The 144179-nt window shown below is 39.9% G+C and overlaps 2 protein-coding genes and 1 pseudogene across 2 annotated transcripts; 2 read left to right on the top strand and 1 right to left on the bottom strand.

Annotated features, from left to right (window-relative positions):
• Window positions 1–15025: 15025 nt before the first annotated feature.
• LOC114498947 lies at window positions 15026–97147 on the bottom strand (annotated as a pseudogene).
• LOC114500760 (T-cell ecto-ADP-ribosyltransferase 2-like) lies at window positions 59957–63473 on the top strand. Its single transcript, XM_028517534.1, has 3 exons — window positions 59957–60019; window positions 60372–61131; window positions 63397–63473. The coding sequence occupies exons 1-3, from the start codon at window positions 59957–59959 to the stop codon at window positions 63471–63473; spliced, it is 900 nt and encodes a 299-aa protein (XP_028373335.1).
• A 43346-nt stretch (window positions 97148–140493) lies between the features above and the next one.
• LOC114500605 (olfactory receptor 2AG2-like) lies at window positions 140494–143062 on the top strand. Its single transcript, XM_028517327.2, has one exon. The coding sequence runs from the start codon at window positions 140526–140528 to the stop codon at window positions 141474–141476; it is 951 nt and encodes a 316-aa protein (XP_028373128.1). The 5' UTR covers window positions 140494–140525; the 3' UTR covers window positions 141477–143062.
• The last annotated feature ends 1117 nt before the right edge of the window (window positions 143063–144179 follow it).

A 144179-nucleotide genomic window follows, 5' to 3' on the forward strand; every position in this document is an offset into this window, starting at 1 on the left:
CCTATCTATTTTATGCCTACAAGTATGCTTCTTATTCCCTGTACCTTTCCCCCACCTTCTCCCCCTCCCCTCCCCACTGAATATTCTCCATGTGATCTCTGTTTCTCTGCTTCTGTTCCTGTTCCAGTTGTTTGCTTAGTTTTTGTTTTTGTTTTTTTTTAGGTTCAGTTGTTGATAGTTGTGCATTTGTTGTCATTTTACTGTTTATAGTTTTTGATCTTCTTCTATTTCTTGGATAATTCCCTTTAATATTTCATATAATAAGGGCTTGGTAATGATGAACTCCTTTAATGTTACCTTATCTAGGAAGCATTTCATCTGCCCTTCCATTCTAAATGATAGCTTTGCTGGATAGAGTAATCTTGAATGTAGGTCTTTGCCTTTTCATGACCTTAAATACTGCTTTCCAGCCCCTTCTTGCCTGTAAGCTTTCTTTTGAGAAGTCACCTGATAATCTTATGGGCACTACTTTGTAGGTAGCTGTCTCCTTTTCTCTACTGCTTTTAAGATTCTCTTCTTATCTTTAACCTTGGGTAATGTATATATGATGTGCCTTGGTGTGTTCCTCCTTGGGTCCAACTTCTTTGGGACTCTCTGAGCTTCCTGGACTTCCTAGAAGTGTATTTCCTTTGCCAGATTAGGCAAGTTCTCCTTCATTATGTTTTCAAATAAGTTTTCAACTTCTTGCTATTGTTCTTCACCTTTTGGCACCCCTATGATTTGGATGTTAAAGTTGAAAGCTGTCCCATAGGTTCGTAAGCCTCTCCTCATTTTTTTTTGAATTCTTGTTTCTTCATTCTATTGCAGTTGGATGTTAATTTCTTCCTTTTGTTCCAAATCATTAATTTGAGTCCCAGTTTGTTTTCCTTCACTGTTGGTCTCCTGTATGTTTTGCTTTATTTCACTTTGGGTAGGCTTCATTTCTTCATTCATTTTGTGACCAAGCTCAGTCAGTTCTGTGAGCATCCTGATTACCAGTGTTTTGAACTCTGCATCAGATAGGTTGTCTATCCCCTTGTCGCTGAGCTCTTTTTCTGGAGTTTTGATCTGTTCTTTCATTTGGGCCATATTTCTTTTTCTTGGCATACCTGTTATGTTGTAAGGATCCAGGGCCTTAGGTATTCACCAGATCAGGGCATCCCTCTTTGACATGAAAGGGCAGAGCCCAGCTTAGGAAAACCTGGAAAAAGTCCAAACTGGACAGGGGCAAGGAACCTTAGCAGGTCCAGGAAAGGGACCCACCAGGGGGAAGGACCAGTCCAGTCCTGAGGAGAACCTGGAAGTGGGCAGAATGTCTGAACAACAGTCTCCACAGCCTGCCAGTCACTGAGCGCCCAGGGCCGGGGCAGCTGCGTCCAGAGGGAGTCCTGGGAACTGGTCTTTCTGGTTTTGTATTCCAGGGTTAACAGATCTGTGCTCCTCCTCCTAGGATCTTTTAATTTGCAATCAAGATAAGCTTCTCATTCTTCAGTTTAACATAGAGCTAGCTCTTCTAATTTTGCATGCAAAAATATGGGCTTTAAAAGAGACACATATTGGCTATGTTAACTTGATCATTTCAAGTTAAATATTCCCATTTCTGTAAATACTTGCAAATAAGTAAAGGCTTTCCAGTAACCATCCACACTCCAACCCTCCCGTGTGTCTTGGCCTCCACAGTGATTCCTGGTTGCCTAAGAATTTCTGAGATCATGAGTTTAAGGGAGTAATTGTCCCTCTTATCCTCAGAACTGAAGGAGTTTTTTGCTTAGACTTTTTTTTAATCCAGGAGAAGACTTTGTTACTAGAAAAAAACTTCAACTGAAGAACCAAAGCTAAAAATTAGCCATCCATTTTCTCCTTCCGTCCTGCCTTCATCTGGCTTCTTCTCAAATCTTAACCTCTAGCTCTACCTCAAGGTCTTAAAAAAAAGTAATCAAAGAAATTTAGCCTCCTATCTTTTACAAGAATTGTGGGAATTCCAAGAGAATTCACCCAAGCTCCCCCAAAGTAAATCAAGGAGCCAGTGGGGCACAATGGTCCTCTGCTGGTACCTAGATGGTCCTGGTCTGCAAGGTGGTCCTAGGTTGCCTCCTCTCTGGAATCCTCCCATTCTACCCACTATGAGATCATCGGAGTCACTCCCTTGATGGCTGTCATCTTATGTTATCAGAAAGGGGTTTGGCCCTGAGTGGGTCTGCCTACAGTGAGCTGTAGTGTGGGGGGTTCTTGACTTCACATAGGAAACATTTCACAGTGCAAGTCCAGGTGACTCTGAGGATGCATTTATTAAAGCTGGGGACAATGAAACAAGGAAGGTCTTAGCATAGAAGCCACAGGAGAGCCTAAGCTGGGATGCCTTAGCTCACTGGGAAGTTGGAGAAAAATGGGGCCTTAAGAATGGGTTCTGGGGCTAAGTCTGGGACAAGATGGGATGTGACCAGGCTGTTGTTTTCCAGTCTGTCTCCCTTTAATTTTCAAACTTCCTTAAATTTCCAGGTAAAGTCTGGAGGTGCAGTGAAAAGAGTACATTCTTTATAGTCATCAGACCACACCAAATCTGGGATGAAGATGTGTACGAAGATGTCACAGTTAGGATTTTTCCTTAGTCTATGAGAGGCATGAATTTGTCAAGAGGAAGATTAAACACTTTTATAAAGGAAATATAAAAAGAAATTAGACTGAGGTAGTGTTAGTCATTGATATTCAAAATAGATTTGGCCATGCTTCAGGTTGAGGACTGAGTCACAGAAATGTCATACATCATATTCAAGTGGAGGGCAGTTCAGGTGTTTAACTTGACAAGGATGCCCTGAGGTTTTGTGGGCTGTGGCTGCTCCATTGAAACACAGTAGGCCACCATAGGCCTGCATAGCAGAGTGAATTAACACTATCCTCCAGTAATGTGGACTGCTGGGCCTACTTTTGGGATGAAGGACATGGCAATAAGCTCAGGAGCTGTGCAGGCAGCAGAATCTTTGGTTTAGCATCAGCAACCCAAGAACATTGTCCCTGCCAAAGGTCTAGACCCAAGTTAACCAGTCAGTTCAGCATTGGTATCCTGCAGAATGCTGAGCAATCAGGTTGACAAAGGAGAGTGCTCCAGGGTCCAGCAGGTGGCAGCCACCACAACAGGCTTTTCCACCATGCTCTGGAGAGAGACAAAGGGAAGGATTGAGACTTTAATTTTTTTCTCATGCTAACTAGTGGATGGGATTATGGAGGGATATAACATTCTAGACTAAAATAAGAAAAGTAAAATATTATGTTCCATCATCTGAATTGCAGTGTAAGCCTTAGAATTGATACCAAATTGTTCTTCTGTAAGGTCATTTAGATTTCTTCTGGATAAGCTTTTTAGAAGAAGAAAGAGAGCATAAAAGAAGTTCATACCATTTAATATTCTGTCTTCCTCTCTTTTCTCTTTACTGTACTTATTTCCTAGTCTCTCTTTAAATTTGGGTAGCTGAGAGGGAAATTAACTTTTAAATATACCCCTATTTGCTCCTATGTGATTTTTACCTTCTCTTGCTTCAGGAGAATGTTCTCCAGTCAGGAAGGTTTCTAATAAATACCTCAATTCAGCAAAACTTAACTGAATATTCAGTATGTACAAAGTTGTGTGATAAATACAGGGTATATAAGGAAGAAAACACTGGCCTTGACCTACACATAGGGAGCAGGGGAAGTAGGGAAGTGGGAATTTAAACAAACACTTGTTATAAATAACCATTTGAAGAAAAAGGAACAGAGTAACTCATATACTGACTCTAGGCCTATGTCTGTGTGAATTTATATTTTTATATTTTCTTCATCTTTGGCTAACATTTCTACCTTGCATATCCATGAAACCTGTCATATTTTATATTGTCCTGTATTTATTTTTCCTTTCTAGTCTTTGCACACCTTTGTTATATTATGTAGTTTAATTCACTTTGTAAAGCTGATGGTTTTGGGAAATCTCTAGATACACAAAAATGTTGAGTGTGAAACAGTGTCATTCAGCCTGTGCAAAGATGTATGTTCAAAGATGTTAATGTGATGTTATTGATAATAATGAAAATTTAGAATCCTGTTGTCCAACATGTAGTGATTTGGTTAAATACATACAAAGGATATTATGCATGTATTAAATTAATTATTAAAATAAAGCAGTATTATTTCTTTTCTAAATTTTTTATTGTTGTTAAATTACAGTTTCCCCTATTTTCCCCATTACTCTCCCCTGCCCTACCCATGCCCCACCTTCCACTTTCTTTCTTTTTTTAACATTCTTAAATTGTTGTTCAAGTACTGTTTTCTGTCTTTTCCTCCCACCTTTCTGTACCATCTCAGCCTTCCCCACCTCCTTTCCATTTCCACCTCTCCTTGTTATTGTCCATGTGTCCTTTATAATTGTTCCTGTAAACCCTTTACCCATTTCCCCCATTATCCCCTCGCCTCTCCCCTCTAGTCACCGTCAGCCTGTTCTCAATTTCAATGTCTTCAGTTATATTTTGTTTGCTTGTTCATTTTGTTGATTAGGTTCCAGTTAAAGGTGAGATTATATGGCATTTGTCTTTCATCACCTTAAAATAAACCAGTATTGTTGATATCGAGATGTCCATAGGATATTTTGAGTGGAAAATCAGATTATAGGAAAGTGTATATGCTATATATTACAATATATGCAAAATTATACAAATTTCACTCTGTGTCCATGGTTATTAAAATGTTCACAGAATTTAATCTAAGGGGTGGGATTTTTGTGTTTTTTAATTTCCTTTTTATGCTTTCCTACAATTTGATATTTTTTCAATGAATAAATATGTGTTAAGAAACAATAAATATTTTTTAAAATTCCATCAAAACCTGATTCTCTTCTTCCTATTCAGAATTCTTCAGGGTCTCATTGTACAATGGTTCTCAACTGAGACAATCCAAATGTTGTAAGGACACCTGGAAAAGTCTGGGTAAGTATTTGGTTGTTATGACTGCATGGAGTATTGCTAGCACCTAGTGGGTAGAGGCCAGGGACCCAGATAAGAATCCTCTTATGGTGGCAGAGAACTGTCCACCATAAGAAAGAATTCTTGGTCTCAAATGTCAACAGTGCTTAAGTTGAAAAGTCTACCATAACTGGTCTGATAAGGTTGATTTTTTTCCCTACCATGTGATGGTGAGAAAATTGCCTGAAACTTCCCTACAGCTTCAGAGGGAATTCAGATGACTGATTAAACCAGAGCCTCAGAAATAACATGGGAGATGGTAAGAAGGAGAGCTATAGTAAGAATGGAAAGCAGGGGAAGAGCAAGGAAGAATTAAGTGTTTATAGGGTCTGTGATGCTATTACCAAGACCAGGATTTGGTCGTAAGGCTACCATTCTGTATTTGTAAATCCTACAATAAGATTCCGAAGTTCCAGTATTGTTGTGAATCCAGAGACCCAGAATAACTGGGTGCTGAAGCAAGAAAGGACTCAGATAAACTGCACAGATCTAACATATCAGATAGAAGTGGAGGGAATCTGCAACTGCACCTATGGTTACTTCCACATTACGGAAGATGATAAAACTGTTCTTATAGCAATAATGATTCCAGTCTGGAGCACATGGAACTGAGGAAGGGCTCTTTCTGTTCTCATTAACTCCTACCTCCATGTCAATTCATCCTAAAAAATCAATTTGGGAGACCTGGCCTCTGTGTTACCCTTCCCTTCCAACCCCCATACCAAAGGCCACATAGAAAACAAAGATCTATTATTGCTGTGTTCATCAGTTTCACCTCTCTATTTTACCCTCTAGATTTCTGTTTTCTAATTTTCACTCACTAATGAGTTGCCCATCTGGCAGCTCTGTCTCATGCTCCTCTTTGCTGCCCTCTACTGGGTTGTAGGTTGCTGGTTAGTTTCCTGCCTGCTGCACAATTCTGGAAGGCCTGCATTCTCTCACTCTTTGAAAGGAAGCTGCTCTATTCCAATCAATGTAGAAACATTATCCAGCCCTTTTTTCTTTTTTTTTGCACTCTTTCTTTATTCTCTAAAATCCCATCATTCAAATCCTTTTAGATGTAGCTATCTTTATCAAGATCATGCTCTATTAATCATCTTTATGTCTCCCTGTGGGTAACGGACTCTTGGTTGTCCCTCTGTCCCTCTTGTTAGGGTAATTGCAGCCTCCTGGTTTCTGGTGCTTAAGTGCTTGCATATAATTTCCATTACTTTAGAGCTCCATCGTGTCCATAGGTGTTAATGAGCAGAGAGCCACCACTGAACTTCTTAATGAGGCTGGTGCTCCTGTCATTGGCACATTCCTAATGCCTTGGTGAATGATGTGTCCTCTGGGCTTTCCCATGAAGTATAATCCTCTTGTAAGTCTTCTGCTTTACATAATACAACCCTTCCAGCATTACCAACTCCTGTTCACCTTTTATTTTTCCAAAACTCAAGTATTTCCACTCAACTCAGTGTGGGCTTTTGATTTCTCTAAGCTTGTAAGAGCCTTCCCTACTGCTGTGAGTTTGTCCAGTCCCCTGAGATCCTTGACTATGCATTAAATCTCATGTCCTTAGAGTATCCCCAAGTCAATGAGTTCTCACCATATTCAGCCTTTTGTTCTAGCTTTCTTGATTAAACAGTCTTAAAATCAAATCCTGGGAGTTACTGTATTGCCACTTGCTGACACATAGTAACTAGTTCTTGTGGCTATTTGGGAGTATGATTTCTTTTCACTTCTACCAGGCCCAGCAGGTCAGCAGCTGGGTTCTGCTGGGATTTAACTCTAATTGTAGACGTACAGCTAAGAGAGGTAATAACATAGCTCCCAAAGGAGGCCTTTGTCATCTTGAGAGGAGAGGCTTCTGCAGTGTCATCCTAGGCATGAGAAGTGCCAGCTTTCATTGTGGAGGGGAGGGCTTACTGTATAAGCTCTGAGGTTTCAGTGGTGAGGGGACTGCAGAGCTAAATTCCACGGGGATATTCACTGAGATGGCTATTCCCTGTTCCAGGCAGGAGCTAATGGACGCTGACAAGAAAGCAAATTGAATTACTACACAGCTTGTGAGAGGAAGAATGAAGCTCAGGGAAGTGCTTGGGCAGGTTAATTCATAAAAGATTCATAAAAAAGAATCATGAAGTTTTGTAACAGAAAAGCTCAAACAGTATGTTCTAATTGGCAATCTTTAAATCTGCTTCTTCCTAATTCTACAAATCTTTTCCTTTTTAGAAAAGTTCTGCTTCTGGAATGGCAGTGTGAAGAGCTTCATGAATTGATTCCTCAGCAAAATAGCATTTTTTCCTTTATGCCCCTTGCTTTAGAGAACATATCAGTGAAGATATTGCTGCATGGAATGTCTGAGATTTTCATGCCAATGTTTTCCTATAGGACTTTTATGTTGTCATGACTTATATTTGTCTTTCATCCACCTTGAATTTATTTTTGTGTATGGTGTAAGGTGGTGATCCAGTTTAATTTTTTTTTTTTGCATGTAGCCGTCCAGATCTCCCAATACCATTTGTTGAAGGGGCTGTTTTTACTCCATTTTATGCTTCTGACCCCTTTGTCAAATATTAATTGACTATAGAGACTTGGGTTTATTCCTGGGCTCTCTGTTCTATTCCATTGGTCTATGTGTCTGTTCTTATGCCAGTTCCAGGTTGTTTTGATTACCATGGCCTTGTAATACAGTTTGAAATCAGGTATTGTGATCACACTTACTTTGTTCTTCTTTCTCAAAATTGCTACAGCTATTTGGGGTCATTTCTAGTTTCATATAAATTTCTGAAATGTTTGTTCTATGTCTGTGAAATATGTCACTGGTACTCTAATAAGGATTGCATTGAATCTATAAATTGTTTTGGGGAGTAGGGACATTATGATGATGTTAATTCTTCCAATCCATGAACACGATATATGTTTCCATTTGTTTGTGTCTTCCTTAATTTCTTTCTTCAGTCTTGTGTAGTTTTCTGAGTATAGGTCTTTTATATCCTTGGTTAAGTTTATTCCTAGATACTTTATTTATCTTGTTGCTATATCAAATGGGATTTTTTTCCTGATTTCTGTTCCTGATATTTCATTGTTGGTATACAAAAATACCTTTGATTTCTGGATATTGACTTTGTATCCTGCTGTTCTGCCAAATTCACTTATTAGGTTGAGTGGGTTTTTGGTGGAGTCTATAGGATTTTCTATGTATACTATCATGTCATCTGCAAACAATGACAGTTTTGCTTTCTCCTTTCCAATTTGGATGCCTTTTATTTCCTTTTTTTTTTTTTTTGTCTGATTGCTGTGGCTAGGATTTCCAATACTATGTTGAATAGGAGTGGTGAAAGTGGACATCCTTATCTTGTTCCTGATCTTAGCAGGAAAGGTCTAAGTTTTTGCTCATTGAGTATAATGATGGCTGTAATTCTCTTGTATATGGCCTTTATTATGTTGAGGAATGCTCCCCTGTTCCCACTTTGCTGAGTGTTTTTATCATAAATGGGTGCTGTACCTTATCAAAGGCTTTTTCCGCATTTATTGCTATGATCAGGTGATTTTTGTGTTTTCTTTTGTTTATGTGATGTATTTATTTATTAATTTGTGAATATTGAACCATCCTTGTATCCCTGGAATGAATCCCACTTGATCACAGTGTATGATCTTTTTAACATATTGCTAGATGCTATCAATGTTTTGTTGAGGATTTTAAGCATCTATGTTCATCAGTGATATTGACCTGAAGTTTTCTTTGTTTGTTATGTCTTTATCTGGTTTTGGGATTTGGATGATGCTGGATTCATAAAAAGAATTTTGGAGTCTTCTATCTTCTTGGATTTTTTTGGAATAATTTGTGAAAATGGGGGTTAACTCATCCTTAAATGCTTTGTAAAATTATCCTGTGAAACTGTCTGGTCCAGGGCTTTTGTGTTTTGGGAGCTTCTTGATTACTGCTTCAATTTTATCAGCTGTTATGGATCTGTTCAGATTTTCTGCTTCTTCTTCATTCAGTTTTGGAAGATTATATTTTCTAGAAACTTGTTCATTTCACCTAGGTTTTCAAATTTTTTGGCATATAGTTCTTCATAGTAATTTCTTACAATCCTTTGTATTCCTATGGTATCAGTTGTAATCTTTCCTCTGGGACTACATTTTGTTTTGGTTTTGGTTTTGGTTTTGTTTTTTCACTTCAGCTCACTTGAAGGGCAGAGAGATTTCATGATAGTAAAGGCAGGACAAGAAGTCTAGATGTTACTGACTTCACCCAATGCCAGCAGCACTCACTTAGAGTTTCTTCCCAGGGATTAAGGAAGATCATAATAGCAGAGAGTCCTGGAGATCTACCCAAAAGGAACTGACTGTATTTGGAATAGTGTGTGGGAAGCTTCAAGCCTAACCATGATCTTCAAAACAATGGAAATTTGAGTGGCAGCCTATTAAGAGAAGACTGAATATTCATAGCAGCAAAATAATGACTTAAAAGCAATAGATGCCCCTTTAACTCTGATGAGTTTGACATTTGAAAAAGAATGTGGGTGAAACATATATATTAGGAGTCATCAGTGTGTAGATGATATTTAATGCTATAGACACTGGTGATACATTGAAGAGTGCAGATATAAAGACACACCACAGATTGATCCTTTGGGGTATGCTAGCTTTGAGAGTTCTAATAGAAGAAGAAGAACCAGTGTAGCAGTGGCATAGGAGGAGAAACAAAATTACAATGTTATCAAATCCAAGTGAAGAGAGTGCTTCAGGGAGGAGAGAGTGGTAAAATGATGCTGGTAGGGCAAGTAAAATGTTCAAGAATGAAAAACTGGATTTAGTAAAGTAGAGCCATTGGTGAGCTTTACATAGTTAATCTCATCTGCATTATGTGTTTGAAATGTAAAAACCACCTTAAATTCTTTAATTTGCTTCCATCATGATTTCCATAAACTTGTCCTGTCAATTATACTTAATAGCATTTATTTATCACCTACACTGGGGTACATAACATTCTATCTGCTGAGCATATGGAGATGAACAGAACATGGACCCTCTTCTTCAGGAGCTTACAGGTGAGAATGGGGTGCAGGCATAGCTACATTTTAGTATATTAACAATGATAATAACAATAACATTGTTAATCACTATAATTTCTTGTATTAACAAGACTTTTTCTGCCCTTGCTGCAGCTGTTACTGCTATTGGCTATTACTACCACTGTAAATGGAGCACATACTCTGTGCCAGGCATATGTATTATCTGAAGTAATTTTCACCTTTATGAGATGGCACAATTTTATAGAGAAAAATAAATGAAGGAGAGATTGTTTGTGTAACTAACTCATCCAAAATTGTACAGGTAGTAAATGGCGGAGTCTCTATGCAAAACCAGGCAGCCTAAATTTTGAGTTTGTGTTCCTCAAACCACTGCAAGCTGATATTCCTTATCTCTCAAAACTGGACTTATATCTACTAATTTATTCCCCAACTCTAAATCACTACCCCCTTCTCTCTTCCCCTTTTACATTTTACCGCAATATCTTTTCTAATGAATTACTTGTATGTGAATCTATATCTTAGGCCTGCTCCTAAAAAATCTAAAACATATTATCTTCCATAGTGCTAAAGAGTTGTGACAAGACTTTTCTGTCTTTGATTGGTTGAGTAGTGTTTGAAATAGCTGTAACTACTGATAAAATATCAGAGAACATCAAAACCTTGTGGTATATTTTGAACTATTGTTACCCAACTATTGGGGGTTCAGTTGCCTGCTGTCACCAATAGGCAAATTCCAGAGGCAGATGTTCGTGAGAAAGGAAAGTGGTCTTTATTCATATGCTGCATAATCAGGAAGAATGGAAGACTCCTGTCTCAAAAGCCCATCCCTCCAGAAACCCAGAGGAAAACCCAATCACCTTCTTCCAGACTTAAACCAAAGGTGGTGTTCAGACTTCTTTCTCCCATTTAAAATACCATCCCTTGGGACCTATAAGCAGCCACTGAGTGATGATCCAAGCAGCTCAGCTTTCCCCCCAGCCACCGTTAGGCCTTAGGTTCTCTCCTCCAAAACCAAGTATGGTCCCAACCAATCCCTTCTTTTCCCTAGACTAGACTATCTGATTTCTACAGTACTTCACCTCCCCTGCTGCCATCTGACCCCTATGTTGCATGTGCCTGCCTTCTTCTGGTCCCACCCCCAATCAGGTATTGTAAGTAGGTAGGAGGACTTTTACCCCTATCCAATTATTTTACTACCCTTGCTTGTGCTCAGTGTAATGTTTACCCCTGTCACAATCTTGGTCAGGGACAGGTGATCTGCCACCAGGCTATCAGCTGATATGACATTTATTGAGAACTTAAAATGTTATCAACAGTGATTTCCCAAGGACTCCTTCTTGGATATTCCTGCAAGTGAAGCCCAGATGAGACTATCTCAGCCTATCAATGTGGTTACTCAAAAGTAAAGGAGTAAGAAACATGGGGGAAATAATATGCCACTATATTAATTTAGACTTGGAGAGCACTTATTCAGTATATGGCACTTTTCTAACTGCTCCTATATAGCAATTCATTTATATTTCCCAACAACACCATAAGAAATGCACTATGATACCAATAAGGTACTTGAGCACAGAGAGAATAAGTTACATATCTGAGGTCTCACAGGCTGTACTACTGTAAAGATAAAAGTATTAGTAATTATCATAACAATATCAATGATAATACACAAACCTTTTCTTTCAGGGCCTTGTTCACTCAAGCACTACCATAAAGGCCTATATGGCTTTTGCAGACCTTAGTGAAGGGTTACAATGATTAAAGAGAACTATAATTTTGAGTGAATGGAAAAATTCATAATTTTTGTATATCTTTCCCCATAGCCCAAATGAGGACCTGCCAATACTTGAGGGAGTCAGTTTGTAGTCACACCTGGTGGCAGTCAGCTAAGGCCACAGTAACAGAACCATTGACTGGGTGTCTTAGATCAAGAAATTTGTCCCTCATAGTTCTGGAGCATTTGACATCAAGATTCTGGCTGATTTGGTTACTGGTGAAGGTTCTCTACTTGGCCACCATATTGCTCTTTGACACCTTACCTGTGTTCATGCAGTTGAAGGGATAGGGATCTGTTTGGTGTCTCTTCTCATAAGGGCGCTGATTCCATCATGAGGACAAGACCCTTTGAACTCATTTCAACCTAATTATTTCCCAAGGCCCCCTTCTCCAAATCACATTGGGAGTTAGGATTTCAACAGTGAATTTGGGAAGACATACATATTTTGTCCCTAACACACCCCATTTCTAGACTCTCTCATATTTATAACTTCTCTCTCAGACAGAGAACTCCTTCAAAATTTCTCAGTGCAAATTTTCATTTTTATTTAAGGAACTCACATTTATATGGTTTGATATTGTTTCAGAAATCATCACCCTCCTAGCCTCAATCTTAAAGGCTCCTTCTTCCCCACTGCACTTAGGATCTCTTGCTTAACTTACTCTGGAAATCCCCTAAATCCTCTGATGTGGTGACCCCCCAACTCCAATTTCTATGTTCTTCACTTTCAATGACTCTTGGGAGACCCATTCAACAGACCATGTGAACCTTACTCTACTAACTTTACAGCTCTGGTTCCTCTAATCCTGTGATCTACACCTGTGCCCTGGGTCTCCCACTCTTGATGATCATGTAATTCTTATCTCTATCAACTCCATTCTTCCTACCCACTGGCCCTGAGGGATCCTCTCTCAGAAACCCCAATCCAACAACACTATAATCCCCATAATCCTGATCTCACCTTGTCAGCAGCTTTACTTTCTCCACTACTATAACAGAAAGCTCCATTCCTATGCAGTCATCTTTTCTCTATCCCAATATACTTCTTGCCAGTTTTTTGGGTCTGTTGAGCACAGTCTGTGAATCTCATTTAATAATCACACTGTTTAAATGCCTGAGAAATTTATCAAAGATATTTTTATACACAACAATTTTGGGTTGAAAAATCAAAGTTAATGTATGAGTTACGATATATAATACTTCTTAAAGGCTATTATGGATTTATTAAACAAATTTAAAAAGGCATCTGGCAAATGTTAACTGAACATTACAGTTTTCAAGGATGCAGTAATGTTATGCTGGGGTTCTGTTTCTGTCACCATTTGAACTTTATATTCAGAGGACCTTCCTGATGCAGACACTGGCCTGCAGTGTCTGTGTCATTATGGATAAAATGAGGAATTCACACAGACTCCCAAGTCTGGTGGAGGAAAAGGGACAGCATGGCTTTTCTCTCAAGAGGAGCAAAAGCCACGGCCTCTGCCATGACAGGCCTTTATTTCTATCTCCCGGCACATTACATGATGGACATCATTTTACTATCCACTGAGTTTGCTTTAGGTGGTTACCTTATACAGAAAACAAAGGAGAGAATGCTGCTAATCACATCACAGAAGAGGGATATTTGCAAATGAAAAGGCAAAAGTGACTGAACCAGTTACACTGGCCCTTGGAAGGTTTAGCATGGATTTTAGGAAGTTATTTTGCAGTAAATGTTTGCCACTGGGGGCTGGGCCCACACTAGGCAGGATGGTCTATTACACCTTCCAACTCTTACTGAGACTATTTTCCAGAGAACAAGGGGAAATGCTACTGTTCATGAAAACTTGTTCTCATTATAATTTTTCTCTCTCAGGATTTCTTCTGGAGACATGGGTCACTGGACTTCAAACTGAGGGTACAAAAATAGCTGGATTGGCACTTCTATCTTCTAGCTCTGAAGATCCAAATTTTTTTACTTCTGTTCTTTGGACTGTTTTCACTGGCTAGGGAGGAGTACAGTATGTGCCTGTAAATGAAAGCCAGTGGATGGTCTGATATGCAGAAATTTTCTTCATTGTATCAGGATTTCTTTAAATTATTGGCTTTGATAATCCAGCATAAATCATTGTTTCAGGAAATGTAGGTTTGCAGAATAGCTATTCATTTCTCCTCTCAGATTCCTGGTTAACTTTAGGGATTTTTTAATTTTTATTCTGATCATGACCATATGGCACAAAAAGTGTGAAAATCCTAAGGGCACCTGTTCTGGAATTAAGCATTTCCTTACATTTTAATGCGTAGAAATAATTTCTTATTGAAATATCAGAACCTAAATAGTATATGCTCTTTCATATTTTATACTTGAAGGAATAGTTTTTTAAAATCATTAATGGTATAACCTAACCAGACCTTTTCCACAGCCTATACTAGAAAGGCTCTTTTCATCTGCTAATATATTTTGTTCAAAAAGCCATCCTCTTATATTTGTGCAAAGGACCAGGCTATGAATACCTAAACTCTTGTGACTCATTTAAAAAAAATTATACACATAGAACTGTGAAAATACCAGAGAAAAAGAAGGTGATGGTTAAATGAGAAAAACAGTGATTTCATTTCTATTTTTCATATTTGCTTCATAATGTTTTCTAAATGGACACAGGCTATATTCTTGTCAGGTCTCTTGTGTTATTCTTTTCTAGAAGAGAATGTCTAAATATCACTATGCTAGGGAATCATGGACTTTCCATGAATATTTTTTCATTGAAAGTTTGGTAACTTTCCCTCATAATTTCTGAGGATAAATAAAAACACTGAAAAAGGGCAATTTGTAGCTTCTAGCCTACAACTATATTTGATTGGTTTGAAACATCTATACAGTTAATCCATAGAAATTTGTAATGTCTGCAGTGTGATTTTGATTTCCCTCTATTAGAATGACTTTCTCAGAAATTTATATGTTTTATATGTTTTAAAATAAAACAACATTCTGAATATTAGCTTAAAATATGAATAAGGAATGGATTAAATTTGATTTTTACTACACTGTTGCTATATTTTAGTAATTTGTTTTTAAGCTAGAAGAAAATGAGACAAAGAAAAAGTCCTTTCAACAGAAAATCTTCAACTCTTGAAATGTTGATTGATTTATAGTTAGCTGTTTCTTTTGAAGAATGTAAATAATGAAGGTTGTCAGGGTTAGAAAAAGGTATTTTAGGATTGTTTACATTTGGTGACTCTTGATCAGATTCTGGTACTCTTTTGTGGTCATTGAGTATTATTACTTTTTCAAGTCATCAAGCACATCCTGCTTTGTGATTTTTGTCCAGGCATCAGGGATTTCACTTCTGCCTATAAATTTTTTCTGATATTTTCCTTCTAGGTTTGATCTGAAGTGACAGACAATACCATTTCCAGTATGGCTGGGCAGATGTTTCTGGGGTGATACTCCATGTGGCATATTCCCCTACTGCCTCTCAGTACTTCTTAAACAGCAATTTACGATCATCATTCAAAACAAATATAGGATCACTTGCTATTGAACTAGCACATTAATCAAAGTAAAAGTGATCTGTATGAACCCATCTGTATCCATAGACAGCTGAAAGATGATGGAAAGGAACATTGTACTCTCTATCATATGAACAGATTGTGTTTGTGCAAATTGCTATACAGAAGAGACACTGTTTCCAGCAGTCACAGAGATGCTGAGATTATTTTCTGGATTTCAGGAAACATTTCTTTTACAGGCTTAGTCGAACACTCCTTTTCTATTTTGTTCATTGCAGGATCCAAAGCTTCACTAACAGCTTCTTTGAGAAACTCAGTATCTTTTATCTCCTGGTGTTCAAGGAGTCTTTTCATGGAAAGATCAAGTTACTCCCCAGGTGATCACAGAACAAATCCAACCATCCAGACACAGTGCTGTTTTTATCTTAGCTGTTGCTATGGATGGTATTCTTGATGCCATCTAAATTTATTTTTTCTAAGTTTTAATAAGTTTTTATTTTTTTACTTCTTTGGTCTACACAATGCCTTTTAATAGGATTTTGAATGCAATTCCTTAAAAAATGATTCTGAATTATGAATGTACTCCCAGTAATCATCAAATTTTTCTTTTTCTGCCAGAGAGAAAAGAACATGTTTCTTCAGGTTAGTCATGTCTCCACTGAATGCTGGGCAAGTAGCTTACATGTCCCCAGCAATTTTAAGGACCATTTTTTTCCCAAATGGTGGTAGAGGAAGCAGGAGTGAGTTTGTTCCACAGAAAATCAACAAATGTGACTGAGCTTGCTCCTTGACAAGAGATCTTAAAACTCATGAAGAAATCACTTTTCTTGTTTTCCAGATAGCTTACAGGATTATTTGCTCTTTTAAATGCCTTACGCATTAAACTTTTCTGATGCTCTGTGGAATAAGCACATAGATAAGTCAATTTTATTTACTTGTAAATGTGTGTCTTTCCCCAATACATGCAGATTTAACCACCTATTCTATTCTCAGGATTTCATGGAAATAATTTGGATTATAATCATGCTGTTGCCTCTGAATGTTGTCAAGAGTTTCATCAAATCTTGAAACAACGTGGTCAGTAGTTGCTTTTATTGACTCCTCATTGTATACTTCTATTGGCCTTCAAATTACGTAATATATTTTGGTCATATATGTTCCTCATATGTCTGTTCTTTATATGTTCATTATAATTTATTTGAAATATTTTTCCATTATTCTTCTTCAGTATGTTCACCATGTCTGTCTCTTTTATAAAATAATAAAAGAGAATGCCTTCAGAATTCACATCAATGTTAGGCTCTGTGACTGGAGGGAGTGTTGAGGACACAGAATAGATGCATTTTTCTCAAACTTGATTGAATTTCACAAATAGCTCTTCCTCATTCATTTCTTTGTCCTTTACACTTAAAGCCAATTTTTGCTTCTTTCTAATAATTTCTTTTCATAACTGATTTTTTGTTATCTAGTGTTTCTTGATTCTTTTTATAGCTAATATGTCCTCGACTTACTTTTTGATGTCTTAAATAAGTGCCTCTTTGTGGTTCATTTTCAAAATTTTCTTTCCACTGAATCAGTATTCCATTCTCTGGATCTTCATTAAAATATTTTTCAAGTTCTTGCTTGATGGCTTCATACTTTTCTGAAAATACCGCCTAACATGTGCTTGTTGTGAGTGTCTGGATTTTTCCATCCTTTCTTTTCCTTTTTTTAAAAGAAGGAGAGAAGTATCAATGTGTGTTTGCCTCTCATGAGCCCTCAAATAGCAACCTGGCCAGAAACCCAGGCTTGTGCCCCGACTGGGAATTGAACTAGCAACCCTCTGGTTCACAAATCCACACTCAATCCACTGAGCCACACCAATCAGGGTTGAATTTTCCATTCTTAATCTGGTTAATCAGTTGGTTCTGCAAGTCTAGCATATGGCTCCTGAGATTCCAAGTCCAGAATTATACATGGTTTCTAATTTGCTCATTGCCATGTTCCCTCTGGTGTTCCTAAAATTTAAAACAATTTCATTCACTGGGGATCTTCACAAATCTTGAACTCAGAATTTTACATCTGATACATTCATAATGCCTCCCCTAAAGTCCTCTTTGACAGTCATAAGAATTCTACTTTTCAATTCCTGGACATTGTGGCTGTAATGAGGATTAGGAAGGAACACTGGGGGGTCACCATCCCAGAGGTGAGAAAAATAGTGGATGTGAGTATTGGCATCAAACTTAATGACATCACTGAAGTGATTTATACCTGAACCCTACTCTTGTTCTGCAGCTGTTGCTGATATTTCATCTAGTTTCTGTTCTAATCTCCTTTGTCCTTCCATACCGTGGTCTTCAGCTGTGACTTCCCCCACATTCTGGTGGATAAAGAGGCAAGTAGGTGAGATTTTTACTTGTTTCATCTGCATAAAACTTGGACAACTATTTGTAGAATATCTTGCATTTCTTGCATTTCCAAAAATATTGATCAGAGTGAAGTTTCCAAGTCCAATGACAAAAGCTGCCAACTCATTGTCACGATTCTTGGATTTGTTGCTGAGTTCTGGGGCCCAAAGTCCTTCTGTGTCCACAACAAGCACAAAGTCAAAGCCCAGTTCCTCTGTGAAAGTCTCCTCTACTTTCAGCAGCTGCATGTAGGCCCCCAGGTACACCTCCCAGCACTGACAGTGAACTGCAACCCAAAAAGTGCATTTAGCAGGGTGGACTTCCCTGAACTCTGTAGGCCAAGGATGGAGAGAACAAATAGCCTTGTTTCCAAGGTTCTCAGATACCTTGTCAAAAGGAGCTGCTGCCCACCTTAGAGGCACATAGGAAGCATCCCCATCCATCAGCTCAATGGGAACATCAGATATCAGCAGATCTGCAGCAATCTGGGGAAGGGAGAGGAAAAGTTTATCTTTTGTGGCAGAAACTTCTTCTAGAGAAACTTCTAGAGATTCATAAATTTGGCCAACTTTTCTGAGAAGTTGCTCAGTTCCCAGGGTAAAGTCATTAATCTCTTTGGAGTTCACTTCTATTTCTTTTTGCCAACCTAGTAGGTTGTTGCTGTTTGGCGCCTTTTGCTTTTCTGTTTGTATTAGTGACCACAAAGCATTTTTCTTCTCATTCAGTTTTTCCAAGTGTCCTGCAGTCAGGTTGTTTAAAAACACACTCAGCCATCGTAAAAAGTAGAGTGTGGTTTGAGCTCCTGAATAATTTTGGAGAATTTCAAGAACAGCTTGCATTAAGCCATTGAGAGGAAAGGCACTAGTCAATTGTTGATGCTGTACTTTTTGTTTTTCTATCTCACCTCCTTCTTGTGTTGTTCAATACTTTGAACCCCCTTGTTCTCGGGTGATAGAGTTCTTTGTCCTTTTTATACCAGAGATGCCACATATGTACCTGAAATAGTAGAAAGTTTTCCTTCACCTGAGATATCTTTTCACTTCAATTAGGCCATTAGGACTTCTGCCTTTTCTTTGGTTTCCTCCCATTCTTTCTTGTCTTATCAATAAGGAATCCCTCCTTATGAGCATATAGGGTACAGTCCTCTAAGCTGAGAGCAGTGCCTGAGAGTTCTAGCACATGTCTGTTTGCAGTAATGAGCTCCTCTGTTAAATCTGCCTCCTTTGAGGACTCCTGGCCAATATTTAGGCATAGGTAGATATGCTTTGATTCCTTGTACAACCAAAAGGACAACAACCAATATAAAAACCAAAACCAACCAGAACTTTGAGAAAATTGAACTATATCGAAGTCTGAAAACCAAGAAGTTAAAGCAGAAACATTCATCTGGACTGGTGGAAGGGGCAAAGACATGCAGCTAGGGCAGAGAGGACATGCGGCAAAGCGACAAACCAAGCCAGACAAGGTGGTAGCTGGTTGACCTGGCAGTTCCATATTCACCTGGGGATAAGTCAGGAGAAACAACTGGAGAGTGAGACAGACAACACAACCCAGGGTTCCGGTGTGGGAAACTGAAGCCTCAAAACCTCTGGCTTGAAAACATGAGGGGGTTATGGCTTCTGGGAGAAACTCCTAGCCTCATAAGAGAGTTCATTGGAGGGACCCACGGGGTTGTAGAACATACACAAGCCCACCCACTCAGGAATTGGGAACAGAAAGGCCCAATTTGCTTGTGGCTAGAGGGGATTGTGACTGAAAGCTGCGCGAGAGCTGAGCAAGCTGCATTGACCCCTTTCTTACATAGAGTGCCACAACAAACCAAGTTGTTTTGCCCTGTCCTGGTGAATACCTAAGGCTCTGCCTCTTTACAATGTAACAGGTGTGCCGACACAAAGAAATGTGGTCCTAATGAAACAACAGATCAATATTTTAGGAAAAGAACTAAGCAATGAGGAGATATCCAACCTATCAGATGCAGAGTTCTAAACACTGGTAAGCAGAGTGCTCACAGAAATGGTTGAGCATGGTTGCAAAATAGAAGAAGTAAAGGCTATGAAAAGTGAAATTAAAAAAATATGCAGGGAACCAACAGTGAAGGGAAGGAACCTGGGACTCAAATCAACAATTTGAAGCAGAAGGAAGAAATAAACATTCAACCAGAACAGAATGAAAAAACAAGAATGCAAAAAAAAAAAAAAAAGTGAGGAGAGGCTTAGGAACCTTTGGAACAACTTTAAATGTTCCAACATCTGAATCATAGGGATGCCAGAAGGAGAAAAGGGAGACCAAGAAATTGAAAACTTATTTGACAAAATAATGAAAGAGAACTTCCCCAATCTGGCAAAGGAAATAGACTTCCAGACAGTCTAGGAAGCTCAGAGAATCCCATAGAAGTTGGACCCAAGGAAGCACACACCAAGACACATAATAATTACATTAGCCAAGATTAAAGATAAGGAGAGAATCTTAAAAGCAGCAAGAGAAAAGGAGACAGTCAGCTACAAAAGATTTCCCATTAGACTACCAGCTGATTTCTCAAAAGAAACCATTCTGGGAAGAAGGGGCTGGAAAGAAGTATCTGAAGTTATGAAAGGCAACAACCTGCATCCAAGATTACTCTATCCAGCAAAGCTATCATTTAGAATGTAAAGACAGAGAAAGATCTCCTACATAAGGTAAAGTTAAAGGAGTTTGTCATTATCAATCCTTTATTATGTGAAATGTTAAAGGGACTTATCTATCTAAGAAGAAGATAAAAAATACTAACAGTAAAATGACAACAAACTCACAACTAACAACAACCAAACCTAAAAAATACAAAAACAAAAACAAACTAAGCAAACAATTAGAACAAGAACAGATTCACAGAAATAGAGATCACATAGAGTGTTATCAAAAGGGGAGGGGAAGGAGGGAGAATTGGGGAAAAGGTACAGGGAATAAGAAGCATAAATGATAGGTACAAAATAGACAGGGGGAGGTTAAGAATAGTATGGGAAGTTAAGAAGCCAAAGAACTTATATATATGACCTATGAACATGAACCCTGGTGGGGAGTAGGGTACAGGGTAGAGGGGAATGTAGGGGAGAAACAAATGGGACAACTGTAATAGCATAATCTCTAAAATACATTTTGAAAAAGAGAACTGATTTGAAGAGAGAATGACCAAAAACTTCCCTTATCTGATAAGGAAAAAAAAACACAAGTCCAGCAAATGGGGAGAGTCCCAAACAAGACAGACCTAAGAAGGCCTACACAAAGATACACCATAATTAAAATATCAAAGCTTAAAGACAAGAGGATCTTAAATGACACAATAGAAATGTGGTTAGTTACTTACAAGGGAGCTCTAAAGATTGTCATCTGATTTCTCAACATAAATATTTCATGCCACAGGGGACTGGCAGGAAATATTCAAGGTGAGGAAAAGCAAGGACCTACAACTACAGCTACTTTGCCCAGCAAGACTACCATTTAAAATTTAAGGAGAAATAAAAAGCTTCCTACACACACAAAAAAGCTAAAGGTGTTTGAAAACACCAAACCAGTACTGCACTAATGTGAAAGGGCTTACTTTAAGAAGAAGAAAAAAGAAAAGAAAAACATAGGAAAAGAGTTAAAAATAAATTGGCAATAAATATGTATGTTTCAATAAACCACTTTAAATGTAAATGGCTTAAGTGCTTCAATCAAAAGACACAGGATAACTGAATGGATAAGAAAATAAGACCCATACATATTCTGTCTCAAAGAAGATACACCTCAGATCAATGGAAACACACATACTAAAAACAAATGGATAGAAAAGAGTATTTGATGCAAATGAAATGTGAGCCAGAAAAGCTAGTGTGGCAATAATTACAACCACTAAAATAGGCTTCAAAAATCAAGGTGCTAGTAAGAGACAAAAAAGGACACTACATAATGATAAAGGGAACAATCCAACAAGAGGATATAACTGTAACAAACATTGATGCACCCCATATAGGTGCACTTAAATATGTAAAGCAAATCTTGATGGACATAAAGGGAGAGATAAACATAAATACAGTCATATCAGGGATTTTAACACCCTCTTAACTTCAATAGATAGGTCTTTCAGATGGATAATCAACAGGAAGCAGAGGCCCTAAACAACATACTAGATCAAAATGGATTTAATTGATATCTACAGAGCATTTCATCTCAAAGCAGCAGAATACACATTTTTCAATGTGCACATGGAATGTCTTCTAGGATAGACCACATGTTAGGACACAAACAAGTCTCACTAAATTAAAAAAGACTGAAATCATATCAAGCAACCTCTGTGACCACAGTGCTATAAAATTAGAAATCAATCACAAGAAGAAAACTGAAAAATACACTAAGACATGGAAACTAAATAACATTTTAAACAATGAATAGGTCAACAGCAAGATCAAGGAAGAAATAAAAAGATACCTTGAAACAAATGAAAATGAGGACACAACAATCCAAAATCTGTGGGACACAAGGAAAGCAGTCCTAAGAGGGAAATTCATAGGATTACAGGCCTATCTCAAAAAGCAAGAAAAAGCTCAAATAATCAGTCTAACTTTACACTTAAAGGAACTTGAAAAAGAACAACAAACAAGACCAAAGTGAGTAGAAGGAAGAAATAATAAAGATCAGAGCAGAAATAAATGAAGTAGAGTAAAAAAGGATACAAAAGATCAATGAATCCATGAACTGGTTCTTGAAAAGGCAAACAAGATTGACAAAACATTTAACTGACTCATCAAGAAAAAAGAGAAAGAACCCAAATAAATAAATAAATCAGAAACTAAAGAGGAGAAATGACAACTGACACCAAAGAAATACAATGGATTTAAGAAAATATTGTGAACAACTATATGACAACAAACTGGACAACTTAGGCGAAATGGATAGATTCTTAGAAACACACACTCTTCCAAAACTAAATCAGAAGAATCAGATAATCTGAATAGACAAATTATACCTAGGGGATTTGAAGCAGTAATTTAAAAACTCCAAACAAACAACAGCCTTGGAATGGATAGCTTCACAGGTGAATTTTATCAAACATTCTGAGAAGAAATAACACCTCTCCTTCTTAAACTATTTCAAAAAAAAAATGAGGAGGAGGAAAGACTCCCAAAATCATTTTATGAGTACAGCATTATCCTAATTGCAAAACCAGATAAGGATACTAGAAAAAAGAAAATGATAGGCCAATATGCCTGCCAAAATAGATGTTAAAATCCTCAACAAAATATTAATAAACCAAATACATCAAAAAGATTATATGCCATAATCAAGTAGGGTTTAATTCAGAAATGCAAAGTTTTTACAACAGTCACAAATCAATGTGTGATACACCACATAAACAAAATGAAGGGTAAAACCATAAGATAATATCAATGGACACAGGAAAAGGAGTTGATAAAATTCAGCACCCAATTGTGATAAGCACTCTCAGAAAGTGAGAATAGAGAGAACATACCTAAACATAATAAAGTCCTTATATACCAAATACACTGTCAGCATTATAATCAATGGCAAAAACTACAAGAATTTCCCTTAAGATCAGGAACAAGATAGGGATGTTGGCTTTCACATCTTTATTCAACATAGTCCTGGAAGTCCTAGCCACAGCAACCAGACAAGAAGAAGAAATAAAAGGCATCCAAGTTGGAAATGGAGGAGTAAAGCTGTCTTTATTTGTAGATGACATGATACCATACATGGAGAACCCTAAAGGTTCCACCAAGAAAACTACTAGAACTGATAAATAGATTCAGCAAAGTAGCAGGATACAAAATAATATCTAGAAGTCAGTTGCAATTTTATATGTTAATAATGAACTAACAGAAAGGGAAATTAAGAAAACAATTCTATTCACAATTTTTTCAAAAGAATAAAATACCTAGGAATAAATCTAAACCAAGGAGGTAAAGGACCTGTACTCAGAAAATTATAAGAAAGAAATTGAAGAAGATATAAATAACTGGAAGTACATACCATGTTCATGGATAGGAAGAATAATATCATTAAAATGTCCATGCTACCTAAAGCAATGTTTTAGATTCAGTGCATTCCTATCAAGATACCAATGATATATTTCACAGAACTAGAACAAATATTTCAAAAATTTATATGGAACTACAAAAGGCCCCACATGACAATAGCAATCCTGAGACAGAAGAACAAGTTGGAGGAATCATGCAAATATCAAAAAAATATTATAAGGCCATCGTCATCAAAACAGCTTCATTCTGACATAAAAATAGATACATTGACCAGAACAGAATAGAGACTCCAGAAACAAACCCACACTTTTATAGTCAATTAATATTAGCAGAGGAAGCAAGTGCATACAAAGGGTAAAGATAGTGTATATTCAATAAATGATGTTAGAAAAATTGGGGAGATACATGCAGAAAATAAACTAGACCACCTTTATTCTCCACACACAAGAATAAATTCAAAATGGATTAGAGACTTAATGTTAGACCCAAAACCATAAAAAATTCTAGAAAAAAAACAGTCAGCAAAATCGTGGACATTGCTCATAGCAATATTTTACCTTCTATATTCCTCAGGTGAGGGATACAAAAGAGAAAATAAACAAATTGACCTATATCAGACTAAAACTTTTTTCACAGCAAGGAAGATCATCAACAAAATGAAAAGACAAACCATGGAATAGGAGGACATATTCTCTCATCCATCTGACAAGGAGTTAATATCCAAAGTTTATAAAGAACTTATAAACTGAACACCAAAAAAAATTCCAATTAAAAAATGGGCAAAAGACCTGAATAGAGACTTCACCAAAGAGAACATACAGATGGCCAATAGGCATATGAAAAGATGGTAAACATCAGTAGTCATCAGAGAAATGCAAATAAAAACCTCAATGAGATATCACCTCACACCAGTCAGAATGGCTATGAATAATAAATCAGCAAACAATAAGTGTTGGCGAGGATGTGGAGAAAGGGGAATCCTTTTGCCATGTTGATGGGAATGCAGATTGATTCAGCCAGTGTGAAAATCAGTATGGAAATAGCTCAAAAAAATTAAAAATGGATCTGTCTTTTGACCCAGTGATCCCACTTCTGGAAATACATCCTAAGGAACCCAAAATACTAATTCAAAAGAACATAAACACTACTGTGTTCATTGCAGTGTTATTTACAATTGCCAAGATATAGAAACAGCCCAATATCCATTAGTAGACAAGTAGATAAAATAACAATGGGACATTTACACAATGGAATAGTACTTGGCTATAAAAAAGAAGAAAATTTTGCTCTTTGTGACAGCATGGATGGACCTGGAGAAACATTAGACTAAATGAAATAAGCCATTGAGAAAAAGACAGATACCATATGGTCTCACTCAAATGTGGAATCTAAGGTAAACTGAACTACAAGCAAGATAAAGACAGACTCATAGATAGAGAACAGAATGACAGCTATGGGGGGTGTGTATAGTGGGTGGAGAGACTGAGCAAAATGGGAAAGGACTTGTGGACATGGACAACAGCATGGTGATTGTGGGGGGAGGGATGTAAAGGAGATAAATGTAATGGAAAAATACAATAAATAAAATAAAGTGAAAGGAAAAATGAAGTTTCCCAGAGATAAAAAGCTAAAAGAATGTATCACCACCATACCATTACTACAAGAAAACATTAAAGGACCTTCTTTGGAAAGAAAAGATAAAAAATATGAATAAGAAAACACTGGAAGAAAAAATGTCACTGTTAAGAGCAAACAATAAAGGCTGTAGATCAACCAACTATAAAGGTAGTACAAATGTTTGAAAAACAAAATAGGAAGATCACATTAATTACAACAATAAATTAAAGGATACATATAGAAAAAAACAATGACAAAACTTAAAAGTGGAGGGATGAGTAAAATTACAGTATTTTAGAATACGTTCAAACTTAAGTAACCATAAATTTAAAATAGACTGCTATAAACATATACACGAAGCACTTGGCAAACACAAACCAAAAAACACAAACTGACATACAGAGAAGAGAGCAGGAGAGTAAGGAAACATTGAAAAACTATAGAAAACAATCAATACGATTAATAGAATGACAATAATTACATACCTATCAGTAATTTTAAAATATAAATGTACTATATAATCCAATCAAAGTACATAAGGTGGTTAAATAAATAAAAAATATCAAACCCATACATATGCTGCCTAAAGACACACTTCAGATTGAGAGACACACACAGACTGAAAGTAAATGCATGGAAAAATTTATTTCATGCAAATGGAAATGAAAAAAAAACTGGAATAGCAATACTTATATCAGACAAAATAGACCTTAAAATAAATGTAGTAACAAGAACAATTTATAATGATAAAGAGATCAATACAACAAGAGTATATAACTCCTATAACATTTACACACCCATCATAGGAGCACCTAAAATATATAAAGCAAAATGGACACGAAGGAAGAAATTGACAGTAAGACAATAGTAAGAGGCTTGACACTTCTGTGAAATCAACAAAAATTAGATCATCCAGATAGAAAGTCAACAAGGAGACAGTACCCCTAAATGACACATTACATGGATGGACTTATTGATATTTTTAGGACATTTCACCCTGAAGCAGCACAATGTACATTTTTCAAGTGAACATGAACATTTTCCAAGATGGACCTTATTTAGGCCATGAAACAAGTCTTAATACATTTATTGTTTATGTATTTATATTTTAAGATTCTATTTATTATCCTTAGAGAGAGGGGGAGAGAAGGAGAAAGGGAGAGAAACATCATGAGTAAGGGATGCATCAATTGGTTGCCTCTCACATGCTCCTTGACCAGGGACCTGCCCACAACACAGGCATGTGCCTTGACTGGGAATCAACAAGAGACTTTTTTGCTTTGTGGTATAATGCCCAAATAACTGAGCTACATTGGTCAGGCAAGTCTCAATAAATTTAAAAAGACTGAAATCACATCAAGCATCTCTCTAACCAAAATGGTATAAAACTAGAATTTTACAAGAAGAAAACTAAAAAACACACTAACACATGGAGGCTAAATAACATGCTACTTAACAATGAATGGATAGGAAGAAATCAAAAGATGCCTTGACACATGTGGGGGAGCTTTTTCCAGTAGAGCTCCCCTGGCTGCCATGGTTGAGAATAAGTCTACCAAGACATGATCTGCTTGGGGAGGAAAGGCTGATCAGTTTTCCAGGGAAGAAGGTCTTGAGCCTCTCTATCAATGGACTTTTATTGAGTTTAGCTTGCATCAGAATGCATATCATAGAAAAGAGGTATGGTTTACAGATAACATTTCTGGGACCACAGGGGTCCTTTTGAGTCAGGGTCTGGTAGACAGGGTGATGCCAATTGGCCATAAAACCTGGGGAAACAAACTGATTTTGTGCTTGGACCCCTAACATTTAAATTGAGGACATTCTTAGCAAAGCAGGTTTCACAAGACTTATATATTCTTTCTTGGGTCTGATCACCTGCCACTGGGAACCACTGGTTCCAGCACAGGGCTACACCCGCCTTCAGCATTGTTTCAGGCCTGAGTCAGGCAGGGGAAGCTAGGCAGTGAAGAAATTAGGAGACTTTTTACAGATAAAAATGAGGACTCAGGCTATGAAGGGTGAGGGTCTTTTTGTCCCTCCTCCACAATCCCCTAACTCCTTCTCTGATGGCTCCTATGCGATCGTGCCTGTCTTAGGTTGTTCCTTTCTTGAGGAATCTTACTTGTCATTTATTATCCACCATCCTCCAGGGGCCAAGCAGGGTGAAGTAAAGGGGGTAGAGGCTGCGGCCCTTCTGGGAGGATAAGTTTTGTTTCTTTAGTGGCTTATGGTCCCAAGGTCCTGAGTTGTGGGGCCTTTTCATCTGTTGGTGAGATTACAGCTCCTAAAACCAGGCAGGACAGTTCCCAACAACAACAAATGAAAATAAAAATACAACCAACAAAAATTCGTAGTACACAGCCAAAGTAGTTGCAAGAGGGGAAGTCTTAGCAATAAAAGACTACCTCAAGAAACAAGAAAAATCTCAAATAAACAATCTAATATTATGCATTAAGAAACTAGGAAAAGAAGAACAAAGAGTAAAGTGAATAGCAGGAAGAAAATAATAAAGATCATACCATAAATAAATAAAATAGTCTAATAAATAAGAAAAGATCAGTGAAGCCAAGACCTGGTTCTCTTAAAAGATAAACAAAATAAACAAAACTTTAGACAGGCTTATTTTAAAAAAGAAAGGAGCAATAAATAAAATCAAAAATGAAAGTGGACAAGTGACAATTTACACCAAAGAATACGAACATAGAAAATACTACATTACATGCCAACAAATGGGACATCCTGTAAAAAATATTCATTTCCTACAAACATGTAGTCTTCCAAGACTGTATCCAAAAGGAACATAAAACTTGAACAAACTAATTATGGCTAAGAAAATCAAGTCAGTAATAAAAAAAACTTCCAGCAAATGAAAGGTCTATAGCAGATGGCTTCAGAAATGAATTTTACCAAGCATTCAAAGAGAGATAAATACCTATCATTCTGGAAGTGTTCCTAAAATTGAAGAGGAGGGAAGGCTCCCATACTCATTTTCTAAGGCCAACATTGTCTAAATACCAGAATAAGACAAAGATTCTACAAAAAAGAGTAAGTTATAGGCCAGTATTCCTGATGAACATGGATGCAAAAATCCTCAACTACATATGAGCAAACTGAATTCACTAATACATTAAAAGACCATACACCACGATCAGTTGGGATTTATTCCTGGAATGCAGGTTTGGTTCGATATTGGCAAATCAATTAACATGAAACACTGCATAAAGAAAATGAAAATGAAAATTACATGATCATATAAATAGATTTAAAGAAAGTCTTTGACAAAATCCAACATCCATTCATGGTAAAAACTCTCACCAAAGTGAAGTTAAAGGGAACATACCTCAAGATTATAAAGGCCATATGTTAAAAAAATCCACAGCTAACATCATCCTTAATTGTAAAAATCTTTTCATTAAGATCATGAGCAAGACAAGAATGTTCATTTTCACCACTTTTACTCAATGTAGCATTGGAAATCCTAACCATAATAACCAGTCAAGTAAAAGAAATAAATGCATTTGAATCATAAAGGAGAGGTAAAATTGTCTTTATTTGCAAATGACATGATACTGTACAGGCATGGGCAAAAGTAGTTTTACAGTTGTGGGTACATGAAACAAACTGACATTCCTTTGAGTTAATAAAGTGATTGTAATAATCACAACCTGCAGGTTCTTCTATACATACTTTTGCTCAACCTTGTTTATAAAGAATCCTAAAAAATTCCACCAAAAACTATTAGGACTAATAAATGAATTCAGTAAGGTAGCATAATACACAATTAATTTTCAGAAATTGGTTGCATTTTATATACCAATAACTTACTCACAGAGAGAAAAATCAAGAAAACAATTCCATTTACAATTGCATAAAAAACAATAAAATACATAGGAATAAACTTTATCAAAGAGGTAAAAGTCTTGGACTCAGAAATCTTATTAACAATGAAGAAACTGAAGAAAGTACAAGTAAGTGAACACATATACTGTATTCATGGATAGAAAGAATTAACATCATTAAAATGTCTGTACTACCCAAAGCAATCTTCAGATTTAAAGCGATCCATATCAAAATACCAATGTCATATTTCACAGAACTAGAACAAATAATCCTGAAATTTATATGAAAACACAAAAGACCCTGAATAGCCACAGCAATATTGACAAAGAAGAACACAGTTTGAGGTATCATGCTGCTTAGTATCAAACCATACTATAAGGCTATGGTAATCAAAACAGCATGGTACTGGCATAAAAACACACATAGTCCAGTAGAACAGAATTAGAGAGCCAAAAAATAAATCCACCCTTGTGTTTGACTAGTTTATGACAAATTAAATAAGAATATAGTGTAAAAATGGTGTCTTCAATAAATGGTGTTGAGAAAACTGAACAGATACATGTAAAAAAGTGAAACTAGACTGCTTCCTTAGACCATATATGAAAATAAACCTAAAAAGGATTAAATGTATAAATACAAGACCTGAAAACATAAACCCCCCAAAATAAAACATAGGCAGTATGCTCTTTGAGTACTTTGTAGGGTAGATGTGCATTTTTTAAAAAAAATTTTATTTATTAATTTTAGAGAGGGGAAGGGAGGGAGAATGAGAGGAAGAAAAACATCAATGTGTGGTTGCCTCTCATGTGTCCCCAACCAGGGACCTGGCATGCAACTCAGCCATGTGCCCAGACTGGGAATCAAACTGGCAATCCTTTGGTTCACAGGCTGACACTCAACCCATTGAGCCACACCAGCTAGGACTGTAAGATATATAAGTGTATTGACATTATGTTGTTACACCTGAAACTAGTATAATATTTTATGTCAACTATAAATGAAAACTGAATTTTGAAGAAATTATAATACATCATCTTAATAGAATGAAAAAAACACATAATCATAAGAATAGATGCAAAAAAGCATTTGGCAAACTACAATATTCTTTCATAATAAAAATTCTTAAACAATTGGTTATAGAGGGAACACACTTCAACATAATAAAGGCAATATATGATAAAATCAGTTAACAAAATCAATGGTGTAAAATGAGAGCTTGTTTGTTTTTATTTTTTTATTTAGAGAATACTTTATTAGTTTCTGTAATCAAACCCATGTGGATTGAGACCATACATATTTAATACAGTGTGTTACCCCTATACAAATGGAAGGAAATTATGTTGAACGTTTCTAGACCTGTGCAGCTGTTAATTTCTGTACAATGCCAACCCAACACAGTACAACTAAGACAGTTTTTCCAAAGTTGACAGTACAGTTAAAGTTTCCAAAAATTCTAAATAAATATTATATGTATATATACTTATTTACATAAAAATACCAATAGCAGTATGTTGTTCATCAATAGCAGCAACCGCTTTTCCAGGTTCTGCAGTCATCTGAACAAAATTATAGACATTTAGCATACTCCATTAAAAGAAAAGGCAAAAAACAAATCCCCAGAAAACAGCAAAGTTCTATTACTGTTGTGGTACTGTCACAGGTGGGCACAGGTAACCAGGTTCTTAGTGATTGGGACAAAGAATTGAACGGAACACCCAGAGTTTATAGCAGAGAACATGGGAGCAGGACAACTCCAAGCAGAGATTGGCCTCATGGGCTGGAGGGACTCTATTCTTATAGGGCGGATTCTTCCTGGCTGGTTATGGTGGGCTTTTTATTGAGTATGTACAAGTAGTTGTATTACTTTAAAGCTACCACTCCTCCTGGGGTCTCCCTGTACTAGGTTCACCTTTCCCTTTGCCAGAGAATTATACCTCTCCATGTTAGAGATTGGTGAAAAACAAAGGAGTTATTTATTCAAGTTATACAGACTAAAAGTAATGACTTAATGGCTTTGTCAAAATCCCAAAGTCCCTTAAAACACCCACAAACACACACAGTCCTTCCTTCCCCCTTTGCCCAGTCTGGGGTACTGTATCTCAGGGAAAGAAATAGAAGTCCATGGCTCAGGCAGCTCCCTGTTCTTCCCATAATCCATGCTTGGCTGGTAGGCCTTCCTCGGTTCCCAGCACCATCGGCTGTGTTGCCAGGATCTCCAGCTAAAGCTGCGTGATGATTCTTTGCTAAAGCTGCATGGTGATTCTTCTCATGGCTACAGTGCGGGGGGGCCCCCCCGTGCCAAAAGTACGTGGTTCTCCTTACATGGCTGCAGCCATGTGCTTTTCTTCAATGGCTGCCCAATCTGGGTTTAAATATCCTTCCAGCTTTACGGGGCTCCATCATGAGTCTGCGCACAGGTGGCCCCATGTCGTGGAGCCAGTCATCTCCAAGCTCTCATGCAGGCACTGTAACTAGGGGGAGTTGCCTCCCAGTTACATCTTGGGAGGAAGTTCCTTCCATCCCCCTGGCTCAGAGCATGGCCACAGCTATTTAACATATCTACACAACCAGTTAAAGGTTATAGATGTGTTAAATGACCACACAAGAGGTTAGCTGCAAAGGTTAGTTGCTATGCAAAACATCTCTGAATGGCCCTGCTCCATATGTCCCTTCCCCCAACTCACACCTGTTGTGGTGGAGGGTGAGGACATCCTATATATCTTTCTAATATTTCCTGGACACCTTGAGCTCTGAACCGCATTACAAATCCTTCTTTTAGGGGACCCTCTGGCTGCACCCTCCTACAGTACCTGGCACCATTTTTATTAACATCTCCATCATCATCTAGAAAGAAAACATTCTGGAATAACATCATTAGAAACAGCTCTGACCAAGTATGGTCATGATGACACATTGTAAGCAGGCATATGGTTTACAGTCACAGGGCTATGATACAGTACTGTCCTACAGCTAGAATACTAGAGGGTACGATGACAAAGGCATTATTTGAGACTTGATTTTGTTTTCCCAGCAGAGGGCCTGGCCAGAAGATATGCACCTTCTTCAACAGGATTTCCTTTCATTAACCATACCATTCTAGGTACTCACTGCTTTTCATGAATATCAGGTAAAAACTGTTTTAAAAAAGATCAAAACAAAACAAAACAAGCCCCCCCCCACCCCACAACTCCCCATTGGATTCATACAAAGATGACAGAGTGGAGGTGAGCAAGACTCGTCCTAACTAGTATTCACCAAAGCTGCTGCATCTGAGTGGTCAGGCTCCACTTCAAAGCTTTGGGCCACATCCAAAACAGCACCATTACAACAGAAGTAGTAGTCAAACCCTGCCCACTGGGGTATGTTCAGGATGCTGATGTCACTATTTCACCGTCGTTCACTAATCCAGGATGAGGGGGAGACCTGTTATGATACTTTCTGTTCAACTCAATTACCACGTTATAAAAACAGCAAGCTGCCAGGGTCAGAAACTCTGGCAGTTCCTGACTGCATCCTTCCTCCTCCCCCCACTCACCCCTCCCTCAGGCCCTGCAATAAACCACAGCCTTTTAAGATTTTGTTTCTTCTTCAAGTTTTTGATGGCCTGAGGTTTGATGGGTCTAGTTCGAATAGATTTGGTGACCAGGGTGGGTGTGCAGGGAGGGCGGGGGGGTGGTTTCTTCTACTTTTTCCTGATAGACACCAGGAACATTGGCCAGTGTTTCCGGACATCACTGTCTACCTTCCGGGTCTTGCTGCCTATCTTTTTGCTCTGTTGCAGTTTAGAGAAGCACTGTGTGGACTGAAGAATCTCTGTTCTCTGCTTTGCATTAAAGAATGAGAAACAACTGAAAACACTGCAGTATCACCAAAGCCTGTCAGTCACTCTCAATTTGAATTATTTCACCAATCACCAATCAGCTTTCCCTGTGCTGGTTGGACCCAAACCAAAAGTACCTCATCGATCTTTTAATGGATAGATTGCTTCCTATCTCTGAAAACATTCCATGTGATTTTTTTTTTAATATTTGAAAAGAACAGGACCACCTCCCACCACCTTTTCAAAGTTTACCCTCTTATAAAATAATAAAATAAGAGTTGCTGTTGGTTTGTATCTTATTTGGAACAAACCTTATTGATATCAAACTTTATTTAGGAAGCCTGCTTGCAAACTTGAAAACACATACAAAACACTTAAAACTTGTAGTTATCAACATGGGGTCTAGTATAAAATGAAAAGGAAACACTTATATTGTGGCCTTACCAACACCTAAGACCAAATGTCTTGTGGCTGAGTCCTCTTTCCACAGTTCTCTTCTGCAGGGGAAGAACATCAGAAATTATAAGTAACTACAATCTCACTGGATCACTGAATTCTGAGAGCTCCTACCACACTCTTAGCTGGTAACATAATCATCTCATTTTAATGACTATGCAGCCCAAATATATACCTACAAATATATACCTATGATAATTTGTAAATTATCATATTGTAACATCAGTTTCTACAACTCTTGCATATTAAAAACCCCGCATGTTCTATGGGTCCTTGGCACAGTCCCAAACTCTGAAGCACTTTTCAAGAAATTTGTGCCGTTCTCCACCCCATTATTAAGCTACAATGCCATTTCCAACATGGGAATTTATGAAAAGTCAAGTGCCAAGGAGCTAGGAACAGAACTGGAAACAAATGGCAAACAGTATCCAGAGATGTTTACACGCACACTAGCATCTGTAACAGTCACGGACAGAAATCCCAGGCACACGGCTGCAGGAAAAGCAGGCTATACGTAACAAGAATATCACCACAGGGCAGTCTTTAAATTTGATTACTCAGGATCAGAAACAAGGGATATCAGCCCAGAAAGGGACTTTAGCTGGTCAAACTAATTGTCTATAGGATTATCATAAATATGCTTCCAATTCAGAGGAAAGCCCAACAGCCGCCATTTCCCTGTTTGAAAGCAGTACTCTTTTCTTTGTTTAACTCTGATCTGATACAGGTCAAGACAAAACAGGAAAAATGATGAAGACCTCTCAAATCAAACCTAAGTAAACACAAAGGTAAATGGTTCAGCTGCCTGCACAAGCAGACAGGTAAGATTTCTGCTACAAAACTCCACACAGACTCCTATAGGCACTCTTCATCAGCAAAACCCCTGGGCTTTGTGCCTTTCATTGTGAAGGATCCCAAAGCACTTTTTGAGTTCTTCACCTACAACTACACAAACTACTGTGGAATATAACCACTGCAGGTGGCAGGCAAAAAGGAGCATGAAAACAGTTTGAGAAAAATATTGGGCTTGGATGATTCATGAGAGAAGGAAAATCAAGTCAGGTAACATGTCTTACTAATCAAAGTTTTCACAGAACCATGATTTATATATTGAGCTCGGTGAAGGGGTGGGGGAGAAAAACAAAGAAAGAAAATGGGGAAGCTTGTAAAAGTCCATATCACTTTTTTTGCTCTTCTAAAAAATGTAGCAACTAAACTCAGAAATCCCTCAAATATTTATTTTATAAGCAATTCATTTGGCCACAGAGTTTAAAATGTTAACTTGCTGACAGTGACCAGAGGGGAGAGGGGAGGGAATTTCAGGGGAATTTCAGGGGAAAAAAGGAAGGGTTCACAGGAATAAATATTAAAAACACATGGACAAAAACTAGGGTGGGTGGAAACAGGAGGGAGGTGGGGAGGGATGGGTGGGTGGGCTAGGATGGGAGTAAAAGACAGAAAACTGTATTTGAACAATTAAAATAAAATAATAATAAAAATAAAATGTTAACTTGTTGACAATGATGGAAAAGAACAAACAGAAAGGGAAAAAAGGTGGGGGGTGACAGGGAGAAAAATAAAATTATTAATAATAATAATAATAATAATAATAAAGGAATGACTGAGAGTAGCCAGCTTGGTCAAGCCTTCCGAGACAAGGAGGTCAGTCCTGGATGTGTGGTTATGGGCCCAGAGCATCAAAGACGTGGTTCAAAGGGTCATTCTGGCAGCTGCCAGCATTATACTAATCTTCATGTCTTCTTCAGCCTTCAGTGCAGCCTGGGCCTGAGTGCCACTGGCTCTAGCCAGCAATACACAAGGACCCCTGGCTACATGTGGCACACAAGCATGGCTCATGAGGCCTATGGTCAGTGGAGGAAGCATCTGACTGTCCAATGCCATTGGCAGTCTTTGAACAGGCGCTGGAAAGGTGTTAGTATGTAGGGCTCTTACCAATGTAGGCACCAGGTTAGGCTGAGAGAAAATATGCGTGAAAAAAACAAAACATACAACATAAAACTGTTAAAAATTTTTTGCCCATTAGACCGGTTGGCTCATCCCAGAGTAGATCTGCCAGAAAAAGGAAGTATACAAATTGTGCCATCCTAGCACCTGGACTAGGACTGACAGGCCCCCTCACGGAGACTCTAACTTGAGTCTCTGGAAGACCATGCTATGGCGCTTCAGGTACCAAGTCTGAAAGGGAGACAGGGAAGCTATTACTTAGGATATCTTTTAAAAAAAGATGTAACTGCAGAAAAAGCATACATCTATACCAAACATAATCAGAAAATAAGTTTAAAAACTGCTAATTTGACAATATGTGTTTTCTCAGGTACCCATTCTAGTTTGTGAATGTTCTTATCAATATTAGTCAGTCCTTCTGTTTGATCAGCAAAGGGAAGCAAGGCTAACATTTTTATACATATATTAAAATACCTTTTGTAAAATTGACTTCATCTACACAGTTACCTTAAAAAAAGGTAAATAAAAAAAGCAAATAAAAAAACTTGGAAAACTCTCAGCACTGGGACTTTTCTCTGAAAGTCAACTTCTTCAAAAAGATAAAAAGAACAGAACTCAAATTATTAGAGCTGGATTACTGAAGATGGCAGTGAGGTAGGTGGGAGTTGAAACCACTTGCTCATGCTCCCAAATGGGACACCTAGCTGATCTCCTGAAGGACAGAGCGAACAGCCAATGGAGTCCTAGCTTATATGAAGTTTGGAAACCAAAATTGTAGAGGACATTGAAAAACAGAGAGTAAGGAGATTGTGTTGGGACAGTGAGGTTCCTGGGACCTGCAAGGGGACGAAGGCTGCTTTGGTCCCTGGCCTGGTGCCTGGTGTTGTGGTCAGCAGCTGCCACAGAAGTTTTGGAGGAGAGTTGGATCAGCATTTGTAACTCTGCAGCTCCTTCCCCTCCCAGAGCAGAGAAGGCAGCCCTGCAACAGAAAAGACCTGGATGCTTGAAGTCACTGTGGGGGAAAAGATGCAATGGCAGATGCATAGTAGTGGTGTTTCCCTGCTGGGACTGTGGTTGACTGTGGTTGCCAGCTAGGACATTACCAGAGAAATTGGAGAGCCAGGTGACACCTGGAAAAGAATTGGGCCATGATGGGCCGTCACCCAGATTACTCTGGACTGGTCATAAAGTTGGGCTGTGTGAAAAGCCGATGCTTGTTAAGAAGGCAGGAGCAAACAAGAGGAATTTACTCAAAAAACAAACAAACAAAAAAAACCTCTCAGCCACTATGCATAGTTTCTATTCTTTTACTCTCACTATATCTAACCATCTAACCTCACACAACCGCCCTGTTTTCTAGATTCAAATCACATTCCTTCTCCCATCTAATGAGAGTCTTACCTCTTTTTCACCTTTTATAAAAAGAGGCTAGTTGGGTGAAATATCACCCAAGTACTTCTCCCAAGGATCTCCTATCTGTTTTTATACTTGTTGGTACTTTAAATCCCATATAATACTCTCCTGCTGTCTCAATCCATTTTGCCTACCCCCTGCCACTGATCACATACAAGATTAGGTGGGAGTTGTGAAAACCAGTAAACCCGTTGGAGGAGAGAACCCAGCATCAAAGGAACCACAAACAGTTAAAGCCCAAGTACAATAAGAGAGCCCACATGACCAGAAGAAAGGGTAACCCTAGAGCATCCAGGCAAGGAGATCAAAGAGACCACACTGCTAAATCCCACTAAACTCCTACCACAGAAGTTCACCTCACAAAGGCAGCTAGCAAAGAAGAGCATAAGGAAACACAGAAACAAACGGAAGGAGTCACCTAAAATGGGGAGACAAAAAAGAACCTGCAATCAAAAGGAATAGAAGACTCCTCATTAAAAGAGCTAAATGAAAAGGAGGCAAGCTATGAGATATAGAATTCAAAAGGAGGGTTATAAGGATGCTCAAGGAACTCATAGACAACTACAAGGAACTGAGTGAGAACTACAACAGTATGAAAAAGGAAATAGAAACTATAAACAAGAACCAGGAAGAAATGAAGAATATAATTTATGAAATAAAAAACACACTAGAAGGAACTATAAGCAGGCTTGATGAAGCAGCTGACCGAATTAGTGAGCTGAAAGACAAGATAGAAAGAAGCACACAGATAGAGCAGCTGCACGAAAAAAAAAAGACTAAAAAAATATGAAGATAGCTTAAGGGAACTGCAAGACAACATAAAACACAAAAACATTCAAATCATAGGATACCAGAAGGAGAAGAAAAGGAGAAGGGATAGAAACACTGTTTGAAAAAATAATGACAGAAAACTTTCCAAACTTGGAGAGGGGAAAAGCCATGCAAGTGGCTTAGGAAGCACAGAGGGTCCCAGTCAAGATGAATTCAAAGAGGCCTACTCCAAGACACATCATAATTAAAATGCTAAGTTTTAAAGACAAAGGGAGAATTTTGAAAGCAGCAAGGGAGAAACAAGAAATAACATATAAGGGAGCTCTGAAATGGCTAGCAACTGATTTCTCAACAGGCACATTACAGGCCAGGAGAGAATGGCAAAAAATATTCCAAGTAATGAAGAGCAGAGGCCTGCAACCAAGACTTCTCTACCCAGTGAGGCTCTCAGTTAAAATGGAAGGTGAAATAAGGAGTTTCCCAGACAAAGGAAGGCTGAAAAAATATACCTCATCAAACCAGCACTGCAAGATATGCTAAAGAGACTGCTATAAGAAGAAGAAGGAAAAGAGTGAGAGAGAGGAACACAGGTACAAAGGGGGGAAATGAGTAAGTACCTATCAATAACAACCTTAAATGTTAATGGATTAAATGTTCCAATCAAAAGACATAGGGTAGCTGAATTTGTAAGAAAACATGACCCATACATAGCCTGCCTACTAGAGACCCAGCTCAGAAAAAAAGAACTACACAGACTGAAAGTAAAGGGTTGGAAAAAATATTTTAAGCAAATGGACAGGAGGAAAAAAGCTGAAGTAGGAATACTTATATCAGACAAAATAGACTTCAAAACAAGGTCCATAAAAAGAGACACTGAAGGACACTTAATAATACTCAAGGGAAGAATCCATCAAGAAGACATAAATATTGTAAACATATATGCACCCAACATAGGAGCACCCTCATATATAAGGAAAATCTTGGAGGACTTCAAGAAAGATATAGATAGAAACATACTTATTGTAGGGCATTTTAACACCCCACTGTCAACAATGGATAGATTTTCCAAACAAAATATCAAGGTTATTGCAGATTGAACAATGCCCTAGATCAAATGGACTTAACAGATATATAGATAGATGATAGATCAGATAGATAGATAGATGATAGATAGATAGATAGATAGATAGATAGATAAATATAGAACCTTTCATCCCAAAGAAGCAAAATACACATACTTTTCAAATGCACATGGAACATTTTCAAAGATAGACCACATGATAAGACACAAAATCAGCCTTGACAAATTCAACAAAATTGAAATCATATCAAGCATTTTCTCAGACCACAAGGGCTTGAACCTGGAAACTGAACTCAAGTAAAAAACTCAAAAACACTCAAATTCATGGAAATTGAATAGCATGCTATTAAACAATGAACGGGTTAAGAATAAGATCAAGAAAGAAATAAAAAAGTTTCTGGAAACAAATGAAAATGAACACACAATAGTCCAAAACCTATGGGACACAGCAAAGGCAGTCCTGAGAGGGAAGTTCATAGTGATGCAGGCTTACCTAAAAAAGATAGAAACACTTCAAATAAACAACCTAACTTGACATCTACAAGAACTAGAGGAACAACAAACAAAGCTCAAAGTGAGCAGAAGGAAAGAAATAGCCCATATCAGAGTAGAATTAAATGGCATAGAGACTAAAACAACAATCCAAAGGATCAATAAATCCAGGAGCTGGTTCTTTGAAAAGATAAACAAAATCAACAAGCCTTTAAGCAGACTTATCAAGAAAAAAAGAGAGGACCCAAATAAACACAATCAGAAATGAAAGAGGAGAGATTATAACTGATACCACAAAGACACAAAGTATTGTAAGAAATTACTATGAACAACTATATGCCAAGAAATTTTAAAACCAAAGTGAAATGGAGAAATTTCTAGAAAAATATAATCTTCCAAAACTGAATGAAGAAGCAGAAAATCTGAATAGACCAATAATAACTGATGAAATCGAAGCAGTAATCACTCACTCTTAGTGTAAACCCTAATCTGGGGCATCATACTTGACCTCCTATTCAGATCCTCCTACAATGTGCTACATTTGTCAGTTCCCCATATCTTCTACTTCTCTTGGCTGCCATCTTTAGTCAGGCCAAGAGTTCCTGTGACACAGGGGCTTCTGGAGAGGGTATTCACCTCCCCTGGCTATGTCATGAGTTCCTGAATACTTTCAGAATTGTGTAGACACCTTTTGCCCAGGGTGGTAGCCCAGCTATTAGCTTGCCTTTTTGTTAGGCAAAGTATCTTAAGCTTTATCATCAGCTTCCCCTATTCCCCAATTGAGGTTTGTAAGGTTTTCTCCTCTTTTTTGGTGACTCCTCCACTTTGCACCCCATTACAAAATGAGTAAACATCTGTCATTTTGCTAGGTATTGTTCTGTCTCCTCCAAGGGGGTAGTATCATTTTGCACTTTCTCTAGTAATACGTGAATGTTGTTTTCACACAGCTCCACCAAGAGAAATTGTCCAACTATGGGGTGTATATTCATCTGATAGGTGAGAAATGGTCTTTCAGTGTAGTTTCAATTTGCATTTCCAACTGATACTTATAATTTCTCTCTGCCACTGCCCAGTCTTAATTACCCTGGACCTTAGCCAGCATTGCAACTAGTCCAGCTGCTTTCCAAGAGACCTTTGTCTCTGAGGGGTGTGAGCCCTGGTGGCCTTGTCTTTGTCAGGCCAAGAATGCCTCAGTGGCCCCTGCACTGTTATTAATGACACAGAAGCACCAAGATGCATCCTAGGGGATCCCCTGAGATCCAGACCTTCTCCTTCTCTCCATGAAGTATCAGCAAACCTGTCTCTTCATGAAAATCAGGGTTGATTATACTCTCCCACCATCATAAATACATTTTGCCTTATGAACCACTGGTATCAGGATCCAGAATGACCAGGTGGTGGTTGTAGCTTCAGGTTACATAGAACTCTCCTGTGTCCCTCATTAGAAGACCTCTCCCTTCCCTGGGAACCAGAGCTTCTTTCCAACAGAGCTTAAAGTTGTAGGAACACAGAGCAAAACTAATTCAAATGGGTCACAATAGCAAAAAGGGCCTCTCCTCCTTCCATTTTGGCCCTTGGACCCCTGTATTCCAACTGATAGAGACAGCACCACATAACAGCCATTGATTCAACACATATTCTACATCTTCCAGGATGGGACCCAGGCCAGCACCTTCACGGAGCCTTTCAGACCAAGTACTTCTAGGTGACATATTCTACAGGTCAACCAGTGGATCCTGAAAAGAATCATTTCCCACTCCATTTTGGAAAGGGTCTGATGTAATCAATTTGCTTGATCCTCTCAAGGCACAAAGTCACACCAGGGACTCAGTGGGTGGAAAGTTGGATAATGGGCAGCGGCAATAGCTGGACCAGCCTCAGTAAGCAGGAGCCCATGCTGTTGGGCCCATGCACAGTCTCTATCCCCACCACCACAGCACCCCATTCATGAGTCCACTGCACCAGCACTGGAGTGGCAAAGGACAGAAGCTGGCTGATACTCACCAGAGAAGCCATCCTGTCCACCTGGCTAATGAATGCTTCCTCTGAGCAGGATGCTTCCTCAGGGGCACTGATATAAGACAAATATCTTCACACACAGTGCTCACACCTTGTAGGTCCACCCACAGGCTTCTTCCCTCACCTTCCCATGGTGCTTCTTTTAAGCCCCTGACCAGCCAGCCAGTGATTCACCACTGTTCAGAAATGCATACTCTACCTTAGGCCACTTCTCACTCTACAAAATGCTGACAACTGAAAGCAATGCTGAGAGCTCTGCCCACTAGGAGGATTGTCCTTCTATACTGTCTTTCAGGGCCACCCCTGCCTGGGGCTATCAGGCAGTAAAAGTTCAGTTTTGGCTCACACCAACCTGTAGGTGAGCCTCTCCATCCAAGAACCAGGCCTGGATGTTTTCTCTCTCCATTACCTGGTCACGGAGGAGCCCTTCTGAGCCCTAAGTGTGAGCTGCTGGAAAGGCACCAATGCAACAGATTATGTGACAATGGGCTCTGAGCTACCTGCTCATGTAATTTATTTGTGCCTCCTAGACCTCCCAGGCCTGAATGTGCCCCTACTATCATACAATGGAAACGAATTATAAGTGCCTGCCTCACCTTGTTAGACTTGCTGGATCTAAAATACCCCAGTTCAAAAAAACATACCCAGCTTAAAAAGAAAAAAATACCCAGCTCATGGCAGGAAGCACCTGCCTCATAATCACTTGGTATCTGTCTGCTGGTCAGTCTCTATAGGTCCCAGTGGTCCTTTAGGAGCTCCATTGTGAATGTAGAGTTCTCTGATGCAGAAGGCATGGCTGAGCTAGAGGGTCTGTGCCATGTATCCCCTACTGGGGCTTGTCAGAGACTCTACTCAGCATCCCTAACTCCACGGGATGTCTCTAACACTATAGTGAAGGGACAGAGCAGCTCTACTGCAACCTGGTCCCACTGCAGAGCTCTCCCTTCTTCTGGGCTTCATTTGAAATTGTTAGACTACTGACTCCCTGACAAAATGGATTGGGACAGTATTCTCAAATACCACCTCCAAAATCCAAAGGACCTATAAAATATGTATGTGTTACTCATTAATAAGGACCATAAAGAATGATAATTTGGTTTTTACTTCAGAAGGAATGTCCCAGCATGCCTCACACTTAGACCCTCTAAAGCCTTCACCTAAGGAGAAGGCTCTTGAATATTTGTAGTTTATCTCCTATCTTCTAGCACATATGTGTCTTACTTGAGCTTTCAGATTAATACCATATTCCCATTTACCAGGTCCCATTAGTATGATGTCATCAATGTAGTGAACGAGAATGATGTTCTGCAGAAAGTCAAAATGACCAAGATCTTTGTAGCCTAAATTATGAAAGAGAGCAGGAGAGTTATCATAGTCTTGGGGCACAACTGTGAGCAAATATTACTATTTCCATATATGTGTGAACTAATTCTGGTTCTCCTTACTAATGAGGATTGAAAAGAACACATTGACAGAGTTAAAGTCAAGTGCCAGAGGCTGTGCTGATCTATCTCAATAAAGATACTACATCCAGCATATGAGCTACAATAGGGCTATGATTTGGGTCACATGATAACCACATGATCCAAAATGATTTGAACAGTTCCTGATAACCCTAATATGAGAGGATGAAATGAGGGGTATAATGGGAGCCACCACCCCTATAAATTTAAGATTTCAAGAGAGACAGTAATTTCTGAGCCCAAACAAACAGCCATCAGTGATTCAGGAGCTGAACAGTCATTCTGGTTTGAAGCTATTAGATTTGGGGCATGGTTGTGATGTAGCAAAAGCTGAACCAAATTCACAGGGTGGGAATGGAGAAGAGAGCTCTGAACAGGGCACATCAATTTGGAAATCATACGATGGCAACTGAAGTCAAAGGAATCAATGAGACTGTCGTGGAAAATCATGTAGAGTAAGTACAGCATGAGGCCCCCGGAGTCATCGTTACCACACTCAGTCCAATGATTCTACGTCAGAAAATGGCACTGCCACCCACCCAGGCACCACAGTGGAGACCTGAGCCTTTGGCAGCACACATCACGCCCTTCATCTCTCCTTCTGGCAGCCCAGATGCCAGTAAAAGGGGACTTTCGGATACTCCCAAGCATGCTACACTCTCATCTTCCCGCCATGCCATTGCCCATGCATTTTTCTGTCTACAATGCTCTTTCCCACCCCTTCTTCATATATTTAACTGCCATTTCAACTTTCGATGTCACTGCTTCTGGGAAGCCTTCCTTGACCAACCCTAAGCAGAAGTTAGACTTTCTTCCTCCCATATCTCTCTGCACACAGTTCATAGCTCACATCATTAAGATAATTGTTTTATCTCTGCCAGCCCTTCACATCCTCCCCCATGACTCTGTGGCCCTGGAGGGCATGGACTGTGCCTTTATGTCTGTAGGCCTCTTGGTTTATGTGTATTTTGCCTTTGCACAATGTGCTTCCATGTATAATGCGCACCCACATTTTTAGCACAAGCTTTCAGAAAAAAATCTTTTGTTTAAATTTATTTCATTTTTTTTATTTATTTACATTTATAAACAAAACTGATTATCATATTCCAGGATATTATTTTGCATATAGATATCATTATTGCTTTCTCAAGTCACACTTTTAACGCATAAGCATAAATAAAAAAATTAAAAACATTTAACTAGATACAGAATTAGTACTACCCATGTATAATGCACATCATTGTTTTTTCCTCAAAATTTGAGCAAGAAAGTGTGCATTATACACATAAAATATGTTTCATATAATCAAGAACTTAGAGCAGGTCCATGGCCTGTTAGGAACCTGGGGCAAGCAAAGCGGCCCTAAACTCCACCTTCTATCTCTGCCCTCCACCTCCACCCCTGTCTCTACCCTCCATCCCCGCCCTCCATCCACAGCAGGCAAGGAAGGGAAGTTCACCTGAGCTCTGCCTCCCATCCACCCACCCCTTCCCTGACACCGGTTCCTGGTGCCAAAAATGTTGGGGACCACTGACTTAGAGTGTCTCTCTGGGAACAAATAACTCTGAGCAGGGTCCAGCTTGGGATCAGGAGATTTCACAATGGCAAGTTTGAATGACAGGTCCAATTAATTTCTTTCTCTCTTCCTTCAATAGAATGCATAGCAATTACTGTTAAAGGACAAATGCAACACCAATTCTCAAACTATTTTTCTGCCATGGTGGGTAGCTCAGTTGGTTAGAGCAGCAGACCCCAACCATTTTGGCACCAGGGACCCATTTCTGTGTTTGGATGGGAGTGGAGGGGTTGGGGGAGATAGGGGGTGGTGACAGGAGGTGGAGCTCAGGTGGTAATAAGAGCAAAGCTTGGCTGGCTCACCTACTGCTTACCTCCTGCTGTGAACCAGTCCCTAACAGGCCATGAAATGTACAGTTCCATCCAGGGGTTGGGGAATCTGGGTTAGAATGTCAACCTGATATGCAAAGGTTGCAGGTTCATCTATGGTCAGGGCACATATAAGAATCAACCAATGAATGCATAAATAAATGGAACCAAAAATCAATCTCTCTCTCTCTCTCTCTCAAGCTAATAAAAATTTAAACCATTTTCCCTTTATCCCCTTAACCATAGAGGCTCTTTTCTAAATAACTCTTTGGAAAACCTAAAGGGTTGTTTTCTCAGGCTTCCTTATTTAGTGTAGCCAATAAGGTGAGGCAGAAGTCTGCTATAGGTTTCTAGGGAAGCTTTTGCTATTCTGACCTGAAGGACACCGGGCTGACCTCACCCTTTTCTTCCATCTTTCCTGCCCGAAAAATGATGTGAAGCCTGAAACTTCATCATTTACCTTGTACCTGAGGCAACAAGCCATCATATTAGTGTGACAGAGCACAGAGCCACCAAGAGCCTCTGGGCCTCTGATGGCACCTTAGAAGCACTGCCACAGCGGTGGGCTGACCGTCTGCTGACCTCTCCTTATGTGAGATTAATTAAGTGATTGGACTGCTTAAGATACTACTTGTCAGCTGTTCTGTCGCAGAGCAGAAAACAATCCTACTTGAGACCAACAACAAAGTGCAGCAGGAGCTGCCAGGAGATGGCTCTGAGTCAAGGTAGTGTGGTAGGACCAGTATTAAAAATAAGCCAATAATTTTATGAATAGATGGGAATGATTTTTTAAAATTTTATGCATTTAATTTTAGACAGAGGGAAGAAAGGAAGATAGAGAGAGGAAGAAACATCCATGTTCAAGAGAAACATGGATTTGTTGCCCCTCACACACCCCCTACTGGTGACCTGGTCCACAACCCAGGCGTGTGCCCTGACTGGGAATCAAACGAGTGACCTTTTGGTTTGCAGACTCGTAGCACTCAATCCACTGAGCCACACCAGCCAGGGCAAGAGTTAGTTAGTTAGTTAGTTAGTTAGTTAGTTAGTTAGTTTGTTTGTTTGTTTCAATTCAGCTCTTGGTGCTGTGGGGGAGCCTTGAAAACAGAAATATAGGCTCTATTCTTAAAGGGTTTACAATAAAATGGGAAATGATCTTATGAAATGCTATGCTGCACTGTGTGCAGTGGAGAGCTGCATTTCATACAGCTGCAAGGAGAGGACACTCTGTAAAGGGAAATAGCTCCAACGAGGAAGCTTTCCTGGTAGATGAGGGACTTGAACAGGTCCTCAGAAGATGAAAGGGATTTTGATGAGCCCATCCGGATCTCTCCTGAGAGGTGAGTGAGCTAGGGGTAACCTGCTCGCACCAGCACACAGTTCGCAGTAATTCAGTATTAAATGTCATTCTGGTCCTCCATACAAGGGATTTAGAAAAATGTTTCTCTCCCTCTCACATTCATTTATTTAACCCATATTTATTGAGCCTTTACAGTCGATGAGCAAGTACTTTGGCTACAACTGTGGGCAAAACACATTCAGTACCTGACCTGAGAAACTTCTGTTCCAATGAGGAAGACAGAAGACAAAGAAAGAAAAACACAGGGATGCAGGAGGCAGGATGAGCAAACTCAGGGCTGGGCAGCTCCCTCCCTTGTTCTAGGCCTCTGCCTTCTCAGAGGGGCTGCACATTCAATTCCTGCTGCCCAAGCAACCCAACAGGCGACTGCTGCCTGGAGTACCCTGGGGGAGCAGTGACCTCAGAGGACACCTGCTGTGGGGGGCTGGGTGTGGCTTGGTGCCCAGGCCATGCCTGCAGCCTGCAAGCTTCTGCCCACCCAGGTTGATGTCCCTGTACCCCCACCCCCACCCCCCTTTCCACCTCGCATGGGCTTCCCTCACTCTTCCTGATGTGGGCTACCCTCACCCCCGAGCACACACTCTGGCTACGCCATTCTGCTCTATTTCCAGGGTGAAGCACTGTTCCCTCACTCTAAAGGGTCCCTCATTTCCTTCTTTCCTCTGAAGCCCTCCTCTTCCTTGTCCAGAGCTGAGTGATCACACAGTCGATCATCCCAAGCAGGGACACTCTGAAGAGGGAAAAGGGGCACTGTCAGTCATCACATCAGACAACACACAAACCAAGGCAAGTGGTCTCCAGTCCAGAGCCCAGTGCTGACAGCTCAGGCTCCATACCACCTCTTCGACTATTGCCTCACCACTTCCCAAACTGTGTGCTGTGGGACACCTGGGAGACATCTTTAGGACTTCACAAAAACAAAAAGAAACTAAAGGTTCCACACTGAAATAACTTTCAGAATCTCTGAGTTAACCCAAGATAAACAGATTTCCTTAGTGCAGGACTCCCCCAAATTAATATGTACAGGTAAGAGGAGAGCATGGCAGGTTTCCTGTGCCCATTAGACCTTGGAATCCTTGAGCAGAGAGCACCTGATGGAAGTGACACACTTTCAGAAATACTGTCTGAGACAAATAGAATTGTTCCCAAAGCTTAATCTTACCTCTGTCCTAGTTTCAGTGTGAAGATATGAACAGCAGGATACAGTTTGTTCACAGCCAGCTTTGCCTCTTTCCTGGGGACCATTTTATATCAGGACGCTCTGGCTGCAGGCAACAGATAGGTAAGACCTACGTCTTGTGGTTCACACAGCAAAAACTCCTGAGCTGAGCACTTCCGGGACCCCAGTGTCCTCAAGGACCCAGGTCTCCTCCATGTGTCCACCCTGCCATCTTCATTCGGCACATTGCCCTCTCCTCTCAGGGACACTGGACGGCTGCAGCTGCTCCAGGCCCAGCACAGAGAAACCAAGACATCTATCAAAGAAAGACTTGTCTTCCTGTATATGTCTTACCATTTATTCTTAGCAAGGAAAAAGTTTTCCAGATACACCCCCATCTCCATTTGACATCGCTGTGTAAGTCTTCTCCCCAGGTGTCAGTGGTTAGCAGGGTGACCAACCATCCCAGTCTGCCTGGGATGGACAGATTTTCTGGGACTTAGCACAACTAGTGCTAAAACTGGGACATTCCTGGGCAACTTAGATAAGTTCATAACAGGGCATAACACTGCCTAAATCAGTCATTGAATATCGGAATGGAACTGCCATGATTACCTCAGACTAGACAGGATTTATACCCTGAAGCAAGAGAGAAGGCCAGCTTTCCTGAACATGGAATAATGAATACCTAAACAAAACCTACCTTCTTACAGTAAGGAAGAACAGGGAAATCTGTTGGATAGGCTTTCAGTAAGGCTGCCTTAATATCAGGTACAGTGATAATTCTCTCCTTGTAACATTGTGAGGATTATGTACAATGACATATGACAGTGCCTCACCCAGACAACCAACACAGCAGCTTTTTATCAAGCACTTGTCAGTACAAAGCACTGTGCCCCAGGCATAACAGGTACTGTCACTACATCTACATAAGATTTAGGGAGACAGGGATGTAAATTCCATATTACAAATATTCATAAGGCATCAAAAAGTTAAGTGATCTGCCCAAGGTCACACAGTTGGTAAGGGGTAGAGCCAGGTCTCAAATCAAACCAAGGCTGTCTGACACCATGATGCTATCTTACTCTCTCCACCCGGCCTCACACAGCTGTGCATCTCATGTTCACGTCCCCTCCTTTAATCTCCGGCACCCGGCACCAGGCCCAGCAGACAGGAAGTGTTTACTAAATCCTTTTTCAATGAATAGGTGGTAACAGCAGATATTCCTGCAGCCATTATGATTTACAAAGAACTTTTGCCTGAATTTAGGATTTTCTCCCCCATATCTGGTCCTCTTCCAGTGATCATTCTAGCAAATGGCACCAACATCTTACTTACTTGCCCAAATTGGAAAACTAAGTCACCATCAACCACTCTCTCCCCCCTCCCACACATCATAGGGCATCTCCCCAACCCACTATCAAGGTCATCTCTCAAATCCGAGCATTCCTCTCTATCCTCCATGACCTTGGCCCATGTCAGCATCACGTTCTCACAAGCACTGCTGAAGTGGTCTGCCCACAGCCCACTTTCCGTCCCTGGCCTCTTCTCCATGCTGCAACCGGAGTGGTTCTCTGTTTCTGATCAGGTCACCTGCCTACTGAAAACCATCACTGTTCATTTCTTTTGGGATAAAGCCCAAACTCCTTGCCACTGCCTGGCATCTGCCTGCCTCCCTTGCCTCACCGTGCACCATCCTCTCTCTCTCATACTGTCCCAGCCACCCTTGCCCCCCACTGACCTTCCTGAAGTCCCTCCTTCCCATTGTGCTTCCACCTGCCATGAGATCTTTGCACATGCTGTCCCCACCCTCTTGGCCTAGTTAACTCTCACCTCAGGTCTCAGCCCAGGCAGCTCTTCTGGTAAGACGGACCCAACCACCATGGTCGGGCATGGGCATGGGCATGGTCAAACCATGCTGTTGGAGGCTCTCATGGCACCATGTGTTTTCCTTACCGCCCAGTTGGCACAGCTGCAGTTTTACACCCACTTGTGAGCTTGTTTGATTGGTGTCTGTCCCTCGACTAGTCTATAAGCTTGGTGTCTGGTTTGGATGATCTCTCTGCAGCCCTTCCAGTGCCCAGCCAGGGACAGTACATAGTCTGATTTGATAAATGTGTGTTTAATTAACTAGTTGATTAATTGATTAACATTTTATCCAGGTTGCTGTGAGCTCCCTTGGGACAGGGCCCTGCCTTAATGCCTCTACACCACCACCACCCTGTGCAGCCAGCATGGTGCAGCCTGGGGAAGTGTGTAGTGGACACCCCGAGTGATGGTGACCACACAAGGGTGGCAGGGATGGGAGTGCTTGTCAGAAACAACCTGCAAGGAGTGAGGCAAGCAGGATGTGTGGGGTCACCTAAGAGAATGGATGTGGCCTAAGGTAAGTGAGAATGGATGTGGCCTAAGGTAACTGCAGCTTTGGCCTGATGGGGAAGGCACGTTTGGAGCCAAATCATAGATTGCACTGAGGAGTCACCCCACCTTGAGGCAGGGGGCCAGGACTTCGTGTGCTGTGTCTCAGATGGTCTTCAGTGATTGGGCTGTCCTGCCAACTGGACCCCCAAAGACACCAAGCTGGAAAGTGATGGTCAGCTGTGTCCCCTCCCCACTCCAGCCCACCTGTCCCAGGTGAGCTGAAGAACCTCTCTCCCACCTCACCCACAGTGTTAGATTCCTTGGGCTGCTCTAACAAAGCGCCATAAACTGGGTGGCTTCAAACAAGAGAAATGTAGTGTCTCACAGTACTGGAGGCCGGAAGTCTAAGATCACAGAGTGGGCAGGGCCAGGCCCTCCCCAAAGGCTCTAGAGGAGGACCTTTCCGTGACCCTCTCCTGGCTCTTTGCTTGCTGGAATGTCCTTGGCATTGCTTGGCTTGCAGTGGCATCACTCCCATCTCTGCCTCTGTCTTCACAGGACCTTCTTTCTGTGTGTCTCTAAGTCCAAGTTTCCCTCTTTCTATGAGGACCTCATCTTAACTCAATCACATCCACAAAGATCCCATTTCCATATAAGGCCAACTACCAAACACCAGGGGTTAAGACTTGAACATAGATTTGGGGGGTACACAAGTCAATACATTCACCCAGAATGTCACTGTTACCTCTTTCCAACTTCTCTGAACCTGTTCTGTCAGTGTCTAGGTCTTCCCCGTGGGGCCACACACTCTTCTGAAATTTTGCTTCTTTATTTCCAGAAATGCACCCAGGGAAGCTCTGTGACTCAGACAGCTGGCGGCTTGCACAGCAATTCTCATGCTTCCCATTGAATCCTCACAAGTACCACAAGACAGTTTATTATTATCCCATTTTACTGATAGGTAAGTTGGGACTCAGGGAAGCTAGTGCCTTATGTTAAGTCACACAGCGGGAGATGGCAGAGCAGAGACTTGACCTAGGTGCCTGATGCCAGACACCACAGACCTAACTACTTCCCGGGGTGGAATATATGCCAGCTTCCAAGCGGTCCTTGTGAACCCATGCACCACCTTAGAAGAGTGTCATGGAGAAACTGCTGAGACAGTAAGAGAGAACACAAAATTGGAGACCTGTGTTTGGTCACTAGGAGAACCCAGGAATAAGCAGTCCTAGATCACAAGAAGAGATGAAAACGATTATTCAGGAGCAGTTTGGGGTGACAATTCTTTAAAGAGGAATTTTCCATGGGTAATATTTTGAAATCAATTTGATGGTGATATAATATTAATCTGATTATTTTTCTCTGTCATAGTTTTATATCCCACACTCAACAGTGACTATCATTTTGCATCCAGGAGCCTGCTGGTCAGTTCTGGAAGCCAGCTGGTTTTGAATGATGTTCTGCACTGGCCAAACAAGCAGGATTCCACTGTGAACATGAGTCCTCAGAAGGGAGGCCTGGCTGATCGTCACGCAGGCCTGGTTTTACTGAGCGGGTTATTTTCTTTATTTGAATGAGGCAAATCTTGCATATCCTGATTACTACTGAGATGCTCCTCAAGATATGCAGGCCACCCCAGACTCCTCAGAGGATGAAGTCACTTGGATTGGACTGATACTGTAATGATTAACCTTTCATTTATCAGTCAAAAAAATTTTGTTGAATGCCTTCTCTGTCTCAGGCTGTGTGCTAAGTATACTAAAGATACAGAAATAAGCCAGACTTAGTCTCTCCTCTCAGGGAGCTCACATTTTCTTGGGGGAATTGGTCAATCACAACTAATGGGATCAGTTCTTCAAGATAACTATCAATTGAGGTTCTTAGTTATACAGGCACCTCCATCATAGCTGCTTCCCAGGTGATGTTATCAACTTGCCTGCAGTTGTCATGCCCATCGAGTACTTCCCACCCCCCCAAGTCTTATCAGGGACACCTTCTAAATGGAACCCAGGTCACACGTGCAACACAAGCTGTAGTGGAGCATGGGAAATGTTCCTGTAGTTTCCATTCTGTAAAACACAGGGGAGCAATCTAAAAGGAAATGGCAATTGGATGTTTACATCTAGAGTTCAGGAAATATCATGAACCAGTGGGCTGGATCAGATGACAGAGGGTTGCCCGGGTGCAAAGATTGGTGAAAATGGTGAACCAGGCCAGGTACGAGGGTGCTTGCACCTTTGTTCACCACTGAAACAGTCAATGCTCTGGTAGAAACAGAGATACAAATGTGAAGGTTGTTCCTTGATGCCTCCCTAACACCTCAGTAGGGATGCACTTGAAGCCTAAGCAAAGAGTCAAAGCAAAGAGTAAAAAAATCCACCAGGGTTCCTGTCTGCTGTGGCTCAGTGAATTGAGTGCCATCCTGTGAACCAAAAAGTCACTGGTTTGATTCTCAGTCAGAGCACGTGCCTGGGATGGGAGGCCAGGTCCCTAGGTGGCGGCATGTGAGAGGAAACCAACTGATGTTTCTCTTCCTCTCTTTCTTCCTCCCTTCTCCTATCTGAAAATAAATAAATAAAATCTTATAAATAAATAAATAAATAAATAAATCAGGGCAGGGGTACCTCTGGCCAGGGGCAGATCCCTGGTTAGATTGGGAGCTAAGGAGAAAGACCACCACTAGTGACCCTTCTCCTCTCCCAAGGAGGTGTGGGATTCTCATCCCACAGGTGAGAATCTAGGATTGATTTCAACTATTTTCCCCAACTCTGCATCTCTATTTCTCTCTTGTTATCGCACGATTTCAGGAAAATTTTGTAGAACTTTCTTAGCATGCTCTGGGAATATGGGAAGTCCACTTATTTGCATTTAATGAAGATTGAAAAAAGAAAAGGGAAAATCTTCACAGATTCAAGGCACATTATGAATCACAAGCAGGGTAAACACTAAGAAAACCAGACCTAAACACATTGTAATAAAACTGCTGAAAAACAAAAACAAAGACAGACTCTTCACAGCAGGTAAAGATGCATTACTTTCAAAGGAGCAGTAACAGCTGACAGCCAACTATGCATCAGAAACCATGAAGCCCAAAAGGGAAAGAATGTTATCTTTGAAGTACTAAAGGAAAACACTGTCTAATGGAATTCAATCACTCCCAAAAATTCTTCAAGAATAAAGGAGAAACAAAGACATTTTCAAACTGATAAAACCAGGAGAATTCACCACTAGCAGACCTGCACTAAAGGAAATAATGAAAGGGTGTTTTCAGGTAGAAGGTAATCATCCCAGATGGAAGCTTTAAGATATACATCAACAGAAATGGATAAATATATTCATACAATGGAATGATATATATATATATATATATATATATATATATATATATGAATATTCATGGGATCATTCTACTAGCCAAAATATTAATATCCAAAAGTCTTTCAATATTTGTACATGGAGTACTATACCACAATAAAAATTAATAAAATAGACTTACACCCACACCAAAGATGGAGTATTAAAGACTAGATTTACCCTCCTGCCTGAAATAATAACAACAAAAAGAAGGACAAAATGTATGAGATAAACATTTTCAGGGCACTGGATATCAGGTAATGATATCCATCTTTAGCTGGCTTCCCCTCCCCACACGCAGACCCCACCCACCCCACCACCAGTCTGCATTCACCCATCTCAAGGAGTCTGAGCTCTAGGATACTAAGTAAGCGGCCAAGACAGTAAAACCTTGACCCCAGCAACCCCAACCCTCCTCCACACCTGCTTTCCTGGTCTCTCTGCAATGCCCTCACCTCCTGTCCCAGTCCTCCCCATACAAACTTCAAGACCCTCTGAGCCCAGCCCTCTCCTGATGCCCCTTCACACCCAGCTCACTCCTGCTCTGATCTACCACCACTTCATTTGCACAGGACCAAGCCTTGCAGTGACCTCTCCTGGTTAATCCATGCCCAGAGATGGGCTCTGCCCACACCCCATCAGAAGGCTGGTGCTGCCCCAACCCCCAGGGATTTTTCTGGAGAGGCAGGCTACTCAACAGGCAGACGGGCCTGAAGGACATGGGCTTGCACACATGTAGAACTGATGGACTTCAGTCTTGTTCAGAGGGCAGTGAAAGGGGCTGGAAGCCTCTGAGAAATATTTCGCATTTTCCTTGTGGATTCTGTATAGAGTATGCCCAGAGTAGATTGTAGAGTCTGCATGAAGACTGTGTCTGTGTGTAAAAGAGAATGTACATATGTATGTGAGAATGTCTGTGTTTGAGTGGGAGAAGGGCATGTATGAGTGGAGAAGAGAGAAATGAGCCACACAACACACACCCTACACACCCTTCTACACTTCTGGGGAGATTAGGAATTGGGCGCCACCTGGTGGCCAAGAGCTGCAGCACAGGCCCCATTCCAATCACCTCTTAGTTGCTCCCCACCCCCAACCTCCAAGACTGGCAGGAGGAACTGATCCAGAGTTTTCTCTGAGGCCCCACCCACTTGCTCACCATCCCTATGCCTCGTCACAGTCCTGTAGATACTGAGAGGAGGCTCTGTCCCAAATCTCCTTCCTCTATTTGAAAGTAAGCCCTTGGAAGGCGGTCATGTAAGAAAGGTACACACTCCAACTTCACGATTATTTAACTTCTAACCTCAAGCTGCTTGGCTACAGAATGAGTTGGCAGTACCTATTCCACAGAATCATTGAGGTTTTACGGAAAATACAGTCATCGATATGGGAAGGCAAGGGAGCTACAAGAGGACTTGGAGCCAAGCCTCCTGTTCTCTGACCTGGTGAGGGCTCCCCACAGGCTCAGTGCTCAGACACAGCATTCCCTCCTCCCGGCCTCCATCCTGCCTGGCTTCTCCCAGCTGCCCACACAGTTGCCCTCTCCATCTTCCCTACGGGCCTCCCTCCTACCACAGGCTCCACCCAACACCTGGTTGCTGGTGAGAGTGGCGCAGAGCTGCTGCCCAGGGTTGTCATGGGGCCTCATAGGCCCCAGCTTCTGGGGCAACTCTCAATCCTATCTCTGTCCACAACCCCACCCAACTGGTCACCAAGTTCTGCCAATCCGGTGTGTCTCGAATTCCTCCCTCTCCTGCCCAGCTCAGGGCATGGTAAGAGCCCTGCAATGATCCTGTCCAAACTTGAGCCTTGCAGTCCTTTCTCTCCTGTCCAGCAATATCTTTCTCAAATGCATGTCTGAGCTGCTCAGCTACTGACCACCTTTCTCTGGCTCACAAAATGAAGCCAAACTCCACAGCCTGCCATTCAAGGCCCACCCTGGTCAGGCCTTATATCTCCCCCTCCATCTCTCCAACCTCATGTGTCAGTCACTCCCCTCCTCTGAGTCTTTGTGTGAGCAGTTGTTGCTGCCAGGAGTGCCTGTCCTCTTTTGCCCACAGGAAACAGCCCCTGCTCATCTTCCAAACCTCACTGTGGCTCTTCTTAGGGTTATGATCCTGCCTGGAGCCCCACGGTCAGGTGTCCCATAGGGGTGTCACGGCCTGCACCTGATTTGGGTCGATCTCTCACACCAGGCTGCTAGACCCTCCAGGTCAGTGACAAGGGCAGTGTTGGCTCTAGTCCCCAGCTCAGGGCCCTGAATGTAGGAGGATAGGAGGAAATGTTTGTGAGTTGTTCACTTAATTTGGTGGCAAAAAGGGATGTGTCACTGAATGGCCCTGGAATGCGGTTAAATGGCCTCACAGGAAGGCTGGGCTGAGGACAGACATCAGAGGCAGTGGAGGGAGATCCAGGCCCCAGGATGAGTACCCAGGTCATTCTGCCCCTTTGCCCAAAGGCTTGTGGAAGAGAGACATGCAGACACATTCAGCGCTGGGGTCACAGACAGAGGAGTACCTCCATCAGGCCGCACTGAAGCTGGTGTCTGCTGGGCACCATCAGAATAGCTGTCCCTTTTCAGCCTTGGGCCAGGAACTGACCACCACCCTGATCTGGGGTCCACTAGTCAGACTGCTTCTGAGCCATGAGAGGACAGACTGGGGGAGCCCAAAGCAGGGGAGGGGCCAGGAGCCCAAGCCCCCTGAGGAAGACAAGAGGTCCTGAGGCCATTCAGCCCAGAGGAGCAATTCCAAACCATATCAAGTTGTGGGGCAGGGGAAGTAAACAGCCTCTTTGGTCCCAAAGCCAAATGCCCAGTGACATTTTGGGTGGTTACAGGTTAGCACTGTCCATCTCCCAGCCCTCCCTTCCTCCCTCCCCCAGGAAAAGAGATCCCAGTGGCCAGCCCTGAACATGTCAGCTTTACTGATCTGGGGGAGATGAACAAGGAGAAGACATGGGAGGGGCATTGGCAAGTGAGGGAAAGGGGTCTGGAGATTTTTTCCAGTCAGAACCTCCTCAGGGACCCCAATCCAGATTCTGCCCTTCTGTCTGTGCAGAAGCAAACACTCTCACAGCCTGAATAGTGGGGGGATGGCTTTATGGAACAGCCCAGGGTTGCATCTGGTATAGAGTCAGACTCAGGGGTATCTCTTTTGCAGGATTTATGGGGATACAGGCAGACATTCTTGTGGCTAGAATGGGGTTCACAGGCCCAAACCCTAGCTTAATGGGCACTCATGATCAGAGTAGGCCAGCAGAGGGTCTGGGAAAAGTAGAATACCATCTCCTCCAGGCAGCCTCCCTGATTGCTTCAGCCCCTCAGTTCTCCCTCTCAAGTCCACAATCTCTGCTAGCTAACATGTCCTCTCACTGCCCCTTGCCCAGGCCTCCTTATCTTTCAGCCACCCCTCAGACCCTCCTGTCAGGCCCAGGAATTGCCCAGGGGTACCCCAGTAGGTCTATAACTCTCTCATAAGAGGGGCTCAGCACCAGGGGTTGGGGGTCCTGTAGCCAGGCTGTTATAATGGGCATGTGCCTCCTCCAATTTTGTTTCCCCTCTATTGGGAGCTGTCCTGCCTGGTTTCAGGGACTGCAGCCTTATGTCCCATGGCTAGAGCTGAGTGACATGAGCCACTAAGGAGACAGAACATTTCCTCCTGGCAGAAGCACAGCCCCTGCCTCACTCACTTCCCCCTTCTTGCCCCAGGCAGATGACTGGTTAGCCAATGACAGGTAAGAACCGCCCCCCCATCCCTGTGGAACAACCTAAGACAGGCATAGTCACAATGGGCCATCAGGGAAGGACTTAAGGGTTTTCAGAGAAGGGGCATAAAGAACCCTCACCCCTTGGCTTTGTCATATCCTGAGTCCTCAGTCTTTCTGTAAAAGTCTCCTATTCTCTTGGCTGCTTTGCTCTCCCCACCTGACTCAGCCTGGGAAAAGTGCCAGAGGCAGCTGAGGCCTTGTACTGGAACACACTGCTCACAGGGGGTGGATCTGGCCAGAGAAAGAATATACACTGTTTCCTTTAAGGTTTGCTCTGCCCTGTTGCTATGAAACAGACACTTGAGCTAAAGCCAGCCTTAACCTGACAATCCCTGTGTTTCTTCCACTATTATCTGTAAATGATGTCAGTTTCTCATGACTGCACCTTTTTGGACTTTGGTTGATGAGCTTTACATGCATACTATGTATTTCTGTGTGAGCTGAACTCAATAAAAGCACAGGGAAGAAAACTAATAAGTTCCAACCAAGATGAAGGTATGGATAGAAACCCTCCACTTCCTCACACAACCAAAAGGAGGATAACAAACAATCTAAAATCCATAAACAACTGGAAGTGCCAGAGAATCAAATGGCATGGAACTCCAACAACCAAGAAATTAAAACAAAAACAAAAAATCAACCAGAACAACCAGACCAGTAGGCAAGGCAGCAGATTGAGCGGGCAGGGCTGACTGAAGGGGAAACTGACACTCAGAGCTGACTGTGGACTACAGTGGTTGCCACAGTGGGAGAAACTCCTAGTCTCACATGAGAGTTCATTGAAATGTGGGCTGGAGCCGAGCAGGTGAGCTGCATTATTTCTTCTCTCCCCGCTCCCTCATAGGCAGTGCCACAGTTTCCTGGTCAACTGCTAACTGAAACAAACTTTCAGCCAACACATTAATGGTTAACTGGTTATACATTCTACTAGTAATTATTTAAGGGTATAAGGAAGGAGGAAGGAAAAAAGAAAAAAGCTTATTTTCTATTCTACCTTTTACACCCCTGTCAATATTTCAAGAGAACTGACTTCTTTTAGATTCACAGGGCAGCTGGTGACTGTTTCATAAAGAGAAAGGCTGTGTTTACCACTGACTTCAGGTTGAGGAGTACTATAAGGTGAGCTTTTGGCCACGGGAAGTTAAGAGTTTCTGAAAATTTACCTAGTTGAGTTTTAATTGCACCATTTGTGTGTTATATCAATCCAGAGAACTTGGGGCTGTGTAAGAGACAACAAATAAATGTTTCTCTAATATCGATGCTTCTTTCCACCTCTTTCTCCCTTCCTTCCTCTCTCTCTAAAAAAAATAAATACAATCTTGAAAAACATAGATTTCAGAGAGTGACAATAATTCCTGTAAAACATAATTATAAATCTTAAAAAGCTTTGATTGTAATTGCATGTATTCATGAGTGTTATTTAAATGATCAGTATCGCATAAGGCATGTGCACTGGCCAGTCAGGACGCCCAGCCACTGTGAACAGCTGGTAGTGCCAGAGTGGTGCAAGGACACTGAGGACAAGCCTCGAAGTTGCTTGTTAAATGTATGTCCCTCATATTGAATTGGATACCAGTGTCTCTCTGGGATCTTTGTTAATTCATAGAAGAAGGATAGACCTTCCCTCTTCCTCATCCTTTCATAAAATAATAATTCATACTTGTGACTCTGATGCATTTCTGATTCAAACTATGAATTTGAACAAGCTTCTAACTTAAAACAAAAAATTTTTTTAAAGTCTTTCATTTCTAGAGCATTTTTCAATTCACAGCAAAATTAAGAAGAAAATACAGAGATTACCATACACTCCCTGTCTCCACACCTGCACAGCTGTTCCCATTATCAACATTCCCCACTAGAGCAGAACGTTGGTTACAACTGCTGAACCTACATTGGCACGGCATTATTACCCAAAGTCCGTAGTTTACATTCGGGTTTTCTCTTGGTGTTGTACATTTTATGGGTTTGGACAAATGTATAATGACATGCATGCTTCATTTAGTATCATACAGAATTGTTTCGCCGCCCTAAAAATCCTCTGTGTTCTGCCTATTCATCTCTCCTCCCACAACCCCTACCTCTAGCAACCATTGATCTTTTTACTGTCCTCATACTTTTGCTTTATCCAGAATGTCATACAGTACAGTGCCTCTTTCTCATTGGTTTCTTTTACTTAAAATATGCATTTAAGTTTCCTCCATATCTCTTCATGAATTAATAGTGTCTGTTTTGAAGGGTTTTTGTTTGGTTGGTTTTTATGTGTTGAGTAATATTCCATTGTCTTCATTCACCTACTGAAAAACATCTTGGTTGCTTCCAAGTTTTGGCAATTATAAATAAAGCTACTATAAACATCCATGTGCAGGTTTTTGTGGGGGATGGTTTATAAACTACTTTCTGTTTCTTTCAAATTTAATCTGAAACCAAAAGTTCATCTCTCCCCAAAATAAAAAGGCAAGAGAACTGACTTCTTGGGCACTTCTGTCAGAGACGGACCAGGACAGAATCCCAAAGGATCTGCAGGAAATCAGGTACCTGATAACTCAGTTCTGTTCTCTGAAGGGGAAGAACCTCTGAATATGAGGAAACCAGGAAGGCACCTGAGGAGAGACTGGTGTTCAGATGGGACTGGGAGAGGATCTGAAGCCTGGGGTGATCGCTGTAGTGAGGGTTATGTCAAGAGTCAAAGCCACAAAGTCAGTTCTGTGTCAGAAATGTTCCAGGAGGTCAGACATGGCAAAAAGGAAAACATATTGAAGGACAGACATGCCATCTCTCCATCCCTCTTAAATCTAAAAACTTAATCTTAGATTGTGCAATTTATAACCCAGGATCCTGAGACAGTACTATTGGTCCCTGTGTTTCACAAGGTCCCTGTGCAGAAAGGTGCTCTCCCTTCCTGTGGTTAGTCAAGCCTAGATCTTCAGGCCACTTCTCCACTCTAACTTCTACATTTCCTTCCAACCAAGAAGCCCAGAAAGCTCCCATGCATTGTAGCTCTCCCTAGTCATAATGAAAATTGACAGTGTTAAGAGATATTTGAAAAGGAATGACTTAAAAAAATTGTTTGAGACCCAGGTTAACAAAACTTTGAGAACTAAAAAAATATTTGTGAAAGGAATCGTAGTATTTCTCTAAGGGGGAATAAAATGTCAGGGCCTATAAAGGCTCTACAAAATGCGATCTGTTTTTCTCACTTGCCATGTGAGTGACATGCAGCTCAACCTCCAACCGATATTAGTTGTTTTTATCTCTTCACCGGCTCCCTACTGAAGGCCAGAGGTCAGATTCCTTCCTCCCTGCATGGAGGGCCAGACAGAAATCCTGGGTAGCTGTGCAGAAAGAAGTGTAATAGGAGACTGGACCTCTGGGTTTGCAGTAGGGACTGGGTCATCAGCACACATGTAGTGAGACTAATGTTCACACCTCACTTCCATTGTCTTATATTTATTTGCAGTTACTTTTGAACTTAAAGATGACCTGCCTTCTAGCCACAGAAGTTTGCTTTTTGATCCTAACACAGTGGCTAACACAACAGGTGATGTACGTCACCCCCTCTCACCCTGATCCTGCTGATCTTGGTTTCCCCTCACATCTTTGAAACCATACAGTGCCCACAGTTGAGTTTGACAATAAATCCAGTTGGAGAGTATGAATCTGAAAAGATATTTTTAAATATCAGGAAAAAAAAAACAGAGTAACAAAACCTAGGTTGTTTCTTTTTATACTACTCATAGTATATAATAAGACTGTCTTCATGCATGTACCACATATGAGTCCTATGACAGGAACATGTCAAATTTCATGCTGAGCAAGAAATCCACACTGTGGGCCCTGGGAATCATCTAGTGCATATTAATGGGTCAAGGGAAACTTCCTCTTCTTTACAGGTGAGCAGCCTGTCACAGCTAGAAAGTTCACAGGACCTAGACATGACTGATGATGCATTTGATGATCAATATAATGGCTGTACTGAAGAAATGGATAAAAAAGCTCCCCAGCTCTTAGAAAAAGAACTGGAAGTGAATGGCAATTTAAAACATGAATGGGAAATGGCACAGAGAAAATGGAAGGAAATAAGGAATAAAGCAGACCCTTCAAAAAAACTCAATGATTTCCAGGGAACAGCTCTAGTGGCCTATACTGGGGATATTGCAATGGAATTTAATAAAGCCATAAGATCATTCCATCAAAATTCAGATAAATTTCAGTTTAAAGCTTTCCATTATTATTTGACAAGAGCTCTTCAGCTTCTCACTACAGGGGAGTGTCATACAGTTTATAGAGGTACTAGGATAAAGTTTGTTTACAAAGGGAAAGGAAATGTCCGTTTTGGCCAATTTGCCCCATCATCTTCTTCGGTAGAAGCAGCTAAAAATGTTCTCTTTGAGAAAAGGTTGGGGACACTGTTTACTATCAGAACTTGTTTGGGTGTTTATATTAAAAATTGTTCTTACTATCCATCTGAAAAGGAAGTGCTAATTCCAGGCTATGAGGTGTTTCAGCAAGTCACCATACCAAGCAAAGATAAAACATACAGTCAATATTCACTTACAAATGATGGAAAAACCTTAAGTAAAACACATGATGAAGTTTCACTTGAAAGCCCCCAAAATTTTACAAGTAACTACAATTGCTTCTATAGCTCAGGTAAGTCTGAGACTGTGCTCCAGGTGGGAGTGGTGGGGCCATCATAAAATAGAAGAGGGGGTGCTCTACTACCAGAAGTCACAGAGCAGAGAACAATGAGGCCTTCAACTAATTGCTGAATAGTATTAGGTTCCTAAAAATACAGGGCTGATATCCTGGAATAAAGAGAAGCTCAGGAAGTTTCTACCCCAGCCATGCTCTCAAATTCCCTGCTGTGCAAAAAGGTCAGAAAGAACAGATGGGCACCAGAGAAAATAAGTTATGGAAACTACTGAGATGTCAGTGGGTATAGGAAAGGTTTAGGGGAGTTGGGAGACCTGGTTGAAGCAAAACAGTGTGGCCACTGCAGGAATCCTGCCAGGAGGTGAGGGCACCTGAACTGGGCAGGTCACCATGGTGATCAAGGAAGGTTAGGGGACTGCGTTTCTCTATGAGGTGTTTGTTCTAGAAGAAAGAGAGGGAAAGCAAAGTGCAATGGGACTGTGGTTAGAAAATCAGATGGTAGACTTTGAGGTTTCCAGTGTGGGTAGTTTACAGGATATGAAATTGTTGAAGGACATTTCCACTGAAGCCATTGGCTAGACTGCAGAGCAGGTGAATAGTGTTGGACCTGAGGAGATCAAAGAACTGAAAGGCTTTGCACAAATGGTCCCCATTAGACACATGCGCAGGGGTGATGCCTAGACTGATGAAGGCTAGAGATGGTAAAAGCAGAGAACATACTCCTCAGTGAAGGCATATCAGTAATGGCTGGAGATAGTAACGGAGAAAGGCTATGACCTGTCCAGCCCTGTGGTGGGTGAGAAAGTGCTGTCAGGAGCTGCCTCCATTTTACTCACCTTTCCCAAGGTGTCCTGGCTCTCAGGTTTCGGTGCATTTATACCTACCATTCCTTCTGGCCTGAAGACTCTATCTTCATGCCATATTCCATCCAATCTAAGACACTACCAATTTAGTAAAGTAATTATCTTTCAAAACCTAGCTTATATATCACTTCTAATCATAAGCATTCTTTGATACTTTCAAGTAAAAATTAATTATATCGTGTTTCATGCCAGAGGTTTGGGGACAGATGACTTCAATGGTAATCCAGGCTCAAGCCCCATTAGTTCTGTGAATTTGGGTAAATTACCTGAGTAATCTGTGTCTCAGTTTTCTCATTTGTAAAATAAGGATACAAAGATCAATATTTCAGTGATAGGTCTGTGAGAATCATAATTCTTTTTTTTTCATTGCTTGGTACATAGAGATTGCTCAACCTATACCACATCTATTTTTTTGCCCATGGAAAAAAAACCTTGTACACATCTCAGCCATACACTCACCATCTCTATTATAATAATTTTTTACAGTCTGGTGATCTCCTTAAGGACATAGACTTTGTCTTCCTGTTCCCTCTTCATCCCCAGACTATATTAATGCCTGTCTTGAATCAGGGCTCCAGGGTTTGTTGCTGAAGTAAGTTAAGTTTTGTTGAGATATCAGGGTCCAGCCAGAAATGGATCTGAGCTGCAGAGAAATTGAGTATCCAGCAAGCTTCAACTAAATTAGTCTTTATGCTCTGAAAGGCTGCTGGAAACAATGGAAATGTTTGGGGGAGAAATGGAGCCACACACAGTGATTACTGAGGGACATTGAGCATTTACATGCAGAAATTTTTAGTTTGGATCAAGCTTAATAAAACAGCATACCCAGACAAACAATCTAGCAGAGGAAAGCTGCTGCCTACCATCTCAGGCAGGCTGAGCTGAGGACCCCAAGGAAGGAAGCCAGGTCCTACCCAAAGACAGGACTCCAGATAACACTGGCTGGTGGAGAACAGAGTATACATGTTGCTGAAAAAGATGAACATCCATAGAGTCCAGACACAGAATCATATTCGTATGTGGACAAAGACAGCACAGTGGCCAGGGAGATGCAGGCCCTGCTTGGAGAAATCTTCTGTTACTAAAGCATTGCTAGGAACACAGGAGCCTGAAAGTGGCAATGGGAGGAACTGAGGAGGCCATAAGTGTGAGAAATCAGTCCATTCAAGGTGGCCTTAAATTCAGAGACCCAAAAAGATGAGTCCTCACAGTCCACTCTCTCTCTGGTATTCCTGAGTACTTCAGGAATCCCTAACAGGCAAAGGAGTCTAATTGCTGGCCACATATAGGGAGTGCCTAGAGCCCACCCTCTTGTTTTTTGACCCCTTGATGGAGGTTTAGGAGGCCCATGTCTTAAGAAACCCCAGAGAAACCTTTCTTTTTCTTCTTCCTACTGCAGGAATGAGACAACATCCAGTGTTCATTCTGCTGCTGCCCAGCCTTCTAGTCCTGCTGCTCCTCCCTGCTGAGCTGTAATTCTCCCTGCCTGGGGCCTGGTTCTGCATAGAGTGTCGGGGAAGGAGGGACACAGGGTCGTTTTGTGGCTTACATTAGTGCTCATGTCCCCCAAGAAATCTAAGGCATCTAGTGGGTCTGACCACAAAAGTGAGCTTTCTATCTTCGAATTTACTACCTGAGATAAGTCCCTAGTCTCTTGATACTTTGCTGTGATTAGTGGGGAGGTTAGAGGATGAAAGGATTGAGCAAAAAGGAAAAAAAACTCATGGACATGGACAACAGTGTGATGATTGCTGGGGGGAGTGTGGTATAAGTGGACTAAATGGTAATGGGAAAAAAATACAATAAAGATTAAATTTAAAATAAAGTAAAATACAAGCAATCCTTTAAGCACGATCAACAGTGACTGTCTGTAAAATGCAATTTAATTGTGATGAATATTATAATCTAAAGAAATAAACCATTTATAATCACACCATGCTCTTCTGCGTCTAAATATTTCTATGGGTTGTATTATTTGCCAAAGAAATTCTCCCAAGGCCTTAGGTGTGATGCTGACATTTTCACTGTTGAGAAGGTCCATGTCTTATACTTCTCACAAATATCCCTGCAGCCCTGATTGATTGAACCAGAAATACAAGGGCTGTGTCAGATAGAGAAATTCTTCTCCCTACGCAGCCTTAACAGGCCCTGTCAATTCACTTTAATAATAGCTCCTTGTTGATAGGAAAGTGTTCCTCTCTTTTTCTTTCTTACTTTCTTTCTTTTTTGAGGGGTTGTGTAACACTATTGTACTCATAAAAATGGCACACAAGTGAATTCAACAGTTGATGTACATGCATACTTTATATCTTTAACACAAAAGGTATTGTAACTATAGAACTGAATAAAAGTATTAGCTTCAGCTGTTAAACACTAGGGCCATATAAGTTACACCAGAACGAACAAATATTACCCAAGTAAACTTCTATTAAAGCTGAATCAGGTTTAAGGCCATTCAAGTTCAAGCACAAGAATACAAATGTTTTGGAGCTCCAATTATTTCTGTTTGAAATATGTGACTTTTTTTCAACTTATGGTCTTAAGCTTCTGTTTTATAAAATCCATAAGGAATATACAGAATAAATTGATAGGGGAACTCAAGAGTTAAAAATTTTATCTTCATTTGATAGGCTTAAGTGATTAATGCACATGGAAAGATATTATTCCAGGAACCAGAATGCATGGCCTACCTAACTCCAGGAGATCTGCAAGCAATTCAACCTTTTTGCCCTGGGGGGTTTGCAAGTAATGGAGGTGGTATCTGAGCCATTGTGTTCTAGGGAAGGATCATCTGAGGTGAATAAACAATTGTTTTTTAAACATATTTTATTGATTATGCTATTACAGTTGCAATTACATTTTTCTTCTCTTTATTTCTCTTTGCCCTGCACACAGGCTGTGATTAATAAAATAGCTTTATTAAAAGTACAATAAACTTTGTCTAGACTTTTGGTCAAGATAGCAGCAGAGTTAAACACTGCTTACCTCCTAGCACAACCACATCAAAATTACGAATAAATTATAAAACAACCATTGCTCAGAACCAGCAGAAACTGAGTTGAATGGAAGCTGTATAACTACAGAATTAAAGAAACCACATCCACCCAGACTGGTAGGAAGGGCAGAGACATGGAATGAGCAGGTCCCACACCCCCATGTGGTAGATAAAAATTTGGGAGGAATATCTTGGGAGCAAGGAGTCCCAGCCCCATACCAGGTGCTTGAGCCCAGGGTCCCAGTGCCAGGAAGGTAAGTCCTCATAACTTCTGGCTGCAAAACCATAGGGATTTAGTTGGTAGAAGAAACTTCTGGAATCCCAAGCTGTTCCTCTTGATAGCATAAAAAATAAAATATAATGAAAAAGATGGTGAGCTTAAGTAGTCATCACAGAAACAAACTAAAAGTGCAAATAGAAAACACCATACACATCTTAGAATGGTTTACATTAAAAGACTGACAATATCCAATGTCAGGGAGGATGCAGAGCCACTAGAACTCTCACATAGTGTTGCTATAACCACTTTAGAAAGTTGTCTGACAATTTCTTCAAAAGTTATATATGCACCTGCCATGCAACTCAGATATATGACTCCTGGGTATCTACCCTAGAAAAATAAAGCATGAGTGTTCAAACAAAAATTTACATATAGATATTCATAGCAGCTTTTTTCATAATAGTCCAAACTGGAAATTCCCTAAATGTCCATCAGTTGGTAAAGAAATAAATAAATATGGTATAAAATGGAATACAATCTACAATAATGCTCACACATGCAACACCATGGCTGAATTTAAAAATTATTATGTTGAGTGAAAGAAGCCATCAATAAAATAATACAGAACTATAATGTTCTATCTTTATGAAATACAAACTAATTTATAGTAACAAAAAGCTTATCAGGGGCTGCCTGGGGATGGGGCAGAAGGAGGTATCAATGGCAAAGAATACTGGGCATTTTTGGGCATGATGTAAGTGTTTTGTATCTTGATTGAGGGGGTGGTTTCAAGGTTTTTGTGGTTTCAACTAGGCAAAATTCATCAAAATGTATATCTTAAATGGATGCATTGTGCATGTTATTTCTCAATAAAGTTCACATAAAATAGTAAAAACTTAAACTTTATGCCAGTTTAGGAGAAGTCACATGACACCATCTTCTATGAGACCTCTCAGTGGGAGAACAAAGGGCCCATTTACATAGGGGATATGCTCAACACTTAAACATGGCATTCCTGAGACCAGTAAAACCCCATATTCTAATTTGCTTTCAGACTAGTGAGGCTGGGACTTTACCTGAAGTATTCTGAAGCCACAGAGCAGGAAAATAATTTTTGCTTTCCTCATCTTTTTTTAACATTTAGTCCTTGTGTAACTAGTGATTAGTAGTAAACACCTGAGCTACAGCTGAAGCATTGCTCTGAGGACAGAAAGGAACTGAACTAGGCCCTGGACCAGGAACATCCAAGTACTTGGAGGGTGTTTGTGGATAATTGAGGAGAGTGAAAAGGAAATTGGAATCTCTAGAGGCCAAAGAGAATGAAACCCCTTCAGGGCCAGCCTGGGACAGAGATATGGTTGTCACCAACAGGGGCACCTAAGGTGGGATCTAAATAGGTGCATCCAAATTACACCTATCACCTTCCTCCCAAACCTCTTCATCCTGTTGTCTCAACACACTCATCCTATTCCCATCTTCCTAGTGTCTCAGGCCCCAAAGAGAATCATCTTTGACTCTCTTCACTCCTCACACTCAGATATCACATTCCCATACTTTTAAATCTAATTGACTCGTACTTATTGGTCTTCTGCTATTTGCAGGCACTTAGCTTGACAATGGGGTTAGAGAAAGAAGTAAGAAGTTCTGAGAGGGCCCTTTTGTGATGTGATAGTAAGGAGCTAGGAGAATTCCTGAGCAAGTGGAATAGGGAAACTGAGACAAGAAAATTAAACAAGGCCAAACAGTCTGAGCAACTTACAGCAAGCTGGTGAATCAGAAGACCTTATCACTCATAACCAAGGACATCCCAGAGCAAATGGTTTATATCTCTCCTCTGTAACCAAAGTATACATAGCTTAAGTTTTCCACATCTGGAAAATAAAGAACAGAGACCCAGTTAAAGTCATTTGTGCCAGCCAAACCCAAGGACAGATGAAGTCAGAGGAACAAATAACAAACAACCCATTAAAAGCCAGACAGACCCAAGATAAAAGTAAAACACTAGCAGACCAAAGAATATATCCAACCCCCACTATGTGCTCATTTTGACACATCAGCATATTAAAAATGCACCTGAAAAGTTGATGACTATACTGCTGAAATGCTCCCATAAGATTCTTACCTCCAGAAAAAAGATTAAAAGCCCTCAGGAAAAAGACTCTGTGTGGGCTCACTCTAGATCTTGCCTCTGCCCCTGCTCAGGCATGAACCTTTTCACTTCTTAATCTCTAAGTGTCTCCAGGAGACTTTCAGCCAGGGGACCAGTTACCAGTGGTAGCTTAACCCAGGCTCACGCCCTGATTCTGTCTTCAAAGCCTCCTATTCTCTGAGTGCCTGGTGAGCTAACAGCAGCCCCACCTTGGCTCTCTTCTATCTCTTCGACCTTCATTTCCCAATGAGCTAACAACAGCCCTGCCTTGGCTCACTCCTTTCCTGTAACTTTTCTAGGGAGCCAAAGCAGGGCAATACCTAGGCGCTCTCCTGTTATTTCTTCTATCCCAAGTACTTCCTTTGATTCACTGTCCCCAGCTTTAATGAAAAAACTCTCAAAATCACTTGGACTGGTGTGAAATCTTTCCTGCACTCAGTCAAGATCCTACATGCTACAGACCAGCCTGAGACAGACCTGCTCCAGGCCAATTGCTGTCCAGTAACACTGTGAACCAATAATCCTGAAGCATAGAGAGGGGGCTAGGATGGTAGGAAAAATTATGCCACACACTATTAGTAGAGGATCCTCTCACCTTTGGTGACCTATTTTCAATTCTAGAGAATGTGGAAGCCATATGGTCGAACCTTTATTACCTACAAATATATTCAGCTTCCATCCTTGTGTTGTTTTCTCTGGTGCCCAAAGAAGTGTCCCTTACATGTTTGCAATACTAACTATCCTCTAAATCCTGCTCCTGCTCACCTCCCCTTGGGTCTTGTGTTCAATATTTCAAGTCTAAAATACCTAGAGTACCTTGCTTTCATAGTTACTTTGCTTTGGACAAGAAAACATGCTCAAGCTTTCCCATTCCATTTAAAGAAAGATTGGATTTTGACTCCTCTGTGAGTTTTTATCTTCTTTATGGACCCTAATTGCCAGATTTCTCAAAAAAAAATTACCACTTCTGGTTCAATAAATGTTTGTTGATAAAAAGAACTAACAAATGCATCCCATCCACTTATTATTTGTCTCATTTCTGCTCTCTCCTTTTAAAGAAAAATTCTCTGTAAGCCTGATACTCCTGTTCTCATTATGCAGTCTGGAAGGCCTCTCCAATATGTTCATCCTGCTTAATCCAGAGACCTTCTCTATGTTCACCCTCTCCCCTCTTGTACCCATCAAGATAAGGTGCCTCTAAACAAACTAGTTTACATAAGTACCGTGGATCAGAGGCTTAGCAAAGATGTGCTAAAAATTTCAGCATTTATTTCACACATTAACTGAGGGAAGTCAACATATGCTGGGAAATGCTCTAGGGGCTATGGGATGATTGATGAATAAAATCAGTTCGATTCCTGCCCTTTAAGAGTTTGCTTTGTAGTGTTGGGGTGGGGGTGAGGAAAGCAGACCATTAACTTATAAATACTTGAATAAGCAAAGTAATTTCAGATTGTTTTACATGCTAAGAAATAAGCAGGTAATGGGATGGAAGTTACCTTGAGACTAATTTGATTGTGTGGTTGGAGAACATGTGAAAAGGGGTTGTGACCTTGGTGCTAATCATGAGCTGCTCTAGGCACTTCTGGCTGTGTCCTACCTCTTCCAGTGTTTATCAAATGTAATTGTCCAGCAATTCCACTTCTGAGTACTTATCCAAAACAAAAATTAAAACACTAACCCCAAAAGATCTGCACCCCCACGTTCATTGTAGTATTATTTACAATAATCAAAGCATGAAAACAATCTAAGTGTCCTCTAATGGATAAATAGATATAGAAAATAGAATATTATTCTGCCATGAAAAGAAGGAAATCTTGACATTACAACTGATAGGAGACTCAAGAATTGGAAAATTTTAGTTTAAGGGAAAAAGTTATAAGCCTAGAAAGTAATGTATATGTTAAAGCTTTGTTTCAGAAACTGCAGATAAGGCCCATCCTGGCTCCTGGGAAAAACAGCTGACCTCCTGGGGCACTGCTAAATATTACCACCTGGGGACAACTGGAGGCATCTGGGCCTTTGTTTTCCAGGGAGAGACAGACACCCACCCCTGGGAACAGCTAACTGCCCAGGACAGGAATGTTGCACCTTCTTTCACCTAATCCTCCCTGAATCTCAAAGCCCTCACTGCACCTTGTTTATTTCCTGGTATAAAAACGTTCACCTGGAAAGAAATGACAAGATGGTCTGTTAGGGTATGAACCCATCATCATCTCAGACTGCCAGCCATCTGAATAAAGCATCCATAAAGATTCAATCCCTGTCATTGCTTATTGGGTTTGGTAGTGACAGGCAGCCTGAACGCCAGTGTCTTTTCTGGTTTCACAACATGAATTGACCTTGAGGCATTACGCTAAGTGACATTAGTCAGAGAAGGACAGGTATGATCTCACTTGTATGTGAAAATGAAAAATAAAACAACTGAACACACAGAGAACAGATTGGTGGTTGCTAAGGGTGAAGGTTTTGAGGGCCAAATGGGTGAAGGAGGTCAAAAGGTACTAATTTACAGTTGTAAATGATGAGTCTTGAAGATGTAATGTACAGCATGGTAATTATAGTTGATAATTCTGTCTTGTATGTTTGAAAGTAGCCAAGAGAATAAAACCTTAAAAGTTCCCATCATGAGAAAAAAACTGCAACTGTGCGTGGTGTTGATATTATGTAGATTTATTGTGGCGACAATTTTGTAATGTACATACATCAAATCATTATGTAGCACAACAAAAACTAATATGATGTTATATACCAATTACCACAGAATAGAAAACTTTTAAAAAAGTTTTTCACTTGCCTCTAGTTCTCAGCCTTCTACCCTAGACCTTATTATTCCTTTTGTATTTGAAGCTGCTTTTTGGACTTGTTGGATTAACTACGTAGAATGGCTGATCCAATTAGAAACTTCCTAACCCTAGTCATTGTGGGCACCCATCCACTCCTGCTGGGGGTAATTGTAATGTAGGCCCCTTTTATGTACTGGGACCCCACCTTTCTTACTTCTTCCCCTGAACTGTGGTTCCTATGGGATACTTATTAAATATTGGGCATTAATTTACACTATTTCTTTCACTGCTCTGTTGAAAATGCTCTTGACTTTATTTCTCTCCATATTGCAGTCCAGCTTTGACATTGCATCTTGAAACTCATATTTATTTATTTAGTTTTTTACTTTTTCCATCTGAACATCTTCTCCTTAAAGGAAATATTGAACATATTGTTTAAACAATTTTTTAAAAATTACTTTCTTGTTGTTCAATTACAGTTGTCTACATTTTCTCCCCACCCCTTTCCCTGACCCCAGCCAAATCCACCTCCCTCCCTTGCTTCCACCCTCCCTCTTAGTTTTGTGCATGTGTCCTTTATAGTAGTTCCTGAAGACCCTTCTCCCCACTGTCCCCTCTCTCCTCCCATCTGGCTATTGTTAGATTGTTCTTAATTTCAATGTCTCTGCTTATATTCTGTTTGCTTTTTTCTTTTGTTCATTATGTTCCAGATAAAGGTGAGATCATATGATATTTGTCTTTCACTGCTTGGCTTATTTCAGTTAGCATAATGCTCTCCAGTTCCATCTATGCTGTCACAAAGGGTATAAGCTCCTTCTTTCTCTCTGCTGTATAGAATTCCATTATGTAAATGTACCATAGTTTTTTGATCCACTCATTTGCTGAGAGACACTTAGGTTGCTACCAGCACTTGGCTATTGTAAATTGTGCTGCTATGAACATTGGGATGCATAGGTTCTTTTGGATTGGTGTTTCAGCAATCCCAGCAGTGGAATTGCTGAGTCAAATGGCAGTTCCATACATAGTTTTTTGAGGAAATTCCATACTGTTTTCCATAGTGGCTGCTCCAGTCTGCATTCCCACCAACAGTGAACTAGGGTTCCCCTTTCTCTGCATCCCCTCCAATACTTGCTTGTTGATTTGTTTATGATGGCCATTCTGATCAGCGTGAGGTGTTATCTCATTGTGGTTTTAGTTTGCATCTTTCTGATGGCTAATGATGCTGAGACTCTTTTCATATGTCTCTGAGACCTCTGTATGTCCTCCTTGGAGATCTGTCTGTTCAAGCCTTTTGCCCATTTTTTAATTGGGTTGTTTGTCTTCCTGGAGTGGAGTCATGTGAGTTCTTTATATATTTTGGAGATCAAACCCATGTCCGAAGTATCATTTGCAAATGTTTTCCCAAATAGTTGGTTCTTTTTTTATTTAATGCTGTTTTCTTTAGCCATGCAGAAGCTTTTTAATTTGATGAGATTCCATTTGTTTATTCTTTCCTTTATGTCCCTTGCTTTAGGGGACATATCTGTGAAGATGTTGCTGCATGGAATGTCTGAGATTTTCCTGCCAATGTTTTCCTCTAGGAGTTTTATAGTGTTATGACATATTTAAGCCTTTTATCCACCTTTAATTTATTTTTGTGTATGGTGTAAGTTGGTGATCAAGTGAAACTCATATTTAAATTATTTGTTTACAAATTTTGAACACTTTTATTACTTTATTATATAATCAAATTACTTGGCCCTGCCATTCAAGACCCCTCATAATTTGGCAACAATTATCATAATTTGTTTCACAGTCACCCTTTTTTCTCTTCCTACTTTTAAATTCACTTTCTCCCCTCAGAAGCCACACTCTGCCCTCCTTCCTCAACCTCATAGTTTTCTTAATCCTGTGTGTTGAAGGGAATCAGAATAAATGTGCCACTTTGGCAGATGGATTGTTTTGAGCTGAAGGCAACTAAGACCTGGCAGACTGAGGGAAAACTTTTAACCTCCTCCTTAACTGCCTGAGAGACTTTAGATATGAAGCCTATACCAGGAACAGAAACTTTAGCAGAGATAACTTTATATATCAGAAACACTAATCTGCATGGCATGGTGAACATTTGTTTGCCAAACCATTGCTCTTCTCATCCACCTGTGAATTGCCTTCTTTGCCTTTGAAGCTTCAGATTTCTACCCCCTTCTCCTTAGCTCAGGATGGTATATAAGCCTCAATTGCTTGACTATCTTTGAGTCTAAATGCCTTTTTTGAGCTTCTGTATGTATATAATTAAATTTGTTGTTCTCCTGTTAACCAACCATCTTATGTCAATTTGATTGTTAGAGCAGCCAACAACAGTAGAAGAGAACAAGGGAAAAATTTCCTCCCTTAAAATAATATTTTCCATGAGTCTTTCTCCATCTTCCCTGCCCAGGACTTCATACTTCTGACTCAGTTCAAGTTTCTCCTTATTTGCAAAGCCATCCGTTTATCTTCCAGGTTGAGTGAGTACCTCTATCCTCTGTGCTGTAACACTTGTTACATGAATTATAATAACAATATTAAACTTGTTACATGAATTATAATAACAATATTAAACTTCTCTGAGCCCTTGTTACATGAATTATAATAACAATATTAAACTTCTCTGAGCCCTTTAGTCCTGGAACACTATTTTTAAAAATTCTATCCACCCTTTTGTGCTCTAGATATGTCTTACTAGAAAGAGCTGCCCTTCTCCAAATGGCTTAGAGAGAAAAGACTTACTGATGCCTCCCCTTTTCAGTCACAATGTGGCCACACACAGACCCTTTACAATTCCCATTTCTTTGTTTGCCTCAGAAAAGATGAGCTGATCTGTTTGCCTCCACTGATCAATAGAAACAAAATGCTTGTTACTAACCCCTAATTAAGTTTTTCTCCTTTCTGTAGGCCCTCTACTTTGACCCGCTCTCCTTCTGACCCAGCAAACAATCCCCCTTAAAGATCCTGCCTAAGAATCAGCAAACCTCAGGGAAAAGCATTCCCTGGTTATCCCACTCCTTCATACCCTGTTCTTTCTAAAAGAACCTTATTACCCTTCACCTATAAATGAAAATTCCTATCTGCCTGGTCTATGAGATGCTTGCAGCACTCAGTGCTAATAAAATTTGTTGGTTCTTATTTCTTTTTTTTAAAGATTTTATTTATTTATTTTTAGAGAGGGAAGGGAGGTGGGGGGGAGAGAGAGAGAGAGAGAGAGAGAGAGAAAGAAACATCAATGTGCGGTTGCTGGGGGTTCTGGCCTGCAACCCAGGAATATACTTGGGCTGGGAATCGAACCTGGGACACTTTGGTTCCCAGCCTGCGCTCAATCCACTGAGCTATGCCAGCCAGGGCTTGGTTCTTATTTCTTATAAAAGACTTTTATGCTAGAATTCGTTTCAAGTCTTGAAGCTCTGTGTTCCAAAAATGGTTAGTTTGAAAGTAATAAAATCTTTCAACATTTTATTTCCTGGTTTGGATGATTCAACTCAAGATGAGCTAAAAAATCTAAGAAGCATATTCTGTGTTTATGGTGAGAAAGAGAATTCTACTCTTCATGATCTTTTATATTAGGGATCCCAAGTAATGTTATTTCTTACAGTTGTTCCTCAAACTTAAACCCACGTAAAGATTTTTGTTTTATTATCTTTCTGTGAAAATAATGCATTACAATACTGATTGAAGACCAGTACCCCCTGTCCCCTTGTTCTTCTATTTCAAACTTTTATACTCAGATGCACAGGTATTCTCCCAGGTGAATTTTATACTCATTTTTCAGTTCCTCCACAAATCCTACCCACATCATCCTTTTTCCTACTTTTTCCTTTAGATATAGTATTGGTGTTTTTTTTCTTTAATTTTAATTTTAAATAACAGTTGACATTAAACATTATTTTATATTAGTTTAAGGTACGCAGCATTGTAGCTAGGTGATTACATGATTTACGAAGTGATTACCCACCCAATAATTGAAGTAGCCACCTGATGCTTTACGCAGTTATTAAAGTATCATTGACTATATTCCCTTGGAGTATTGATGTTTTCTAATAAGCAAGAGTGTTTAAGGCCGATCAGAAACAGATCTGCACCCAGCATCCAGCTATAATTAGCCATATTTATTAAGTCTTGGGTATGGGGAGGGCAACCCAAGGAATGAGAGCAGCTGAGTAGTGGAATGAATTCTTGCCAGTAGTACTATCTCCCTTACATAATGTTAATGGGGATAAAATACTTAGCCTGAAGTAGTAATTCAATTCCGATTTTTGTTCCTAGCACACAATTTGTTTGAAGATCAAATCTATCAAAATAAGAGGCATCAAGGGAATGTCACCAGCTGTAATATTCCATCAAGTGTGTAATTCAAATTTCTGAGGTTTTCTATACAAGTGCCACTGTCATACAGTGTTGGGGGGATTTTCCTTTTTTATTTTTTGCACTCATATGCTGGGTCTTGTATCAGTGTCTGTATCCTGTCTGTTGCTCTGCTATTGTGATGGAGAATAAAAAGCATAAAATCTTTACACAATACTGTACTAACCAGAAATAAATAAACTAACAAACCTGTGGGAACAAAAACAGCAATCAGATTTTTAGTTAACAGCCTCTGTTTGGGTCTCTGCTATAGTACATGACAGGGGTCAGCAGTGTCAGTTCCTGTCCAGATAGGAGGAGACTGACCACAGCAGTCAGGCTGATGTAGGTCTATGTAAAGTGCTGATGAGAAAACTTTTACTGAAACCAGCAGGAAAACTGCCCCCACACCCCCACTTTCCTTCCATCCCCCTATGAAAGCCACTGGTTTAACCACAGATGTTAAGATGGTTTTAAGGACAGGAGTTGGTCATCTTCTCAGGTCACTAGCACCTGATTCAACTTTTCTCTTTTTCAACAGCATCTGCCTCAGGAGAACTGACTTTCATCCCAGCAGGCAGAAGAAACTTCTTTCTGTGACTCTGTGAGTCTCCAGATGATAGAGTGTGTGTCTGACCCACCTTAGATTCTGTCACATTTGAACACATGTATGTATATGGTGAGATCTCGGTAAACGGTGTGTAACTTTCTACTGGCCTCAAAATCAGATTCACAAAAGAGTTTATTCCAACACAGCTGAATCCTTTTGCTAAGGTCAATGCCCTGTTCTGAGGAAAGACTTTTGGTTTCATTTCTGGTTCTCATTCAACTCCCAGATGACAAGAATGTTTGTCAAGTGCTTAGTGAATGTGATTTGTAAGCTCTCATTTTTAGCTCTCTTGCTTTCCTGCCAATTTCCTACCATTCTTTCCATTTGAAAATTCTAGCCTTATTCTGAATAAAATGAGGGAAAAGGAATTCACCCAGACCTCCTTAGAGATACTAGAGAGAACCAATGACAGGGGCCCACCAAGGGCTGGGAGGAGGGTGAAGCCAGAGAGACATGGTGCAAGGGAAATTGAGAGTGAGGAAGTCCTCAAGTTTTGCACTCTAGGTACCTCACTTACCACACCCTAGTTTCACTCCTACTCCCAGCTTTGACTGAAAGTGCTTTGGGCAGGGAAATCCACCTCTAATTCATTAATTAGAGAGAGAAGGGGAGCAAGGTCACTGAATCTCTGCTGCCTGGCATTTCCCCTTTTCAGCAGGCTCACCTCCGGCCAAGAAAACACATCTTCTAAGATATGTTAGCCTTATGTGAAATCTGTTGGAAGATTCTTGCTAACCAAGAAATATGGGGAGAAGAGGAAGAAAAATCTGATAACCCAGGTATATTTGTAACAATTTATCTTTCTTTGTTTCAACACCAGCTGTGTGAATATTTTGTCTTTACCGAGCAATACTGCTACACAAACCAGGCATCCTAACATTTTACCCTTTCTGAGAGTATCTACCTGGATATAGTGTCAGAGCCCACAGGTTAAGAGTTCAGTCCCTGGGTACTGCCTGACCCCTTCAGATTCAGACCCCAAGGAGTAGGTGCCCTGGGCGTACTCATAACTTCTGTCCAACATGACTGCAAATCAGAGGTTCCCACAAACCCCTTTGCAGGGTCTATTAATTTTCTAGAGTGTTTCACAGAACTCAGGAACATATTTTCCTTATGTTTACCAGTTTATTAAAGGATATGACAAAGGACACAGATGAAAAGATATATAGGACTGAGCCTGCGAGTATCCTGAGCACAAGAGCTTCTGTGTTCATGGAGCTGTGCTGCATCACCCTCCCAGTATAGGGCTGCACTCACCAACCTGAAAACTGTCTGAAGCCCATGCTATTGGGATTTTGTGGAGGCTTTCTCTCACAGGCATGACATACTATGAATCCCATTTCCAACCCCTGTCCTTGGATGAAATGGGAGTGCAACTAATGGTGCCAACCTTCTAATCATGGCTTTGACTTTCTGGTGATTAGTCCCATTCAGGAGCCCTCCAGAAACTCACCTCAGGTCGCCTCATTTATCAAAAGATGTTCCTAGTAATTATATGAATTTTTACAAGGATTTGAGGGGCCTTATGTCAGGAACTGGGATGAAGACCAAATGTACATTTCTTACTATATCATAATATCCTGCTGGAGAAAGACACAGAGGCATCAGATCCCGCTTTTGGTGGGATTCTCTTCCTACCTCTTGACAATGCCCTGCTGTAACCAGTAGGGCTTTGCTTGCTAGAGGAGGTAGAAAGAAAAACTTTATCAGTTTTTCAATAACTCCTTGATGCCAAACTCTTACTTATTTATTTTTTATTGTTCTATTACAGTTGTCCCAACTTTCCCCTGTCATTGGCCACTTTCCCACCCACTGCACCCATAGTCAATCCCCACCCTGTTGTCCTTGTCCATGTGTCTTTTATACCTATTTTTAACTAGGCCCTTCCCCTTCTTTCTTTCCACAATACCCTCTTTCCTCCCCTCTGGTCATTCTCACTCTCTTCCTTGTTTCATACCTCTGGTTCTCTTTTTCTCATTTTTTGGTTTTGTTCATTAAGTTCCTGTTATAGGTGAGATCATATGGTATTTGTCTTTTCTGCCTCACTTATTTCACTTAGCATAATAAGTTCCAGTTCCATCCCTACTTTCATGAAAGGTAAGTGTTTCTTCTTTCTTTCTGCTGCATAGTATTCTGTTGTGTAAATGTACCACAGTTTTTTGATCTACTCATTTACTGATGGGCACTCTGGCTGTTTCCAGCACTTGGCAATTGTAAATAACACTGCTATGTACATAAGCCTGCATATGTTCTTTTGAATGGGTGTTTTACAATTCTTAAGGTGTATTCCCAGCAGTGGAATCACTGGGTCAAAAGGCAGTTAGTCCCATTTTTAGTTTTCTGAGGAAATTCCATACTATTTCCCACAGTGGGTACACCAGTCCACATTCCCCCAACAATGCACTAGGGTTCCCTTTTCTCTGCAGCCTGGCCAGCACTTGTTGTTTGTTGATTTGCTAATGATGGCCATTCTGATTGGTACCAGGTGGTATCTCGTTGTGGTTTTAATTTGCATCTCTCTGATGACTAGTGAGGCAGAGCATCCTTTCATATGTCAATGGGACCTCTGTATGTCCTCCTTGGAGAAGTTTCTGTTCAGGTCCTTTGTCCATTTTTTAATTGGATTGTTTATCTTCCTGGTGTTGAGTAGTATGAGTTCTTTACATTTTTGAAGATCAAAGTTTTGTCTGAGAGATCATTGTGATGGTGAACTTTTCGAATGGTACCTAGAACATATTGTGGACCCAATAAATATGTCTTGAAAAATTAAATGAATGTATAAAATGACATTTACTTTATTTTACCAAAATTGGATCGTGTTACACAGTGTGGGTGGGAAAAAAGTAGGTTTGTAGGAGTGAGTATACAAAACACAGAGTTAATAAAGTTATGGTAATCAGCATGATCTGTGTGTCATTTTCCATATGAACAGCTTCTTTGCCCCACTCTGCCTACTTCTGCCCCACTCTGTATGTGCTTCTTTGTAACTTTCATTTTTGCATAATATTTTTTCATAGCTTTCTATGTAGATACACGAGGAGTTGCCTCATTTTTCATTATCTCTCTATTAAAATCTATTGAAGAGACATACAACTTATCTTCTTAGCAATATCTGAGTAATGGACTATAAATGCTTTTGAAATTTTCTCTTATGTGCAATTCTATGATGCATATCTTTCCATAATTGTCTTGTATGTATTTATACATTTACTAGATAATTCCTAGAAGTGAAATTGTTAGATAATGGTTATGTAAGGCTTCTGATACACTTTATGAAATTGCCCTCTCCTGTACCAATTGCCCTCCCATGTACCAGCAATATAGAAACCTTTCTGTTTCCACACATGTTGGCTCACTTGAAATGCTGCCTTTATCTTGTAGCAAATTTCTGGTTATGATTTCTTCATTGATTCTTTTGGTCTTTCTATTTCTGGTCTAAAAGCATACTATTTTAATTGCTGATACTCTCTATATAAATGTGATATAACATAAAATGTGGGCAATTTTTCCATTATTATTAATTTTGAAATGAATATCTCATAAGCATTCTTATGAAACTATTCAAATGATCTTTTTAATGGAATATCAAGGCAGATATTCCATTTCTTTTTCAATTTCCAGAAATAAGCTGACTGACTCTCAGTAAGGATTTTGCCCCAGGCAGAAAATACTTGTCTACAGTGTGTCTTCAGATGAACAGATATAGTTCTGTGTTCTTTCCTTCACTACTAACTGATAAGAGAATCTCTGAGAAGAAAATGTACTTTCAAACTTGGAATCAGAGTCAGCTGGCTTTCTACCAAGTTAGAATTTGTTGGAAACCACCCTGCCTGGTTTCAGGAGCTGTAACCCCCCCCCCCCCCATGACTAAGGCTAAGTGAGCGACCTTTGGACCATAAACCTCTAAGGAGACAAAGCTTATCTCCCTGGCAGAAGCTCCACTTCTGCTCCTTTTACTTCATCCATAACTGGCCGCCAATGCTTGATCAGTTAGCCAATGACAGGTAAGATTCCCCAAGGGGGGAACAACCTAAGATAGACATGATCACATAAAGGCCTTAGGGAAGGACTTGGGGGGCTACAGCAAAAGGGGGTGATGGACCCTCACCCCTCGGCTTTGACAAAGCCTGAATCCTCATTCTGCCTGTGAGATGTCTCCTAATTTCTTGGCTATCTTGCCTCCTCTGCCTGACTTAATCCTGAAACAATGACAGAGGGCAGTACAGCCCTGTGCTGGAAAGCGCAGGTTCCCTAAGTGATCAGGCCTGAGAAAGAATACATAAACTCCTGTGAAACCTGCTTTGCTAAGAATGCTCTCAATTAAATGATCAGGGTTTGAGCAGGTAATGACTTTGTTTCCCAAAGTTTTGTAGCCCTTTAGCTAACAGACCCTGACTCAGAATAAGCCCTTGTAGTTCTTTGTATGTTCTCTATTGTTTTATCCTTACTGCCTGACAATGATTAATGAACTTACCTGTATTCCTGTGCAATTTAAAAGCCAACAAAAATCTGTGAAGGGAAGGATCGGGTCACTCTCCCCTAGAGAGAGTGGCCAGGCCACCCTGAGGCATCCTCCCCTTGAGAGGGTAGCCGTGCCATCCCTTTTCCTCCACAGGACTCAGGAGTTCCTGTGAATTTATCTCATATCTCATCCATAACACTGAGGACACTGTAGGCCAGTGTCCATGACAAGAATTCAGAAAGATCAAGATTTGAGGGTTTTAAAAGGTAAAAGTTATCTTTTTATCGTATTTAATATATAAAATCTAGAAATTGTGATGTTTGAGTCAACAAGTAGTCTAGTCACTTTTCATTTGTGGTATCTAGTGATGATAGAAGGCTGCAGCAATAAGCTGCCTCTTTATTAGGTCCCTGCACATAACATATTCTGAATTCCAATTTCTTGATGTTCCCCGGCCCCAACCCTCAGTGACCTACATTGTTTTCAATTAACTCCTTGACTAAGCTGAAGCAATTTAAAAGTTCCCCCACCTGACATATCCAATTAGAATGGGACAAAGAGAAGATTTCACAACATCTCTTTCCCCAGCAGTCTGTGTAAGGAAAGAATCTTCTACTCAGACATCGCATTCTGTCTGATAGGAACAAGGCCAGAACCTTATATAAATTCCTACTTACAGCCATAGTTTCATCTACAAACCATTTACCTTATAGTATCTTCTTACAAAATTTTTTTTCCCTTTAACTTTTTATTTCAGGCTGAGATATGACAGCACTTTATGTACTAATGTCCGGAAGTCCCAATGGAGTTTCTTCATCACCCATAGGCCATTGTATCCATGCCAACGCACAGACTTCCAGCAAAAGGTTTTGTTAAGACTACTAAAAAGCAACTACAACTAAAATACCAAAGTTAAAAATTATCCATCCACTTTCTCCTTCTGTCCTGCCTTAGTATGGCTTCTTTACAAAACTTAACCTCTAGATCTTCCTCCAGGATTTAAAAAATAAAAGATAGATGAAAAAATATTTAGCCTCTTACCTTATAACAACAGGGAAGTCCAGAATTCTGAGTGATCTCACCCAAGATCACCCAATGTAAATCAAGGAGCCAGCGGGGCACAATGGGCCTCTGTTGGCACCTAGCATTGTCCCAGTCTGCACGGTGGTCTTGGGTGGGCTTCTCTCTTGAATCTCCCCATTCCACCCATGAGGCAATCTGAGTTGGCCTGGTGGCATAGGACCACAGAGGAATGTCCCTTTTTGGTTGCCATATTCCATTCCCAGACAGGAGCCTGGCCCTGAGTGGGTCTCCCTAGGACTAGCTATAGTGTGTGGGTTCTTGAATTGTATAGGAAAGATTCCATAAAACAAGTCCAGATGATTAAGAGAGTGCATTTATTAAAGATGGAGACAGTGAAACAAGGAAAGAAGGTTTTGTAATGGGGTGTAGGCCAAGAAGCCCCAGAGCAGCAGCACAGGGATTAAGAGTTATGTTGCATGTTGACAGCAGGCTAGCTTCACACCTATATGCAAAAATGGTTATTATTGCATATCGATAACAGGCTAGATATGGAGATGGGCATGGCTTTGACTCATGATGTAACTTGGGGACAGCTCCAAGCAGAGAGTGGAGAAAGGAAAGGAAATAGTGCCACCTGCTCCCAATAGGGAGAGCACTCACATGCTGGGCTTTTTGTTTTCAAGATTTTATTTCTTTCTTACAGGTGGAAACCTTATGGGAGTTCTCAGGGGGGACTTATAGTAGAACATTCATTGGTTTCCCAGCTTTGCTCTTTTAGGGTCATGGTCTCCTCTGGTTGGTCAGTGCCAGGGCAGGGGGTGCCTAGTCACTGCAGTTGGTTCAAGAGTCATCCACCTAGATTTGCTGATTTTCTGGGTCTGGATCTGAAACATAACCAAGGCCTAGATGTTATCTCCAGGGAGGAAAGGGCAAGGGAGAAGAGATTGCCCTGGGAGTGAGGTCCTTGTTCTCCCAGTTTTGCCCCTGCCAGGCCCTCAGTGACTTCCATTCCTTCCACACTGGTGAACACCTGCACTGACTGTAAATTGCTTGGCCACTGTGTTCAGCTGTCTCTCAGCTTCCCTCTTCCACTTGCACAGGAATCGTCCTAGCTCCTCACTGTCCTATCTCAGTGTAACAGTAAGATCACATAGGGAGCACAAGCAGCTGGAACCTTTTTACATCAATCATTACCCATGGAAAAGGCATCAAAGTAAGAAAAACCTTATAATTTTTATACAACCAACCACAATTTTCTTGCATTATCAACAATATCAGCCTCAGAAGTATTCTATTCGCTATTCTCATATTCAGGGCATGTGTTTTGTACCCCTGTCTTTAAGCAAATTAATGTTACAGGGTGCAGCCAAGAGGGGGGACCCCAGATGGGCATTTGAAATGGGGTCCAGAACTCAAGGTGTCCAGGAGATTTTAGGATGTCTTCACCACCCCCCTCACCCCCCCCCCCCCCCCCCCCGCCCACAGGGTGTGGGTTGGGGGAAGGGACAAATGAGGCAGTGCCTTTGAGAGCTGTTTCGAATAGCAACAGCCTTGTAGCTAACCTCTGGTGTGGTCATTTAACATATCTATAGCCTTTGGCTGGTCGCTTAGATATGTAAAATAGCTGTGGTCAGGCCCTGAGCCAGGGGAATGGAAGTAACTTCCCCACCAAGATGGGACTGGGGGGCAGGTCCCCCGAGTTACGGCGCCTGCGTGGGAGCTTGGAGATGATTGGCTCCATGACATGGGGCCACGCCTGCCCAGACTCAGGATGGCAGTCCAGTAAAGCTGGAAGGATAAGAGTTCTGGCATGTGAAGCCAAGTGTGGGAGGAGTTGGAAATGGGGCTGCAGAGGAAGGCGGGCCCGGGGATTTAAAACCCAGAGGCAGCAGCCATTGAGGGGGAGAACTATGCAGCAGCCCTGAGAGTGAGAACCACACAGCTTTAGCAGAGTGAAGATTCCCACAGCCCTGAGAGAGGGAGAACCACGCGGCCTTGACAGAGTGGAGACTCCCGCAGCCCTAAGAGGGAGAACCACGTGGCCCGGACAGAGTGGGGACTCTCCCTTCCCACGGCCCTGGGAGAGAGAACCATGCTGCTCTGGCAGAGTGGGGACTCCCGGGGCCCTGGGAGAGAGGACCACGTGCCTTTGCCAGAGTGGGAACCCCCGCAGCTTTAGAAGTGGGAACCACCACCTGGTTTTAGCAGAGATCCCGGCGACTCAGCTGAGGGTGTCGGGAACCCAGGGAGGTCTCCCAGTCAAGATGGAGTACTAACTGGGAAGAACCAGAGGACTGCCTGAGCCATGGACTTCTATTTCCTTTCCTGAGATACGGTACTCTGGACTGGGCAAAGGGGGAAGGAAGGAAGGACTGTGTCTGTTTGTGGGTGTTTTTAGGGACATTAGGATTTTTGATAAAGACATTAGGTCACTACTTGAAGTTTGTATAGCATTAAATAAACCTTTCCTTTTCACGAATCTCTGGCATTGAGAGATGTCTTTCCTCGGGCGGCAGACATAACGGACCCGGCGCCTTCTTTCAATAATGGTATATCATCCCAGGCCTCCCCCATTGTTTGTTCTGTAACATTAACAGATTGGGAATTCTCTCCTCTATCCACACTTGTGCAAAATCTTCAACTAACTGAAGGTTCTGAATAAGAACAAATAAGCTCTTTTATTCATCAGTATCTAATGCAAGGGAAATAGCAATTTGATATGCCACATGCAAAATTTATTTCAGAAGGTATTTGGCAGAGCTGGCAATAGGGATCTGCAGAGTAGCTCGCCTTCAAAGGATAGTGCACAGCTATGAAATAGAATGTACTCAAGCTACTTGCAAAAATATGGCACATTTAAGGGGGTAATTAAAACAAGTTTAGTGAAAGGACTACTTATAGAGGGAGGGTCAAAGGGACTGTGAAGCTCCATGGGCTAGCTGGAGCAGGAAAGAAAATTCTCAAATAACTGTCTTTGTAGCAAAGGGTCATTGCTAACCTGAGTCTGCCAAACAGGAAACCAGATGGAGACATTCTGATTCTCTCCAAACCCCTCTTCCCTGCCAGTCACTTGTGAAAACCTCCCTCATTGCCCAAATGTAACAGGGTGCAGCCAATGGGGGGCCCAAATAGAGATTTGTAATGGGGTCCAGAACTCGGGGTGTTTCTAATATTTCAGGTGTTTTCATATTCAGGAAATATTAGAAATATATATATATATCTATATATGGTGTCCTTACCCCCACAAGTCTGAGCTGGGGGATGGGACACGTGGAGCAGGGCGATTGAGAGCTGTTTTGCATAGCAACAGCTTTGCAGCTAACCTCTGGCATGGTAATTTAACATATCTATAACTTTTTTTTAAGATTTTATTTATTTATTTTTAGAGAGGGAAGGGAGGGAGACAGAGAGAGAAAGAGAGAAACATCAACGTGCGGTTGCTGGGGGTCATGGCCTGCAACCCAGGCATGTGCCCTGACTGGGAGCTGAACCTGCGACACTTTGGTTCTCAGCTCGTGCTCAATCCACTGAGCTACGCCAGCCAGGGCCATATCTATAACTTTTAACTGGCTTCATGGATATGTTAAATAGCTGTGGCCCTGCTTTGAGCCAGGGAGATGGGAGTGACTTCAACCCATGATTTAACTGAGAAGCAACTCTCTCTGGTTACAGCAACTGCGTGAGAACTTGCAGATGACTGGCTCCACGCCATGGGGCCATGCCTGCCCAGACTTACTGTGGCAGCCCAGAAAAGCTGGAAGGATATAGGAATGCTGGCAGGTACAACTGATTGTGGGAGGAGCCGGAAATGGGGCTACAAATGAAGATTGGCACTGGGATTTAAACCCAGGTGCAGCAGCCATGTTGGGTTTTGTGGGAACACGCAGCTTTGGAAAAAGTTGGGACTGTGCAGCTTTAGGGTGCTCCCTTTTGCCATGTGGCTTAGGAAGCAGGAGAGACCTTGCTGGGAAGAAAAGGGGTGAAAGGACTCTTGCTAGTGGACCATGAGAAGGTGCCACATGGCTTTGGACTAACTGGAGATTGCAGGGCAACACAGCTGATGGTGCCAGAACCGAGGACTACCTGAGCCATGGACTTCTACTTCTGTTCCTAAGATACAGTATCCCAGACTGGGCAAAAGGGAGAAGAAAGGACTGTGTGCATTTGTGGGTGTTCTAAAGGACTTTAGTATTTTAATGAAGACATTAAGTCATTACTCTAAGGGCGTATATCTCTTTGTATAAATAATTCCTTTCCTTTCACCAATCTCTGGCATTGAGAGATGTCTTTCCCTGGTGGCAGGCAAGGCGAACATAATACGGGGGTCAGGGGGAACTCCCAGAGCACAAGGGTGGGTCTATTCAGTAATAGTTTATCTTTTGCCTATCCCCGACCTGGGTCTGTTCTGTAACACAAACTCAACCTGTAGTCACAATGTTACAGAATGGACCCATGAGGGGGGACAAGATACTGTTACCAAATGAACCCTCTGTACTATATTCACTTTGCCCTGTGCCCTTAGGAATTGTGACTCTCAATGCCAGAGTTTAGTGAAAAGGAAAGTAACTACTAATTCAAAAGTTATAAAGGTTTAGCAAAGTCCCTTTAAAACATCCACAAACACATAGTCTTTCTTCCTCTTCTTTGCCCAGTCAGGTCAGTCAAGTGTACCGTATCATGAAAAAATAGAAGTCTGTAGCTTGTCTAGTCTCCTTGGTCTTCCCAGTAATCCCGGCTCAGCTGGCAGGCCTCCCAAGGTTCCCAGCACCATCAGCTATGTCACTGCCACTATCTCCACTCAATCCAAACTACATGGCACCTTTGCATGGCCCACCATCAACAGTTCTTTCTCCCCTTCCCTTCCTTGCAAGGTCTCACATTGTCCTCTCTCATTGTCCTGCATTGTCTCCCCTCATTCTTCCAAACCACTAAGAGAGAGCTCTGCATGGATGCTATATCTTGCTTTCCTGCTTCCTAAGCTGTGGTTCCAACCTGCATGGCTGCTGCACCTGGGTTTAAATCCTGGCATGAATCTTCTGCAGCCCCATTTCTGACTCCTCCCACAATTGGCTACACCTGCCAGCACTCCCAAATTTTTCAGCCTTTCTGGGCTGCCATAGTAAGTCAGGGCAGTCATGGCCCTGTGGTGTGGAGCAGAGGGAACCATCTCCAAGCCCTCAGGCAGGTGCTATAACCAGAGGGAGCTGCCTCCCAGTTTCATCATGGGTCAGAGTTATGCATACCTTCTGGCTCCATTCTGCCTGGAAGACTAGTCTGCTGTTATTGGTATACAAAATAACCATTTTTGCATACCAGGTATGAAGTGAGCCAGCTGTTAATATGCAAAATAACACTCAATGGCCCTGCTCCTTCTGTCCTATCCCCCATCCTGGCTTGTCTTGGGTGGGGAGGATGGATATCCTACTTTTCTATATTTCCTGGACACCCTGAGTTCTGGACCCCATTTCAAATTCTTCATTTGGGGGGCCATAGCTGCACCCCAATACAAGAAGGCAAGGAAGACTGGGTGGTTCAGACCACTAAGATTAGCTTCATAGTATTCAGTGCAAAGTGTAGAAAGGTGAGAGGGATCTTGAAGAGACAAAAGGAAATTGTTTAGCACAGTATGCATCTTTAAAAAATTCCCACCCAGGATAAAATCAAGTATGTTAATGAGAGTCAACAAGACCTATACGACATGGTGCCTGCCTCCCTGTCTAATTTAATCTCTTACGAGGCCCCACATACAACCCGTGCTCTGACCATGTCAGTGGACTTATGCCTCAGAGTGTTCAAGCTCTTCCTCCTGCTAGAATTGTCTCCTCTTTGGCAGACAATTCTCATTCTTCCAGATTTGGTTCAGGCTTCATTTCCCTTACTTTAAGAACATTTCCTGATAGTTTTTCCCAACATGGGCTAAGCTGAGCCTCACTCTCTCTGGTTTCCATATGTTTCTTTAATTACTTCAATGATAGCAAATCATGTAAATTGTTGCAGACAATAATACTTCTTCCTCTCAAGCAGTCCTTGAACAAAATGCGAGCCCCAGCAAAGGTTTGAAGCATTTCAGGGCTGATAGATGTGAAAGGAATAACCACAAGAGGGCAGTAGAACACTGTCTGTATTTGGGTAACTGACAGGTTTGCAGCTTGAAGAGGGGGGAGCGTCCCTCACAGCCTGAGACCATCCAGGTGGCAGCCCTGCTGAATAAAAACGAACAAGGCAACTCCCAGGTGTTCAGAGAGGGTCCTGCAGTCCAGGAGAGTGTCTGAATCAGAGAAATCCAAGAGGCAGCCACAGCTTGAGGTCTCTACAGCCCCAGAGTTTATCTTTCTATGGGGTGAGTTTTGCAATATATACAAATCAGGGAAGTACTACATGTGCTTATTTGGGCTATGTTAAAAACTATTGGGTGTGTAAAGTTTGGAATTTGGCACCAATGGGCTTTTGCCCTAGTGGGTCCCAGGCCACCTGAAAAAATAAACAACCTGATGGCCAATATAAAGAAACTGTCTGCTCATTTATTTATCACCCAGTGGCCATGTCTTCTACGGCTCTATGTGCCTGACAGCAAAATTCCTGGCAAATGGCAGGGACTCAAATGATAAATAAACAATATAGGAGGGAGTATATCAAGGAAGAAAGGAAGAGGAGGAGGGAGAAACAAAGTCCAAATACATTCTTGGTTTTTAAATTTTTCTTATTTTTCTTTGCTGTATAATTTTGTATTACTTGAGATAATCTAAAATGTGAGTTATATATGTATCATGTTATTTCTAACAAATATTTGATTTAAACTTTTTTCAAAAAATTAGTTTGAAATTTTATTTACACAGGCACATACTAATTCTACAACTCCCAGAGGAGATATAAATATGCATTGGTTTAATTATCTGGTCTACAAAAAACACTCATTACAGAAAGCAATACAAGAGAGGAAAAGGAGAGCTAGATGAATATCTGACAAGCTGTTTTCTTTTTTCAATCCTCACCCAAGGATACTTATTGATTTTAGAGAGAGAGGAAGAGAAACATCCGTTTGTTGTCTCCCGTACTTGCTCAGACTGGTAATCGAACCTACTTGACCAGAAATCAAATCCACAAACTTCTGGTGCATGAGATGACACTCCAACCAACAGTCACCCAGCCAGAACTCTGACAAGCTTTTTGAGTATTTATTCCAATTTACTATACAAAGTAGCAGAAACTCTTTGCAACAAAGGAAATCAGTTAATATTTTGATGGTTCTTGTAGAGCAACTTAAAATTAGTAAAACATTCCTCTCTTTTACTTTCTAGGTACAGGGCAGGGTTGTTTGCTTTCCTGAATGTAATGCACATCTTTTTAAAACTGTTTGCTGCCTCTTGGAAGAGCTCTAGGGCAAGTTCTAGCTCATATCTGTTTGTCAGCATGAATCTGGCTCCTTGAGATGCAGCCTCAGCCTCAGTGTGGATCACTTGCAGAATTTCATGAAAGTAACTGGAACTGTAACCCTCATTCTGTTGTTCTCTTTTGTGTATGATTTCTCTGACCAGTTGTATAATTTGAGCTGTTGTCTTGTTTATGATATCTTTTTCAAACTCTTCCACAGAGGGTCCATATACTTGGAACTTTTGGGAAGTGATAACATGCTTAGAATAGTTGATGCAAAATGTTTTCTTTGTATCACGATACCTAATTTTGTTCACAATATTAGGATGCTGTTTAAAGTGCTCCAGGAGAATGTTCTCTAGCTGAATATCGATATCAGGACCCTCTGCAGATGGTCCTGCAGGAGGCAATAGAATGGAGATGTTCTCTGACCAGGTCTTGTTGAACAGATCTCTCAGCTCCTTATCATGTAGCTCTTTCCCACCCGGGGACACAGCCATCCCTCTGATATTTTCTAGTAACTTCTGTTCAAATTTTACTTTTTGTTCTTTCCAAAGATCTTGTATTTTCTTTCCCCTAATTTGATCCTCACATTTTCTCATAGTTTCTACTATAAGCTCCTGTTTAAGGTTGTTGAAATAATCTTCAAATTTTCCTTTCCACTGAGCTAAGATATCTCTATCTTTGTCTTCTCGAAAATACCTTTCAAGTTCTTGGTTAATGGCTTCCTGTTTTTCCACCACTCGATTATCAATCCAGTTTTTCTTGATCTCTTCAGCTTCTCCATTCTGAATCTGGGTGCTCAGCTGATTCTGCAAGTCCAGCACATAATTTCTCAGCTTCCAGGCCCACCTGTTACACATGGTCTCCAGATTATTCTTAGCCATGACCTCCTGGGTGTTCTTGAACTGGAAAATGAAGTTTTCATTCATTAAGGCCTTCCATAAATCCCGTATTCGGACTTTAAGTTCTGATATCTTCAAAATATTTCCCCTGGATTCTTCTTTGGCGTGTTTAAGAATCCTTTTCTTCAGTTCCTGAACATTGTGGCTATAGCAGGGATTGGGAGGGGCCATTGGGGGAGAACCCTCCCAGAGGTGAGCAAAGTAATGGATGTCAGTGTTGACATCAAATTTAATGACATCCCTGAAGTGAGATACGTCTGAGCACTGTTCAAGTTTGGCTGCAGCACTTGTCATTTCATCCAATCTCCCTTGTAGCCACCTTCTCCTTTCCATGCTTTGATTTGTATCTATAATTTCTTCTATGTTCTGATGAACAAATAGACATCTCGGGAAGATATTCAGTTGCTTCATCCTAAGAAAGGCATGGATGGCTATTTGCAGAATGTCTTGCATTTCTGATAGATCTTTCCCATAAATATTGATTAGAGTTATATTTCCAAGCCCGATGACAAAAGTTGCCAACTCATTTTCCTCATTCTGTGCTTTTTTAATGAGTTCTGAGGCCCGAAGTCCTTCTGTGTCCACAACAAGCAGTAAATCAAATCCTAACTCTTCTCTAAGCATCTCTTCCACCTTCAGGAGGTGCATGTAGACCCCATGGGTACAACTTGGAGAACTGAAACTGAACTGCAGCCCAAACATTGCATTCAGCAGAGTGGACTTTCCTGAGATCTGCAGGCCAAGGACAGAGAGAACAAATACCCGTTTATCTCCAAGTTTCTCAGAGATCTTATCAAAAATAGCTGCCACCCATTTGAGGGGCACATAAGATGCATCCCCGTCCATCAGCTCCATGGGAGTCCCAGATATCATCAGGTCAGCGGCTATTTGGGGAAGAGAGAGTAACCTTGCATCTGCTTGGGAGGGAGCTTCTTCCAGAGCTTCATAGATCTGGCCAGCTTCTCTCAGAAGATGCTCAATTCCCAGGGTGGAGTCACTGATCTGTTTGGTAACAGCATCTAGCTCAGCCTCCCAGCGTCTGATGGAGTCTCTCTTTGATTGCTTCTCCTTCTCTGTTTGCACCTGAGCCAAGAGGAAACTGTGCCTCTGGTGGAGCTTTTCTAACTCTCTGGTGGTTAGTTGGTCCATTAACATACTCAGCCCCTGCAGAAAGTAGAGCTCTGTGTGGGTCTCTGGGTGTGACTGAAGACTTTCAAGGAAGGACTTCATCAGGTCACTGAGGTTAGTATATTTGTGATACTGCTCACAACGTATTTTCTGCTTTTCCTTCTCAATCTCATTCTTGTATTCTTCAATGCTCCTGTTTCCTTTTTCCCTCATTTGATGGAGTTCCCTATCCTTCTTACACCAATCATGCCATAGACTTCCCTGAAGAGGTAGTAACTTTTCCTTTATCTCAGATAATTTCACTTTTCTCAAGATGTCCCTAAGGACATTCGTATTTATTTCTGATTCTTGGCAGGCTCTTTGGTCCTCGTCAATAATAAATCCATAATTCTTAGCAATTTTGGCCCAGTCGCTCAAACTCTGAGAAAATCCAGACTTCTTCAGCAACTGTGTTAATGTAGCTATAATTTTATCAGCTAATTCTACCTTATTTAAATCCTTGATCCCAATTCTCACTTTGTGAACAAAATCCTCATTTGTAATATTTTCTACATTTTCAAATAAGCAAATGAGAGGCTTCTGTGAATTCCAAACTTCACGTAGGAAAGAATTATTCATTTTGTCAAAATCAGAATTTGACAGGAGGATGACAGTGACTGAGGAAACCTCTCGCAGGAACCTAACCTGCCTCTCATGCATTTCAGCATTTCCATGGAGATTGGTGAAGGCAATACAGTTTTCAAATCTGTCCTCAGCTCTTCCACCTGGGCAGAACCAGCAGATTTCCACCATACCTTCTATCAGTAGACATCTATTATTGTCTTCCCTAGATTGATGGTGGAAAAAATGGTCATGTTTGCCTCTACTCAGGAGTGAATTTAAAATCTGTGATTTGGAAGTAGAGACAGAATTTCCAACTCTTATGAAAGATACCACGTGTATAGGTTGCCAGCTGATCAGCTGGTTATTATAATATTTAATTTTTTTCTCCCATCCTATTTTTTCCACCTCTCTCCAGCTTCTCCGGATTTGCCTGAGAGACCAAAGAGGAAATTCAATTTTGGAACTACAAGGATCAGGCACCAAAAGTGGGAGAGCGAACTGACAAATGGAAAGTTTGGTTAAAACATACTGTCTGGTAAAGTCATCTGCACAGTGAAAAATTGCCATTTGTATATCCATTGGGTGGATACAAGTTTGTATTGCAGTTGATTGTGTTTTCTTGATAGTGAAAAAGTCCTCAAATGTTTTTTCTAGTTCTGTGTTTCTCAGCATCTGGGGCATAGTATCTATATTGCCCCTGTAAACTAGGTATCGAAAATGATAGTCTAATACCAAAAGTTTCTCCAGAAAACAAAATGGTAGCTCCCCCTCAGCTCTTGGTTGAGTGTCATGGAAGGAGGTCTTTTTTATCAAAAGAGTATTGACTTTGGTCATTTTCTTGGGATAATAACTTTCCAGATTAAGCCGCCTGATGAAGTCAAAAAAGTATTGATTTTCAGTTGTTACTTCCTTATCACTGCTTGATTGAGGATCTCTGGAACAATAAGCAGGTGATTCACTGGGTGTTTTCTTATTGTTAAAGAATTTTTTAAATTTCTAGAAAGAAATGGAGACAGTGATAATGAATATTGTCTCTCTATAACAAAAAGAGTTGATTAAGTTTATCAGTTATGAATGCATGAATATATTCATTAGTTTTCCAAAAATAAATAGAGTTCTTCTAAGTTTTAGGTGATGGGATGAACAAGAGATGAAGTATAATACAGGCTCCCACACTGAAGAGCTTAAAACTTAACTATGAGCTCTGGCTGGTGTAGCTCAGTGGATTGAGCGTGGGCTGCAAACCAAAGCATCGTGGGTTCGATTCCCAGTCGGGGCACATGCCTGGATTGCAGACCACAGCCCCCAGCAACCGCACATTGATGTCTCTCTCTCTCTCTCTTTCTCCCTCCATTCCCTCCTAAAAATAAATAAATAAAATCTTTAAAAACACTTAACTATGAAAGACATAAATAAGTAGTTAATTGCACTGCACTATGATGCAAGTCTGAAGATATAAATAAATGATGGCAAGTTCAAAATGCGTTGATGACATGTTTGAAAGGGTAATTAAGTATTCCTGGAATACAAAGTGAGAAAAGGCTTTACCAAACTGATGTAACACAAACTCATAAAAGGGGGATAAAAGGAGAAAATAATTTAAAAAGAGAAAGACAACTACCAAAAGGTAGTTATTGTATTCATCACTTTGCATGTGCTATATTATTGAATGAATAGGATTTTCTCAGACAAAAGGGTATGTGGGTGGGTATCCTAGATAATGAGAACAGAAAAATACAAGATGTCTGAAAGTTGGGTAAGCATAGGAAACAGAAAGGAATCTAGATGGGCAGAAGAAGAAAATGGAGCTAGGGAGGAAAACTAAAAGGAAAATGAATTGGTTCTTATTTAATAACCATCAATTTTCATAATGCCCCATTGCTTTCCCATTTTGGAAAAGAATGACTCATAAAAATCAAGTAATATGACTGTGGTCCCACATAAGTGACAGAGTCATAACCAGGCTTTTGGGGATTTTGCTCTTCTCCAAGATACCTTGAAGGCACATTGTTGCTAACAGGGAATCACTGTGCTAAACCATAGGAAACAGAAGCCAGTAAGCCTCTGAGATTTTGAGCATTCTATGGCCTGGACACTCCACTCTCTTCCAGGGCAAAAGTATCTGCCCAAGGGGTGATTACAAACCATTGAGAATTTATTTTTATCTTCATCTTGTTCTGCTTCATTCTCTTGCTTCCTTTTCTTTGTTGTTTTTGCAGCTTTATAAGTGGAAGGTCCAGCTTTGGAGGAAAAACAACATTTATTATTCTTACAATTATTAAAACATGGAGCCAGAATTTCAGTGTTTCTTAAGCTTAGCTTCCTTCCATCAGCATTTACTAGTTTGTTGCCAACAGCTTTATATCAGTATGTTCAACATTAGTGTTTATTTCCCAGGTGTGACTCAAGAAAAGAAAGGGGTGTTTTATGCTGTGTGAATAATCAAGAAATAAAAGTAGCAGTCTTTGAGCTAAGAGGAATAGTTTACAAAAATAACACAAGAAAAATAGTGATAAAAAAAGGCACATGGGTCAAGGTAACTGGCATTGCTGATAAATAGGGTGCTATTTACACAGAGATCTCATTATAACACATTGACTGCCTTGGAGGTATGGTAAAAGTGGAGAGGGGTGTGATGGCTCTCAATAGTTAGGTTTTATTCATTTCCATATTTCCAAATTTATTGAGAAAGGTAATCCGAGTAAAACAGTAACAGATGTTTTACAAAAGAGACTTCCATAAGGGTGGCAGGGTTTGTTTGTTTGTTTGTTTGTTTGTTTGTAGAAATGGTGATTTAAAGCAGTCAAATGTTTCTTCCATATCACTCCCAACATACTGAACATCCTGTTTATCAGGCCCTCATATATCCAGGCTGTTCACAAATTATTTCTGAATCTCCTACTTTATCTCTCATGATAGTCCATGTGATAATCAGTCCTTAGAACAACATGAGAGAGTCAGGCTGTTGGTAATCAAGGTTTGGTTAAAGAATAAGGTAAGTGTCCAGTTAATGATCAAGGTTGGAGGGTCAGAACAGTAGGTTTGTGGGCATATTTCACAACTAAGTAGATCGGTCTGTGACTAGGACTGTGACACTTCACCATCACCAGTGGTAGAGCTGTGGGACATTAGTCTTCACAGCAAAAAGACCCGTGAAATTACCAGCATAAGAAATAGGGAAAAATACTCTATATCACTATGCATTTTAGAACACTGAACACATAAATCCTAATATCATCTGGGACAGGCATGGGTGTTAAACAGACCACTGACAAAAGAATGATAATCAGGTTGGCTCATCATTAGTAAATAACACAAGGCAATTTCAAAATTCTTTAAAAAAATAAGGTAAAGGGATTTTCAACCTAGAACAATGTACCTTTCAAGTTGGAGAAGTGACTAAACTTTTTCCAGAAGGTTTACCATCTACATATCCTTTCTTAGGAAAGCTCCAGAAGGAAATTAAGATATAAATGGGTGAATAGAGGAGTCCATTAACTTGACAGGATATTTGAGACATTGGAAGAACATAAGGATGTGATGAACATGCACAATGCAAAACATATGGTAATGAGAAATTTTCATGAAAACAAAAGTAAAAACAAAAAGTATCATTGAATTCTACTTGATTTTGTTATGACTGAAATTTATATATATTTAATAGTATAAATGACTGACTTTCAACTTTTAGAAATAAACTATAAATAAAAGTTGAAAGATTTTCATTTTGATTCTAATAAAGTAAAAATTTTCAACTTGACCACATAAAAGTAGAAGTATTTGGGGGAGTTTTGAGATATAGCCTCTAAGAATGGACCAAGTTAAAAAGTTTAAAAAATAAAATTCAAATGTATCCTGTATATAAGCTAAAAATACTGCTATAAATCTATCTGCAGGAGAATGGGTGGGAAAATGAGAGGGGGTATAATTGAGCAAAAGACTTGCCTATTATTGTGGGATAGCAATGAATTATACTGATAATATTATTGATATTGATAAATTAATAAAGTTAATGGACTTTATTAATAAAATTAATAAGCCTGGAAGAGTGGTAAAAGCATGCTCTTTAGAGATATGGCCCCCATCATAAGAAAAAGTGATCTTTGCAAATGTTCAAATGTTTTTCAAATTTTGGGGGTTGATACCTAGAAGAGGGGTTTCACAAAGATATATGCATCCCTATGTTCATTGCTACATTATTCATGCTAGCCAAGACATGGAAACAACCAAAGGGTCCTGTGATAGATGATCAGATAAAGAAGATGTGGTACATACATACAATGGGATACTACTCAGCCATAGGGAAAGGTGAAATACTGCCTTTTGCAACAACATGGATGATCATGAGAATATTATGTTAAGTAAAATAAATCAGATAGAAAATGTTAAGAACCATATGATTTCACTTATACGTGGGATATAAAATTGAAAGCAACAAATGAAGAAATGAGAAAAATTAAAATTCATAGACACAGATTATAGTATGGTACTTATCAGAGGGAAGGAAGGTGAGAGGGTGGTAAAGGGTAAAGAGTCAAATATATGTGACAGAAGATGACTGAACTTCAGGTGGTGGTCACATAATACAGTATCCAAATCAAGCATTATAGAAATGTGCACTTGAATCCTATATAATCTTATTCACTAATGTCACCCCAATAAATTTAATTGAAACATTGAGTTCAAAGGGGATATTTTGTGAGAAAAGTGTCAAGGTTATGATCTGTATGTTTTAATTTTTAACTATATCCATACATTATTTGAGACAAATTTAAAATATATGTTTAATATTTTAAAGTGATAAAACTCTCCCCATGAATTAAGATTTAAAAATTTACCAAAATTCATGCTGATGAGAGTAGAGTAAGAAGACCATCCTCATTCACTGTATATGACTAAGTTAGTCCAGTAGTTCTAGAAAATTGACTCATTTCAACTGTAGAAATTTAAGGGAATGAAATAAAATGAGCACCAAAATCTATTATGGAGGCAATTTTCACAACATTCTGCATAATGTTGATATTTTGGAAACACCAAAATGTCTGAAACAGCATTTTGGCAAAATTATTTACAGAATACCAACAAGATGGGAGAACATATAGCCATTTGAAATAGTACTTAAAAATGGTTGTTTAATGCTAAAAGAAATGCATATTATGTGTTAAGTCAAAAACCCTGCTAATAATATAAAACCACAGGGTATATCTGGGTGAAGAAAAACTTATTAAACATAATGTGATACCATATGCCATATAGTTTGTTGTATGAGTCTGTTCATGAGGCTATGGCTGATGTGTTTGTGTGTGTGTCAAATTATTCTCAATGTTTTTTGAGCACATATTATTTTGACAGTTAATAAAACAGTATGATAAGTAAGAACTGAGGAGAACAACATGCTGAGTGAATTTCAATGAAAAGGGTAGTACTTTCAGTTAAGGCGGAAACAGGTATAGCTTCTTGAGGTAGCACTTTAGTTGGGCCTTAAATAATGGACAGGAGTTAAGACTATGAAGGTCACAGCCCAGTGGTGCAGGCCTGCAAACAGACCAAGAGCTAATCACTGGACGTTAGAACACTTCCTTCTCCCTGCCTTACCACTACATCAATAGAGTTCTTGTATGATAACAAAGGAATACAACTAAAAGGACTACATATCTTAGACCTTATTCAAGAAGCTTCCAGGGAGACCCCAAAACAATAAAGGATCAAAAACAAGGACAGTAGAGGAAATTTTAGCCTGTGACACTATAGCTATAGCAAAGAGTTAGCACAGCTTAACTCCTAGCCACATAAATACAGGGGTGGGCAAAAGTGGATTTTCAGTTGTGAGTATGCAAAACACAGTTTGTTCTTGTATTATCATTTACTAATCATTGTATTATTTATTTGTCCTACAACTGCAAACCTACCTTTGCCCACCTCTGTATAAAACCTCACACTAAAGGGCTATTTACTAAAGGGCAATTTCTTTTATCTAGTACATTATCTACACCTTCAACAATAAGTTACAAGTCATACTCAAAACAAAAAATGCAGTTTGAAAATACAGAGCAAGCATCAGAATCTAACTCAAGCATGGCTTAGATGCTGGAATTTCAGATGTGAATTTTATCTCAATAAATGATTTGTGAAAGCACCATGTGTATAGTTCTTTTTATATTTTGTGCTGTCAAGGGGCGCATTCAATTAATTAAGGTATGAAGATTTCAGGGAAAGTCTTGAATCACGGCCAGCAAATATAGCAGTAGGTTAGCTGTAGACTCACATTTTTCTGTTGCCTGGTAGAGCTTCTCTGCTAGGTTGCGCTGGTTTATAGCTATCAGGACCTCCTGGGTCACAGTCACAGAGTATTCCTCCCCATAGTACTGTATCAGTAGGTCAGCAAGTTCCACTGGGGACGCTCGATCAAGAGTGCTCCGAGACATGTAGTTGTATTCCTTGGCAAGAGTTATGTTTCTGAGCTGGAACTTGAACTTTGCCAACTCATCCTCTAAAAGGTTCTCAAGGATGTTAAGAAAAGTTGCCTTCAATTTTCTTTCCATTCTGTGCAGCTGAATGCTGGGAAACTAATGACCCTGCCGTTACTGACCTGAAATGGAGAGATGGTTATAGATAATCACAGGAATGATGGGAAACACATATGAGGTGAACGGTTTGAGAGAAGTCAGGCAAAAAGTGGAAATGAGATGAGATACTGTCTTCCTGAAAACAAACAAACAACCTTGAGCCACAAAATATGTGCTGGTAATTCTTACATATGATATTCCTCAAAGCTTTGGGGCTGCTTACCTTGCCCTCCACTCCCCACCATTGTGCTCCACCACTGGAATTTCAAGATTCTCTACTAGATGATGTCTGTTGTGGGGAATGAGGTGGGATTGGGGTCTTATGGAGGCTTGTGTTATGCTGAGAAAAGGAAGAAGAAAGGTAGACATATTGTTATTCAGTAGGTAGAAAAAAGTAAGTGCATTATGGACAGTGATAGTGAATGAAAATTTAAAGAAAAATTGAAGACATTTATAATGCCACTAGTTGTATGTGTGGGTTGATTGGGAAGGGTATTAGGAGATTCAGTCAGCATATGAAAATTTGTATAAATAATAAGGTTATGGAAATTCACTTTTCTGATTACTTTGTAACTATAGGATTCTCAATTTCTTGCTGCTTCTTACTCCTTTCATTCACTACTTTGCCCTATGCTAAAAAAATAACTTTTCTAGGTATGCAAGTATTTGAGAATAATGCCATTTTTATCATCACTGTCTATTGTATCAGCAACACCACCATCTTTACCAATCTATCTCATTTCTCTCCAACAAAACCCTACTGATTTTTGAAGTTACTATAAAATATCATTTCCTTTCTAAGGTTCGTTTTGGTTTTCTTTAAAGATGTAATACTATCTAACTTTCAAATTTCAACAATACTTATGACACTTTACTTTGTCTTGTTATTATATATATATATGTATTTAAAATATTTTCTTCTGTTAGAAAACATCATTAATTAAATGGGCAATTAATATGTACTGAGCGTCATTCACACTGTGGGCAGATTGCTTTGAATACTTCATCTCATTTATTTTTAACAAAAAAAAAAACAATTACAGGATTTTAACATTTAAGTATGGAAATGACATTATCTGGCTGAGCTTTAGGGGTATCACTGTGTCTCCTGGATGAGGATAAAGAATAGGAATTACCAGGAAGAAGGCAGTAGTAACAGTTAAGAGACTGTTACAATGGTCTGAAGAAGATGGTGACTTGGACTAAGGTCTTAGCAAGGAAGATGATGACCAATGATCATACTCAAGGCTTACCTCACAGGAATAGCTGACTGGGATTATTGATGGAAAGTGAAAATTCAAGGATGATATAGCAGGCAGGTTTCTTAGATGTACCCTCAGTGTATGTGCCTTGTATAATCCTTTTCACTTTAGTGTGGGCAGAACCTATAAATATGGGATATCACTTTTGTGGTTATGTTACCTTATGTGATAAAAGAGAGGTTATGCTGGATGGGCCTGAGTTAATCAGGTAAGCTCTTAAAAGAAACAAGAAGCAGCAAGTGTGCTCCTACTAGTCTAGAAAAGAGCATGTGGTAAACTACCTGTGTGGGCCATGGGCCTAGGAGCTGGGAGTGATCTCAGGATGACAGACAGTAAGAAAATGGGGACTTCAGTCCTATATATGCAAGAAGTTGAATTCTACTAACAACTTGGAAGAGGACCCTGAGCTCCAGACAAGAAATGCAACATGGCTGACACTTTGATTGCAACCTTTTAAAATCTTGAGTGAAGAACCCAGCTAACTCAAACCTAACTTATGACCCATGGAAACTGTGAAGTAGTAAACTGGTATTGTTTTAAGCTGCTGAGTTTTATAATTGTTTGGTATGTAGAGAATGAAAATTAATACACATGATTTCTAGAATTTTGATCTGAGCAAATAGGTTGATGATGGCATCATGTTTTGGTATGGTCAAAGTTCATACATGACATAGGCAGATTGTGGTTCATATTTGATTTGTAATACCAATTAGGCATGTAAGTGGAGATGGTAGGTAGAATAAAGTGGGGTAGACTAAAGGATAGGTTCAGTTTGGAGATATTTATTAGAACACCATCTATGCATAGTAGTTAAAGGCATAGGACAAGTAAGCCTGGCTAGGAGAAAGTATAAATAGAGAGGAAAGAAGGACCCTGGAGGTGAGCAACACTCCAACATCTAAAAAAGAGGTAAAGGAGGTTAAAATGAAGCATCCAGGGAGGAGGAAATAGGGAATGAAACACATTTGGGATCCCTGAAGCCTGGAGAAGGAAGTGTGTCAAAAAACAAGGTGTAGTAACCATGTTAAATACTTTTGAGAGGTCAGAAGAATAAGGTCTGAGATGAAAGTCGTTGATGAAGATCATAAAAGCCATTTCCATGGGTGGGGGTAAAAGCCCAATAGAAGTGGGTAAAGAGAAAATTTGAGAAAGACGGTAGAGTCAGCTCAATTTTTAAATATTTTTTGCTCTTAATGTATCACAGGAATAGGGCATATGCTTAAGAAAATTTAGTTTATGTATTTGTTTTAGGTATTGGTAATATCAAGACATTTGATAGGAATAATTCAATAGAGAAGGTGACATTTTCGATGAAAGAAATTGTATTAGTTTCCCATTGCTGCTATAAAAAATTACCTTAAACTTAGTGACTTGAAATGACAGAATTTATTGTCATATTGTTCTGAGGCCAGAATCTTCAATGAGTCTTATGCAGCTAAAATTGAGATGCTAGCCAAGCTGGTTCTTTCTGGAACTAGCTCCAGGGGAGGATCCATTGCTTACCTCTTCTAGATTCTGCAGGTACTCCTTGGCTGTGGCCTCATCATTCCAGTTTCTATGTCTATAGTCACATTGCTTTCTCATGTTTTGTATTATAAACTCTGTCTGGCTCTCTCTTATGTAATCACCTTTAGGAACTTCTTGGATAATTTAGGATAATCTCCACACCCCAAAATCCTTAACTTAATTACCATTGCCAAGTCCCTTTTCCCATATAAGGCAAAGTTTATAGGTTCCAGAGATTAGGATATAAATATACCTGGGGGAGGAGAATTATCAGCTTTTCACAGAGGTAAAGAAAAAATTGCAAGGGAGAGCGAGAGTCAGAGAGCGATACACACACAGGAAGAGAATCAGTGTTTTGATCCAAGAAGGAGATGGTGAGAGTCAGAGGTAGAACTCTGTTAGAAAAGACAGAGAAAAAGATATAGAATCAAAACCCCATTTAAGGGTTTAAAACAGCAGGACTTTTCATTTGTTTGAGGTCTCTTTTAATGGAGGAAAATAAAATTTACATACAAGAACATGCACAAATCTAAAGAACGCAATTAATGGGTTTTTACAAATATATATACTCCCTTGAGCAGGGCTTTTCAATTGTTTGTGGAAATGAGGTCTTGAAGGTAGTTCCTAGGTTTATACCTAATTGAGAAATTTACTGAGATGGGAAACTACAAAGTACAGGGCAGATTTGGGGGTGGAGGAAGATGATTGATTCAGTTTTGATACATTGATTTTGAGATTAATATAATAACTAACATGGGTGCTTTGTATTTTCCAGGCACTCTTCTAATTAACTTATGTGTATTCTTTTTTTTTTTAAGATTTTATTTTCAGAGAGAGGGAAAGGAAGGAAGACAGGGAGAAAAACATCAATGTGTGGTTGCCTCCTGCATTGCCCCCAATTGGGGGACCTGGCTCGCAACCCAGGCATGTGCTCAACTAAGAATCGAACCTATGACCCCTTGGTTCACAGGCCGGCAGTCAATCCACTGAGTCACACCGGAGGCAAGTGTTAGTGCATCTGTATTTTATAGATAATGAATCAGACAGGTAACTTGTTCAATGTTTTATGACAGCCTGGTCTTAAAACCACTGTCATTAACTACCACATCAACATCCTAGTGGAGGTACCTACTATTAAGCTGGATACACAGTCCCGCATTTCAGATACTTGTTTGGGCTGAAGATTTAGATCAAGGAATCATTAATATATAGATAATAGTCAAACCATAAAAAAATAGATGAAATCATTCACAGAAAATACATTAAGCAAGGATTACTAAGTCAATGGCTCCATTTATGCAGAGCTGATATTCAGCTGTTAGGCTGTTAAGAGCTGTTATCAGCTCTTAAATGCTGAAATACAGTGCTTTCATACTGGTGACTAACACATTCTTCTCTGACCCTCATATACCTGCCTAATACCTTAGTTTCTCAGGCTTTGAGGAGCCCTGGGTGTGATCTGCCAATGAGAAATACTCACTATTTTATTTTTAATAAGCATTATGGAGTATATTTTATAGTACTATGCCAGATGATAAGGAATAAAAGAGAAATAGGATAACATTGCCATCCTTAAGAGATTTATGAAAAATGGTAGACACAATGATGGCACAAATATGATTGAGCTTGAATATAGTTATTTTATGTGGTGTAGGAGTCTGGAAGATTCAGCAATTGTCATTCATTCAATTTATTAAATTCATTCATTCAATATGTGTACAAAGCAATTTTTAAGCATCTGGCATATACCAGACAATGTACGTTGGGGAGTCAAAAGCTAGTAAGACCAAAACCCCATTCCTCAAGTGCTCAGCTTTGTTTTAGGACAGATAGGTACAGGTAGAGGACAGAGAGTTTTGCCCAGTTCCCATAACAATGACAACCAAAAATGGGCCCAGGTTTCACAGAGTTGATAGAAATTGTTCTTATACAATTTATATGAGTTTCTGGCTTTCATGGGAAATTATCTTAGGGTGTTGTCTAGGCAACCCTTTCATTTCAAAAATAAGAAATCTAAGACCTAGATAGAGGTGGTGTGTGATCAGCATGTTTCACACAACACACTAGTGTTGAGCCATGTGTCCCACCCAGCCTCTGAGCCTGTACAGAGACCTCCTCTCTGCCTCACACTGTCTGTTCTCTGTTGAGTTCAGGCTGATCCAAGTTGCAGTTGTACTTTGATTTTGTGTGTTTATAATATCAGGGATAGTTCAGCCTTGGAGTCTTCAATTCCTTCCCTGGGTTCCTGAATTTCAGCAAACAGCCCTTAACCATGTTTTTAAAGCAGAACTTTACCAAATTGTAAGAAAAAGAAGATAGAGAGAAAGAGAGTGACATGAATGAGCCAGAGAAAGAGATCACAAGAGAGCCATAGAAGATAATGATGGAGCAGGGGGTGGAGAAGGGATGGGAAGGAGAGGGGAGGAGAGACAAATAGAAGAGGAAAGCAAAGACAAGGAATGTGAAGATGTTCTTACATACCATACAAGCAAAAGTGCGGGGGACCTACCTGACCTCACAGTCACATGTCCCACTTGGGGAAAAAAGATGCTAACTCCACTGTGGGCCCCTAAAGAAAGAACAGACTCACCAGTATGAATCCTAGATCTTCTTCCAATTCTGTCCAACCAGGGGATGGAAGTTTGCTCTAGCTGATAGAAGTCTACCTGTCTTTCTGGGGCCAGTGTGTAAACTCTAAAAAACTATTTTGATTTTTTAAAACTGTGATTGAATAATGTAGGGTGTGGTAATACTAGCTCTACAGGCATTTCCAGCCCACATGTACACATGTACTTACCTGCCACTGAGAGGAAGGTGGGGACCAGGGAAAGGCTAGAAGTGTTATCTTATCCCTAATATAAAACTTGTGTTAAGTGCATCTCATTATTTATTGAATCAAGTCTATTTTTTTTTCATTTTGAATTTAAGGCCTTCTCCATCTAGCTGGTGGCAAGAGCATGGACTGGACTCAGACTGATCTAAGTAATTTTTTGTTTGTTTGTTTCAATTACAGTTTGCATTCAACGTTATTTTACATTAGTTTCAAGTGTACAGCATAATGGTTAAACAATCATATACTTTACAAAAATCCCCCCCCCCCAATATTTCAAATGCACACTTGGCACCATACATAGTTATTACAATGTTGTTGACTATATTCCCTATGCTTTACATCCCCATGACTATTTTAAGTACAAATTAGTACTTTTTAATCCCTTCACCTTTTTTACCTATCCCCCTAACCACTCTCACCTCTGTCATCCATCAATCTGTTCTTTGTATGTATGTCTGCTTCTAATTTGTTTGTTTGTTTGTTTGTTTTGTTCTTTACACATATAAGTGAAATCATATGCTATTTGTCTTTGGCCTATTTCACCGAGCATAATATCCTCTAGGGTCATCCATGCCATCACAAATATAGTAAGATTTTATTTTTTATGGCTAATATTCCATTGTATATGTGTACCATTTATCTATTGATGAGCACTTGAATTGCTTCTATAACTTGGCTATTGTAAATGATACTGCAATAAACATAGGGTACATATATTTTTTGAATTAGTGTTTGGGTTTCTTTGGGTATATACCCAGAAGTGGAATTTCTAGGTCATAAGGCAATTTCATTTTTAATTTTTTAAAGAAACACCATACTGTTTTTCATAGTGGTTGCAACCAACCTGCATACCCACCAACAGTGCATGAGTGTTCCCTTTTATCCACATTCTCACCAGCACTTGTTGTTTATTGATTTATTGATGATAGTCATTTTGACAGGTGTGAGGTGATATCTTGTTTTGGTTTTAATTTGCACTTCTCTAATGATTAGTGATGTTGACCATCTTTTCATGTCTATTGGACATCTGTATGTCCTCTTTGGAGAAGTGTCTATTCTGATCCTCTGACCACTTTTTGGCTGGCTCTCTCTCTCTCTCTCTCTCTCTCTCTCTCTCTCTCTCTGTCTCTCTCTTTGGTGTTCAATTGTCTGAGTTCTTCATAAAGTTTGGATATCATTACATCTATGAATAGCAGTCTCAAAGAGAGCATGAAGCTGGATAAAAAATAAACAACTGACCCTCAAATAACATAAGTTTCAACTACCTGGGTCCAATTGTACCTGGATTTTTTTTCCCATAAATACTGTAAATGTATTTCCCTTATGATTTCCTTAACATTTTCTTTTCTCTAGCTTTAATGTAAGAATGCAGTGTATAATACATGTACAAAATATGTGTTAATCCACTGTTTATATTGTAGGAAAAGCTTCTGGTCAACAGTAGACTATTAGTGGTTATGTTTGGGGGAATCAAAAGTTATATGCAGATTTTTGACTATGTGAAGGGTTGGCACCCCTAACTGCCACATTGTTCAAGGGTCAACTGTACACTTTAATACAAATTTAGGACATCAGTTGCCATAAATTAAAGTATCTTAGACAAATATTATATATTTCTCCCAGACTAAAGAATGATTCACCCAGAAGGGAAGCAGAAGGAAAAGTAGGTAAAAGAGCTGTGAAGGCCCCTTAAAAGAGGAAATAAGTACTGAATTTTGTTATATTGGCTGCAAAACCCTGAAGAGAACTGGCTGTGTGATGCATCAGGTCATCAGCAGGGTGTCCATCCTGTGGCCTGCAGGCCACATGCAGCCCAGGAAGACTATGAATGTGGCCCAACATGAAATCATAAATTTACTTAAAACCTTATGAGACTAATTTTTGTGATTACGAGTCACAGTGTATTTAATGTGTGGCCCAAGACAACTCTTCTTTTTCCAGTGTGGCACAGCAATGCCAAAAAGTGGAACACCCTGGGGGGAATCAAAATAGCTTCATAAAAGATTTCTTTTCCCTTTCAAACATGTTATGGTAGCATCATAAGGTGACCATCTCATTGGAGATCTGTGTGACCACTGATCAAGACACACTTCCCCTCCCCCTGCTATATTGGCATGGTGTAAGATCTAGGGACAATGGCATAAACCTGGGTAAAAGAGATGAACCAAAGTTAAGATTGTTTTTCCAGGTTATCAAACTTAAGGCTGGAATTCAGAGCTTATGTTGCATACAAAAAAATTTGTAAACTTTGACTCATATATCCCTCAATGGAACCACTCATTCCTGTAATCAAGTTATCTATCTTATTACCCAGACGAACTTCACATTTATTTCTCAGAGAGAGCTTTTTAAATGAAAATTTTCCCACTTAAAACCCTTCCATTATTTCCCATTATCTCCAAAGTAATACAATGATCTCAGTTGATCTCCATGATCTCAGTTGCAGATTTGACTTTCATGTCTTACCATTCCCATTTATCTCCCACCATTTTTCTTTCTTTTCCTTTTTTTAAAGACTTTATTTATTTATTTTTAGAGAGAGGGAAGAGGAAGGGAAGGAGAAAGAGAGGGAGAAAAAGAAACATCAATGTGTGGTTGCCTCTAACGTGCCTTCTACTGGGGACCTGGCCTACAACCCAGGCATGTAACTGACTGGGAATCAAACTAGCGACCCTTTGGCTCACAGGCCTACACTCAATTCATTGAGCTACATCAGCCAGACCATTGTTTTGTCTCAGTCCAAAGGTACTTCCTGTAGTTCTCCAGTTTGTGTTTAAAATCCCACATTTTTTCCCTTTCCTTTTTATGCATTGTTCTCCCGTTTTTCATATGGCCAATTTCTACTCATCAAGAACTCTACAAATACCACTTCCTCTGGGAAATGTCTCCCCAGATCCTTCTCAGTAGGTTGGGTACTTCTCTGATCTACCAAAGCACACTGTACTTGTTCAACAGAGGGCTTATCACACTGTAGCGACTACTCACTCATGTGTCTGTTTCCCCCACCAGGTTATGAATTCTTTAAGGATAAGAATTGCATTCTATTTATTATAACATTTCTAGCAGAACAGTGTCTTACACATAACAGACCCTCAATCTATGTGTGTTGATTGAATCATCACAAGATTTTTACAAAATATTTTTGTCTATTTTGGCTGATATCTCAAGCAGTGAATACTATAGTTCACAGAGAGATGTAAGATAACCAGACAAGACCTGTAGCTTAAGCACAAGTTTTAGCTTGTGCCTTCCATTCTTATTTGTGGATGAGGCTTACCAAACCTTCTTCAGCACCTTCCATGGAAGCTTTCATTATAAAACTGCCTAGATTTCTCATTTTCCCACACCTAATGTTGCTCATATCCAAAGGGTAAGAGAGCCTGCATGATAGAGCCCATAGAAGTCAGCTCCCTAAGCTTAGAGAAGAAAAAAGATAAGCTGAAGATGGATATGGAGTGGCAAACAGAGAAAACCCAGCAAAACTGAGATACTATCTGGCCAAGGGAAGGAGTTAAGGGAACAGAGCTTCATTGCCAGACAGACAGAGAACAAGCCTGAAAGAGAACAGAACAGAAATCTGCAAGATCAGAAAGCGGTTTTGGCTCCTAAGGTGAGATAACAGATCTAAGAAACAGGGAGGGATAGAGAGTTTAAGAGAGTACCTCAAATGACTTAAGGAGAAGACACGTGCACATCATGAGTAGATCTGACCTGTTTTCTGCTTCTGAAATCTTGAGTTCAGAGTAGCTTCAGTGCAGCTCTTATGGCCATCAGTAGGTACACTGATGTAGCAGGCACACAGAAAAACAAATTCTACTGCCTCTGGTTCTAATCCTTATTTGATCTCTGAACATGTGGGCCACACACCCTAATGTCATGTCAAAGAAGAGATATAAGGCATTTATGACACAACTTCAAGATTATTCGATTAACGTTTGAGTGAGACAGAGTGTGTGTTGTGGATAAGATGGGAATCAAAGGCCTTATTTCAAATACTTAGCAGTCATTTTTATATTTATTTTCCTATTTTACTTATTTTTTATAGATGCTGTGCTTCTCCAAGGGGAATTTAAAACAACTTTAAAAGAATTTTATCTACAAGTCCACATCAATTAAAGTAGAATAAAGAGGAAAGCAAAAGATCATAGGAGAAAACAGTGCTTCGGTTATTAATTGCTACGTAAAAAAAAAAAAAAACAACAACCCAGAACAACAATCATTTGACTTGTGAATTTGTAATTTGTGTGAGGATAACTCCATGATGTTGAAGATCCTAGATATATATGATTTAGGTATCTGTGGGGACTCACAAGGGTTGTAACAGTGGGGACTGATTGGTCTTCCCTCTTTCTCTCCACAAAGCTTCTTATCATGAGCTAACTGGAGTTTCTTCTTAGCATGATAACCTCAGGATTGTTGGAACTTGTACATATCATGTCAGGGCTGAAGACAGAATATTAATTTAAAAAGTCCAGGTGCAAGCTACAGGGGAATTTGTGACCTAGCCTCAGAACTAATCCACAGTCACTTCTCACTGTGTTCTACTATTCACACAGGCCCAAACATAATTCAGTGTGGGAGCAGACTGCACATGACAGGAATGCTGAGAGGCATGGATCATGGAATGGGCATTCTGGAGGCTAGATACCTTAAGTGGGTCAAAATCAGGCTAAAAATACATAGATAGTGGCATGTCCACTTGCTCTGAGTGGGACATAAACTCCATTCAAATTATGAGAATAATAATTGTAATAATATAATTTTAGCTACCATCTGCTAACAATTTTTATGTCACTCACTGCTCTAAGAACTTTGTATAGATAATTCATTTTAACCTCATAGTAGACCTCTGAGGCAAATATTATTAATATCACCACTTGGGAGTTGAAGAAACTAAGACATAAAAAACTGAAGTAACTTGCCTAAATTCAAAAGGCCAGGACATGAACAACTGGAATTCACATTAAAGCAGTCTGTTTTCTGAGCCCAGGTTCTTAATCACTAATTTTTTTAGCAGTCAAAAAAAAAAAAAAAAAAACCTGAGAAGGGCTTACAGTTCTACAATATAGTGTCCTTGAAATTTTTTAAAAGCACTCAGGAGAGTCGAAACTATTGTAGTGCTAGGATCAATGGACAGTGTAGCAAGAACAACAATCTCATGACTGACTCACAGGTGAGTTTTGAGGCGCTCTCTTGTATCAACTGTGTGTTTCCTTTAAACTAGCCTCCAAGAACATTGTTTCTTTGACCTAACTATTTGATAAATTGGAATGGTTGTCATCTTGAGATTTAGTGCCTGGGGTACAGCACCTGCCTCAATAGTTTACTAAGACCTCACTGTCTGAACAGACTAATGATCTTGGAGGCACTTAATATTAGGTTCAGCTTGAATATCTCCCACCTCTGCATCCTCAACCATTTATTATTTTGAAAAGGCATAAAGGAGAATCTCTCTCATTTCCATAGCTTCTCCACCTACATTGAGTTTCTTTCTGAAAGGCACGAAAGTAGGAATTTTTATAAATGGTTCTGGATAGATGTATTGTGTGCCTGCATTTCCCTCAATCCCAATTTTTTTTCCCAGCACTCCTTTCCAAGCAGCTATGGGGTGTATGTGTGTGTGTGCATGTGTGTGTGTGGGGGGGGGGGGGCTGTCAGAACTTGGTCCACAGTTCCAAGTAATGCAAGCTGCAACTGCTCCTTAGCATTGGGGATTTCCAGAGAAAGCTTCTTTAAACTTGCCAAAACTTGCTAGGAAATGAAGGCTGGGAGATATGCTCATTCTGATCATTAGAATTCAGAAACTTCTGGCACCTTAAGAATTTGGGTAGGCGTGTTGTTTCTCATTTACAATCACCTCCACTGTTCTTCTTTGCCCCCAAGGGAAATAACAGCCACAGACCCTGCTATTGCTTACTCTGAGCTTGGTCTGGGTGGAGTGGATCCAGTTCTGAACTGCTTCATTGCATAACTCTTCATTACAAAATTTCACATTCTTGGAACTTGGCACCAGCATGATTCCTTCAAAGCTGAGCTCTGAGATCAGTGCTTTGGTGGTTCCACAAACCTAACTTACAAATTGGATAGTTTGTAGCCTGAGATGAACCTGTGAGAATTTTTCTAATTTGCTCATAATAATGTTTTTATTTCACAGAGAAAATCTTTAACTTTTTTTCTGAGTATTATTTTATGAACAAAGAAATATCTTTCCTTCTTCCTCTTACCTTTTCCTTATTTTCCTTAACTTCTTTCTTTCTGACTTCTCTTTTCCTGCATTTTAAAGCCCCATTTTCTTGCTTTCTTCCCTCTTTTGAATTTCAGTATTGAAGAAAAGGATGGAAAAGCATGTCATCTTGAATGAAACCAGGATGCTGAGACCAGATGCATTAGGTGTCTCTGACATAAAAGGATGCTTGAGGTATATAAGCCCTCACACTACTTAAGCTAAATGTAAACTTGTACTTTGGTTTAAAAAGTTTCATAAGCATAAGTTAGAGAAACACAGCTTAATGATGCCTGGGTCACCAGACAGCAGTGATCACAGACCGCTGCGGATGGCTCGTCAAAAACACATGAGAAAAAACATGCAGAGAGACAGACTAGTTTCTGTGGAGAAGTAGGGACGGAATGGCCACCCCCTCTAGTGGGGAACAAGCCGATTTACAGTCCAAACATGCTTTTATTGGGCTCGTTTTGCATAATAATTCAGGTAAAGTACAGTACTCATTACAAGGAAGTAAGGAACAATAGATAACAAGGAACTCTGCAGGTTTATTTTGAGTCAGGGTCAAAGAGCTGTAAGACTTTGATGATCAAACTAACTTCCTCCTTGGACCTTTCTCATTCAACTGAGAGCATTCTAAACAAAGCAGGTTTCACAGTAATTTACATGTTCTTTCTTAGGCCTGATCACCCAGGGAATCTGCCCTTTCAGCACAGAGCTGTACCACCCTGTCATTGTTTCAGGCTTAGTTGGGAACTAAGGCAATAAGGAGATTTTCTCCCAGACGATGAGGACTCAGGCTATGTCAAAGCCGAGGAGCCAGGGTCCATCCTTTTGCTGTAGCCCCCCAAGGCCTTCTTTTGGGGGGCCTCCCATGTGATCGTGCCTGTTTTAGATCATTCCCCCCTTGGGGAATCTTACCCGTCTTTGGCTAACTGACCAAGCTTTTTGGGGTTCAGTTATGAATGAAACAGCAGAAACAGCACTCCTGCCAGGGAGATAAGCTTTTGTCTCCTTGCCGGCTTACGGTTCCAAGGGCGTTCCCTTAGCCTTAGCCTAGGCGGGGATTTCAGCTTCTGATACCAGTCAGGGCAGTTCCCAACAGCTTAATATTAGTTAATAATAATTTTTAAAAGATCCCAAGATTTCAAAACAAAGCCAGCTCTAGGTGAGCCAAAGTTAGATGGTGCTGTTGTATGTTGACCTTGAACAGACAGGCAGCCAGATATTTCTCTAGCAAAAATGAGTTTATTCAAGAGCAACTACAACAACAAAATGCGATTTAGGACATGTGGTCTAATGTGGAATCATAGCCAAGTACAAAGAAACAGAGAGGAGAACCCACATTTATGGATGTAGGAGGGGTTGTTGTAAGCAAAGATTCCACTGGAGGAAACTGGGTTTTGGAATGTATATTGGCTTTTCGTTGGCCAGGTTGTTGCTGGGTCAGTAGAGTAGGAAACAACTCTTTATTGGAGATGCAAGGCAGGGTCTCTTTCTTATTTGGGGCAACAAACTATGAGTGGTTTGAAAAGAGGCTCCCCTTACAGGACCTCTTGATTCCAATTTTGGTTGAGGTCTCCTTTATTGATTTTCACATGAGTGAAGCTCCTTTGATTTTTTTCAGCTTTATTGAGATATAATTGACACACAACATTGTGTAAATTAAATGTGTACAACATGTTGATTTGATACATTTATATATTGCAAAATGATTACCACCATAGCGTTAACGAACACCTTCATTTTTGCTTCATTTAATCTTAAACTTCAATATTGCTGCCCAGGTGTTGAGAAAAATAAGATGATATACTTGTGCACTAACCCAAATATATGTCAAGTTCTCTGGTCAATGCTGAGAGTAACACTATTTGGCTCTGATGGATCTATCAGAGGCCAATTCTTATGTCATTGGAGGGAGCATGGATGTGTTTCAAAATCAAGGCAAGTTTCATTCCAGGCAAGTCATCATTTTTGGCAGCATTGGACAGCAGGGGGCAGCCCAAAGTCATTACAATTGGGATGAAGAAATTAGGGTAGTGTTGGGGACCGCCCTGCCTGGTCTCAGAAAGCTGTAACCCCCCCATGACTTAGGCTGAGTGAAAGACCTCCGGACCAGGAGTCACTAAGGAGACAAAACTTATTTCCCTGGCATGAACGCTGCCTGTCCTAATGCCTGGCTTCCCTTTTGCATGATCGGCAGTCAATGACGGGTAACAATTCTCTAAGAAAGAGAATGAATCTAAGACAGACACGATTACATGGGAATGCCCTAAGGGAAGAGGCTCGGGGCTGTGGAAATGAAGGGGTGATGGACATCAACCCCTGCCCCCTTGGCTTTGTCGAAGCCTGAGTCATTGTGAGAAATCCAAGTCTCCTGGCTGCTTCTGTCTCCTGCCCTTCTCAGGCCTGCAGGGGCGGTACAGCCCAGACCAGAAATGGCAGACCCGGGGGTAATCAGGCCTGGGACACAGACTATGCAAGATCCTGTGAGGTTTGTTTGCTGGAGGATGTTATTAACTTGGAACTTAAAGGCACAGACAGGAAATCTTTGGAACCTGTAGTCCTTTTGTTACAGAACACAACAAGGGGGGCCTGGGATGATATACTATTACTGAAAGAGGGCCCCGGGTCCATTATGTCCGCCGCCAGAGGAAAGACGTCTCACAATGCCAGAGATTTGTGAAAAGGAAAGGAAATGTTTATTTAATGCTATACAAACTTAAAGTAGTGACCTAAGGTCTTTACCAAAATCCCAAAGTCCCTAAAAACACCCACAAACACACAGTCCTTCCTTCCTTCCCCCTTTGCCCAGTCCAGAGTACCGTATCTCAAGAAAGGAAATAGAAGTCCATGGCTTAGGTAGTCTTCTGGTTCTTCTCAGTTAGTACTCCCTCTCGACTGGGAGACCTCCCTGGGTTCCCGGCACCCTTGGTCGGGATCTCTGCTAAAACCAGGTGGTGGTTCCCCCTTCTAAAGCTGTGGGGGCCCCACTCTGCCAGGCCGCGTGGTTCTCTCCTCAGGGCTGCAGGAGTCTACACTCTGTCAAGTCCGTGTGCTTCTCCTCCCTAAAGCAGCATGATTCTCTTCTAAAGCAACATGGTTCTCCTCTCCAATGGCGGCCAAATCTGGGTTTTAAATCCCCGTGGCCAATCTTCCTCTGCAGCCTCATTTCCGACTCCTCCCACACTCGGCTTCACATGCCAGAACTCGTATCCTTCCAGCTTTACTGAGCTGCCATCATGAGTCTGGGCAGGTGTGGCCCCTGTCCTGGAGCCAATCCTCTCTGAGCTCCCACGCAGGCATTGTAACTCAGGGGACCCGCCCCCCCAGTTACATCTGGGTGGGGAAGTTACTTCCATCCCCCTGGCTTAGAGCTGATCACAGCTACTTAATTTATCTATGCAACCAGTCAAAGGTTATAGATATGCCAAACGACCACGCCAGAGTTTAGCTGCAAGGCTGTTGCTATGCTAAGCAGCTCTCAATGGCCCTGCTCCATTTGTCCCCTCCCCCAACCCACACCCTGGGTGGGGGGATGGAGACATCCCAAAATCTCCTGGACACCTTAAGTTCTGGACCCCATTTCAAATGCCTATTTGGGGTCCCCCCTCTTGGCTGCACCCTGTAACACTTTCATATGATAAAACCCCAAACTTTGCCCAGAATAACAGTGGAGGTTCTGTCTGCACCTTTGTAAGTCACCTACTTCTTTTCATCTTTTCTGCCAGACTGTGAATCCACAAACTAAGTCTGTATACTCAATAAAAATCTGCTTGGGGATACAGTGCGCCCTCCAGGAGAGAGGATGGCCAAAGGCGCTCTCCATGAGAGAGAGTGGCCCTTCTGTCCCTATTCCCCCACAGGACCTGGTTGTCTCTGTGTATGTTTTTCTTGTGTTTCGATGAGCATCCACAGCTGAGATGGATACTGCTGGACAGTATCTGCCACAGGGTAGCAAAGAGTTCTGACAAAGAGATCAAAGGACTTTTCAAGGATAAGCGTGTGTGCTACTGAGAGTCCTAAGGATTGTTACAAGGCTAACAAATGCTAACTTCAATGGCTTCAGAAAAAAAATAAGGAAATAATTACCAGGAGTTTATGGAGCATCAGTTATTGGAGTAATGTCTAAAATTAATTCAAATAGGGGAATTGCCTGTGTTTCCTTCAAAAGTACGTTTGACAGCTATTGTTTTTCTTGTTATTGCTAATCCTTCCAGAAATAACTACTTCTCCCATAGATTGCTGTACAAAGTTAATTAATAATTCAATTAAAAGTAGGAAGAATAATAATTAAGAATAAAATTTTCACACTTTATAGATAAAATATCTTTCTTCCTGGGATATGCAGGTGGATTCAACTAAGGGGACAGAGACAAACACAGCTGGAGTTAGGAGGACTGTAAGTCCCTATAAAAATAAGAGATGTGTCCAACATGAGATTCAGCACATAGAGTGGGGGTAGAGGAATAATCATTTAGCTGCCATTTGTTGTACATCTACTCTGCAGAGGGAAGGATGTATATATCTATTGTTCATCACATCATAAAGAATGGGTTTTATTTATTTATTTATTTAATCCCACCCCCAAAGAATGTTTTCCTTTTTCTTTTCCTTTCATTCTTTTTTCTTTTCTTTCTTTCTTTTTTTTTAGAGAGAGCGAGGGAGAGAGGAAGTGAGAGAGACAAATGATACTAGAGAAGTATGGATTGGTTGCCTTGTACGCACCCAGACCAGAGTGGATCCACAACAGGACAAAGAATCGTACCCTCCAGCGCCTGACTGAAGATGAACCCACAACCTAGGTATGTGTGGTGATCACAAATCACACTGCAACTTGCAACCTTTCAGTTACAGGACAGTTTACAGAACCATGCTCCAACCATTATGCTGCACTGGCCAGGGCAGGGTGAATATCATTCTAAGATAATGAAACCAAAACCAAGAAAAGTTAATATTTGCTCAGGTTCACAGAACTGAGAAATAGCAAAACAATTATATTCATTTTTTAAAAAATTTATCTATAGTCATACAAAAATTTTTGCTACACAGCTGGTAAATTTTAATATTTACTAGTGTCACTTTCTCCTGCAACTAGTTTTATAACTATAAATCATATTTATGATCAGATATTTTGAAGCAGAGGCATGGATACATGGAACAGACTGACAGCTGTGGGCCAGTCCATGAGAGGGGGTGCTGGATAGAAGAAGGTAGGGAAGGGAGTAGCCAGAGAGCCTATGTGCATAACCCACAGACACAGCCAACAGTGTGGTGATGGCCAGAGGGAAGGTGGGTGGTGGCTGGGTGGAGGTGGGTAAAGGGGGGGGGGGAATAGGGGCATCTGTAATAGTGTCAATAAAATAAAGTTTAAAAATTATTAATTGAAGAAAATATTTTAAACAAAATGGTTCAAAACCTATAGACACTCTTCACTGGAGACTTTAAATGGTTTAGAGAATTATATTATTTTTTCAAGTTTGGGGGAGAAATTTTATACATAGCACACATTACTATTAGTCATAAAATCACATATGAACAGAAACATTTTCAAGCATGTATTTTCAAAATTAATCTCCTTTTTACTATTATTTTATTTAAAAGGTTGGTTTCCTTTTCCTCAGTGTTGAAATGTTACTATATCAGTCTACAACTTGACAGGAAACCTAGATGTTTCATGAAACTGTAATGAAGTGATTGTTTATAGAGGTAAGGACAGAATTAAGGGAAACACCAAGGGATATCAAGATATCCAGAGACACAAGAGCAGGAAGCCATTACTACCTTGAATGGAAAAGGGAGGAAATAATGTACCAATATTTCAGGGAGAGATTCAGTCCAGAGGAGGGACCTTCTGCAAGAGTTGGGACATAGAAATATCAGAAAGCAGAGCCCAGAGTGGGTAACAAGCAGGGAAGAAATACTCTACTTCTGCTTGCACTCCTGCTCTTTGTCCTCTGCCAGCACTTCCCACTGTGTATATCAAATTGGAAGCTAGTCAGCAAGGGAATCCAGTGACATATTCCTTAGACATTAGTCTCCTGGAGTACAGGGCAGAACTTGGAAGTGCTTAGAATGTTTCATTATAAGAAGGTGAGAAGGTGAATGGCAAAAAACAGTATAATCATCTTTTCCTTGAAGGGAGATATTATAATTATTTATTTGGTTGTAAAACTCTCTTGTGCTGTTCTAGTAACGTCCACCTACCATCAAAGCAAAGGTCATCAAATCTGGATTTTTGTTTTGGTTTTGCAACTAAGTTACTAATGATTCCTATGCTGTGCAAATATTTTGAAGTTTGCTTACACTCATTGCAATATAAATCCTCGTAAAAATTCTACAATGTACTACCAGTAAGTGTTTCTATTTCTAAAAATCCTTATATTGATAACATATTGTAGAAATATGTACACTCTAGCTTCAACACCATTGCTTCAGTAAGTTTGTTACAAATGACTCACTAGATGAATTTCATTTGAGTTGCTATTTCTATAACCTTACTTCTGAATTCTCCCTATCTTTAAATTGACAAGCAAATTAGATTTTTAGAAAATGAATTTTATGAGCATATAATTCAAATATCATAAAATACACCTATTTAAAACATATAGTTAAATTAGTTTTAATGAATTTATGTACCTCTGTAACTAGCTCCACAATCAAAACATGTAATACTTTCTGGTGTCACATAATTTCTTTGTGCCTCTTTGCTGACAGTTCCTGTACAACTGATCCCCCAAGTAACTACTGACCCAATGTATAAAACAACTGCCACAGTCCCCAAGAAATTACTGACACTAGAATTTCACATAAAGGAAATCGTACAGTGTAAACTCCTTTGTGTCTAGTTCTTTTGTTTAACACAGTGTTTTTGAGATTTAACCATGATGTTACAGTTTCCAATAATACTTTTTTTTTCTGATTTTCTGCTGCATGGTAGTCTGTTCAATGGATGCATCATAGAGACATACCATGGTTTATTTGTGCATTCATGTACTGATACACATTTGGGTTTTTAAAAAGTGTTTGGCTAGTTTGAATAAAGTTTTTGTGTGGACCAAAGCTTTCATTTCTCTTGGATACCTAGGAATAGAATTGCTGGGTTAAATAATCAATATATGTTGAAAACCATATGCCCTTTTAAAATTTTGTCTCTTTTTAATAGAGTTTGAAATCAAGGGAGCCTTAGAGACTCCAACCTGTGTCTACAAGCATAATATAAAAGACTTCAGAATATCTTATGAAGTTAGACTCATGGGAATGCACTGTTTAGCTCAGCTCTCATGACCTCATTTTTTATAAATTATTCTTCAGAAAATCCATTATTTAGGCCCTTACAGAATTTAGGTTGTGTCTTTGAGACAAGGAATTGGCAAAAATTTAGGATGGAGAAATATTCTGAGTGTCTAGGAATAAAAATCCAGTGAGGTCCTGGCCAGTGTGGCTAGGTTACTTGGAATGTTGTTACATGCACCAAAAGGTCATGGGTCAGGGTGCATGCTTGGTTGGGGCACATACAGGAGGGGACTGATCAATGTTTCTTTCTAATCAATATCTCTCTCTCTCTTCCCCTCCCTCTTTTTCTAAAATCAGTAAATGTTCTTTCAGGTGAGGATTTTAAAAAAAGATCCAATAAGAACTGCCAAGTGGGATTTGGATCTACAGTCTACTGCCCTTTACTTAGCTTTTGATCCCCCCTTACCAGTGAATCCACTGCTCTGTGCTCATCTCAGCCCAGTCCAGTAGGTGAGAGCAGGGAATGTGTCCAGGGGCATGTGTTTCTTCAGGAGCATATGCAGGGTTTGTAAAAAGTGGTCTTTTCCCTTTAGAACTACCTTTCATTTTTTGGCAAAGGAAGGAGATTCATCCTTTTTTTTTTAATGTGTGTAAAGCCTTTTATTTATACTTAGTTCAATGTAGAGAATAGGACTGAAAATGGATTGGAAGTTAAAATTATGCTTATTTCTACACATGAGAATGTTAATAGACAAAGGTGTTGCCAGTGTGAGTTTTCATTGTAAACTTTAGAACACAGCTAAAATTAACAGGGGTGTTGCACTTGGTGTACTATTATTTCTACGTTATTGCAACTGCAGTTATACATAAGCTTATGGTTAAGTTGGCTTTTTTTCCTTTTTAAAAATTAATTATTATTCAGTTACAGCTGTCCTCACTTTTCCCCCATTACTCACCCCTACCACCCCCTCCCCCCATCTTCCACATTTAGTCCTCCCCTACCTTGTCTTTGTCCATGTGTCCTTTATACAAACATGTTCTTTGACTCTTCTTCTTCTTTTCCCCATTGTCCCTGTCCCCGCTCCCCTCTGGTCACTGTCATTTTGTTCTATTTCCATGTCTCTGTTTCTATTTTGCTCTCATGTTTGATTTGCTGATTTGGTTCCACTTATAGGTGAGATCATGACAAATAATCTCAAAAAGAAAGACAAATATGATATTTATCTTTCACCACCTGCCTTATTTCACTTAGCACAATGCTTTCCAGTTCCATCCATGCTGTAGTGAAGAGTAGGAGCTCCTTCTTTCTTTCTGCTGCATAGAATTCCATTGTGTAAATGTACCATAGTGTTTTGATTCATTCATTTACTGATGGGCATTTAGGCTCTCAGCACTTGGCTATAGTAAATAACACTGCTATTAACATAGGTGCATAGGTTCTTCTAAATTGGTGTTTCAGGATTCTTAGAGCATAATCCCAGCAGTGGAGTTGCCAGGTTGAAAGGCAGTTCCATTTTTAGTTTTTTGAGGGCATTCCATACAATTTTCCACAAGGGTTACACCAGTCTGCATTCCCACCAACAGTGCACTAGGTTTCCCCACAGCCTCTCCAGCACTTGTTAATTTGTTAATGATGTCCATTCTAACTGGTGTGTAGTGGTATCTCATTGTGGCTTTAATTTGCATCTCTATGATGGCTACTGATGCTGAACATCCTTTCATATGCCTATGGGCCATCTGTACATCTTCCCTGAAGAAGTGTCTGTTCAGGTTCTTTGACAAATTTTTAATTGGATTGCTTGTCATCCTGGTGTGGAGTTGCATGGGTTCTTTATATATTTTGGAGATCAAACTCTTGTCTGTGATATCATTGGCAAATATATTTTCCACTTTGGATGTTTCCCTTTTGATTTTGATGATGTTTTCTTTAGCTGTGCAGAAGCTTTTTAATTTGATGTAGTACCATTTATTTATTCTTTCATTTAGATCCCTTACTTTAGGGGACATGTTGGTGAAAATACTGCTGCATGGAATATCTGAAATTTCCTGCCTATGTTCTCCTCTAGGATACTTATATTGTTGCAACTTATATTTAAGTCTTTTATCCATCTTGAATTTATTTTTGTGTATTGTGTAACTTAGTGGTCGAGTTTCACTTCTTTTTGCATGTAGCTGTCCAGATCTCCCAACACCATTTGCTGAAGAGGCTATTTTTATTCCATTTCATGCTTCTGCCCCCTTTGTTGAATATTAATTGACCATAGAGACTTGGGTTTGTTTCTGGGCTCTCTATTTTGTTCCATTGATCTTTGGGTCTGTTCTTATGCCAGTACCAGACTGTTTTGATTATAGTGGACTTGTAACATAGTTTGCTATCAGCTATTGTGATGCCTCCTACTTTGTTCATTCTCAAAATTGCTGTAGCTATTCGGGTTGTTTAAGGTTCCATAGAAATTTTTGAAATGTTTGTTCTATATCTGTGAAAAATGTAATTGGTATTTTAACAGGGATTGTGTTGAATCTATAAATTGCTTTGGGTAGTATAGACATTTTGATGATGTTAATTCTTCTAATCCATGAATGAGGTATATGCTTCCATTTGTCTGAGTCTTTCTTTAATTTCTTACTTCAGTGTTGTGTTGTTTTCTGAGTACATGTATTTTACCTCCTTGGTTAGGTTAATTCCTATGTACTTTATTTTTCTTGTTGCTATAGCAAATGGGACTTTTTCTCTAATTTCTGTTTCTGGTATTTCATTGTTAGTGTAAAAAGTGCCTTCAGTTTCTGAATATGGACTTTGTATCCTGCTGTTTTGCCAAATTCATTTATTAGGTCAACAAGTTTTCTGGTGGAGTCTATAGGGTTTCAATGTACGCTATCATGTCTTCTGAAAATAATGAGTTTTAGTTCCTCCTTTCCAATTTGGATGCCCTTATTTCTTCTTGTCTGAATACTGTAGCTAGGACTTCCAATACTATGTTGAATAGAAGTGGTGAAAGCGGATATCCTTGTCTTGTTTCTGATCTTGGTGGGAAAACTTTTAGTTTTTGCCCATTCAGTATGATGTTGGTTGTAGGTTTCTCATATATTTGCCTTTATTTTTTTGAAGGAATGCTCCCTCTACTTTCACTTTGCTGAGTGTTTTTATCACAAATGGGTGCTGTACCTTATCAAGTGCTTTTCCTTCACCTATTGATATGATCATGTGATTTTTTTGCCTTTGCTTTTGTTTATGTGATGTATTACACTTATTGATTTGTGAATATTGTACCACCCTTGCAACCCTGGGATGAATCCACTTGATCATGGTGTATGATCTTTTTAATGTATTGCTGGATACGGTTTACCAATATTTTGTTGAGGATTTTAGTGTCTCTTCATCAACAATATTTGTTGTGGTTTTCTTTCTTTGTTGTGTGTTTATCTGGTTTTGGCATTAGGATGATACTGGCCTCATAAAGAGTTGGGGAGCCCTTACTTGTGTAGCTCAGTGAATTGAGTGTGGGCCTGAAAACCAAATGGTCACTGGTTTGATTCCCAGTCAGGGCTCATACATGGGTTGCAGGCCAGGTCCCCAGTAGGGGGCATGCAAGAGGCAACCATACATTGATGTTTCTCTCCCTCTCTTCCTCCTTCCGTACCCCTCTCTCTAAAAATAAATAAGTAAAATACTTTAAAGAAAGAACTTGGGAGTCTTCCCTTTCCTTGGATATTTTGGAATAGTCTGTGAATGATAAGGTTTAGCTCTTCATTAAATGTTTTATAAAATCCTCCTGTGAAACGGTCCAGCCACGGGCTCTTGTGTGCCAGTATTTTTTTTTTACTATTGCTTCAATTTCACTAGCTGTTATCAGTCTGTTAAGGTTTTCCTCTTCTTCTTGATTCAGTTTTGGAGGATTATATGTTTCTAGGAATTTTTCCCCTTTATCCACATTTTCAAATTTCTTGGCATATAGTTGTTCACAGTAATTTCTTACAATCCTTGTATTTCTGTGGTATTGCTTATAATCTCTCCTCTTTCATTTCTGATTATACTTATTTGGGTCCTTTTTTTTTTTTTTGATGAGTTTGGATAAAAGATTGCTGATTTCATCTTTTCAAAGAACCAGCTCCTGGATTTATTGATCCTTTGAATTGTTCATTTAGTCTCTATATCATTTAATTCTGCTCTGATCTTGATTATTTCTTTCCTTCTACTCTCTCTGGGCTTTGTTGTTGTTCTTCCAGTTCTTGTAAATGTAGGGTTACGTTGTTTATTTGAAATGTCTTTATCTTTTTTAGGTAAGCCTGAATTGCTGTGAACTTCCCTCTCAGGACTCTCTTCGCTGTGTCCCATAGGGTTTGGACTGTTGTGTGTTCATTTCCATTTGTTTCCAAAACTTTTTATTTCTTCCTTGATATCATTATTAGCTCATTCATTGTTTAATAGCATGCTACTCATCTCCATGAATTTGAATGGTTTTGAGTTTTTTTCCTTGAGATTGGTTTCTAGTTTCAAGCCCTTGTGATCTGAGAAAATGCTTGATATGATTTAAATTTTCTTGAATTTGTTGAGGCTGTTTTGTGTCCTATCATGTAGTCTATCTTTGACAATGTTCCATGTGCACTTGAAAAGAATGTGTATTTTACCTCTTTGGTATGAAAGGTTTGTTAACAGTTAGGTCCATTTGTTCTAGCGTGTGGTTCAGAGCCTTTATATCCTTGTTGATATTTTGTTTGGAAGATCTATCCATCATTGACAGTGGGTTGTTAAAATCCCCTACTATAAGTATGTTTCTATCTATGTCTCTTTAAGTCCTCCAAGATTTTCTTTATATATTTGGGTGCTCCTATGTTGGATGCATATATGTTTATAATGTTTATGTCTTCTTGGCAAATTCTTCCCTTGAGTATTATTAAGTGTCCTTCTGTGTCCCTTTTTATGGCCTTTGTTTTGAAATCTATTTCGTCTGATATAAGTATTCCTACACCAGCTTTTTTTTCCTGTCCATTTCCTTGGAATATTTTTTTCCAAGTCTTCTCTTTCAGTCTGTATAGGTCTTTGTTTTGAGGTGGGTCTCTTGTACGCAGCGTATGTGTGGGTCATGTTTTTTTTTATACATTCTGCTACCCTCTGTCTTTTGATTGGAGCATTAACTTGATTTACAGTTAAGGTTATTTTGATAGGTACTTATTCATCACCATTTTTCCCCTTTGTACATGTGTTCTTCTCACTCTCATTCTTTTTCTTCATCTACTTAAAGCAATCCCTTTAGCATGTCTTGTGGTGCTGATTTGGTAGAGGTATATACTTTTAACCTTTTTTTTGTCTTGGAAACTGCTTATTTCACCTTCCATTTTAATTGAGATCCTTGCTGGATAGAGTAGTCTCAGTTATAGGCCTTTCCTTTTCATTACTTGGAATATTTCTTGTCATTCCCTTCTGGTTTATACTGTCTCTGTTGAGAAATCAGCTGCTAGCCTTATCAGAGCTCCTTTGTATGTTACTTCCTGTTTCTCCCTTGCTGCCTTTAATATTCTCTCTTTGTTTTTAAAATCTGGCATTTTAGGGTAAAAAGAAGACATTAAACTATAAAGGAAACTTTATTAGATAATCTTCAGATTTTTCAGCAGAAACCCTACAAGCTAGAAAAGAGTGGAATAAAAAAATGAAATTATTGAAAGAGAGAAACCATCAACTAAGAGTAATATATCCAGAAAAATTATCCTTTAAATTTGAAGGAGAAATAAAAACTTTTCCAGATATTCAGAAGCTGAGGGAATTTACCACCACAAGATCTGCATTATAGGAAAAATCTGAAACATGAAGACACTGGTTATAAAACCATGAGTAAAATGACTAACATATACACAGAAATAGGAAATTACAGCTCTTGTTCAAACCAGGAGTTATACACTTAAATACAACAAAAGGTTAAAAGAGGTGAACCATTACAAAAGTAAGAGAAGACATCAATATCTACTGCAATTTGGAAATTAACTTACCACATAAAAAGCGATAACCCATGACAATAAAAACATGAAAGCCTGTGGGGTACAGGCCTGACTTTGCACAGGGGAATGGAGATAAAATACATTCAGAAGAAAAAAGATTACTGTACATCTGAAACTTTCTTTTGCATAAACCTAATGGTAACCACCAAAAAAAATCCAAAACTGAGACATGTAACATTAAAAAGGAGGAAAGAGAAGGAAAAATTATATACTACTATTAAACTACAGACAGAAACAGAAGGGGAAAGAACAGAGACACAGAGCTACCAATAAAAAGTAAAATAAATAAATAAATAAATAAATAGCTATCAGAAATAAAAAAATTGGCATTTTAATTGTGATGTGTATTAGAATAGGCCTCTTTGGGTTCATCTTGATTAGGACCCTCTGTGCTTCCCACACTTGCATGGTTTTTACCCTCTCCAGGTTAGGAAAGTTTTCTGTCATTACTTTTTCAGACAGGTTTTCTATCCCTTGTTCCTTTTCTTTTCCTTCTGGCATTCCTATGATTCAAATGTTGGTATGTTTCATGTTGTCCTGAAATTCCCTTAGGCCATCCTTATACTTTTTGAGTCTTTATGTATGTGTGTGCAGCTGCTCTACCTAGGTATTCCTTTCTACTTTGTCTTTTTACTTTGTTGGTCCTCTGCTTCATCCAGCCTGCTTGTAATACTTTCTGGTGTATTTTTTATCTCAGATATTATATTCTTCATTTATTCCTGGTTCTTGTTTATATTTTCTATTTCCTTTTTCATGTTGTTATAGTTCTCACTCAGTTCCTTGTAGTTGTTGCTGAGTTTCTTGAGCAACCTCATAACCATTTTTTTAAAATTCTACATCTGATAGACTGCTTGCCTCAATTTCATTTTGCTCTTTTACTGGGAGTTTTTCCATTTCTTTCAATTTGGGGCTTTTTCTTTCTCTCCACATTTTGGGTGACTTTTTTGGTTATTTCTATGACCCAGGATGCTCTGCTTTATCAGCTGTCTTTGTGGTGTGGTTTTTGTGATAGGAGTTTGTGTGACTCACTGGTGCAGTCTCTTTGATCTCCTTGTCTGGATACTCTAGGGTTGCCCTTTCTTCCATTTGTGTGGCTTCTCTTGTTATACTTGGGCTTTACTTGCTGGCGTCTTCTTTGTTGATGGGTTCTCCCCTCTAGTGGGATTACTGGTAGTCACAACTCCCACCTTGTCTTGCATGTTGTTGTATTGGTGTTGGTTAACAAAGCAGTGTTATCAGGCAACTGAACCTATGCCAGCAAAAGGGACCACCCTATTGCATCAGCCATCTCAGCCACACTTGAGAAAATATTGACAAAGGTAGAGATAATGGATAGTAAAACATACAACAAAAGGAATATGAGATGATCAGAAGAGAGGAAAATGTTATTGAGTGCTAAGAGGGAGGAGAATTGATAAAAGCAGGGATAGAACTGAGGGGAAGATAGGGAGAGAACAAAATTTTAAACATAAGTAAAACTGTAAGGGCAATGGGAACAATAAGGTAAGAAAAGGGAAAAGCATACTATGAGGTCTGAGGTTTGGACCAATGGGATCAAAACTGGAGAAAAACCACAGCAGAGTAATAGCTGCAATAGCTGTAAGAAGTTTAATAAAGGTGGAATGGGAATTAGAATATTGTACTAAAGTGAAAATTGAATATGAAATGTCTACTATAAAGTAAATGACTTTAAGAGGATTGAGGCAAGTAAACTAATAAGAGTAAGGAGTAAAGCCCAGGTGAGAGAGGGGGAAATGAAACAAATTTAAAAAATGAAAAAGATTCCTTATGCCACAGATCAGGGGCAAGGGGAAGGCAAAATGGAATAAGACGGGGAGAATTTTCTATGAGGTTTAAAGAACCAACAAATAGTGAACAACTATGAATTCCATTGGAGCAATACAGCAATAACAATGGTATTTTGCCTAACTAGCTACTGTTTATATAAGGAGGGAAAGAAATAAGACTCTTATCAGAGGGGAGAAGAACTGACTTAAGAAGGAGTTTATGTGACTCACTGGTGCAGTCTAGGTTATGCCAGGTTAGATGCAAGAGCAGTAGTGAGAGTAAGGGATGGGAAGTCAGCGTAGTGTGAGAGCAGGTAAGTTTACCACAACAGTTATAAAGCTCAGGAAGATGGCAAAATGGATAAAGATGAGGGAAGTGTGCTGCATGGTCTTTGGAATAACAATAATATGGTACAAAATGTTTAAGATGAATAAAAAGTAAAAGACCAATAGTAGTGAGTTGTTTGGAATATGAGTGAAGTGAAAGAAGAAAAGGTACAATATGACAGGGAGAAAAACAAGACACAACAAGACAAACAGAAAAAACAAACAACAATAACCTATATAAACAAAAAGAAAGAGAAATTAAATGTTTTTTAAAATGCAAGTTGTAATGAAGGGCAAGGTGAACTTTGTCTCAAGTGTTGGGTTTTGCCTTGTCTTCTTTCTGGGTCTGTTTCTGGGTTTCTCTGAGCTCCAGGACTTACTGTGTTACTCTTGAATAAAAAAGAAACAAAAAGAAAAAAAAAAGAAAAGGAAAAAAAGAGCGCCACCTGCTGGTAGTTGCTAAGCGTGTTCGGCCAATTTTGCTGATCCTTTCAGGTTCCTACAGGCAGTGTGGGTTAGGCTCAGTTTTTACTTTGCAGACGTTTACTAGGAAGTTGGTTCATTCTGGTCTGCCTTTAGCACAAGCGCCCAGTTTCCAGCCAACGCCCTCGGAGTGCTGTGCAACCGGCACTCTCCACTTTGCACATTTGCAGGTGGATAAACCACCTAACTTTGCACCCCTTTGATCAACCCACGAGGCAAATCCATAGTCTATTTGAGACATGGCAAGTCAAGTCGCAGCCCTTCTCTTCTTCCAGCTCCAGATGTGGCCAGGGTCTCCACCACTCTCTGGCAGTGCCCATTCCTGCCCGAGACCACCACCCTGGCTTGAGCACACAGCCAGCTGCACTTCCACCCCAGTGACTTTTTGTGCTGAAGCCTGGGGTGGGGGCGTGGTCTGCATTTTTCTAGCCCCGGGAGCGGAGGGAGGACCTAGGCTGCTATCACAGACCCGGCGCTCCCCTCAAGTCCTGTGCTGTGTTAAAGCATCAGGCCAGGGACTTTCCCCGTCTGCCTATAACACCTCCTTACCTCCCATTTTGAAGCGTCCTCTGCTCACTTTGGCTTCTAACCTTCATATCAGCTCTAATTCTGTTTGCTGTTCACTTTGATCTTTGGAAGGACAGCTAAGCGTCCCATCTGGGTGCTCAAACAAGTGAACTCAGCTCCCACCTACTTCGCTGCCATCCTCCCCAGCATACGAGGTTCATCTTTAACTCTCCTTGTACATAACAGTATAGAAATCCTGCTCCAAGGTGCCTGCATGGATCATATTTTACGCAGAAGAAAAAAATTAGGATTTTATCTCTAGTGTAACAACCTTCCACGTTGACTTTATCTTCCCAAAACCTGACGCTTTTAGATGCCCCCTTGCTCTTTGCTGAGGCTGCATTCCCGTTCCCTTGTACTTATCCCATTACCACAGGCAAAAGGCTACAGGAAAACCTGGTCTTTTGATTTTGAAAATCTCTGCGTTTAAAAGTGAGATAAATATAACAGCTATTTAAGGACTTCTGTTGTTGTAAGACTCGATACCTTGTTTTACCATCTTTGTCACAGCTCCTGGAAGGTACAGGGTTTGTCCAGTTTATAAGTTTGTCCACTTTTGCTTCTTTTTGAGCTCAAAGTAGGAATAAAATATCCATGCTTTTGCTTCTTTACCTACTCCCAAGCCCAGGTAAGCATGCTTCATTTTTCTTGCAGGTCATTTCTGTGGGCACTCACACTAATAAATACAGTATCCCTTATACTTAACTCACACTTTGTTGTTTCTGGTTGTATGTGTTTGTGTTTGGGCACATAAGTGAAAATATGTATACATTTATATGAGTGATAATATGTGCATGAGATGTATACTTATTGATTTGTTCAATACATATTTATTGAAAAACTTCTGTGTAAGTGATGGAGATAAAATTACTGATAGTCCATATCTTCAAAGAATTCATAAAACAGAAAAAAAGCAGAGTGACTTGAAAGTAAATATAGATTGTCTGATAGAAAGGATGTATTGATACTGGTAGGTATAAAACCTAGAGAAGCAAACAGATGGAAAATAACAACTCAGCTTAATGGAGTATATGAAAGCTTGGATGAAGAAGTGACATTAGTGGAGAGTATTGGAGGATGACTAGGAATTTATCTGATTAATAAAGCAAGAGGTAAACTTTCACAGAAGAAATGGCACAGGTGAAGGCACAGAACCTTGTACCTTTGAGGATGGAAAGCATAGGTTAACAGTTAGGAAGCGGGGACAGGTGGCCTTCAGACATCTGAGACATCTGCAGTCAGGCAGAGATGTTCTAGGACTGAATTTATGCATCTGGATTTAAGTGTATAAACAATGGAGATCTGCTAAATTAATTTAATAGGGAATTGAAATGATACAATCAGCATTTCTGAAGATTATTTGAAAGAACAATACAGGAGGCAGAGAGACTGCAGAAGTAAAACAGGTAAACACTGCAGGGTCAGAAAATAGGCTGGTGATACTAGGAATAGAGGAGGAGAGAGATTTGAGATTTTCTAGGACATAATCCAGTGACTATTTAAATTGACCAGTAGATAGCAAGGAAAAGAAGAAAGAAAAATGGCTCCCACTTTCAGTCTAAGAGGTTGTCATGCTAGTTGTGTCAATATAAGGAAAAAAAACAAGAAGTATTTATGTGAAAAATAAGTTATAGAAAAAACAGAGAAGCATAATAGTTTCAATTTTAGTTGTATTACTTGGAAGTTAAGTGAGAAAATGCCTATAAAATAAATGCTCCATATATGTACATTAAATAATATTTATTTTTACTCTAAATAATTAAAGCTTATCATATGCCAAATAATAACTGTGTTTTTTAATAATTTATTTCATTTAATCCCTGTAGTAAATGGAGAAGTTAGGCAAAAGTATTCTTATATTATAAATGAAGAAACTGAAGCTTATATATCTGAAATTACTTAAGATGATCTATACACAGATTTTATTCTTATATTATTATGTATTATTGTACTATTTTCCATATGAACAACTGTAAATCTACTTTTGCCCCACACTGTATTTAATTTATAGAGCTCAGCTTCAAACTAGGCCATCTGTCCCCAAGACTTAAGTTATCACTAGCAATGTCATTATCATCATCATCATCATCATTCCTATTACCTCTGTACAGGAATTGTCAGTGAGGTCCAGTAGGAAGTTTGATAGTGAATCAGAATTTTGAAAGAAAATGCACCAGTAGCTTATACACATTTAGTATTCATCAACAATGAAATAATAGCTGAAGTCAGAGGAGTAGATGAGGTCACGCAGAGAGTATGTAGCCTCAGAAAGTGAAGACAAGGGAAAAATGATGGGCAAGAAGGGAAATATGATAAAGGACAAGAAAAGGAGATGTAATCAGGGGGAAAATAAGAAGGCAAGGGAGTCTATGTCTTCAAGAGTTTTTATAGTTTTAAATATGACTGACAGCTCCATCAAGGAAACCAAAAGCACTATCAAAATATTTGGTCATTGAAATGTCATTTTGAATTGTGCTAAATAGAATCACTATCTGAATCTTTTGTTACAAAAATGCCTCCCTAAACTTAAAAAAAAAATGTGGCTGGAGCCTTACTACAAGGCTTAGTTCTCCACAGGTTATTTCTAATTGACAACTTCTGAAAACCTTAACCTCAGCCAGCTGCATTTATGAACATGTTTGAGATTAAGGATAATTCTGTCTGTCTCCTTAGCATTGCTTGGATTTTCCCTGTGCCAAGCAAGTCCACCTACGTGAATGAATTTTTCACTACTAGCTGCTGCTATTGGAATTGAGACTAAGTTAAATTGAAGATTTAAAAGTTTAGATACTAGAACAAGGCTCTAGGGCTTTGAATTCTACCTCAACAATTAGTATCTGTGCAACTTGCAAATTGCTTAACATCTCTATCCTTTAATTTCCTCAATTGTAAAATAGAGATTTAAAAATATACTTCATGGGATTGTTGTGAAGATTAAATAAGCTAATACACACCGAGTGCCTAGCACAGCGTCAGGCACATGGTAAGCGCTGAATAAGTGTTAGTTATGAGGAACAGCTGGGACTCCCTGGCTCAAGAAGGTAGCTAGGCATATTGCCTCATAAGGCCTCCATCTCAGGTTCCATTCTTTCTCTCTTAGTTTAGGTGCCTGAAAGCAGAGCCTAAGAAATGATCTTGGATATAGGCAGGGTTTTTTTTTTTAAGTGATTGCAGGAAATGGTATAAGAAAGCAGTAAGAGAGAGACAGGAAACAAACATCAATAAAGTGTAGATTATTGAAGTCGTTACTTTAGGCCATGCATTCTCAATGGGGACATATAAGAAGGAGAAAGAAATCTTGGATATTGCAATGGTTTGTGGCCCACCAAAGGGCTGTAGTATATAAACAGATATATAGTATATATGTGCTATTAAAATGTTTTGAGGGTTATGAGGGATGGTGGTTAGGAAACAAATTCAACAAAATCTCCTGAGGGGTTATTATAATAGTGAGAGTAATAAACACAGCATAGACAATGAGGTCTTAACGTCATAGAGCTCAACCTCTAAGAAGCACACAGAATGCTTCCCAGAAATGTCTAGTGCATTTATTCATCAACTCCTATTGCCCATTGGTTAAAGGTTGTCTCTTGGGCAACTCATACTTCCAACGCCCTGGGCAGAAAGCCTGGCTGGGGTAGGTGGGGGGTGGTCCTTGAGCAAGAATATCAGTGGTACTTGGTGATTCAGAGCTGTCCATCATAGCTGAAGCTGGGGCAGAGGTGAGCTGAGATTGTGTGGCATGGGGCTGTAAAATCTGCTAATAAATAATTGAGGAATTTAAGCTCCTGCTTGGTCCTAGCTTCTTTCACTCAAGCAAGGCACTAAAATCTCATTTTGTTATGTTTCTAAATATTAGAGTTTTCATGCTACTTTTCCTTTATTATATGAAATATTTATACAAGGGCCAGGATTATGGTACATGGGCATAAATTTCCCTTTTCTTCTTGTACCCTGTTTGAATTACTACTTAAGAAGCTTCTTTATAAATAACACTATAAACAAAAGCAAGGGCTAATCACTACAATTTATCCGTTCAATCCCCCAAACCATGTTTGAATCTCCTACTCTATTATGGACAAGTTTGTCACTGACCTCTGCTGTTTTTTTTTTTTTTTGAATTTTGAAATATAAAAGTAAAAGTGTTTTTTATTGACAAAAGAAGTTCATTTCCTTCTCAGACTGCTAATCTCAAAAAACATACAAAGTATTTCCTAAGAAAAAAAAAACAAAATTGAACCAAAGATAATTAATTTCCTTAATTTATTTTCATAGTAATATACATTTTGCTATGAAAATAAATATAGGCATCAGGATTTGTTGAGAAGCCATATCCATACACTTGGCCTATCGAGTAGATCAAGCAAGGAAAATGTGCTTAAAAACTATGTAAGTTGGTGGAAGCAACAGTATGCATCCTAATGCTAACTGGCAGTTAGTAAGAAGCAGCTGAAAGCCAAAATTTCAACAAAGTGATAGGGGACTCAAGAGTTGGAAAATTTTAGTTTAAGGTAAAAAGTTATAAGCTTAGCAAGTAATATATATGTTAAAGCTTTTGTTTCAGTAACTACAGGTAGATAAGGCCCATCCTGGCTCCTGGGAAACAGCTGACCTCCTGGGGCACTGCTAAAGATTACTCCCTGGGGACAAGTGGAGGCATCCAGGCCTTTGTGTTCCAGGGAGAGACAGACAACCACCCACCGCTGGGAACAGCTAACTGCCCAGGACAGGAATGTTGCAGTTTCTTTCACCTAATCCTCCCTGAACTTCCAAGCCCCTCACTGCATCTTGTTTATTCCCTGGTATAAAAACCTTGGCCTGGAAAGAGTAAGACAAGATGATCTGTTAGGGTACGAACCCGCCATCTTCTCAGATCGCCAGCCATCTGAATAAAGTGCCCATAAAGATTCAATCCCTGTCATTGCTTATTGGGTTTGGTAGTGACAGGTAGCCCAAACACTGTATCTTTTCTGGTTTCAAAAGTGCACTTGCTAACATTTTACTTGTTTATGAAACATGCAAAATCAAACATTAAGAATGTATCTGTTAGCCCTGGCTGGCATAGCTCAGTGGATTGCGTGCCGGCTGCAAACCAAAGTGTTGCAGGTTCGATTCCCAGTCAGGGTACATGCCTGGGTTGCAGGCCATGACCCCCAGCAACCGCACATTGATGTTTCTCTCTATCTCCCTCCCTTCTCTCTCTAAAAATAAATAAATAAAATCTTTAAAAAAAAAGAATGTATCTGTTCTCTTTCTGATGATAGGCAAACAGGAATAAAAATCAGCAGAAGGAAACCAAACTTCTGTGGCTGAATTTATCTTCCTGAGACTTTCGCAGGATCCAAAGATCCAGATACTGCTATTTTGTCTTTTACCTTCTCTCTATATTTGCAAACCTGCTTATTCAAACCGACTCTTCACACTCCCATGTACCTTTTTCTTAAAAATGTATCCTTTGCCAACTGCTGTTTTTCTATAAACATTATTCCCAGATGCTGGTTGACATTTTTGTAAAAAAGAAAACCATTTCCTTTGCTGAATGCTCACTACAGAGTTGTCTTGCTCCTAGCAGGGTGTGCAGAGTGTGCGCTTCTGGTGGTAATGTCCTGTGACTGCTGTGTGACTGTCTGTAAGCCCCGCACTACTCCACTACTATGATTCAGAGGATTTGTGTCTGGTTGGCCACAGCGTCCTGGATCAGGGGCATTTGTATGTTCAGTAGACAGTGCATTTATACTGTGTCTCTTCTACCAGGGACAGAATGTAATTAATCATTATTTTTGTAAACCTCTTGCGCTCCCTGAATCCCTGAAGCTGGCTTCGGTAGACAGTGCTGAGATGGTCCTCTTGTCAATAGGTGTGATTATCCCCTTAGCACCTGTCTCCCTCATCCTGGTCCCCACAGACGTATCTATGTTACTGACCGGGTCATGGCCCAGACTGGGTCTGCCTATGGTCAGCTGCAATGTGTGGGTTCTTGACTTCTCATAGGAAAGATTTTACAACATGAGTATAGGTGACTGTGAGGATCCATTTATTAAAGTGGAGAATAATGAAACAAGGAAGGGCTCAGCACAGAGGAAGCAATAGGCTGTGTTAGCTCACTGGGAAGTCAGAGCAAAGGGGGTTTGAGGACGGGTTCACAGGGTCAGTGTAGGACAAGCTGCCAACTGCTCATTTCCTTAGAGTTTAGGAGACTTAGTGCCTGTAAAGAAAGAAGTGGTGGAAGAAGGAAAAGGAGATGGCCTGAGCTGCTCCCGCAAGGGACAATGTGTGCCCTGGGTCCCTTGTCTTGAGGCTTTTATCTCTGTCTTACAGGTGGGAACCTTAGGGGAGCTATCAGGGGAAAGTTTCAGTAGAATACTTATCAGTTCTCCAGGTGTGCCCTTTCAGGGTCATGGTCTCCTCTGATTGGTCAGTGCCCCGGAAGGGGGTCTTTAGTCACTGCAGTTGGTTCTGGAGTCATCCACCTGGTTTTGCTGCTTTTCTGGGTCTGAAACACAACTGGGCCTAGATGTTATCTGGGCCTGAAACTGGGCTGAAACACAACTGAGGCCTAGATGTTGTCTCCAAGTAGGAAAGGTAGAAGCAAGTGGGGGGAGATTCCCTGGGGGTGAGGCCTTTGTTGTCCCAGTTTTGCCTTCTGCCAGGCACTTGGTGCTTTCCACACTGGTGATCATCTGTACTTAACTGGCCATTGTGTTCAGCTGTCTGTCTCAGTTTCCTATTCCTCCTGCCAAAGAATTTTCCTAGCTTCTCACTATCCTGTCTCATCTCTACTGTGATTAGGATACTGTCAGGGGAGAGGGGTTTCTCAAGGTATTCTCTACCTTTGACTTCCATTTCACTGTTGGGGCTCTTTATTATGACTCTGGAATATTTACCTACATGAGACCCAGTTCCAAGGCAATGAATGAAAAGGATAAGGTCATCTCTGTGTTCTGTTCAATTATGACTTCAGCGTTGAACCCCATCATTTACAGCCTGAGGAACAAAGATGTAAGGGTGGCTCTCAGGAAGCTGTCTGGAAGACAGTCCACCTTCAGAGACAGTAATTTCTGACATTTTTCTTTAGTACTTAGACCATTATGATTGACAACAATAACTGTACTATCCTCATCCTTTCTCTTATTTTATTTGCCTCAGTTGATTTTTTTCTCCAAAGTATTCATTAAATGCCTACTCAGTGAAAGCATTGTGCCCAGAATCTCAAAATATGAATAAAAGTCAGTGCTTTCCTTAAAAGAACTTGCAAGCCACTAACAAGATAACACAAATATAGAGATAACTATTTTAAAAGTTAAATACAGAAAAAATATAGGACAAAAAAAATACCGTGGGGATCAAAAGCAAAGGCAATAGCCCATTTGAAGATCAGGAGTATTTCATGAAAGTGACTCTTGAGATGAGACTTGATTCCTTAGTGGGATGTATGATTTCAATAAGCAGCAATGGGCCAGAAAAGGTGCCTAAAGAAGACTGTCACATGAACCAAAGCACAGAGACGGTAGCTGAGAGTGTGTGGCAGGAAGCCAAGTTTAGAAACAAATTGTGCATAGTCTTGCCATAAGATTAACTAGTTTGTGCCATATTCTGAAGAGGTTTTCTGTATAAGGTTAATCGGTTTGTTTTGTTGGCAGATTTGAGAATGACCTAATCATGCCTTCACTTTAGGAGTTCCATTCTGAAAGACGATGACTGAATGGAAAATTGATCTTGGCAATCCATGTGATCACAAAATCACAATTCTTCAAAGGATATATGTTGTGCATATTCTGTTAGAAGCTATCAGATCTGTGATGTCCAATATCTGAATGAATTTTTTATTTTATTTTTAAGTTTCTAGACTACAGAGAATATTATTGGCGATATTCTCTAACTAATGCTTTAATCTCCATAATTTTCTTAATTAACATACAATGAGCCCATTGTATTAAAATATCTGGGAGATCCACAGCCACTATATTCTAGCCATAATGACTTTCTTTCTCTTCATCAAAAATGCAAAGCTCATCTTTACATCCAGTCATTGGCACTGCTGTTTACTTCATTTGAAATGCTTTGCCAATCAGTCTTGACACACCTGAGTCATACCCAACATTGTGAGATCATTTTCAACACAACTGTCGGCTCTCCAGAGGCCTTTCCCAAACATTCAGTCTTAGACAATACTTTTTCCAGTCACTATCTGCATTATTGTGTTTTATTGTGTTTATAGAACTTATCTCTGAAATTACCTTGTTTACTCATTTGGAAACAAAAGATGAAGAGATTAACCAAAAAATATGTGTATACAACATAGAGACACAGACAACATTGTGGCGATGGAGGGAAAGGGGGTCAGGGATTAGTGGAGGTGGGCAAAGGAGGGGAAAATAGGGATGAAAAGAGGCTTTGTTTGGGGCAATGGGCACAGACACAGGATGTCTATGATGTTTTATTGAGTTGTGCATTTGAAACCTGTAATTAAAAAAAATAGTCATGAGAATGTAAAGTACAGCATAGGGAATATAGTCAATAATATTGTAATAATTATGTATGGGGTAAGATGGGTACTAGACTTATTGGGGTGATTGCTTTGTAAGATATATACATCTTGAATCACTATGTCATACACCAGAAACTAATATAATATTGTATGTCAACTGTAATTTAAAAAAAATTGTAAAGCCAATTTTAAAGCTACTATCTTTTTAAGATAAAGTGATGAAATGAATAAAGAATTATACAAGGTCTATCAAGGGAATCTGGCCATAGCAGTGTGTCACAAATATAAGAAAAAGAAAGATTTAAGAAATAAGCAATATGCAATAGTAACAAGTGTGAAAGGATAGTCAAAAAGTCTGAGCTGAAAGTAGACTATTTGGCAAAAATGAAGATATTGAATAAGTGTTTGAGACAGTGATTTTATTATTTTTTTAACCATGGTCTAGTCAGTTGCTGTTGAGAACAAAATCAATAAGCAATTAAATTAGACCATGTTTAAATTCCCTTCCAGTTCTACTATAGTGTGATTAACACCCAAGTGGTTCTTCAATAATTTAGAAACCTAAATAAGGATTGTTGAATTAATATTGAATATTTATTCAACTATCATTGAATTTGTTATTAGGAGATTGGTGAGACTAGGGAAAAGCTAATCAGCTGAGATGGAGTACAGATGGTGATGTGTGGCAGACTCCGGCCAGCAGAGTCCACTTGTTGTGACTGAAGATGAGAACAAATGCACAGGCTACAGCAATCCTGTGGAGAAAAGAGGGATGGCACAGCCACTCTCTCAAGGGGAGAGTGCCCCAACCCTTGCCTAGACAAGCTTTCATTGTTTTTCTCAGGTCTTACATCAAAGAAGGATTTATTATCTATTACATAGAATATTATTGTCTACATTTTAAGTACAATCAAAAAAGTGAAAATAATACATGCAGAAGGGAAAAGCAGTGAGCTGATTAGCTCTGTCCTTGAAAAATCCACACAGGCTTTGGAGATTACCGTGAAGATAGACAATATACATTTACTGTTTCAGACCAGGGTGAGGGAGTTTTAGCAAGAGCAAGCCATAACAGTCTCTATGCATTTTCTAGGCCTGATTCCCATGGGAAAACTCAGTTTGAAGGTCTGGCTTCTGCCCAACACCTCGATTCTGTAGGTTTTCCATACAGAGCTAAGTCACATTTGCCAGACCAAAACAAACTGGTCCCCTACAGTGATGATCCTGGTTTTAGTCAGCTAAAAAGTGAGTAAAACTTCAACAGCCAAGTTTCATTACCTCTGGGACAAGAGAAGAACCTTGCTTTCTCCTAAAGGAATGTTTATAGTCTTCTTTTATCTTATGTTCTCTTTTTGTAGTTCGTCTCTGAGGGAAATGCCCTCTTAGCAGAGTAACTTACCATGCCTTAGAAGAGAGGAGTTAAGGACAGCTACAATTTTATTGGGTTATGCTACTGTGATTTCTGAGTTATCTGGTATAGCAGGTAGCAAGTGCTATTTCAAGATAATGACTAAGCAATTCAAAGTATTATAGAAGTAGACCCAGTTACTAGAAATGCTTTTTCAAGAATTTTTTTGTAAAAATAGGAGGCATTTAGAGCAATAGTCTGAAAAAAATAAAACCAAATAATTTATTTTTTAACAGAAAAATCTTGATCATATTTGGAAGCTACATCAGCGGGTTGAGAGAACTCATGATATTAGAAGAACATACACACTAAATGTAGAAGCAAAGCAATAGAGCAAGCATGAAAATGAGAAAGATCGAATCTCAGTAATAATTGGAGAATTCAGCTCTAAAATGGGGAATGCACTCTTATGCCTCTGAAAATAAAAGTCCAAGGAGTGAAAATAGTTCTGACATAAACTAATAAAGAGGTGAAAGAAAGTATGCATATGAGGAATCAATCACCTGTGATCCTTATTTTATCTACAAAGCAGAAAGCAGGATTGGAAGTCAGGTGTACAAGGACTTAATTCATCATTACCATAAACTCACCACCCAAAATGAAAGCTAAGGCCTTGAGAATGTCCTTCATCTAATCATTAGGTCACCACCAGTCCTTCTCTGTGCCTCCTTTCATTATAGTAACTGTTATCTCAAATCTTATGTCCATCATTCTCTTTTTGTCTCATATATTTATGCTAAATCTACAAGTAGTCATAACAAGTTCATTTTTATTTGAGTTTTTAAATATATAAAAGGAGTACATTACATAATATGTAATCCTCAGGACTCTCTTTTTTCACTTAATATTAGATTGCTGAGTTATCTTATAGTTGTATGTCCTTCTGGTTATTTTGTTTTCATGGCTGTAGAATGTCCCTTTGTGAGAATATTTATCCACTCTACTGTCAATGGACATAAGGGTTCTTTCCAGTTCTTTTCTATTGTGAATACTGTTCTTACATTTTGCATGTGTAAAAGCTTCTTTAGGATATGTTCCTTTTATCATGAAAAACTAAGATCTTGTATTATATTTCTTTCATTGTAAAATAATTTCTTGAGTGTATTCTTTCTATAATTGGAAAATAAAAGCTTATTTTTGATTTTCTTAAAGTTGGAAGATAAAGATACAACTCCAGCATCAGTTTTAGTATTTACTGACAAAATGAGTGAATAAAGAGAGATTGAAGAATGAGGACCACCTGACAAAATATTGGAGTGAACTGGAATGGCATGAACTGGAGCAAATCATTACTCCAGTAGAGGCAGTTGTTGTGTCACCTCAGAGCCCTAAGCAGCTGAGCCCACTGGGCACAGAGAGCAGGGACATAGAAAACATTCATGCACACATGTGTTCACTTGCATTAGATGGAGTAGAAAGGAGAAACAAATAACTTAAAAGCATAGAAAAGTCCAACAGGTTGATGCTTTGATGCTAACTAAAGGCCACTGAAGGAAGACCTGATGTGAACAGAAGCACTGTAAAATTCAGTTCCCTCTAGCTGGTAATAAGCCCTACTAGAGGCACAAAGAATGGTGTGGGGAGTGGCAGCATTTACAGAACTCACAGACATATGCAGTACTTTATAGTGCAGGCAGAGGGCTAGCCAGGAGGTACTTGCTTCTAGGAGCAGTTATGATACTGCCTATTTAGTTAGACTTTTGGAAATAGTCTTAGCAAGTCCATAGGAGACAAAACAAGCCCTTGGGCCTCCGACTTCATTTAGTGGATGAAGTTTGCAGGCAGGAGTCCAGGAGACTTGCCCAGGGGATTCGTTAAAATCTTTGTTTCCTGGAGCAGCATTTCCAGGAAAGGTCATGTTAGCTGAGGAGATAAGACCACATGCATCCCCCAGGACAAGGTCCTAAATCACTGTTGCCCCAGGGACAGTGAGGCTGGGCCCCACAGGGCCTCCTTTGGGCACTCCCTCCCATACCTTTTTATCCAAATTCCTGCTGTGCTCATCTTTGATCATGGACCCCACCAGAATGAGAACACATGAAAATCTGAGTCAGAACCAGGCCCAAGCTGTGAGGGATTTCTTACAAGAGGTAGATGAGAGAAGTTAAGAGAGATCCCACCTCTTTTCCTTAGGAGCCTGATCTAGGTTCTCAGCTGCCCATATGCATTCATCTCCGTGCCAGAGAGGACTGTCAGGGCTAGTGACTGGAGTAATCTTTGATCTCTGATCTCAGACATAGCCATATGCACACCAGCACACCATCCTGCCAGAAGAACCATTTCCTTTGTCTTCTTGAACACCTTCACCCCTCAAGTAAATCACAGTGCAGTAGGAGTGGTCTGGCAGCTGTGCCCTTGCTCATATGAGGTAAGGGCTCTGTCTCTATTTCAAGGAAATTATGTGAAGCCTGGAAGTCTTCTTGAGAAACAGGATCAAGACCTCACTGCTTTGCTTCTCATACTCTTTAGTCCTTCAGGGTGCATAGCTCAGCCACTCCCTTCTACACTCTAGGCAGCCTGTACATGTGGGTATACCCACAGTCAGTCTGTTTCACTCACCAGACCTGGGTTTCCTATACATCCTGGGAGAAGTTTCTTTACTTACTTTTGGACCAGGATTATCCTGGCTTCTAATAGTCTGATGTGTGCCCTTAAAAAAAAGATAATCTGGAAGTCAAAGTGCCTTTTCTCTACCTGCCTGCTTGACACTAAAATCCAAAGCCACAGAAAAAAAAAAAACAATTGAAATAATGACATTTAAAAAATATATGGAACAATGACACAGAAAAATAACCTATAAAATATGCTTACAAATTTTTAGCTCAGAGTTGTTAATTGGCTCTGTCTGGTCATTTCCTATGAAGTAAAACAATCCCCCTCTGTTAATTTCAGTCTCTACTGACTTGTATTGGTCTGAGGCTCCCACTACCACCAGCAGTTTTCCAGACAGGGAGCTCTTCCTCCATAGGTCCAGTATATTTCTCAGGCCTTTATCTTCAGATGGCCCAGCCCTAAAGGAGAGGAACCATAGAATGGGCAAGGAGAAAACACTGGGGTCTGCATCAAGGGGAGGAAGGTAGATAGAAAGGATCCTGAATGCTAAGAATCACCACCTTACCTAAGCCCCCTTTTCTGCTCTTTAAAACCCCGTCCACAATCCTGGTGCAGAAATCAGGATAAATGTGTACACCTAATTATTTTCTTCCCTTTACTACTCTATCCATTCATCTATTTAATACAACAAAAGAAAAAATATTTCAAGTCAAATATTTACCAGGAACAGTGTTAGCAATTGTCTTTTTTTTTAATCCTCACTTGAGGATATGTTTATTGATTTTTAGAGAAAGAGAGGAAGGGAGAGAGACAGACTAAAAACCCATTAATGTGAGAGAGAAACATCAAGTGAATGCCTCCCATATGCACCCCGACCCAGTATCAAACCAGCAACTCTTTGGTGACAGGATGACACTCCAAACAACTGAACTTCCTGGCCAGGGCTGGCAATTGCCTTTTAATTTGTCTTTTTGTTGTTGTCAATTAACAAAGAGTATCTTCCAGCCAGTATTTTTCAGTTTAAACCTGCAGTTTTGGCTTTGTGATGCAAAGGAAAGATGTCAGATCCCAAGAAAAGACAGTTTTACAAGGATGTCTTTTCTGGCTGGCTTCTTGTCCAGACTTCAGTGCAGCAAGGATTCAGGGAGGATATTCTTCTATTATGATTCAGTGTCCTGACCTTCACAATGTTATTCCCTTCAGCTGGTATACCATGACCCTTTCACTCTTAGCTACCTCCTATTCATCCTCAGCTTGTAGCTTACGTGTCACTTCCTCAGGGAATCATTTCCTGAAACATCACTTATTTAGACTATTTTTACATTTTTCTTCATATATTAATCATCACCAGTGGATGTGTACTGTGTATATATAATGGGTTTTTCACATCTGCAATTTCCCTAGCATCAGTTATAATGCCCAATACATCGTATGTCCCTTGTAAATGTTTATGGAATGAATGAAAGGAGCTAAATCAGAAAAGCCTTCCTATTTCAGGGTTTTATCATCCTACTACTTAAAGGTTCCAATTCCAAGTTGACAAGGATGGTGACATAAACAGGAGATAAGAGGATTACAAGTAGATGATATGAAGTATAGATAAAGAATTTGGTCATATATTCTCTTTTCTTCCAGAGTGCCTCCTAAGACCTCCACTCAACTGTGAAAGAGCTGTATTCCTAAAGAGCAAGCTAAGTGAACATTGTCCCACAGGTGCCACACACTCCACTTTCTCTCCCCTCAATCCCATCCATCAGCACCATCATACAGTTTCAAGCACAGCAGGACCAGCATCCCATCTCATTTTGCCAGATTTGTGAGAGTGAAGAATCTTATTTTCCTGTTCGGCATCTTGCTTTGACCCTCAGGTGATGGGATGGTTTGGGGCCTTCTCTATGAAGCCCCCTCTTTTACAACCACCCTGTTCTGTCATTTGCCCTAAATACAAACACCTTGCCATACCTTTGCAGATATCATCTGTTACCTTTTCCCTGATTCCTCCTGAGGAAACATCTCTATCTTCAAATAAGCAACCATCTTTTGTGCTGTTCCTGCAGGTTTATTTGCAAAATCTGTACTAGCCTGACCATTCAATTTAGCCCAGGAATTGTTTTTTCCTCCAAAAAAGTAGCAGTGTGATTTTCAAGGATGTGAGGACAGTTCAACAACACAAGTTTCCCAAGACCTGAAAGGCCTCTGTTCACAAAGCTGTCAATGACAATAACACTGGAAAGTGAAGGCAGGTGTCACATCTGCTGAGAAGATGTGAGTGAGGAGATGTCATAGAGCTTTATTATAAGAAAACATCAACACTGACTTGAAATCCCAAGTATACTTTAAGCATAAACCAGATAAGCCAGATTTTAAACCAATACCCACTGTATTTCTTAATTATGAATATAGATTTTTTTTCTGTCTTTAAAGGTGCTTGTGTGGGCTCATTCTCTTGGGTGTCTTATTTAAAGGGAATTCTAAATGATTAGCTATTAGCAGCATGCTTTATCATAACTCTATAAAAAGATTTAAAAATTAGTCATAAGGCAAACATAGGTACCAACAGGAAGAGATAAATCTCACAGGATCCTGTTTACCATATATAGTGACAAGAGACAAAACTAGGGTGAACTCCCTGAGAAAGTTTCACTGAGAATCTATTTGGTTCTAGGCAACTGAAGAAACAGCACAGAATGGAGCACTGGAACTCCACCCTGGGAGGTGGCTTCATATTGATGGGGATTCTGAAGGACAGCGGGTCCCCTGAGCTGCTCTGGGCCACACTCGCAGTTCTCTACATGTTGGCTCTGACAAACAATGGCCTGCTGCTCCTGCTCATCACAGTGGATGCCCGGCTCCATGTGCCCATGTACCTCCTGCTTGGGCAGCTCTCACTCATGGACCTGCTCTTCACATCTGTTGTCACTCCCAAGGCCCTTGTGGATTTTTTTCACAGGGAAAACAGCATCTCCTTTGGGGGCTGTGCCCTTCAGATGTTTCTGGCACTGACGCTGGGTGGTGCAGAGGACCTCCTACTGGCCTTCATGGCCTATGACAGGTATGTGGCCATTTGTCATCCTCTGAACTACATGGTTCTCATGAGTACGAGGGTCTGCTGGCTCATGGTGGCCACATCCTGGATCCTGGCAACCCTGAGTGCTCTAGGACATACCTTGTATACCATGCACTTCCCCTTCTGCATGTCCCGGAAAATAAGTCACCTGCTTTGTGAGATCCCACCTCTTCTGAAGTTGGTCTGTACAGAGGCCTCCAGATATGAGCTTGTTGTGTATGTGACAGGTGTGACTTTCCTCTTGCTCCCTCTTTCTGTCATTGTTACCTCCTATGCACTAATCCTATTTACTGTGCTCCACATGCCTTCAAATGAGGGGAGGCAGAAAGCCCTAGTCACCTGTTCTTCCCACCTGACTGTGGTTGGGATGTTCTATGGAGCTGCCACATTCATGTACGTCTTGCCTAGTTCCTTCCACAGTCCCAAACAGGACAACATCATCTCTGTTTTCTACACGATTGTAACTCCAGCCCTAAACCCCCTCATCTACAGCCTGAGAAATAAGGAGGTCATAGAGGCCTTGAAAAGAGTCCTAGGAAAATACAGGCTGCAGACACACCCCAACTTCTAGGGAGGGATCATGGCTTGTCTCTTACCATTCCTTCTCCAACTCAAAATGCTATACACAACCAGTCTTATATTTAGCTCTGTATGAGATAATATAAACACATGAAAATGTTTTCATTTCAATTCTGCTATATATATAGCAGGTGAGCATAGGGACCTTAAGCTACATTCACATGGGATATATCATCTTCACCTTGGAAGCCACATTGTAAAAAGAACAGAAGAAGAAAAGCATGAAATGGATGTCCTCTGTGGTAGGACTTCATCCTGACATGATTTTCACATAGACATGGTAGGGGACTAAGTTTTAAATTCAGTATCACATAGCAGTGACAAACAGTGATAGTTATAGGCTGACCAAGCCCCAATAATCTGTTAACATCATAGGAGAAATGCTTTCCTTTGAATTCTAGGACAATTAATAGAGATAAGTATCTTCAGAAGATATATTGGGCTTCTTGCTTATTAGGAAAATAATTGTTCAAACAACTTTTCAGAAAAATAATAGATTTGTACTCTGGACTTAAGTACTAGCCCATACTAAACACAGATATAAAAATAATACCTATGTTGAGATGGTGAAAAAGGCTAAATGGGGCATTTTTTATGCTGCCTAAAATTAAAATTAAAATTAAAATGAGTAAAAGAGAATGTGAGAGTACCAGATTTAAAGTAAGAATTAGAGATACAATTAACAACAATGAGAAACATCTATTATGTGTGTTACTTGAATTTTAAAAAGTATATTGCACATATATAGATATGTTTTGAAACATCAAAACAATTGCAAGGAATTCATACTTTTAAGGTGAGTATATACGTAGGTCTGTGTCCACAGAAAGTAGAAGTAAAATATATAACTCACTTTCTAGATATCTTAAATATGGTTTATTTTAGCATTTTGGAAAATTTATAACAAAAGCTGGGAACTTAAATCTGTTAAGAAGCTCAAAAATATCCTAGCTCACATAGTTGGGATTGTTAGAATAATGCTTTGTGAAAACTGAAAACCCTTTTTTTACAGAAATAATCAACTATTTAATCTATAAGGCTAAGCCATAATATAAAAGTTAAAACCAATCTATAAATCTAAACCAAGTTCATTATAAAAGCTGAGAAAATTAAGAAATTTAAAAAGAAGTAAAATTTGCCTATAAAGTTTTTCTTTCATTTTTTTGGTTATCCATATTTGTATTTTACTAAATAGTTATGTGCATGTTGCTTAAAGTCTTGTGTTTCTGACATTTAAAATTTATTGAACTTTCTTCCTTGTTAAGAGAGGACATTATTGTTTTGGGGGTAGAGAGTGAGTGGCCAGGAGGGAGGGGGCCAGAATGCTGAGTGTGAATCTCTGCTCCCCGTTTATCATCTGTGTGTCTTTGGACACTAAATTGAGCTATTTGTTTTTCAGTTTGCTCATCTTAAAAGTGGTCGTAATAGTATGACTCTTGATGATATCATGATGTTTTTAGAATGACTGAGTAAGATAAGTGAATGTCAAGTGCATAGACCAGAGCCTGGAGAATAGTGCTTAGAACATGCTGGCTATTATGTGAATAAATAGTAAATAGTCTTTAAAAACTTTTAATTTTTTTAAAATTATAATTTTTTGATTATGCTGTTACAGTTGTTCTGATTTTTCACCCTTTGCCCCCCTCCACCCACCATTGTTCATGTCCATGGATCATATGTATAAGTTCTTTGGCTACCCCATCTCCTATATTGTACTTTACATCCCCATGGCTATTCTGTAACTGCCTATTTGTACTTCTTGATCCCCTCACCTCTTCCTCCATCCCCCCCACGCCTAATCTGGCAACCATCTGGTAACTAACTTCTTTTCCCTTACTACCTTTAAGAATCTCTTTAACCTTTGACCTTTTAATAATGATGTGTCTTGGAGTGGCCTCCTTGCATCCATCATAATTGGGACTCTCTGTGCTTCCTGGACTTCCATGTCTATTTCCTTCACCAAATTAGGGAAGTTTTCTTTCACTGTTTTTTTTTTCCAGGTAGATTTCCAACTTCTTGCTCTTTCCCTTCTCCTTCTGGTACCCCTGTGACGCAAATGTTGGACCTCTTAAAGTTGTCCCACAGACTGTTTATACTATCCTCATTTCTTTGGATTCTTTTTTCTTCTTGTTCTTATTGGTTGTTTTTTGGTTCCTTATGTTCCAAATCATTGATTTGATTCTCAGCTTCATCCACTCTACTGCTGTTGCCCTGTAAAATTATTCTTTATTTCAATTAGTGTATCCTTCATTTCTAACTGGGTCTTTCTTATGTTGCTAAGGTCCTCTGTAAGTTGCTTGAGCATCCTTATAAACAATGTTTTACTTTTTTTCACTTTTTCACTTATTTTTCACAACATTTCACTTATTTTACAACATTTATTTCACTTACTATTTAGCTATCTGATAGGATTTATTGGCTAGGGAAGTGTTACCATATTTATGGAGTTACATATATCCATTTTTCCCGACCAGGTAGCTCACTTGGTTAGAGTGTTGTCCTGATACACCAAAGTTGTGGGTTTGATCCCTAGTCAGGGCACAAAGAAACATCAACTAATGAATGCATAAATAAGTGGAACAACAAAGAGTTTCTCTCTCTCTCTCTCAAAATTTAAAAAAAAAAAGAATGCTTTAACATATGTCCATCTTTTCTTTTGTATTTTTCAAGTGATTTTACCCTTTTAATTCCCATT

Source organism: Phyllostomus discolor, chromosome 6 (genome assembly GCF_004126475.2).
Source record: "Phyllostomus discolor isolate MPI-MPIP mPhyDis1 chromosome 6, mPhyDis1.pri.v3, whole genome shotgun sequence".
Taxonomy (NCBI): domain Eukaryota; kingdom Metazoa; phylum Chordata; class Mammalia; order Chiroptera; family Phyllostomidae; genus Phyllostomus; species Phyllostomus discolor.

Coding starts and splice junctions, on each gene's coding strand:
- LOC114500760 (XM_028517534.1), top strand. CDS start 59,957: ATGACCTGCCTTCTAGCCACAGAAGTTTGCTTTTTGATCCTAACACAG. Junction 60,020..60,371: donor CACAGTGGCTAACACAACAG/GTGATGTACGTC, acceptor TCTTCTTTACAG/GTGAGCAGCCTGTCACAGCT. Junction 61,132..63,396: donor CAATTGCTTCTATAGCTCAG/GTAAGTCTGAGA, acceptor TTCCTACTGCAG/GAATGAGACAACATCCAGTG.
- LOC114500605 (XM_028517327.2), top strand. CDS start 140,526: ATGGAGCACTGGAACTCCACCCTGGGAGGTGGCTTCATATTGATGGGG.